Source organism: Stegostoma tigrinum, chromosome 17 (genome assembly GCF_030684315.1).
Source record: "Stegostoma tigrinum isolate sSteTig4 chromosome 17, sSteTig4.hap1, whole genome shotgun sequence".
NCBI lineage: Eukaryota > Metazoa > Chordata > Chondrichthyes > Orectolobiformes > Stegostomatidae > Stegostoma > Stegostoma tigrinum.
This window is the reverse complement of record NC_081370.1, coordinates 59,844,155-59,988,333: the sequence shown is the minus strand read 5'-3', so window position 1 is coordinate 59,988,333 and position 144,179 is coordinate 59,844,155.

The window sequence follows — 144,179 nt, the reverse complement described above, 5'->3', positions numbered from 1 at the left end:
CAATAAAATAATATTGGGGAAACAATGACCAGATATATGTACATGTTCCTGCATGCTTTGTTTTCAACTCCTGATGACATGTTCTGATTGTTAATTAATGCAGTAACTAAATTTGCTGTGACTGAAGTAAGTTCCTGGCCAGCCTTTACCATTTAATAGGCAGCTAGGTACAAGACCAATAGCTGCAGTTTGTTTGTTTGCAACCGTTAAGGTAGAGCAGCCTTCCGAGGTATTTCACAACAGGAGGAGACAAAAATTAACACTGGAATAAAGGAAGACTTATTAGGAAAGGTGGTGTTTTTTAAAGAAAGGAATTATTAGAAAAGGTGATTAAAAGTGCTGTTCAAATAGATTTGGTTTTAAAGAAGGAAGGAAGGAAGAGAAACGAAAAGGTGAAAATTTATGAAGAAATCCAAAACTTATCCAGTGAGAGGCACATCTCTTATGGTGAGTTGAACGGGAAGGAGGGTGTCATTTTAATTTTAATGATCTAGTAATCAATCCCTCATCATGCACTGATTAAACCACAACCTAGTTCATTCAAAACCGTGAAACCTTTCATAAATTATAAACCTAACGTTTTTGCAAAGCAACTGATTTGTATTTACAGCTCGCAGCCTCAGCGCAGACTAACTGGCAAGCAGAGTTGTAGCTTTGTGTACATGGTGCACATGGAGCCCTTCACAGCAAAGTACACACACAGCAATGGCACGTGCAAGAGGCTGGTGCTGCTGTGGCTCTTCTTCGTTCTGAGTCACCGACATCAAAGTATAACTGCTATGTCGAGCACTTATAATACAGGGGCACGATGATCCTGCTCCTTCAGACAAGGTTGTGGTGTTTACTGTATATGCTTACATTATAAATTGAGCTTGTAAAACTAAATGTTTAATCAATAATTGGGGTGCTTGACCATTACTGGAGCGCTTACTCTGAGGAGTAAGGGTAGCTATTGTTTCAAGGTAGCAGTTATTGGGTACAATAACTGAGTACAGAGCACAAAAAGCATGTTGTTGCATTGATAGAGTGAAGGAATCATTGCATCGTTCTTTGCCCATAACAAAACATTTTTTTTGATGATTCTTCAAAGTCAGCAAAAATTGGAAGTTTGATGTTGTGTCACACAGTGCATTTAATGAGGCAGGTGCATGGTTAGAGAGAGTTACTTCTGTCATCGTTAGAGAAAGGCTGTACTTGATGTTATGAGCAAAAGAGATTGAGCAATAAGAAGTGAGCTTCTGACGTCCTCCTAGGGGTTGAAATCTGTATTTGCACCTGTGTGTGTGCACATGGGTATGTACACCTTGAATCTGTCATCTGCTCTGAAAAAAGGAAAATGAAAATGATTCACAGCCTCTCCAGAAAGTGAACACAGAGCTCCACCTTCTCTTTCTGAAATTACATTCCCTGCCAGCTGATCGTAGAGCACTGATGGACAGTTAAAGGCTTGAGAAATGCAATTCTATCTGCATTTGTGAACATTTTGGCTTGTGTCGGGGTTTCTGTTTTTATCTCACTTGAAGGTTTATTTAAGACCATAAGACATAGGAGCAGAAATTAGGACATTTGGCCCATCGAGTCTGCTCTGCCATTCAATTATGGTTGATAAGTTTCTCAACATCATTCTCCTGTTTTCTCTCCGTAACCCTTGATCCCTTTGATAATCCAGAACCTAGAAATCTCAGTCTTAAATGTACTCAATGACCTGGCCGCCACAGCTTTCTGTGGCAGTGAATTCCATAGATTCACCACTCTCTGGTTGAAGAAGTTTCTCCTTATCTCCATTCTACAAGGTCTTCACTTTACTCTAAGGCAGTGCCCTCGGGTCCTAGTCTCTCCTACCAATTTGCCTGCCCTCCTGTTGGCAGGTGAATCTATCTCAACTTGTCCTGTTTTTATTTGAGGAAGGAAATAATCTATTTTCCAACAATGCAACAAAATGTGATTGTTTAAAAATAAAATGTACAAAAACATGCATTGGATGGTGAAACTTAATCAGAAATGTAACAGCAAATCAAATTTGATATTTATTTAAGAGAAAGCTGAAAAGCTAGCTTTGCTGCTTTTGGAAAGGTACCCCCAGGTGGGAACCCTCCAAGGCATGCATTTTGTCTGTTCACCAATAGGGGGTGTCCCTGTGGAGTTTCTGGCTAATTTTAATGACTTGGCTTCATTTTTAAGTGGGGTTAAAGAGCCAGGAGGGTGTTTATTGCCAGCGAGGAGGTCGATGACCCAATGGCACTTATAAGGAAGAGGAAGTCAAGCTTCTGTGGTCAGAGGCTTACTTCTTCAAAAAGCATTGGATACAAAATCTTTTATGTTTTTTGGCAGAGGTAGATTCTTGATTGCCAAGGAAGTGAAGGGTTTTTGGGGATGGATAGAAGTGTAGAGTTGAGGTTAAAATAAGATCAGCCATGACTCAGAGGTGAGCAGGATTGGTCATGCTAAATTATCCATAGATGTTGGAAATGCAGGGTTACAGGGATAGGGTGGGGGGGTGGGTGGTGAGTCTAGGTGGAATGCTGTTCTGAGGGTCAGTGTGGCCTCAGTGGGCTGAATAGCCTGCTTACACACTGCAGGGATTTTAGGGATTCTGTTAAACAGACTTGAAAGTTCTTGTTCCTCATCTTCATGTTTAACTCCTATGGCCGTGCCCCTTGACCAGGATTGCCTCTCTTCTCCTGTGACTGAGCCCTCTTTCTACCGCTTCTTGCTCCAGACCTGGCTCTGTCACTTCAAATTCCCTTCATATCCCTATCTGTCTCCTCACCTCCTTTTCCCTTACTTTGAAAATCATTTCTGATTCTGATTTTGAACTTCACATCTTTTGGCTCAAAGTTCCTCTGTTTTATAATTACACCTCCTAAGTAAAGCCTTAGACATTTTTCTTACCTCCCTGTTTTGAAGGCAGCATGTGGCAGAAAGTTGTTTCTCTAAAGTCAAGTACAATGCTACAATTTGGACATTGGATGAGTTAATTATCTTGGCTTGCAAAAAACCTTGCTGTGATAATGCAAAAGTAGATTTTTTGCTTTTGAATGAATTTTCAACTTTGCTTTTTGAGTCTGCTGGCTTACCAGTTAAGAATGGGAGATCTTGCACTGCGATGAGCATTGTGAGCAATACTGTTTTTACTGCATTTGAGGAGGCTGCAAGACCGCTGTGAATTGTTTGTTTGATGCTATCTTGATAACTCCTTAGGAATGTATGTTTTGGTAACAGTAATAACTAATGCCAATCTGCTTCCTTGGCCTGTTGTGACCTTGATTGCCCACCTCAGAGGAGGAGGACCACATTTAAACAATTATCTCATCTTCTCTCACGTCCCTCAGCCACCAGCACCAAGTTATGCTCATGTACTTTGCTTAGCCTCTGATTTCCTAGACTTAACATTTTCTGTTAACCAAGAAAAGGAATGATTTACATAGCATTTCATCACAGAAATGGAACACTTAGCTCAACAGGTCCATGCTGGTGTTTATGTTCCACATGACTTGGTAGCAGACTTGTGCTGTGAAATGGATGAGTTGTTGATTGACTGCGAGGTGGAAGACAAATGCTTTTTATTTATTTATTGAGATTTGTGGATGGCTTTTTGTTAAATTTTTTAAACTTAAAGTTTATGTGCCACCTCTTGTCACAACTCATTGATCCCACGTGAGAGCCAGTGGCTTCAGTGGGTCATTGTTCCTGTCTGTTGTATAAAGTAATAAGCTCCTCCTTCTCCTCCTTGTGACCTTGAAAATTGTATTGGCCATTCTGATCGGTTGATTGCTGCTGGAGGTGGTATTGAATAGGCTATATGAAGTAATGAGTCTAGAGGGGTTCCTGGAGGTGTTCCTACTCATGTTACATCAGCTTCAGCTACTCTGCTGATGTGCTCACAGTCTTTGGGTGGAGACCAGGATGTTTACTTAAGTTTGCAGGGGAGCAGATGTATCTGTGCCATCTCCCTAAGATCCACATCATTGTGTCTGAGTCAGTGGAGTTACAGATCATTGAATCCCTGCAGTGTGAAAACAGGCCATTCGGCCCAGCAAGCCCACATCAATCCTCAGAGCAACCGCTCAGACCCACTCCCCTACAACCCACCTAATCTACACATCCCTGAACACTACGGGCAATTTAGCCTGGCCAATCCACCTAGGCTGCACATCTTTGGACTGTGGAAGGAAACTGAAGCATCTGGAGGAAACCCACACAGACAGTCGCCTGAGGGTGGAATCAAACACAGGTCCCTGGCAGTGTGAGGCAGCAGTGCTAACCACTGAGGCACCTCAACTCACTACTGTGGAGAATAATCATTTTATTGTCAAAGAATAGGGTCCTCTGTAGATGCTCTACATTGCTAGAAAGTGATATGAGATAATAATCTAGATTTCATTAATAATTGCACCAGTAACCAATATAAGATTATCAGTCCAGTTTATAGTATGTTTTGTTTGAGTGTGTTGAGACTACATATATTTACTTCCAGGACCCTGCACATCATCTTTAAAAAATAATTGAGAAACAATTAGAGACTGCCAATCCTTGCTATACTTCTGATGACAATGCCCCAATCAGAGTCTATGTACCTGGTCTGACTTTCACCAGCTGACTACAATTAACATGAACAGGTCATGTTCCATCTCCATGGTCCAACACTCTGCTCATAAATTGGTGTTCCCTTTTCAAATTCCTGGATGTCAGTGCTGATGAGAGCAAGGCAAATAAACCATTCAACTTTGCTTTTTCTCTCAGCAGTGCTTCAATTCTGTACCACAAGCAGTTACTCAGAAAATCTACGGTGGTGTATTCTCTATCACTAATTACAGTCCTAGACAAAGCAAAGACAAAGGAGGATCGGTGATAGTGAGCTGCCTGAAACAAAGCTCACGCAGAGCCACATACTGGTAGAGCTTGCAGATACCACAAGGTATCGGGAGTGGTCACCAGGGAAAGTACAACAGTGGTTAGTGTTTGCTGGCTGTCTATCTGCCTGTAGGGCAAGGTACTGCTGAGCCTATCTACCATCTTATGTGATAGTCTCTCGATACAGATTCTGATGGAGGTCTCTGGTAATTAAAGATAATTTTATTTAACCTAATACCAGCAACGGAGCCCTGTGATCAGAGATAATGGGAACTGCAGATGCTGGAGAATCCGAGATAACAAAGTGTGGAGCTGGATGAACACAGCAGGCCAAGCAGCATCTCAGGAGCACAAAAGCTGACGTTTCAGGCCTAGACCCTTCAGTGCAGCTTCCTGTCTTGCAGCAATTTTCATCGTGTCTTCAGCATTAAAGCTATAAGACAGGACTGCAAGCTTATTGGTTGAATTAAATTGTCACATGTACTCACATGAGTACAGTGAAAAGTTTACAAGTTGCTACTTGCGGTATCTTAGGTATAAGATATCTCGGTATGAATGCAGACCGTGAAAGTGGGGCAAATCGGTCATCTGCCCTTTCTGGGTTTTAGGCAGGAGGTGTCAGATGGGGACAACTGGCTCATGAGGAGCCAGGAGTTCATAGCCAAGTTGCTTTTTGATCCTTTGATGTTGGCTCTTGTTATCATTGTGAAGCAGAATTCACCAAGCATTGGATTGTTCACCCACTAAAAGGGAATGTGAGCTGGGTTTAGATTGTGGTGAGACAGGTTAGTTTTACCCTACTGATGATGCATTTTTGCAATAGTAATCCTGCTCAGTATGAGAGGAACTGCAGGTTCAGACTTTGGGTCTGTGTGCTTGGCTGAGGAGCAAGTGGTGTGAAGCTACTGTCTGTGGGATTGTGACTGAATTCCTCTAAGTCAGAATCCCACATAAACGTAACGATAGCCTTGTGCCGCGGATCACTGGTTGGCCTGGGATAACTGACTCTGGTCAGTGCGTAGTGCCGCTCAATTCAGGGCAGGAGCGTGGCTGTATGGGTGCTGCCACTCTCCTTTAAAGGCATAGCGTGTTTGTGGGGAATCTGGTGCTAGGTCATTTGTAGGCGACCTGATTCTGGCTCAGTGTTTCATAAGTAGTTGAGCAGTTACCTCGCTGCAATCTATTGAAAGTCATCGCTCGAGCCAAACAAAGAAAGGGGTAGCACAATGGCTCAGTAGCTAGCACAGCTGCCTCACAACACCGGGGACCCAGGTTCGATTCCAGTGACCGTGCAAACTCCACACAGACATCCTCCTGGTCCCTGCATGGGTTTCCTCCCACAGTCCAGAGATGTGCAGGGTAGACAGACTGGCCATGCTAAATTGGTCATAGTGTCCAGGGTGGGAAATGCAGGGATAGGGTAAGGGGTGAGTCTGGGTGGGATGCTCTTTGGAGGGTCAGTGTGAACCTAATAGGCCAAATGGCCTGCTTCCACACTGCAAGGATTCTATGATACAGATTCTTCAGTTCAATTATTTTAGAAGAGAAATGAAGAAATAAGAAGTCCAGCATTACAGACCTTCAAATGTACAACATCATTGTAATAAATTAGAAAACTAAAGTATTAACAGTTCATAATAATAGAATTGGTTTGTTCATTTGGAGAATTGGGATCTACCACGTTGTGCGTCACATTACATTAAATTACAGATTATAAATAAAACCCAAAATGGCAGTTGTGTCATGCTATAAGCAAGATGGACCACTTGCTGGGTCAGTGAGTAAACATACTGCCCTTTTTAACATGCCCCTGAGTAGTACAGAATAAAAATGCCATATTTCTCAGTTTGTTCCAAACTGACTGTTGTCAATCTCAGCTGGGATGTCAGGAGGAGGTGTAATTATTAGTTTTGGCAAGACCAAAGGAGCGGAAAGTCTGGAACGCTTCCCTGCTGCTGATTGTTTTCCAGTAACCTTTGCTGGAGGAGGGGAAGTGAGAAAGTCTAGCAAGGCTGGGACCGGGCTCAGCTGTGATAACTCCTCCCCCACTAGTTAAATAGCCATCTGGGTTCTCACTTGGAAGAGCAGTCACTGAGGCAATTTACCAGAAGTACCTGGTACCAGTTAAATTTGCACTTCAGCATTGGGAGCCACACATATATGATCTTGAGGATGATGGGAATTTGAAAGGGAAAACAGCTCAGCACTAGGATAGAGGCTACATATAAAAATAACACTAAATAGACAGAAGACCCAAATAAAGTCATTGTTCATTGTTAGTCTTAATAGTTACAGTTAAAAAAAATTCAACACTATCTAATTAATGCAAAATGTTTGACTCATAGTTATTGGTTAATCCTGTCCAGTTGACCCATATCCCTATGCTGCATTGCTTGTTCATGCTGGGCTATAGGTATCTTTTTACATTCCCTGTGTAGCTGGTCTTCATTTGTAATAGTTGCTGGGGTATGAGATTTACATTTAGAATGTGACTTTAAATGTGTTAGTAGTTGAGCTCACTGCAAGTTCACTGTGAAATGTTTTGTTATTAATTTTTATTTTCTCTAAAGCATGTGCACTCTCCTGTGTAATTCACAGCTTTGCTTGACACTGAATTGAAATTAACTTGGAGCTGTACATGGAGAAAAGGAACAAAATGATAGCCAGAATTTTTGCTATCAGTCACAAGGTGACATCGGTCACTGCTAGCCTTGAAGGAAACTGCTTGGAAAGTCATCACTGTCATGTGGATTTAGTTGTGTATGGGCATCCAGAACTTGGAGTAACCTAATTATTATGTCCTGGAGCTAAGTTGAATGACCTCAAATAACCACAATCATCTCCATTTGTGCCAGATATTGCCAGCAGAACAGTGAGGTAGTTCTGTAATGTTTCAGCGAGCTGGAGGGTGCAAGCCCCCAGAAAGTTAGTGGATTTTGGTTTACACTGTGGGATTCACAACAGGGCATGTAAACATTGAAGACATGAGCTTGCATTCAGTTGAGATTAATTTAAGACTTATTTTAGCTGAGAGAACTGAGAGATTGAAAGTTTTAGTTCAGAGGAGACCTGACTGGGGTCAGAAGCAAATATAGTTTGCCTTCTAGAAAAGAGCACAGAATAGCTCAAGAGAAGCTCATTTATATAAAACGTCTAGAACAGAAGTGTTTAGTTAGAAATTGGCAGATCGTTAAAAGAGTAGGCATGTCTATAAGCTTTTAGTTGTGTTGGTATTCATGTTAAGGAGACTTCACAGTTCACTGTAGAAAACTGGGGAGAAGCTGTAAGGTAAAACTTAATATTTGTTCTGAAAGAATTCACTGAGATTTGAAGCATTATAAAGTGATACATGAGACTTTGTTCTGCTGAGTCTTAAGATCTTTTAAACTATATTTCTATATCTAGAGATGCGTTCTATATTTAGATATCTTGTTGATTTTTTTCCCCTTTGTGTAACGAACTTCGCTTATCTTGTTAAAGAAAATTTGCAGCCTTGTGTGCCAGTGTTTCAATCAATGACATCTATGTTAGATAAATTTATACACAATATCATCTACCAAGCCTTATATCATTCTGGGATTTGGCTTACTCATAGAGTCATAGAGCCATACAACACAGAAACAAGACCTTTTGGTCCGAGCCAACCAGACATCTCAATCTGAACTAGTTTCATTTGCCAGCATTTGACCCTGAGCCCTCTAAACCTTTCCTATTCATCTACCCATCCAGATGCCTCTTAAATGTTGCAATTGTACCAGCCTCCATCACTTATTCTGGCAGCTCATTCCACACACTCACCACCCTCTGTGTGAAAAGGTTACACCTCAGGTCCTTTTTAAATCTTTCGCAGCTCATCTTACACCCCTGCCCTCTAATTTTAGACTTCCTCACCCGATGAAAAAGACCATGGCTATTCACCCTATCTATGTCCCTCCTTAGGTCACTTCCCTGCCTCTGATGCTCCAGGGAAAAGAGTCTTAGTCTATTCAGCCTCTCGCTATAACTCAAACCCTCAGTCCTGGTGATATCCTTGTAAATCTTTCCTCTCTCGTTTAACAACATCTTACGAGATAAGGATGACTCATTGCTCTGTCAGGTGGGCCCATAACAATGGGAGCTCTTGCTGGGATTTGAATTAATTGAGTTAAAGTGGTACGTGTGCCTCTTTAAAGAAAAGGATCTGACTCCGGTCCTGAATATATCACAGGAGTGTTGTGCTGAAATTTATTACATGAATTGAAGTTTCAAAATGGTTTTGAATATTGCCAAGATTTTTCTGGAAGTTGAAGAAATAGGAGTGGATTATTTGAACTCTTTGACCAGGGCGAAACTTAGGGAGTTAGCAGATAAGTTGTGGGCAGAAATAAGTCCAAAATCTTTTGTAAAGAGGAGTTACTGATGTGATTACTCAGTATTTAGAATGAGCAGAATAGAAACCTGAAATTGAGATGATACTGCTAGAATTAGATAAGGCCCAGTTACTAACAAAGAAAAATGTGATTAGAGAGAGAGAGAGAGAGAGAGAAATTTTTAAAAAATGTAAATTAAAGGAATAAGAGAGAAACGAAAAGTCTTGAATTGGAAGAAAAGGAGAAGGAAAGAGAAATTGAAAAGAAAGAGAAAGAAAATACAATAGGAATAGGAAAGGAGAAGACACTTGGAACTAAGAAATCTTGAAATGGAAAAGGAGATGGAACGAAAAAGTTTGGGAAATTAGACAACTAGGTAGCAAGAATAGCTGAGAGGATGAGTCTGATTCCTGTGAGGGATGGGCTTTGGCTAATAATCTGCACTTAGTGACTAATTTTACTGAGGTTTGAGTTGGAAGGCTTTTCGACTCACTTGAAAAGGCACCCGGAGGAAACCCAATCAGACACGGGGAGAATGTGCAAACTTCACACAGACACCTGAGGCTGGAATTGAACCTGGGTCCCTGGTGCTGTGAGGCAGCAGTGCTAACCCCTGAAGCACCGTGAATATCATAACAAACCTTTGGCTAGCTCAGATTTAAAACTAACAACTGATCCAACGCCCAGGACAACAAAATGTGAGGCTGGATGAACACAGCAGGCCAAGCAGCATCTCAGGAGCACAAAAGCTGACGTTTCGGGCCTAGACCCTTCATCAGAGAGGGGGATGGGGAGAGGGTTCTGGAATAAATAGGGAGAGAGGGGGAGGCGGACCGAAGATGGAGAGAAAAGAAGATAGGTGGAGAGAGTATAGGTGGGGAGGTAGGGAGGGGATAGGTCAGTCCAGGGAAGACGGACAGGTCAAGGAGGTGGGATGAGGTTAGTAGGTAGCTGGGGGTGCGGCTTGGGGTTGGAGGAAGGGATGGGTGAGAGGAAGAACCGGTTAGGGAGGCAGAGACAGGTTGGACTGGTTTTGGGATGCAGTGGGTGGGGGGGAAGAGCTGGGCTGGTTGTGTGGTGCAGTGGGGGGAGGGGATGAACTGGGCTGGTTTAGGGATGCAGTTGGGGAAGGGGAGATTTTGAAACTGGTGAAGTCCACATTGATACCATTAGGCTGCAGGGTTCCCAGGCGGAATATGAGTTGCTGTTCCTGCAACCTTCGGGTAGCATCATTGTGGCACTGCAGGAGGCCCATGATGGACATGTCATCTAAAGAATGGGAGGGGGAGCGGAAATGGTTTGCGACTGGGAGGTGCAGTAGTTTGTTGCGAACTGAGCGGAAGTGTTCTGCAAAGCGGTCTCCAAGCCTCCGCTTGGTTTCCCCAATGTAGAGGAAGCCGCACCGGGTACAGTGGATGCAGTATACCACATTGGCAGATGTGCAGGTGAACCTCTGCTTAATGTGGAATGTCATCTTGGGGCCTGGGATGGGGGTGAGGGGGGAGGTGTGGGGGCAAGTGTAGCATTTCCTGCGGTTGCAGGGGAAGGTGCCAGGTGTGGTGGGGTTGGAGGGCAGTGTGGAGCAAACAAGGGAGTCACGGAGAGAGTGGTCTCTCCGGAAAGCAGACAGGGGTGGGGATGGAAAAATGTCTTGGGTGGTGGGGTTGGATTGTAGATGGCGGAAATGTCGGAGGATGATGCGTTGAATCCGGAGGTTGGTGGGGTGGTGTGTGAGAACGAGGGGGATCCTCTTTGGGCGGTTGTGGCGGGGGCGGGGTGTGAGGGACATGTTGCGGGAAATACGGGAGACGCGGTCGAGGGCGTTCTCGATAACTGTGGGGGGAAAGTTGCGGTCCTGGAAGAACTTGGACATCTGGGATGTGCGGGAGTGGAATGTCTTATCGTGGGAGCAGATGCAGCGGAGGCGGAGGAATTGGGAATAGGGGATGGAATTTTTGCAGGAGGGTGGGTGGGAGGAGGTGTACTCTAGGTAGCTGTGGGAGTCGGTGGGCTTGAAATGAACATCAGTTACAAGCTGGTTGCCTGAGATGGAGACTGAGAGGTCCAGGAAGGTGAGGGATGTGCTGGAGATGGCCCAGATGAACTGAAGGTTGGGGTGGAAGGTGTTGGTGAAGTGGATGAACTGTTCGAGCTCCTCTGGGGAGCAAGAGGCGGCGCCGATACAGTCATCAATGTACCGGAGGAAGAGGTGGGGTTTGGGGCCTGTGTAGGTGCGGAAGAGGGACTGTTCCACGTAACCTACAAAGAGGCAGGCATGGTGTATAGGGACTGGACGTCCATGGTGAAGATGAGGTGTTGGGGCCCAGGGAATTGGAAGTCCTGGAGGAGGTGGAGGGCGTGGGTGGTGTCACGGACGTAGGTAGGGAGTTCCTGGACCAAAGGGGAGAAGATGGAGTCCAGATAGGTGGAGATGAGTTCGGTGGGGCAGGAGCAGGCTGAGACGACTGGTCGACCAGGGCAGGCAGGTTTGTGGATTTTGGGAAGGAGAAGCCATGGGCACCCGCATGGGCTCCAGCTATGCCTGCCTCTTTGTACGTTACGTGGAACAGTTCCTCTTCCGCACCTACACAGGCCCCAAACCCCCTCTTCCTCCGGCACATTGATGACTGTATCGGCGCCGCCCCTTGCTCCCCAGAGGAGCTCGAACAGTTCATCCACTTCACCAATACCTTCCACCCCAACCTTCAGTTCACCTGGGCCATCTCCAGCACATCCCTCACCTTCCTGGACCTCTCAGTATCCATCTCAGGCAACCAGCTTGTAACTGATGTCCATTTCAAGCCCACCGACTCCCACAGCTACCTCGAGTACACCTCCTCCCACCCACCATCCTGCAAAAATTCCATCCCCTATTCCCAATTCCTCCGCCTCCGCCGCATCTGCTCCCACGATAAGACATTCCACTCCCGCACATCCCAGATGTCCAAGTTCTTCCAGGACCGCAACTTTCCCCCCACAGTGATCGAGAACGCCCTCGACCGCGTCTCCCGTATTTCCCGCAACATGTCCCTCACACCCCGCCCCCGCCACAACCGCCCAAAGAGGATCCCCCTCGTTCTCACACACCACCCCACCAACCTCCGGATACAACGCATCATCCTCCGACACTTCCGCCATCTACAATCCGACCCCACCACCCAAGACATTTTTCCATCCCCACCCCTGTCTACTTTCCGGAGAGACCACTCTCTCCATGACTCCCTTGTTCGCTCCACACTGCCCTCCAACCCCACCACACCTGGCACCTTCCCCTGCAACCGCAGGAAATGCTACACTTGCCCCCACACCTCCCCCCTCACCCCCATCCCAGGCCCCAAGATGACATTCCACATTAAGCTGAGGTTCACCTGCACATCTGCCAACGTGGTATACTGCATCCACTGTACCCGATGTGGCTTCCTCTACATTGGGGAAACCAAGCGGCGGCTTGGCGACCGCTTTGCAGAACACCTCCGCTCAGTTCGCAACAAACAACTGCACCTCCCAGTCGCAAACCATTTCCACTCCCCCTCCCATTCTTGAGATGACATGTCCACCATGGGCCTCCTGCAGTGCCACAATGATGCCACCCGAAGGTTGCAGGAACAGCAAGTCATATTCCGCCTGGGAACCCTGCAGCCTAATGGTATCAATGTGGACTTCACCAGTTTCAAAATCTCCCCTTCCCCAACTGCATCCCTAAACCAGCCCAGTTCGTCCCCTCCCCCCACTGCACCACACAACCAGCCCAGCTCTTCCCCTCCACCCACTGCATCCCAAAACCAGTCCAATCTGTCTCTGCCTCCCTAACCTGTTCTTCCTCTCACCCATCCCTTCCTCCCACACCAAGCCGCACCCCCATCTACCCACTAACCTCATCCCACTTCCTTGACCTGTCCGTCTTCCCTGGACTGACCTATCCCCTCCCTACCTCCCCACCTATACTCTCTCCACCTATCTTCTTTTCTCTCCATCTTCGGTCCGCCTCCCCCTCTCTCCCTATTTATTCCAGAACCCTCACCCGATCCCCCTCTCTGATAAAGGGTCTAGGCCCGAAACGTCAGCTTTTGTGCTCCTGAGATGCTGCTGGGCCTGCTGTGTTCATCCAGCCTCACATTTTGTTGTCTTGGATTCTCCAGCATCTGCAGTTCCCATTATCTCTGATCCAACGCCCACTCCCATTTGTCAAGAAAGTTCCAAACCTTTCCCACCCTTGGTGTGTGGAAGTGCTTCCTAACATCTCTCCTGAATGATTTGGCCTGAACTCTCAGACTTATGCCCCTTAGTTTTCGAATTCCTCACCATTGGAAGTAGTTTTGTTTATCCTCCCTGTCTTTTGCTGTTAGTATTTTGAAGACTGCAATCAGATCACCCGATAACCTTTTCAATTCTAATTGGTTGATCCCAAAAGTGTTTAAGCTGAATTGGGGAGCTAACTCCAAACCGTTGGTGTTAAATCAGACCCACACACCAGTTGTTGAGCAATGTGAGCTTATTGCTGCCCCCAGTTTGTGCTCACAGTGCTAAAGGGAACTGCAGATGCTGGAGAATCCAAGATAATAAAGTGTGAAGCTGGATGAACGCAGCAGGCCCAGCAGCATCTCAGGAGCACAAAAGTTGACGGTATGGGCCTAGTCCCTTCATCAGAGAGGGGGATGGGGTGAGGGTTCTGGAACTAATAGGGAGAGAGGATGAGGCGGACCGAAGATGGAGAGAAAAGAAGATAGGTGGAGAAGAGAGTATAGGTGGGGAGGTAGGGAGGGGATAGGTCAGTTCAGGGAAGACGGACAGGTCAAGGAGATGGGATGAGGATAGTAGGTAGGAAATGGAGGTGTGGCTTGATATAGGAGGAAGGGATGGGTGAGAGGAAGAACAGGTTAGGGAGGCAGAGACAGGCTGGGCTGTTTTTGAGATGCAGTGGGGGGAGGGGAAGAGCTGGGCTGGTTGTGTGGTGCAGTGGTGGGAGGGGACGAACTGGGCTGGTTTTGGGATGCGGTGGGGGAAGGGGAGATTTTGAAGCTGGTGAAGTCCACATTGATTCCATTGGACTGCAGGGTTCCCAAGCGGAATATGAGTTGCTGTTCCTGCAACCTTTGGGTGGCATCATTGTGGCACTGCAGGAGGCCCATATCTCCATCTCAGGCAACCAGCTTGTAACTGATGTCCATTTCAAGCCCACCGACTCCCACAGCTACCTAGAATACACCTCCTCCCACCCACCCTCCTGCAAAAATTCCATCCCCTATTCCCAATTCCTCCGCCTCCGCCGCATCTGCTCCCACGATAAGACATTCCGCTCCCGCACATCCCAGATGTCCAAGTTCTTCCAGGACCGCAACTTTCCCCCCACAGTGATCGAGAACGCCCTCGACCGTGTCTCCCGTATTTCCCGCAACATGTCCCTCACACCCCGCCCCCGCCACAACCGCCCGAAGAGGATCCCCCTCGTTCTCACACACCACCCCACCAACCTCCGGATACAACGCATCATCCTCCGACACTTCCGCCATCTACAATCCGACCCCACCACCCAAGACATTTTTCCATCCCCACCCCTGTCTACTTTCCGGAGAGACCACTCTCTCCGTGACTCCCTTGTTCGCTCCACACTGCCCTCCAACCCCACCACACGTGGCACCTTCCCCTGCAACCGCAGGAAATGCTACACTTGCCCCCACACCTCTTCCCTCACCCCTATCCCAGGCCCCAAGATGACTTTCCATGTTAAGCAGAGGTTCACCTGCACATCTGCCAATGTGGTATACTGTATCCACTGTACCCGGTGTGGCTTCCTCTACATTGGGGAAACCAAGTGGAGGCTTGGGGACCGCTTTGCAGAACGCCTCTGCTCGGTTTGCCATAAACAACTGCACCTCTCAGCCACGAACCATTTCAACTCCCCCTCCCATTCTTTAGATGACATGTCCATCATGGGCCACCTGCAGTGCCACAATGATGCCACCCGAAGGTTGCAGGAACAGCAACTCATATTCTGCATGGGAACCCTGCAGCCCAATGGTATCAATGTGGACTTCACCAGCTTCAAAATCTCCCCTTCCCCCACCGCATCCCAAAACCAGCCCAGTTCGTCCCCTCCCCCCACTGCACCACACAACCAGCCCAGCTCTTCCCCTCCCCCCACTGCATCTCAAAAGCAGCCCAGCCTGTCTCTGCCTCCCTAACCTGTTCTTCCTCTCACCCATCCCTTCCTCCCACCCCAAGCCGCACCTCCATCTCCTACCTACTAACCTCATCCCACCTCCTTGACCTGTCCATCTTCCCTGGACTGACCTATCCCCTTCCTACCTCCCCACCTATACTCTCTTCTCCACCTATCTTCTTTTCTCTCCATCTTCGGTCCGCCTCCCCCTCTCTCCCTATTTATTCCAGAACCCTCTCCCCATCCCCCTTTTCTGATGAAGGGTCTAGGCCCGAAACGTCAGCTTTTGTGCTCCTGAGACGCTGCTTGGCCTGCTGTGTTCATCCAGCCTCACATTTTATTATCTTGTGCTCACAGTGCTGTTGTTCACCAAAGAGTTAAACAGAGAAATGGAGAAAACTGACAGGACAAGCTGGAGATTGATTTGAAGTTTTTCTATCACAACTAATTTATCACTTCAACATTTTACACGTCTTGGTAAGGCACCAAAGATTTCAAATCTGCATGTATGAATTTCCATCTCTATTATGTATGAATTGAAGATTTGTTGAATATTGAAAGCCGTAAAAGGCTGTATTTCTCCCAATTCTCTGTGGTTATCAGGATTACACATGACTGCATTTTCATCCGTGTTAAGTTCGGAGCGTCCGCACTGTTTCCCACTTGAACTGAAATGGAGGTGTAAAGTTTAAAACTGCCTGGAGGCAAATGTCTACTTTGGGATAGATGACTTCTAATTGACTTCAGATCTTGAGATGGATGGCTTTTTTTTCATCATGTCATCTTAGCTTTTGTATGCACAGGAGCATGCAGGTTAATCATAAGTAGTTTGTGACCATGTTACCGTGGGAATAGCTATTTTGCCCTTCAACTTGCCTGGTATTTGTGTGGCGTGTTTTTGATCAAATGACAAATTGAGTTTGGTTCTTTGTTCAATTTATAAAGTGTGAATCATGATGACAGTGAGAGTCCAATCATAGGAAAGTAATCTTAGCTTTGATCTCACAGTACTGTGTAGCTTCCTAATGGCATCGGATTGCTAGTTACTGATCATTACTGATATGTTACATTCATGTCTCATCTGTGCTGAGCAGTCGATTCAAATTCATCCTTTCCAGCACATACCACATAAGCTGAGCCCATTGTGCTTCGGGATCTAAATTCACTTTGGACTTTCTGTGCCTTGTTATGTGGAAACCCAAAATTTAGAAAAGCTTCTCTTTAGCTAATTGCAGTAAAGATTGGCAGAATGTGCTGAGAAAGAGCAGTCTTAGAGCTTACTGCATCTTTCAACCTTCATTCATTCAGTTAGCTTTCCTGAGGACCTCTTTGTAAAGTGATTTCAGAACTGCTCCTGCAAATCTGTTCAGAGCACCACATTATTTTTGGGTATTTTTCAAATCTTTTTTATTATTCTTTCATGGGATGTAGACATTGCTGGCACTTATTGCCCAGAGAGTAGTTAAAAGTCAACATCACTGTAGGTCTAGAGTTACAGACCAGGTAAGGATAGTACGTTTCTTTCCCTAAATAACATTAGGTCAAGCATATGGACGTACATGGAATAGTGTAGGTTAGATGGGCTTCAGTTCGGTATGACAGGTCGGCACAACATCGAGCGCCGAAGGGCCTGTACTGTGCTATAATGTTCGATGTTCTATGTAGGTGGGTTTTTCCTGATAATCAACAACCTGATCAGTGTTTTCTGTGTATCTGGGTTCATCACTCAGGAAAATATGGGATTTTGAGTATTTTGATGAAATCTGTAACTCTTGTGACGACCCAGAGGTAGTTGGGCTTCGGTATTAGGGCTGTTTCAAAGTGAGTCATGACAGCTACAAAAACCACAAAACACATTAGTGAGTACAGCAGCATTGAAACTGTTTTATTTAATGGGACCGTGTACAAGCTTGGCCAAAAACTAAATACTGAGCAACAGTGAAATTTCAAGAATTGGTATTTACCTCTCCTCCAGATCCGAGGCCACCCTTTGCTATGAACACGCTGAAGATAAATGTTCCTTTTTTTTAAATCAAATTTTGCTGCAGGAGTGATGGGGAAAATTGACTTGGGCAGAGGTTTTGGATGAGCTCAAGTTTACACAGGGTAAGATATGGGGAGGCCAGTCATGCATTCGAACAGTTAAATCTAGAGTTAAGAAAAGATTTCATTCGTTGATGAGCTGAGGCAGTAATAAATTTGAGATGTTAAGGAATGAGAAATCAGTAGGCTTTGTGCTGGTGTGAATGCATTGCCAGAAATTTATCTCAGAGGCAAATACCATACAAAGTTTTACTGTTACCATGAAGAGGGATTGTGTCAGCATCTAGGAAATTGAGATTGGAGCGAGGACTTGAAACTAACAGTTTCAGTCATGCCAATATTTGACAAGAAGAAATTTCTGCTCACCTACCACAGGATATTGGATGTTATGTCAAATAATGTAGGCATAGTAGAGGAATAGAGCGAGATAATGGTGTGGCAGAGTTAGGGCCTTTAGCATGAAACTATGGCTGTGCAGCCTATCAATGAAGACAAATAAGAGAAACTAAAGAATTGATCTTTGGGTGATGCCAGAGGTAAAAATGTGGAAGTGGAAAGAGGAACCATTGCAAAGGATCCTCAAGCTACAATGAGATAGAGAAGCAAGAATGGAACTGCGAGAAGGCAGTCTCATCCACATGATTGACAACAGAGAGTGGTGTATGCAACTGTGTTAGGACTGCAGACATATGACAGGGGCAGTAGGGATATTGTACTTTGTTGTAGTTACAGCATCGGATGTCATTTGTAACTTTGAGGAGAGCTGTTTAAATAATGTGATGGGCAGAGATTTGATTGAACTCATGAACTTTCAGTATATACATAAGATATAAGACCATACAAAATAGGAGCATAATTAGGCCTACTTTGGGTCGGCTCCACTATTCAATCATGGCTGATATTTATCTCAAACCCCTCCTCCTACTTTCTCCCCAATAAGCTTAGTCCCCTTACTAATCAAGAACCAATCTGTCCCTGTCTTAATTACATTTAATGCCTTCTGTGACAATGAGTTCCACAGATGAAACACCCTCTGGGTGAAGACATTCCTCCTGATCTCAGTTCTAAAGGGTTCTCCCTTCACTCTGAGGCTGCGCCCTTGGGTCCTAGTTTCTCCTACCAGTGGAAATGTCTTTTCCACATCCACTGTATCCAGGCCTGTCTCACTACACCACACGCTGAAAGATTTTTAATTAGTAAGGGGAATTGAGCGTTATGGAGAAGTGGCAGGGAAGAGAAGGTCAGGATTAGTGAAACAGATTTGATGGGTTGATGTGCTGAATGGCCTACTCCTGGTCCTAAATTTCTTGGAAACACACACACACACACACACACACACACACACACACACACACACACACACACACACACACACGCGCGTGTACCTTGTTTCATCAAAGGTTCATTCCTTATCAATTTAATTTATTTTAATTTTAAAGGCTCTGTGATGATGGCAAAATAATGGAATCATTGCGGTTTCAGCTGCAGTATTCTGATAGGATTGTAGCTCACTGTGGAGTGGAAGTCACGACTGATATATAAGAGATAATGGGAACTGCAGATGCTGGAGATTCCAAGATAATAAAATGTGAGGCTGGATGAACACAGCAGGCCAAGCAGCATCTCAGGAGCACAAAAGCTGACGTTTCGGGCCTGGACCCTTCATCAGAGAGGGGGATGGGGGGAGGGAACTGGAATAAATAGGGAGAGAGGGGGAGGCGGACCGAAGATGGAGAGTAAAGAAGATAGGTGGAGAGGGTGTAGGTGGGGAGGTAGGGAGGGGATAGGTCAGTCCAGGGAAGACGGACAGGTCAAGGAGGTGGGATGAGGTTAGTAGGTAGCTGGGGGTGCGGCTTGGGGTGGGAGGAAGGGATGGGTGAGAGGAAGAACCGGTTAGGGAGGCAGAGACAGGTTGGACTGGTTTTGGGATGCAGTGGGTGGGGGGGAAGAGCTGGGCTGGTTGTGTGGTGCAGTGGGGGGAGGGGATGAACTGGGCTGGTTTAGGGATGCAGTGGGGGAAGGGGAGATTTTGAAACTGGTGAAGTCCACATTGATACCATATGGCTGCAGGGTTCCCAGGCGGAATATGAGTTGCTGTTCCTGCAACCTTCGGGTGGCATCATTGTGGCAGTGCAGGAGGCCCATGATGGACATGTCATCAAGAGAATGGGAGGGGGAGTGGAAATGGTTTGCGACTGGGAGGTGCAGTTGTTTGTTGCGAACTGAGCGGAGGTGTTCTGCAAAGCGGTCCCCAAGCCTCCGCTTGGTTTCCCCAATGTAGAGAAAGCCGCACCGGGTACAGTGGATGCAGTATATCACATTGGCAGATGTGCAGGTGAACCTCAGCTTAATGTGGAATGTCATCTTGGGGCCTGGGATGGGGGTGAGGGAGGAGGTGTGGGGACAAGTGTAGCATTTCCTGCGGTTGCAGGGGAAGGTGCCGGGTGTGGTGGGGTTGGAGGGCAGTGTGGAGCGAACAAGGGAGTCACGGAGAGAGTGGTCTCTCCGGAAAGCAGACAGGGGTGGGGATGGAAAAATGTCTTGGGTGGTGGGGTCGGATTGTAAGTGGCGGAAGTGTCGGAGGATAATGCGTTGTATCCGGAGGTTGGTAGGGTGGTGTGTGAGAACGAGGGGGATCCTCTTGGGGCGGTTGTGGCGGGGGCGGGGTGTGAGGGATGTGTCGCGGGAAATGCGGGAGACGCGGTCAAGGGCGTTCTCAATCACCGTGGGGGGGAAGTTGCGGTCCTTAAAGAACTTGGACATCTGGGATGTGCGGGAGTGGAATGTCTTATCGTGGGAGCAGATGCGGCGGAGGCGGAGGAATTGGGAATAGGGGATGGAATTTTTGCAGGAGGGTGGGTGGGAGGAGGTGTATTCTAGGTAGCTGTGGGAGTCGGTGGGCTTGAAATGGACATCAGTTACAAGCTGGTTGCCTGAGATGGAGACTGAGAGGTCCAGGAAGGTATAGACTGATATATAGTTGTGAGACGAAGTTATAGCTTTACAGCTCGCTACTTGGAACCTATTCAGTTTTAAATCCAATGACCTAAATGTGGATTTTACCAGTTTCAAAATCTCCCCTCACCCCGGCCTCATGCCATGTCTAACTCTCCCTCTCATTCCTGCCTCCTTGACCTGACACAACCGATCCATCTTCTCCCCTACCTATCCGCTCTATCTCACCTCACTGACCAATCCCCACAACTCCCTATCTGCACTCACCTATCACCATCCCGCCTACCTTCTCTAGCCTCACCCCTCTTCTCTCTATTTCAGAGCTCCTTTCCCCCTCCCCCACTTCTGATGAAGGATCCCAACCCAAAACGCCAGCTTTCCTGCTCCTCCGATGCTGCTTGGCCTGCTGTGTTCATCCAGCTCGACACCTTGTTATCCCAGATTCTCCAGCATCTGCAGTTCCTACTATCTGTCAGTTTTAAATCCAAATGGGCATTAAAAAGCTTCAAGAGCTAAAGGTGTGTGTCAGAGCTGCTATGAAAATTATTTAGTCCACACAACACAAATGATACAGTGAAGAGAGAAAGAGACCTATACAGGTTGCAATTATAGAAAGTTAGTAATTCTTAAACTGTGCATAACATGTGGTAATGATGACAGACAGTTTTATTTTTTTCAAGGATAATCTTTCACAAAGCTAATTCTTCTTTCCTAGCTAAATAACCTTTTTGAATACCAGTTTAGCTAGTCTACATAGTGATTTGTTTCTGTTAATAGTCTACCTAACACAAAAGCAAAAGACTATCTCTGGAAATAAGTAGACCTCGGGACAGGGCCATAGTGTCTGCGAAGGATGGTGTATTATGGGAATTATATGAACATCCTTGAATTGTGAACTCTGTGCAAAGTACTTTCTCTGATGCATTTATCGTGTACAATGCAATGTTAATGTGGAACAGTACTGTACAGAAGATGTCCCCTGGGAATAAAGGTGTAAACAGATTATTGAAGAGGTATTTTATTCTACAAGCTGCAATTTATTAAACTGACTTCAAGGTCTGATGTTGCCTGTGTATAACCATACATTTTCACATCTTAGCAAACTTGGCCTTGTTTAACATACTGTATTCTGTAATTAAATTTATGATGTACAAGACAAAATCCATTTTTAATATTTTTGTGACACCATTTCTTGTTCCAACATCACTATAATTGTTGGATACAGCATTTCTGGTAAGATCTGTCTCTTGCTCTCTGATGTTCTATGATCAGAGTGCGCTTCCTACATCCAGTATTGGACCAGCAGAAATTTTTCCTTCAACTAAGCAAAACCAAAGCCATTGCCTTCAGTTCCCACTGCAAGCACCACTAGGTCTGTTACTCTCCCTGGCAAAAGTCCAAGGCTAAGTTAGATTGCCCACAGCACTGGCGTCATATTTGACTGCAGGATGAGTTTCTGAGCACATGTAGGAATGGGCAGAGGACAGCCAGAGGAATGCAGTTCTCAAAGGCCTCGAGGAGGCTTCGGGAATAGGGAGGGAAGGGGTGGGAAGGAGTGCTGGCACTTGGAGACTTCGTAATTCAAGGTACACTGGGGTGATGGTTAAGCAGTACTTAATGCCAATCACAATGTGCTCAGCAGAGATTTGGACGAGCTGAAATTTCGGGAAGGTTGGGAAACAAAGGTCTGACCGCAAAACATTGAAATAATCACCTTTGGAGATATCTTTGTAACATCGCTCAATTTTGCGTATCAACTTATCAGTTGTGGAAACCTGAACCTTTCCTTTGTTACTTTGAGGCATGATTCCAACAACTTAATGCTGGCTAACTAACCACATTACACCCTCTGGAAAGTCAAGATCATTGCAAGACTCTACTGTCCATGTGGTTCTCTCCAAGTCAGCTCATCCATTACCTGTGAGGCACTGACATGGAGTGAATCCTTGTCAAACAATGCTTGAATTTTAAAATTCTCACTCTCCTTGAAATTTTCCATGGGCTTGCCTTCTCCCTGCTTTTGTAGTTGTTGCAGCTCTGCAAAGCTGTGAGATATTTGGAGGCATCCCATTCTAAACACTTGATTGTCCCCATTTTGAATCACTGCAACAGTGGCAGCCAGATCTTCATTTAAAGACTCGAAGTTCTGGAATTCTCTGCTTGATGCTTTACATTTCTCTATTTCTCTTTTCCTTTGTAATTGTGCTGCTTAAAATCTACCTTTTGGTCAACCACCCTCACCCTCAGCCAATACAATGCTGACCCTCTCATCCATTCATTTGACATCTCCAAATGTTTCAATGTTTTGCGGTCAGACCTTTGTTTTTCAAACCTCTTGAAATTTCAGCTTATCTAAATCTCTGCTGAGCACATTCTGATTGGCATTAAGTTCTGCTTATCTGTCATCCCAGAGTACCTTGAATTCCCTCCCTATCGCTGAAACCTCCTTGAGGCTTACAACTCCCTGGAGAACTGCCCATTCCCCTTTGCCTCAACATTGGCAGTCAGCTAATTGGGTACCAGGTTCTGAAATTCCCTCTCAAACGGCTTATTTGATGTTCCTTTAAGGCAAACCTTAAAATTGAATTCCTCAATTGAATTTCAAATTTCTGAATTAGGAAGTGGAGTAGGCCACTTAGCTCCCTCAAGTCTGATCTACAATTCAATAAAATCATGGTTACTTAGTTGCTCCATGTTCCTGCCTGCCCTACTGACTTTCCACCCCTGGCTTTATCAAGAGTTTACTTACCTCTGCCTTTATAGATATTCAAAGACTCTGCTTTCACCACTTTCTGAGGAGGGAGTTCCAAAGGTTGCACAGAGAGAAAAACACTTTACCTTATAGCTGTATCAAATGGCAACTCCTCAGTTTTTCGATAGAGACTTTCCCACAAGAATAAGCATCTTTTTCACATCCACCCTGTGAAGACCCTTCAGAACATTAAATATTTCATTAATAATTCATTAATTATTTCTATTCTGAGGAAGGATCACCAGACCCGAAACATTAACTCTGTTTTCTCCTCCACAGATGCTGCCAGACCTGCTGAGCTTTTCCAGCCACTTTGTTTTTGATCCTGATTTACAGCATCCACAGTTCTTTTGGTTTCTATTAAATATTTCAGTCGAGTTACATCTTACTCTTCGAAACTCCAGCAGACAAACCCAACCTATCCAACTTTTCCCCAAACTAACCTGTCCATTCCAGGTATTAATCTGGTCACCTTTTTTCTGAACAGCTTTCAATGCTTTTATATCTTTAAATAGGGAGACCAATACTATACACTGGACTCTACCAATGCCCTGGATAACTGAAGCATAACCCCACTGTGTTCGTACTTAATTCCCTTTGCAATAAGTACTACCAATCAGTTAGGTTTCTTAATTTCTTGCTGTACCTGCATACTAAGCATTTACAATTCATGCACAATGACACCTAAATCTGTCCATCTATGAAATGTGCATTACATTATATTCTAGTTTTTAGCCTCATTCCAAATAATTGTACAAACATTATAATGCAGATTTTGTACTTTCTAGGTGCCTTGTCTGACATGAAATAGGTAATGTTTTGCACACAAAAATGATCCAATATGGGGCTGCAATAGAATCGAAAGGCCATGGTGCAATAGTGACATCCATACAGTTAAATAATTTCACAATAGGTTGCCCGTTTGATTTTTAAAAAAACAAATTCACAGGATTAGGGTGTTGCTGGCTAGGCAACATTTATTGCTCATCTCTAATTGTCTAGAGGGCAGTTAAGAGTCAACCACATTGCTGTGAGCCTGGAGTCACATGTCGGCCAGGCCTGGTAAGGGTGGCAGCTTCCTTCCTTAAAATATATAAGTGAACCAAATATGGTTTTCTGACAATCAAGGGTCATCATTAGATTGTCATTTCCAGATTTTTAATTGAATTCACATTCAGCCATCTGCCATGGCAGGATTGGCTCTCAGGTCCCGAAAACATTGCCTGGAATAACAATCTAGCGATAATACCACAAGACCATCACCTTCCATGGTTGTTACAAATGCCATAAGCACAAGAAAGCACAGAAATGAGGAGGAAGTGTAGGGCATTCAGCCCCTCAAGAGTTGGTCCACCTTTCAAAGAAAAAAACCCCAAAGAATTGCAGAAATCAGAAACCAAAGTGTAATTTACAGATATAATGGGAACTGCAGATGCTGGAGAATTCCAAGATAAGGTTCCCCATGGTAGGCTCATTCAGAAGGTCAGGAGGAATGGGATACAGGGGAACTTAGCTGCTTGGATACAGAATTGGCTGGCCAACAGAAGACAGCGAGTGGTAGTAGAAGGAAAATATTCTGCCTGGAAGTCAGTGGTGAGTGGAGTTCCACAGGGCTCTGTCCTTGGGCCTCTACTGTTTGTAATTTTTATTAATGACTTGGACGAGGGGATTGAAGGATGGGTCAGCAAGTTTGCAGACGACACAAAGGTCGGAGGTGTCGTTGACAGTGTAGAGGGCTGTTGTAGGCTGCAGCGGGACATTGACAGGATGCAGAGATGGGCTGAGAGGTGGCAGATGGAGTTCAACCTGGATAAATGCGAGGTGATGCATTTTGGAAGGTCGAATTTGAAAGCTGAGTACAGGATTAAGGATAGGATTCTTGGCAGCGTGGAGGAACAGAGGGATCTTGGTGTGCAGATACATAGATCCCTTAAAATGGCCACCCAAGTGGACAGGGTTGTTAAGAAAGCATATGGTGTTTTGGCTTTCATTAACAGGGGGATTGAGTTTAAGAGTCGTGAGATCTTGTTGCAGCTCTATAAAACTTTGGTTAGACCGCACTTGGAATACTGCGTCCAGTTCTGGGCGCCCTATTATAGGAAAGATGTGGATGCTTTGGAGAGGGTTCAGAGGAGGTTTACCAGGATGCTGCCTGGACTGGAGGGCTTATCTTATGAAGAGAGGTTGACTGAGCTCGGTCTCTTTTCATTGGAGAAAAGGAGGAGGAGAGGGGACCTAATTGAGGTATACAAGATAATGAGAGGCATAGATAGAGTTGATAGCCAGAGACTATTTCCCAGGGCAGAAATGGCTAGCACGAGGGGTCATAGTTTTAAGCTGTTTGGAGGAAAGTATAGAGGGGATGTCAGAGGCAGGTTCTTTACGCAGAGAGTTGTGGGAGCATGGAATGCGTTGCCAGCAGCAGTTGTGGAAGCAAGGTCATTTAAGAGACTGCTGGACATGTATATGGTCACAGAAATTTGAGGGTGCATACATGAGGATCAATGGTCGGCACAACATTGTGGGCTGAAGGGCCTGTTCTGTGCTGTACTGTTCTATGTTCTATGTTCTATGTTCTAATAAAATGTGAGGCTGGATGAACACAGCAGGCCAAGCAGCATCTCAGGAGCACAAAAGCTGACGTAAGGGTCTAGGCCCAAAACGTCAGCTTTTGTGCTCCTGAAATGCTGCTTGGCCTGCTGTGTTCATCCAGCCTCACATTTTATTATCTTGTAATTTACAGATGACCATTTGGCACCTTACACAGAAGATATTCTTTCTTGTACAGGAAGATAGTAGGTTTTGCTAAAGGACTTGATTTCTGCTATAATTCAGAGGTTTGGAGTCAAATCATTGTTAAAAATGTATTTTTTTAAACCATATATCCTATCAATCCACACGTGATCAAACCATTTTATTTTGAATGAAGGCTGTCCCTATCTTACTCGATAGTATTATATTACCGCTCTGTGCTTCAGTAATCACACTGTTGTTGAAGGCATTCATTACCATCAAATTGTATCACTTAATGACAGATTGCTGGGCGTGAGATATTGCAAGAAAAAGAATTAGTGAAATTAACTAGCCACAAAATTAAATAGAAATTTGATGAACTGTATTGAAATTTGCATCCTGAGTACTTCCAAACTCAATAAAGGATGTACCTATCTCTCTTCGAATTTCCTTTATTATTTAAATTCAATATCCTATGCATTAATATTATTGATAAAAACAGGTGAATGCGTGATGCATTCATGTAATATTCTCATTTAACAATAGAACAATTATTTTAAATTAGTGGCCTCTGAGTCGTCATTTTAATGTATTAACTATCGTGTGCTAATTGTGAAACCTATAATTTCCAGAATAACATGATTTGAAAGAGCTAAAGGACATTGTTATTATGGTGGAGATGATTTTATATAAGTTAGGAATCAACAATGAACTAAGTGCAGGTTGGCTTAATTTTTGCAGGTCAGTCACACAATACTGATGATTCTTAATGGTTTGTGCACTAGAACCTTGATCCTACCCTCATCTGAACTGAATTTGAATTTTACATGTAAATTCTCAAATATCCAATAGTTCTAAAGTTATTGTGCAAGGACTCCAGGACTCCAGGACCCTGGAGCCACCTTGAAATAATGTCATGTGCTGCTCATGTTAGAACAGTTTGGAAACTGCATGTAAGCACACGGACAAGAATATATGAAGAAGGCAGATTAGCCATTACCTAGTGTAACAGCAAGTCTGAGTCTGGTGTATTCATGATTACAATGAAGAGCAGTATTTAGTCCAAAAGAATAATGAATGGTGCTACTTTGAAGTCCAAGTCTGAAGGCAGTTCTTGACTCTATCCTCTGCTTCACCAATGTGTCTTGAACACAAATTCAGAGTGTAGCATCAAACCACACGATAAAAGAAAGTGGCTCTTAAAATAAAATTTCTTGCTTTAGTGGAATCCGAATATTCAGGTAACTGAACAAGTTACAGTAGTTTACAAGAGTACCTGGAAGAATGGCGCGTACTGTGCATGAGCAACTGGTCAATGGTTGGTGGCAGCAGCATTGGCTTTGGGTGGGATGGGGCTAACTATGGTGGCAGTGATGGAGAAGTACAACAGTGGCAAGTAAGAAGAGCTGAAAAACCAAGTTACCTTGACTGGAAGGGGATAAGGGGTGGGGTGGCACAGGGATAGAGAGAACAGGATGGTATATGGTATTAGTATTCAGGGACTGGGGTGCACCACCAAGGTAGACAGATACGGGGGACATGATTTAGCAAGAGATGTTGGGGAATGACAAGGAAAGGGAACTGCAAAGGGCAGTAGGCTAATGCTTAGGAGGTGAAATGGGGAGGCGATGGCCTAGAGGTATTATCACTTGACTATTAATCCAGAAATTTAGCTAATGTTCTGTGGATCTAGGTTTATTCCTGCCACGGCTGTTGGTGATATTTGAATCCAATTTTTAGAACAAAATCTGGAATTAAAAATCTGATGATGATTATGAAACTATTGCTGATTGTCAGAAAAATCAGCACGGGGAGAAAATCTGCCACCCTCACTTGGTCTGGCCTACATGTGACTCCAGACCTACAGCAATGTGGTTGACTCTCAATTGTCCCCCAAAGCTTCCTAGCAAGTCACTCAGTTCAAGGACATCCAGGGATGGGCAATAAATGCTGGCCAGCCAATGACATCCATATCACATGAGTGAATTTAAAGAAAACACAATTGGATAGGAAACATTGGGATGGAATAGAGATGATGTGAGAGATGAAAGAGACAATATGACTATTTCCTGTGATGATGGGATAGGGATTTGAAGAATTAGTACTGATAAAGACTTTTCTGTACTAATTTCATTAAAAATTTTGCACATCTCTATTAGTTTATTAAGTCCCAATTGTATTGTATTTCTGTGGTTATGAAAAGTTATGTAATGAAGCTTTGAAAGAGATCCATGTAACAGATCTCTCTTCCAATCTGATAAGTGAATAGTATTGTGAATAGAATGAGATGTCACTGGATTTAAGGAGCAAAATCATTAATTAGTGCTTAAAAAAACCTGATAAATAACTTGTTTGCTGAGAACTCTTTTCCTCAAATCAGGATTTCTGCCTCCGAATTTGAAATCAATGCTTCCTTAAAGCACGTTTTATCTAAACTTCAGCTTCTGACAAGAGCTCAATCCCTGCTTTTGCTGAGTGAATCAGAAAATCATGTAATTTTGGTCTTTTGTCAAAATTTGTCAAATTTGCCATTTTGTTTTCAGCATAATTGAACTCTGAGATTATGATGAAGAAACATTGAAAAGGTGTTGTGAGATATTAAAATCTTAATCCATCACAGATTTAGTATCTGCGAACATCTGCAATGACAGCTGATCAATGTCAGATGTTCTGTGTGTGACTTGTGAAACAAATCAAGACAGGCTGCAGTCAAGTAATGATTTGATTTTGAAATTCATATCCACCTTATTAAATCTCCCCTCGGCCTTGTCCCTCCCTATCCCTGCAAACTCATTCAGCCCGAGATAGCGACACTTCTCTAATTGTGTTATGTTGTACATCCCCGATTTTAAATTGCACGACTGTTGGCTGTGACTTCAATCAACCAGATCCCAAGCTCTGGAATACCTTTCCTTCGACTCTCTGCCTCTCTACTGTGTTTGTCAACTTTAAGACAATTCTCAAAACTCATCTCTTTAACCAAGCTTTATATTTTGATCAGGTATCTTGGCATTTCACTTGGTATTTTAATTTGATTTATAATGAACCTTACATTTTAGGTTCTTACGTGAGTGTAATATGTACTTTATTTATTCATGGATGTGAGAAATGCTGGCTGGCCATTATTTATTTCCTGTACCTAGTTGCCCTTGAGAAAGTTGTGATGAACTGTTACAGCCCATTTAGCTTAGGTAGACCCACAAACTTATTAGAGAGGGAATTCCAGAGTTTGACCTGACGACGTATATTTCCAAGTGAGGATGGTGAGTGGCTTGGAGGGTCAATTGTGGGTTGTGGGGTTCCTAGATATCTGCTGCCCTTGTCTTTCTGAACGGCAGTGGTTGTCGGTTTAGAAGGTGTTGTCTAAGGAACCTTGCTGAATTTCTGCACTGCAACTTGTATTGCTGCTCCTGAGTATCGGTGGTGAAGGGAGTGGATCTTTGTGGATGTGATTTCAATTAAGCTGTAAAATGCAATGTAACAACTAAAAAACATTACGTATGCATTTAAATTTATTTTCTGTAACACAGCATGGCAGAAATGAGCTGGCAGCAAAATAATGTTGGACAGTGTAGAACTCAAGTTACAATTCAGAACCATCAATGGAGATTTTTTTAAGATGACAATATAATGTTTTTAGGATGTATTGAATGAAAATTCAAGTTGTCAATGTAAAATATTAACCAGTTTAGTCACTGCTTATCTGTCTCGTTCTGGACCAAACTCCATTAGAAGTCTGAATTCACCTTTCTTGCAAAATTGAAGGATGATGTTGCTTTGTTTCAAAGGAAAGTGAAGACCAAATTCTGCCAACAATTGCTTGGAGCTTTATTTGCAGAGAAAGAATGAAGTACTGAAAGGCTATCGCTTAGACAGTGCTGCAGTTGTTTTCTCCTTCTCCCTCTATGTTTCATCCAGGTCTGTGCCTTGTCAGATGGTTGGCAAAATAATTGGGAATGTTCTTGCATGAACTTTAAAACCATCTGTGCAGAATCTTATTTTGACAGTGTTGTTTATCTTCTAAACTTGCTTTCGGTCACAGAACATTTGATTCATCCCCAATGGTAAGTATTGGTTTAAGAAGCAACATGATAAGTATTGAGATGCTCAATGTTTCTTTAGTTTCAGAGATTTCAGTTTGTTGTTCCTCAACCTATGGTCACAGTTTCAAGGTGATATCTGACAAGAGATTCAGGCCAATCCTGTGCAGGATGTAGTGATTTGGCTGTTTTTTTACATCATCTTACTACAATCTGGAATATGTTTGGTTTACTTTACTATTGGGCTGAGAGGTGGCAGATGGAGTTCAACCTGGATAAATGTGAGGTGATGCATTTTGGAAGGTCGAATTTGAAAGCTGAGTACAGGATTAAGGATAGGATTCTTGGCAGCGTGGAGGAACAGAGGGATCTTGGTGTGCAGATACATAGATCCCTTAAAATGGCCACCCAAGTGGACAGGGTTGTTAAGAAAGCATATGGTGTCGTGAGATCTTGTTGCAGCTCTATAAAACTTTGGTTAGACTGCACTTGGAATACTGCGTCCAGTTCTGGGCGCCCTATTATAGGAAAGATGTGGATGCTTTGGAGAGAGTTCAGAGGAGGTTTACCAGGATGCTGCCTGGACTGGAGGGCTTATCTTATGAAGAGAGGTTGCCTGAGCTCGGTCTCTTTTCATTGGAGAAAAGGAGGAGGAGAGGGGACCTAATTGAGGTATACAAGATAATGAGAGGCATAGATAGAGTTGATAGCCAGAGACTATTTCCCAGGGCAGAAATGGCTAGCACGAGGGGTCATAGTTTTAAGCTGGTTGGTGGAAAGTATAGAGGGGATGTCAGAGGCAGGTTCTTTACGCAGAGAGTTGTGAGAGCATGGAATGCGTTGCCAGCAGCAGTTGTGGAAGCAAGGTCACTGGGGTCATTTAAGAGACTGCTGGACATGTATATGGTCACAGAAATTTGAGGGTGCATACATGAGGATCAATGGTCGGCACAACATTGTGGGCTGAAGGGCCTGTTCTGTGCTGTACTGTTCTATGTTCTATGTTCTATGTTCTATGTGTAAATCAAAGCTCTTGATAAAGCAAATTAAGCTTTGTACCTGTCAACTATAATAGGTGAACAGGTGTTGAACTTGAATTTATTTTGTAACTTATTCTGACTTCAGTCCAGTTTAAATTGACCTTCTCCTCTGACACCAGGTTGTGTATAATGTGTTTCAGTTCTTTAGGAAATCATTTATTATTTGCATATTGCACTGTGGTTATAACAGTTGCCATGATCCCGGCTGATGTTATTACTGGACAAGTAATATATTCAGACTGAAACTGGCTTGGTAGATTTCTATCTCGCTCGCTTTTAATATCACGTGGTAGTCTTTAATTTGAACACACGAACACTGCAGATTTGGTTTGAACAGTTCAATAGTACTGTATTATGTGAAAAATGAAGATAAAATAGAGTGAACAAAACTATTTACATATAATGCAATTTGAAAGCTTTCAAAATACATAGTAAAAATAATCCTATTAATCCCAATACCATTACTTTGCAATAACTAGACACTAGACAGAGCTAACAAGGTGTAGAGCTGGGTGAACACTGCAGGCCAGGCAACATCAGAGGAGCAGGAAGGCTGGCGTTTCAGGTCTGGACCCTTCTTCATTTTTCTGAAGAGTCCAGACCCGAAACGTCAGCTTTCCTGCTCCTTTGATGCTGCCTGGCCTGCTGTGTTCATCCAACCCTACACCTTGTTATATCAGGCTCCAGGAGAGGCAGTTTCTACTATCACGAGAGAGAGATCTCATCTCGATCACATTGATGGACTTAATGTAACTGTTTGTTCCAGTTTCCAGTCTTCAGAGTTTGACAGCATTTTTCTTAATTAGCCACACAACTGATCTTAGACTTTCGAGCACCTTCAGGGTTTTAAAGGAATCCTTATGATCTGGAACTTTCAAATTAGTATCCTTACTTTAGGCAGTGGCCTAGTGGTATCATCACTGGATAACATTCTGCGGACCTGGGTTCAAATCCCGCCATGGCAGATGGTGGAATTTGAGTTCAATGAAAATGTCTGGAATTAAGAATCTGCTGATGACTATGAATCCATTGCTGATTGTCGGGAAAAACCCATCTTGTTCACTAATGTCCTTTTAGGAAGGAAACTGACATCCTCACCTGGCCTGGCCTACATGTGACTCCAGACCCACAGCAATGTGGTTGATTCTGAACTGCCCTCTGGGCAATTAGGGATGGGCAATAAATGCTGCCTAGCTAGTAACACCCTCATCCTGTGAATGAATTTAAAAAAAATCCACACTCGCCAGGAGCTGGATTGGTTCAGTGCTTTGAATAGAGGAGATTTCCTATTTTGCTGCTTCCAATACGTAGCAACTTCAATGCTGAGGGGGTGGATGATGCTAAGACAGTTTGGGGACAACAAGGACCAAAGCACCACTGGCTGGCCAGCATTTATTAACCATCCCTAACTAACGGGTGGGGGAGGGGGGAAGGGTGTACCTAAGAGTCAACCATGTGGTTATGGTCTGCAGTCACAAGTAAGCCAGGTCAGATAAAAACCAAAGCTTCCTTCCCTAAAGGAAATTAATGAACCAGGTGGCTTTTTCCAACAATTGATAATGGTTTCATGGTCATCATTAAACACTTAATTCCAGATGTATTAATGAATTGAAATTCCACCATCTACTGTGGCAGGATGCAAACTTTTCTGTTCTGCTCGAAAAATGTCAAGTTGTCACAAAAAGTCAATCAACACACACATTGCAAAGCTAATCACCGAAACCTCCCCACCTGATCTTGTCCATGTAACCACCTTGGGACCACACTCCAGCGTTGAATCAAAAGCCTGAATTTAATCAGGTCTGGGCAATGGGAACAAAGGCTCAGGGGCTAGCAGCTACAGTGGGATGCTCCCAGATGCAGACCATTTTGGGGAAGGTTCCCCTGAGTTGGCTTGATGGGGGTCTAGGACACAAATTAGCTGTACACTTCATGAAAGTGGCCAGCAGATTTGACATTATTATAGTAAGTATTCACCACTCTGCTGTGGCTCAAGGGACCATCAGAGCCAGAGGCCTTGGGAGACCAGAAGGGCTCCACAGGCAGGAAAGGTACTCCCTGGGGCCTACCAAGATCACTGAGGCCTGTGCTGTCAGACATCCTGATTTCATTATTTTGCCAATCCTGGCCTAGGGACTTCCACATTGGGTCATCTTTGTTGTCCCCAAACTGTCTTAGCAAACGCCAGCCTTCCTGCTCCTCTGATGCTGCCTGGCCTGCTGTGTTCACCCAGCTCTACACCTTGTTAGCTCTGCCTAGTGTCTAGTTATTGCAAAGTAATGGTATTGGGATTAATAGGATTATTTTTACTATGTATTTTGAAAGCTTTCAAATTGTATTATATGTAAATAGTTTTGTTCACTCTATTTTATCTTCATTTTTCACATAATACGGTACTATTGAACTGTTCAAACCAAATTTGCAGTGTTCTTGCATTTTCCTGTGAATGAATAAAAAAAGCAAAGTTGCAAATGGAAAGAGAAATTTGTGGAAAACTTCAGGCCTGGCAGCATTTGTGGAGAGAGAGAGAAAATGAGAGAGGCACACCGTTAATGTTTTAAGCCCAGTATGACTCTTCAGGGAAGTTGCAGTGTTTTGATGTTGCAATTCATGAGCTCTGAGCTACGAATGTTCTACATATTGTGAGCTTATTGTTGTGTCCTTTCTCAGCTACTGTTAGTGAGAAAGGATTGGCACTTCTATTTCTGCCCTGGATGACGTCACTCTACAAGAATGACCTGTGTTGAATCAACTAACAGTGGTCATTGATTAAAGGTATTTATGATTCATTAGAGGCATTGATGAGGGCATGAGATTAGGGGAGGTGATGCATTATCACAAGACTATTAATCTGGAGAATCAAGTAACGTCTGGGACGAAGTTTCAAACCTTGACGTGGCAGTTAGTAGAATTTGGACTGAATAAAAACCTGGAATTCAGGGTCTAGCAATGACCATGAAACCATTGTCGACTTGATGTAAAAGCTCATGTGGCTCACTAGTGTCATTTAGGGAAGGAAACTGCCACTGGTCTGGCCTACATGTGACCCCCAGCAACGTGGTTGACTTTTAATCCTTCTCTGAAACGGTCCAGCAAGCCAGTTGAAGGGCAATTAGAAATGGACAGCAAATGCTGGGCCCAGCCTGCAAGGAATAGTATGATAGTGTCCAGGGTAGCAGGACATGTGGGTGAATGGCTCAAAGTCCCAGTGCTCATTCAGAATGCCAGTGCAAGCCTGAAGGACTGAGTGTCCTCCTCATGCACGGGAACGATTCTGTGATGGAGAATGTTCATCACTGTAAGACCATAAAATGTTGGAGCAGAAGTAGGCCATTCAGCCCATCAAATGTGCTCTGCCATCAGTGTGATCATGACTGATATTATTATGCTCAATTCCACGTTCCTGCTTTTTCCTGTAACCCTCCCTTCCCCATACTGATTAAATATCTCGGCTCTAAGGAAGGGTCACCGGACCTGAAACGTTAACTCTATTTTTTCCTTCATAGATGTTGTCAGACCTGCTGCGTTTTTCCAGCAACTTTGTTTTTGCTCCCGATTTACAGCATTCGCAGTTCTTTTGGTTTTTGTTCAGATTAAATAACTGTCTATCTCAAACTGGCATCACCTGATGCTGTAAATTGTTATACAAGGAACCGGATTAAGAATTATTTTAACTGGTATTTTTGGTGCATTTTTTGATGGTGAGTACTCATCTTCACATACTTTACAATATAAGCATGCTTTTATTACTTGGATGGAAGTGGTGGGGGGTAGAGGCATTCTAGGGAGAGGCATAAAAGTTGACCACTGGAAAATTGACTCTTTTGACAGATATAAATTAAAGCAGAATTCTGGGTTGGATCTAGTTAGTCTTCAAATTGGACATAATGATACTTTTTGTTCTAAAAATCTGAAAATGCTGTACAGTACAGAACTAAAATCCCAATTGTCTCTGGATTGACAATTATTCACTGGTGAATTTGAAAAGCTTTGTTTTAATGTTTAAATGTGATAGTGTGTGAATGTATGGCTATCCCATCTTCACTTTCCTCTTCACATCACCACCCACCCCCCCCCCATCACAATGTCTCTCTCACACACACACACACATATACACACACACACACACACACACACACACACACACACACACACACACACACACACACACACACACACACACACACACACACAGTTTAATCTTGTTCCTGCAGGATGGCTGTTGATTACTCAATTGACTGAACCCTTGTCATGTAAATTGTGGCATCTTTCTCGATGACTGCACAGGCCAAGATTAGAGGCACAGAGCTAGTCCCACTGACCAGCTGCTGTGTGTTTTCTTTTTGTGCTGCCCTCGCTAGTTCCACCCCCACCACCTCCACACTCATTCTCACTTTTATGTGGCTGATAATGTTCTGATAAAGCCATCCCGAGGGGATAGGGCAGTGAGCTGATAGTGCTGTGTCACACCGGGCTATACGCAGCTGCGTGCCTGTGTAATGTGAGGGCAGCTGGCATACCTTGGGGAACGGGTTTGTCTTGTCTGGCTCCTGCTGAAAGCTGCATGGGCAGGGGGAAGGGAGCAAAACCTACTTTCTTCTTCCAGCCGGCACAGAAAATTCCTTTTCTTTCCCCCAGATATTACTCTTCCAATAACCCAGCACCTCCAGTCACTCACCTTGTGCTTCCAGATGATCACTGCTGATTGATTAGATTAGATTAGATTCCCTACAGTGTGGAAACAGGCCCTTCAGCCCAACAAATCCACATTGACCCTTGGAGCATCCCACCCAGAACCATGCCCCTATAACCCACACACCCCTGAACACTACAGGCAATTTAGCATGGCCGATCCACCTAGCCTACACACCTTTGGTCTGTGGGAGGAAACCGGAGCACCCAGAGGAAACCCACACAGACACAGGGAGAATGTGCAAACTCCACACAGACAGCTACCCGAGGCTGGAATTGAACCTGGGTCCCTGGTGCTGTGAGCCTGCAGAGCTAATCACTGAGCCACCGTGCCGTTATTCATTACTGTGTCTTGGAACTTTGGGGTGGGAGGTTTTTTTGAGGTGCAAGGACATAGAAACATGGAAGATAGGAGCAGGAGGAGGCCATTTGGCCCTTTTGAGCCTGCTCCACCATTCATCACAATCATAGCCCAATCACCCAACTCAATAGCCCAATCCTGCTTTTTCCCCATAACCTTTGATCCCATTCACCCCAAATGCTAGATCTAGTTATCTCTTGAATACATTCAATGTTTTGGCATCAACTACTTCCTGTGGTAATGAATTCCACAGGCTCACCACACTCTGGGTCAATAAATGTCTCCTCATCCCTATTCTAAATGGGTCTACCCCAAATCCTCAAACTATAATCCCTGGTTCTGGACACACCCAACATCCTCCCTGCGTCTACCCTGTCTAGCCCAGTTAGAATTTTACAAGTCTCTTAGATCGCTCCTCATTCATCTGAACTCCAGCAAAAATAATTCCAACTTAGTCAATCTCTCCTTGTACGTTAGTCCCACCAATCCTGGCCTGGTAAACTTTCGCTGCATCCCACAAGAGCGAGAGCGTCCTTCCTCAGAAAAGGAGACCAAAACTGCACACAATATTCTGGGTTTGGCCTCACCATAGCCCTGTACAACTGTGACAATGCATCTCTGTACTTGTATTCGAACCCTCTCGCAATGAAGGCTAGCCTTCAAAAAATATCACAGGGTGTTAAGTCAAGAATATCTTGAATGATTTGGTGGATGAGTGCCATACCTGATGTGGTGCTGAGTGCTGGACAAGAGCAGGGTTCCTGGTTTAATCCAGTCCGTTCTGAGTTTCCCAGCAGGTAGCACCAGAATTAATCCTGGGCTGGGGAGCACCAAGAAACTGAACCATTCTGAAAACAGGATGAGTTCAGGAGATGGGGTGCAGCATAACGGGTACAACAAAATTTGACAGCCTTGGAACGTGTACTGATAAGCTTTACCAAAGGACAGATTGACATCAGCATGTGGTACAATACCACATGGACAGTAGACCATAGACAATAGGTGCTGGAGTAGGCCATTTGGCCCTTCGAGCCAGCACCACCATTCATTATGATCATGGTTGATCATCCACAATCAGTATCCTGTTCCTGCCTTATCCCCATAACCCTTGATTCCACTATCTTTAAGAGCTCTATCTATCTCTTTCTTGAAAGTATCCAGAGAGTTGGCCTCCACTGCCTCCTGGGGCAGAGCATTCCATATATCCACCACTCTCTGGGTGAAGAAGTTTTTCCTCAACTCTGTTCTAAAGGGCCTACCCCTTATTTTTAAACTGTGTCCCCTGGTTCTGGACTCACCCATCAGCGGAAACATGCTTCCTGCCTCCACAGTGTCCAATCCCTTAATAATCTTATACAGCTCAATCAGATCCCCTCTCATCCTTCTAAACTCAAGAGTATACAAGCCCAGTCGCTCCAATCTTTCAATATATGATAGTCCCGCCATTCCGGGAATTGACCTCGTGAACCTACGCTGCACTCCCTCAATAGCAAGAATGTCCTTCCTCAAATTTGGAGACCAAAACTGCACACAATACTCCAGGTGCAGTCTCACCAGGGCCCTGTACAGCTGCAGAAGGACCTCTTTGCTCCTATACTCAATTCCTCTTGTTATGAAAGCCAGCATGCCATTAGCTTTCTTCACTGCCTGCTGTACCTGCATGCTTGCTTTCATTGACTGATGTACAAGAACACCTAGATCTCGTTGTACTTCCCCTTTACCGAACTTGACTCCATTGAGATAGTAATCTGCCTTCCTGTTCTTGCCACCAAAGTGTATAACCACACATTTATCCACATTAAACTGCATCTGCCATGCATCCGTCCACTCACCCAGCCTGTCCAAGTCACCCTGTATTCTCATAACATCCTCCTCACATTTCACACTGCCACCCAGCTTTGTGTCATCAGCAAATTTGCCAATGTTACTTTTAATGCCTTCATCTATATCATTAATGTATATCGTAAACAGCTGCGGTCCCAGCACCGAACCTTGTGGTACCCCATTGGTCATCGCCTGCCATTCCAAAAGGGACCTGTTTGTCACTACTCTTTGCTTCCTGTCAGCCAGCCAATTTTCAATCCAACTCAGTATTTTGCCCCCAATACCATGTGCCCTCATTTTGTTCACCAATCTCCTATGTGGGACTTTATCAAAGGCTTTCTGAAAGTCAGGGTACACTACATCCACTGGCTCTCCCTTAACCATCTTCATAGATACATCCTCAAAAAATTCCAGAAGATTAGTCAAGCACGATTTCCCCTTCGTAAATCCATGCTGACTCTGACCTATCCTGTTACTGCTTTCCAAATGAGACGTAATTTCATCTTTTATAATTGACTCCAGCATCTTTCCCACCACTGACGTCAGGGTAACCGGTCTGTAATTTCCTGTTTTCTCTCTCCCTCCTTTCTTGAAAAGTGGGACAACATTTGCCACCCTCCAATCCGCAGGAACTGATCCTGAATCTATAGAATATTGGAAAATAATTACCAACACGTCCACAATTTCTAGAGTCACCTCCTTAAGTACCCTGGGATGCAGACCATCAGGTCCCGGGGGCTTATCAGCCTTCAGACCTAACAGTCTATCCAACACCATTTCCTGCCTAATATAAATACCCTTCAGTTCGTCCATTACCCTCGGTCCTTCAGCCACTACTGCATCTGGGAGATTGCTTGTGTCTCCCATAGTGAAGACAGATCCAAAGTACCTATTCAACTCTTCTGCCATTTCCTTGTTCCCTATAATAAATTCATCCGTTTCTGTCTTCAAGGGCCCAATTTTAGTCGTAACCATTTTTTTTCTTTTCACATACCTAAAAAAGCTTTTACTATCCTCCTTTATATTGTTGGCCAGTTTTCCTTCGTACCTCATTTTTTCTCTGCGTATTGCATTTTTAGTTATCTGCTGTTGCTCTTTAAAAGCTTCCCAGCCTCCGGCTTCCCACTCATCTTTGCTATGTTATACTTCTCTCTTTTATCTTTATACAGTCCTTAACTTCCCTCATCAGCCACGGCTGCCCCCGCCTCCCCTTAGGATCTTTCTTCCTCTTTGGAATGAACTGATCCTGCACCTTCTGCATTATATCCAGAAATACCTGCCATTGTTGTTCCACTGACATCCCTGGGAGGGTACTGTACCATTGAACTTTGGCCAGCTCCTCCCTCATAGCTCCATAGTTCCCTTTATTCAACTGCAATACTGACACTTCCGATTCTCCCTTCTCCCTCTCAAACTGCAGATTAAAACTTATCATATTATGGTCACTACCTCCTAATGGCTCCTTTACTTTGAGGTCCCTGATCAAATCTGGCTCATTGCACAACACCAGATCCAGAATTGCCTCCTCCCTGGTAGGATCCAGTACAAGCTGTTCTAAGAATCCATCTCGGAGGCACTCTACAAACTCCCTTTCTTGGGGTCCAGTACCATCCTGATTCTGTCAGTCTACCCACATGTTCAAATCTCCCGTAACAACTGTAGTGATACCTTTGTGACAGGCCAATTTCAGCTCTTGATTCAACCTGCACCCTACCTCCTGACTATTGTTTGGGGGCCTGTAGATAACTCTCATTAGGGTCTTTCTACCCTTAGAATTTCCCGGCTCTATCCATACTGACTCTACATTTCCTGACTCTATGTCCCCCCTCACAAGGGACCGAATATCATTCCTCACCAACAGGGCCACTCCACCCCCTCTGCCCACCAGTCTGTCCTTTCGACAGCATGTATAACCTTGAATATTCATTTCCCAGGCCTTGTCCACTTGAAGCCACGTCTCAGTTATCCCCACAACATCATACTTGCCAACTTCCAACTGAGCCTCAAGCGCATCCACCTTATTTCTTATGCTTCGTGCATTCATATATAATATTTTTAATTTGTTTCTCCCCTCACCCTTCCTATCAATCCCTATTTCACTTGGCCATAGTATATGATCCCTTCTTGAGTTTTCTGCTCTGTTGATTCTGTTGTCCTTCTTAACCTCTCTTATTCTCACTTTCCCTTTAACTTCATTCTTAAATTTCCAGTTTGGCCCCTCCCCCCCATTACTTAGCTTAACTTAGACCACGATACTCGGGAGCAGAAGTAGGCCATTCAGCCCACTAACTCAGCTCTACCATTTACTGAGATCACGGTCTCTTTCTAATAATCCTCGATGATTCCCTCACTGATTTTAAAAACCTGCTCCCAGCTAGCTTCCTCCTGCTCCTGTCTACTACGTTTCTATTTTAATATTTACCTCTCAAGCAACATCGCAATGAAATTATGTTCTGGTTATAATAAGATCAAAATATACCTGTCAGAGGTAGGTGATGAAGTAGGCCATTCAGCCCATTAAGTTAGCTCTGCCATTCAATGAGATCATGAATGGCTTGATAATCCTCAACTCCATTTTCTTGCCTTTTTCCTCGAATCCCTTATTAGTGAAAAATCTGCCTGTCTTCAGCCTTGATTACACTTAATGGCCCAATTTTGACAGTTGTCTGTGGTACAAAAATTCCTCTGATCCAGTACTCTCTGAGAGAAGAAATTCCTCCATACCTGTATTTTAAACAGGCAACCCCTTATTTGAAGATGATTCCCCCGGTCCTACACTGTTGCACAAGGGGAAACAACCTTTCCATAGCAACGCTTCTCGGTCCCTTAAGAATATTATATATTTTACTTGAATTGTCCTTCATTCTTCTAAATCGCAATGTGTACAGGCCCAATCTACTTAAAAATTCTGAAAAAGATACTACCTCTGTACCTAGGATCAAACTTTTGAACGTCTGTGGACTGCCTCCAATGCCAGAATACCTTTTTTCCCTTCTTTATTCATTAATGGCATGAGGGTGTCACTGGCCAGGCAGCGTTTACTGCCCATCCCTAATTTCCCAGAGGGCAGTTAAGAGTCAACCACTTTGCTGTGGGTCTGGAGTCATATGTAGGCCAGACCAGGTAAGGATGGCAGTTTCTCTCTCTAAAGGACATGAGTGAACCAGGTGGGTTTTTGCAACAATTGACAATGGATTCAAGGTTATCATTGGACTCTTAATTCCAGATATTAATTGAATTCAAGTTCCACCATCTGCCATGGCAGGATTCGAACCCGGGTCCCCAGAAGATTATCTGGGCCTCTGGTTTAACAGTGTAACGATAAAACCACTAGGCCACCATCTTGCCTTATCTAGCTAAAGTTAGCACACAGATGCAGCAGGTAATCACGAAGGCCAATGGAACTTTGGTCTTTGTTTCAAGTGAGTAAGTAAGTCTTACTGTAACTGTACAAAGTGCTGGTGAGACCACATTTGGAAAACTGAGAGCTGTTAAATACCCCTCATTTAAGCAAATGCGTCACTTCATTGGAGGCATTTCAGAGAATGTTCACTAGGATGATCCCCTGTATGGAGGGATTGTCTTATGAGCCGAGGCTAAAGGTTTGGGACTCCCTGGAGGTTTGAAGAATGAAAGGTGATCTCATTTGAAATATATAACCTCGTGGGAGAGCCTTGGACCAGAGGGGTTTGTCTCAAAATAAAGCGGCACCAGTTTAAGACTGAGATGAGAAGGAATTTCTTCTCTCAGAGGGTTGTGAATGAAACAACTCCACAGAGGCCTGTATCCAGTCACCGAGTTATTTTCTGACAATGAATCACTCAATTCGAAGCATTAATTATGATTTCTCTCTACAAATGCTGCCAGACCTGCTGAGTTTTCCAGCAATTTCTATTTTTGTCTCTGATTTACGGCAGCTGCAATTCTTTCAGTTTTTATTCCTGTTTTTACATGTGGAGAGTCCTTGACACTGATCCAGCTCCCTCATAGCGCCTCTCAGAGTGAACAGGATGTCTGATGCTCTTGTCCGGCAGTCAATTGGGGAACTCATTACTGGAGATCCACCTGGCTGACCTCGTTACAATCACGAAAATGAGTCTTTGAAATTCCTTGCCACATAGAGCTATGGGGTTGGAGAGCTTGTGTATGTTTAATATATGGAGGTGCTAGTTCCAAACATGCGTTTGGAACATCAACTGATGGTGTCTACCTCCACACCAGATCGGACGGAAGGCTATTCAGTCTGTCCCGGCTGAGGGCAAAATCCAAGGTTTGTGAAGTACTCATTAGAGACATGTTGTTTGCAGACGACACAGCGTTGGCAGCACACTCTGAAGAGCAACTGCAGCGCCTCATGGACAACCTCTCAAGAGCCTGCCAGGAATTCAGCTTGACCATTACCCTGAAGAAGACCAAAGTGCTGGGTCAAGGCCTTGAGCACCCCCCTTGTCATCACCATCAACAACTATGAGCTGGAGGTAGTCCACAAATTCACATACCTCGGCTCCACCATCACAGACAGCCTCTCCCTGGGTTCCGAGATCAACAGGAGGATCGGACGAGCAGCCTGACCGAGAGAGTCTGGGAGAACAAACAGCTGACTACGAACACTGAGATTGGAGTCTGCAGGGCGTGTGACTTCAGTGCACTGCTTTACGGCAGCGAGGCCTGGAGCCTCTACTCCAGGCAAGAGCGGCGTCTCAATGCTTTCCACCTTCACAGCCTGAGACGCGTTCTGGACATCAAGTGGACCGACCTTAATCACCAACACCGAAGTCCTCACCCGCGACCAGGTACCCAGCCTCTTCACCCTACTCCAACAACGCCACCTCCGCTGGTTGGGTCATGTACATCATATGCCAGACGGGAGGCTCCCGAAAGATGTGCTGTACGGGGAATTGGCCATCATGACCCCATCTTCATTTCAAGGATGTCTGCAAAAGGGACATGAAGTCAATGCACCTGGACATCGACAGATGAGAAGACGTCGCAAACGATCGCTCACACTGGAGACGGGAACTATGCAGAGGGTTGGAGTGAGGAGAGAAGAAACTGAGGCTTGCCACTGAGTAAAAGAGCACTCGACGGAAAGAAAGCAACACGGCATCACTGGAGGATAGTGTCTTCAAATGCAGCCGCTGCAACCGAGACTGTCACTCCCGTGTGGGCCTGGACAGCCACAACAGACACTGCGCTATCACCAGCAGCTGAATCAAAACTCTCCAGGCGCAGATCCATGGTCTCTCGAGACTGTCAGATGCCACACAAATGCTAGTGTTAGACTAGGGCAGGCAAAGTCAGAAGTTACAGGACATCAGATTGTTGTCCAACAGGTTTATTTGAAATCACAAGCTGAAGGAGCACTGTTCCTTCAACAAGTAAAGTGGAGGGAAGTGCACAGGCACAGAATTTATAGGCTGAGAGATCATTGCAAGATAATTCTAGGTAATTAAGTGTCAAAAGATAGTACAAATGGTGTGAGTGGAGTGTCAACAGGCTGAATGACAAGTCTTTGCAGATGATCAAAAGTGTCAAACGGTGTGAGTAAAGTGTCAATAGCTGAATAACAAGTGAAGGGGTGATTTATGATCTGATTAGTTAGGGTAGAGAGGTAATTACAAAAGAATCAAAAATAAGATAGTGCTAGCGACAAACCAAATGGCTAGAATGACGTGATAGGTATAAGAGTCACACGCCGAGGGCCGAACCAATGTAACAACTAATCTAAAACTGCACAAATTAAGGTAGAGAGATCATGGTGATGTTGTCGAAACAGAGCAGTAAGGAAGAATCGCTGAGCAGAAACTGATAGTGACATTCTGTACCCATGAAGATGGCCTCAACTGTGTAACCCTCAATATGTAACCCCACCATTGTGTTCTGTGTTTGTAAAATATTCTTTACCTAAGATCTTCCATTGGTTTGTTGCTAGAACCATTTTAATTTTATTTTTTGTAATTACCCTGCTGCCTTGGATCATAGGCCATCCCTTCATTTGCTATTTAGCTATTGACACTTTACTCACACTGTTTCATACCAGATCATCTGCACAGACTTGTCATTTAGCCTGTCGACACTCCAGTCACACCATTTGTAGTATCTTTTGACACTCTTGATTACATCTTACAATGATCTTTTTGCCTTCAGGTTCTGTGCCTGTGAGCTTCACTCCACCTCACTTGACGAGGGAGCAGCTCTCAGAAAGCTTGTGATTTCAATAAACCTTTTGGACTGTAACCTGGTGTCATGTGACTTCTGACTTTGTGTATATTTAAGGCTGAGATGGATATAAAGATTCTTGATCTGCCAGGGAATCAAGCGATACGGGGAGAGACCGGAAGTGGATATGAGGAATGTCAGGTCAGCCGTGATCCCATTGAATGTTGGAGGAGGCTCAAAAGGGACCAAACAGCCTACTCCTGTTCCTATTTCTTACATCATGGGACCAAAACTGTTCACAGTATTCTAGCTGTGGTCTGACTAGAGCCTTATACAGCAAAGCCCTCCTTTTATAATTCATTCTCAGAAATAAAAGCCAACATTCTATTTGCCCTGTCAATCACCTGGTCTACCATCCCATTGTTTCACATTGTGATTCATGGGATCTTGCTGTGTTAAAATTGGCTGCCCATCACTTACATTATGGCCGTGACTGCACCTTAAAATTACTACTTGGGTGTAGAATGCTTGTTGAGACTTCTGCCGTTTTAATAGTCACTATATAAATACAATTTTTTAATAAGTGTTTGACCCTTAAAATAGGGGAAAGAAAAACCCAATGAGCTGTGGCTATCAGAAACAAAAAGAGTGGTTGCTGGAGAAACTCAGCTGGTCTGGCAGCATCTGTGGAGCAAGAAAACAGAGTTAACGTTTCAGCTCCAGCAGAGTTCTCAAGAAGGGTCACTGGATCCGAAAAGTTAACTCTGCTTTCTCTGTATAGATGCTACCTGAAAGTAGAAGTTTGTTCAGCTCAGCCACAAAGCCAAGACTTTATTGCATTATTCATACAACTTTACAATACAGTGCAATACAGAATAGGAACAGTCCCGGTGGCCCACCAAGCAGCACTGATTCCCAGTCCTTATTTCGAACCACTACTTATTGCCTGTATGTGGTTTCTGTCCCTCTGTTCGATTTCTATTCACGTGTCTATCAAGTTACACCCTAAACATTGCTAATGTGCCTGCTTCCACCATCTCCACTGGCAGTTTGTTCCAATCACACATCACGCTCCATGGGAAACATTTTCCCTGCACTCCACTCTTAAACTTCCCCCCCCTCACCTTGAGCCTGTGCTCTGTTATAGTTGACCTTTCCACCTTGAGAAAAAGCCTTTGACCATCCGCTGTATCTGTGCCTGTCATAATTTTGTAGACCTGTATTAAGTGGTCAGATTTCGAATATAAGACAGACAATGTAACTAATGGAGAGCGGTGCTAATATTAAATAAAACTGGAAATGGCAATATTATTATTTATAATAATTCAAAGAACTGTGGATGCTAGAAATCTGAAACCAAAACAAAGTGAGGGAGAATCTCAGCAGATTGGCAGCTTGTGGTGGGAAGGCAGAGTATTTCAGAATCTAAACTAGTATGGCAGGGGGGTGGGAACCTGAGCTGTATACCAGAGGTGAGCGTTGATGCAGGTGAGGCAGTAGCAAGAGGTAGACCAGCTAGTGGGAAGGATTTTCCTGGGAAGGAACCAAGGGATCGGTTAAAGTGTGTTTGCTTTAATGCAAGGAGTATCAGGAATAAAAGTGATGAACTTAGAGCATGGATCAGTACCTGGTGCTATGATGTTGTGGCCATAACAGAGACATGGGTTTCTCATGGGCAGGAATGGTTGCTGGATGTTCCAGGGTTTAGAACATTTAAAAAGAATAGGGAGGGGGGAAAAAGAGGAGGGGGTGTAGCACTACTAATCAGAGAGGGTATCACAGCTACAGAAGCTTCCCTTGTCGAGGAAGATCTGCCTACTGAGTCAGTATGGGTGGAAATTAGGAACAGCAAGGGAGTAGTCACCTCGTTAGGGGTTTACTACAGGCTCCCCAATAGCAGCAGGGAGATTGAAGAAAGCATAGGTCGACAGATTTTGGAAAAGTGTGCACGCAAGTAGGGTTGTTGTAATGGGTGACTTTAACTTTCCTAATATTGATTGGAACCTCCTTCGAGCAGAAGATTTGAATGGAGCTGTTTTTGTAAGGTGTGTTCAGGAGGGTTTCCTAACGCAGTACGTTGACAGGCCGACGAGGGGAGAGGCCATTCTAGACTTGGTGCTCGGAAACGAGCCGGGGCAGGTATCAGATCTTGTGGTGGGAGAGCATTTTGGTGATAGTGACCATAACTGCCTCACATTTTACATAGCTATGGAGAAGGAGAGGATTAGGCAAAATGGGAGGATATTTAATTGGGGAAGAGGAAACTATGATGCGATTAGACATGAGTTAGGAAGCATGGACTGGGAGCAGTTGTTCCATGGTAAGGGAACTATCGACATGTGGAGACGGTTTAAGGAACAGTTGTTGGGAGTGATGAGTAAATATGTCCCTCTGAGACAGGCAAGAAGGGGTAAGATTAAGGAACCTTGGATGACGAGAGCGGTGGAGCTTCTAGTGAAAAGGAAGAAGATAGCTTACATAAGGTGGAGGAAGCTAGGGTCAAGTTCAGCTAGAGAGGATTACATGCAGGCAAGGAAGGAGCTCAAAAATGGTCTGAGGAGAGCCAGGAGGGGGCACGAGAAAGGCTTGGCAGAAGGAATCCGGGAAAACACAAAGGCATTTTACACTTACGTGAGGAATAAGAGAATGGTCAAAGAAAGAGTAGGGCCGATCAGGGATAGCATAGGGAACTTGTGTGTGGAGCCTGAGGAGGTAGGGGAAGCCCTAAATGAGTTTTTTGCTTCTGTCTTTACGAAAGAAACCAACTTTGTAGTGAATGAAACCTTTGAAGAGCAGGTGTGCATGCTGGAATGGATAGAGATAGAGGAAGCTGATGTGCTGAAAATTTTGTCAAACATTAAGATTGACAAGTCGCCAGGCCCGGATCAGATTTGTCCTCGGCTGCTTTGGGAAGCGAGAAATGCAATTGCTTCGCCACTTGCGAAGATCTTTGCATCCTCGCTCTCCACTGGAGTCGTACCTGAGGACTGGAGAGAGGCAAATGTAATTCCTCTCTTCAAGAAAGGAAATAGGGAAATTCCCGGCAATTATAGACCGGTAAGTCTCACGTCTGTCGTCTGCAAGGTGTTAGAAAGGATTCTGAGGGATAAGATTTATGACCATCTGGAAGAGCATGGCTTGATCAAATACAGTCAACACGGCTTTGTGAGGGGTAGGTCATGCCTTACAAACCTTATCGAGTTTTTTGAGGATGTGACTAGAAAGGTTGATGAGGGTCGAGCTGTGGATGTGGTGTATATGGACTTCAGTAAGGCATTTGATAAGGTTCCCCATGGAAGGCTCATTCAGAAGGTCAGGAGGAATGGGATACAGGGGAACTTAGCTGCCTGGATACAGAATTGGCTGGCCAACAGAAGACAGCGAGTGGTAGTAGAAGGAAAATATTCTGCCTGGAAGTCAGTGGTGAGTGGAGTTCCACAGGGCTCTGTCCTTGGGCCTCTACTGTTTGTAATTTTTATTAATGACTTGGACGAGGGAATTGAAGGATGGGTCAGCAAGTTTGCAGACGACACAAAGGTCGGAGGTGTCGTTGACAGTGTGGAGGGCTGTTGTAGGCTGCAGCGGGACATTGACAGGATGCAGAGATGGGCTGAGAGGTGGCAGATGGAGTTCAACCTGGATAAATGCGAGGTGATGCATTTTGGAAGGTCGAATTTGAAAGCTGAGTACAGGATTAAGGATAGGATTCTTGGCAGCGTGGAGGAACAGAGGGATCTTGGTGTGCAGATACATAGATCCCTTAAAATGGCCACCCAAGTGGACAGGGTTGTTAAGAAAGCATATGGTGTTTTGGCTTTCATTAACAGGGGGATTGAGTTTAAGAGTCGTGAGATCTTGTTGCAGCTCTATAAAACTTTGGTTAGACCGCACTTGGAATACTGCGTCCAGTTCTGGGCACCCTATTATAGGAAAGATGTGGATGCTTTGGAGAGGGTTCAGAGGAGGTTTACCAGGATGCTGCCTGGACTGGAGGGCTTATCTTATGAAGAGAGGTTGACTGAGCTCGGTCTCTTTTCATTGGAGAAAAGGAGGAGGAGAGGTGACCTAATTGAGGTATACAAGATAATGAGAGGCATGGATAGAGTTGATAGCCAGAGACTATTTCCCAGGGCAGAAATGGCTAGCACGAGGGGTCATAGTTTTAAGCTGGTTGGTGGAAAGTATAGAGGGGATGTCAGAGGCAGGTTCTTTACGCAGAGAGTTGTGAGAGCATGGAATGCGTTGCCAGCAGCAGTTGTGGAAGCAAGGTCATTGGGGTCATTTAAGAGACTGCTGGACATGCATATGGTCACAGAAATTTGAGGGTGCATACATGAGGATCAATGGTCGGCACAACATTGTGGGCTGAAGGGCCTGTTCTGTGCTGTACTGTTCTATGTTCTATGTTCTATGTTCTAATCTTTATATTTAATTATTTTCCTGTATTTTCTGTTAGAACAAGGCTTGAATTCCATTAGCCTTTTAATCATTTTTCCTGTGGGTCACTGCATTGACCAATTCATATTATCTTGTTTGCAGACTAAATGTGTTGATCAAATCTGGTGCATTTCACTTCAAAAAATTGACTACTCATGTTGGTGCCAATGTTTATTAGCTTCCTTTTGCTGTAAAATTCCTGATTTTGCGTAGTTTGACCCGTTATAATGTTTTTTTTGTAACACCACCACCCCTTCATCCTCTTATCATGTTGAATCCCTGAGTTCCAACACTGAGCCATAAAATTTTGTTTGGTATAACATCTCAACTGCAGCAAAGAAGAGCTTGGTGCTTTGGATTCTGCGAGTCTTGAGTCTCCTTACAAATGCATGCTGAAATTAGAGCCACATGCATGTTTCTTGCCAATTCAATCAGCAAGTTTCTGCACTGTGTTTAGGATGTATTTGCCAATAAGCTCAGTTCGATTCATGCTGGACAGAAAACGATCATGGCACCAGTGACATTAAGATGTCTTGCGCTGCTTTAAATTGTGGGCAGTTGTTACCTCCTCGGGATGTTGGAGTCAATGACAACTGATGAACAACCACGTTAGGGTTCTTTGGATGCAGTGGTAGTGCCTCTGCCTCTGGGCATGGAGTTCTGAGTTTAACTCCTACCTGCTCCAGAGATGCATCTCTGAACGGATTGATTTAGAAAATGTCTGTGCTTTAAAATAATGCCAGTTCCAGTGTTCAATCTTTCTCTGAAACTTGCTGTTCAAAGTAAACACAAAGGTAGACATCTAGATCATGATGATCAGTGTTGTATATACGTAGGTGAATGTAGGATTGCGCTGTGGCTTTAGTGAAAAGCCAAATGAAGCACAAAATGTGCCATTGATATGACTCACGTTATCACTGGGCGCATTTGGTTCACAGGATAGAGAATCAATGTCGGCCACGGGCGTCAATGTGCAATGATATATTATATGCAGCTCATTTTCCATATCCCCTTAACTTGCAACCCATACTTTTGCCAAGTTAGTCACCTCCCTAGTGTCACTACTCTCAAACACAAAGATTAGTGTTATTATGACAACAGCTTAGATGTTACCTTGGTAATGGAAATGCTGCTTGATACCATCGCTGCTTTCAGCCTCCCTAATAGCTTTATTATCACTCAAGAGCTCCCTTGACCTGTAAACAGAACAATCTCTGACATCATTGAGGCAGTTCTGCAATGGAGGAACTCGTATCACACCGGTACCCTAATCCTTTCAAAATTTCACAAGTTTTTCTCAAGTTCTGGACAGCATGAATTTTCTTGGCTATTTGCTGCAAATGAAACCACAAGTGGGAAACCACAGCTTAATTTATTCTCTCATGGGATATGGGTATCACTTGCAGTACTAACATTAAATGCTCATCCCCAGCTGCCCTTGAGAACATTTTGGTGAGCTGCCTTCTTGAACTGCTGCGGCCTATTCACTGTAGGTAGACCTTCAATGCTATTAACGAGGGAATTGCAGGATTGTGACCCAGTGACGCTGAAGGAGCGGTGATATACTTCCAAGTCAGAGTGGTGAGTGGCTCGGGGGTGAACTTGGAGGATGTGGTGTTCTCATGTGTCTATTGCCCTTGCCTTTCTCAATCATGGCAGCTGTGAGTTTCTGGAATTCAAAGCCACAGAAAGAGGTAAAAGACCAAAATATTGTGTTTTCAAGAAGGACATACACATAGCTTTAGTGGCCAGAGAGATCAAAGAATGGGGGGGGGATGGGCGAGATTTAAATATTCAGCTGGATAACCAGCCATGATTCTATTGGTAGGCAGAGCAGGCTTGCTATTTCTACCTTCTCTGGTTTAAAAGGTGCTGTCCGCGGAGCCTCAGTGAATTTCTGCAGTGCATCTTGTAAATGTACCATACGGCTGCTACTGAGCGTTGGTGCTGCAGGGAGTGAATTCCCATTGACTTCAGTTTTGCTCGGTCTTCTTGATGCCACGTTTAGTTAAATGCAGCCCTGATGTTGAGGACTGTCACTCTCACCTCGCCTCTGGAATTCAGCCCTCGGTGCTTTCACCGTTTGAGGAGAAGAGTCAAGTACCTCAAGACAAATAGATGGAGCACAAAGCCCATGTCTCCATTCACCTATCCAGCACTGACTTCATTCTCATTATTTACAACGGGAATGCACATTGAGACATGGCATTAAATCACACAGTATGAAATCAAACTGGACGGTAAACCAGCCTTTTATTATTTATACTGGATGCTTATCCATTGTAGCAATGGCTGAATCTATGGATGGATACATGCCACTGAACTGTACCAGACAGTGAGGCCCAAATTCAAGCCCCTGGTCACAAGCTCAGAGTGCTTTAGAGGCCACTATTGGCTTTGGTGTTCCCCTGGGTGTCAGAGATATAATCAAAATTGGATAGCAGCATGGGCCCCAGCATGTGTGAAAATAACCTGATAAGACTTTAGACTTGACTTCAGTCACTTGTGAAGATTTCTCAAATTGACTGGAGAATTTATTCTGACAGACTTCTTTGTTTTGTTCATGGCTATTCATGGCATTCCTATTCGCCCTTGAGGAAGTGGGGGTGAACCTCCTTCTGAACCACTAAACTCTTTGCTGTTAGGAAGGGAGCTCTATGGTTTCGAAATGGAAACAGGACAGGAATGACTGATATATGTCTACATCAGGGAGATGGGGACTTTGCAGGTGGTGATGTTCCCATGACGCTACTCTGGTTTGGACTATGATATGGGAGGACCCTCAGTGTATCGTGGAGATGGTATGCTCTGCTTCACTGGGGGTCAGTGGTGGAGGGAGCAAATGTTGAAGGTCTGAAATGGTGTGCTACTCCAGTGGGCTGCTCTGTCCTGGATGGTGTTGAGCTCTTGAGTGTTGTAGGAGATACATCGAGGCATGCAAATGGGGAGTGTTCCCTCACGTTCCTGATTGAGCTTTTTCATCTTCAAAGCGCAGCAGGTCTAGCAGCATCTGTGAAGAAAAAAATCAGAGTTAACGTCTTTGGCCTGGTGAAGCTTCCTCAGAACTCTGAGGAAGGGTCACCGGACCCGAAGCATTAACTCTGATTTTATTCTTCACAGATGCTGCCAGACCTGCTGAGCTTTTCCAGCAACTTCTGTTTTTGTTCCTGATTTACAAGATGCACAGTTCTTTTGGTTTTTATTGTGCTTTGTAGATATTGGATAGGCTTTGAAGAGTTAGGAGGTGAGCTACTCGCTTCAGAATTCCCAGCCTCTGATCTCCTGTTGTCACAGTATTTATATGACTAGTCTCCTTGGGTTTCCAGTCAATGTTAACCCATTGTTGTTGATGGATTGTAGCATTTCATTTTTTTCTGAGAAGGACTTCCATGAAAATTACATATGCGCATGGGATGATAACTTGAGAATTCAATTTAGAAGTGCACAGTTAAGTCTAAATGAAGTCTGATGTTGAGTTACTGTCATGATTCACAGAAAACAAACTTGAGCAAAAATACTGATCAGAGATAATGGGAACTGCAGATGCTGGAGAATCCAAGATAACCAGGTGTGAAGCTGGATGAACACAGCAGGCCAAGCAGCATCTCAGGAGCACAAGGGTCTTGGCTCAAAACGTCAGCTTTTGTGCTCCTGAGATGCTGCCTGGCCTGCTGTGTTCATCCAGCTTCACACCTTGTTATCTTGAGCAAAAATAAGTTACTTGTGACAGTTGAGATTTTTAAATAAAGTAGTCCTTAAATTTGCCACAATTATTTATCTATGAGACAGATAAAGTTATAATGCACATCAAAGGGAGCCAAATTTCATCACAGGCTCTGGCCAAAAAAATGGTGATATTAAAGTCCAAAAGAAATAACATGAATGTAACCATATACAAGCGAACATGCCTACAGGATAAACGTCTTTCATTCTCAAACAGTCTTGTTTAGTTAATTAAAGGACCTGGACAACATCCAGGCTTGAGCTGGTAAATGGCAAGTAACATTCACTTCACCAGGCAATGGCAGTTTTCAGCAAAAGAGAATCTAACCATTGCCCTTTGACATTTACTGGTATCACCTTCACTGAATGTCTCACATCAACATCCTAGGGGTTACTCTTGCCCAGTTGACTGGCCGGCCAGCCATATCAATCTTGTAGCTGACAAGGAATTTTGTGGCATGTTGCTCACTTCCTGTTTGTCCAGTGACAGACTACCACCTACAAGGCACAAGTCAGAATTAGCAGAACCTGCTGGAGTCATGCCACACCACCTAAATATTCACTCCTACCATTTACTGATGCACTGTGGTAGCAGTGCGAGCCATTCACAAATCACCAGGCTTTCTTCAACCGCATCTTTGAACCGATCCCTACTGGAAGGACAAGCCTAGCTGAGACATGATTGCAACACCAACCACACGTTCCTCCCCAAGTTGATGCACACCGTCCTGACGTATATCACCATGCCTTCAAAATCTCAGAGGCCTTTTCCTTACAGCACTGAGTTTGTTTCTCTGTACCAAATGAACTGCAGAGATTGAAAGGGCAGCTCAGTGCCACCTTACTGAGAGGAATTTGGGATTGGCAGTAAATGCAATACATCTCATAATCCAACAGAATAAAACAAGTGTAAATAACTTCTATTATGAATTTTTAAATACGTAAGAAATGGCCCACTATTCAGCCCCTCAGACTTGTTCCACCAATCAATATGATTGTAATTGATATGATTGTGCCTTAAATTACACTGCTACATTTCTGAATTATTTCTGGTTTCCAGCATTGGCAATACTTTGGTTTTTTGGATTGCATGTCTGTGACCTTTAACCTGAGAGTAACTTATTTTAGTGGGTCTTCATAATAAGCCACTGAAATTGGACTTGGGAAAAGAATAAAAACAACTTGCATTTATGTACTGCACTCCCAAGCAGCTTCACAAGGACATCACCAAACAAGAAATGTCACATTGTGCAATACAAAAGTAAAACTAAAACTAAAAATAAAACATATTCATGCAATCTCAGCTGAACATTTCTGAGGAAGGATCACGGCCCCCGCAGTGCCAACTCTGTTCTCTCTTCACAAACGCTGCCAGCAAACCTGCTGGGTTTTTCCAGCAATTTCTGATTTTTAAACCATGAAACCCTCCAGGATCTGCCTAATGCAGTCAGTTTCTGGGAATCTGAACTGGGAAAAGAGGGATAAATGTTTTACAAAGAGAGTGGTTCGTGTGTGGAATGAACTTCCTGAGGAAGTGGTGGATGTGGGTACAATTACAATGTTTAAAAAACACTTGGATAAATCCATGAATTGGAAAAGTTTAGATGGATATGGGCCAGGAGAAGGCAGGGGAGGACTAGTTAAGTTTTAGGATTATAGTTCGCATAGACTGGCTGGACCGAAGGGTCTGTTCCTGTGCAGTATAGAGTCACAGAGTCATAAGACAGCCGCAATACAGAAGCAGCTAATATTGTGCTCAGTGCTCTGATGCTGATGGATCAGTTCTGAGCAACCAGCAGCAGCAGAAAATTAAATCCACTGGAATGAGTAACACCAGTGGCTTGGCAGATCTGTTTTCACTGGGGTTCCTGGCTGCTGGCCTTAACTGTTCTGGCAAGTTCCTACCGGATGCATGAGACCTGCATGATGGGAGCTAGTGGCTCTAAACACATTAAAGCAGCTTTGGTGGATTCAGTACAGCTGGAAACACGTTGAGCTCTACCCCCAACCCCAAGCTCAATATTAAATGTGTTTTTGCAGTTTTTTGAATGATCCCAATGGGCTTTTAATACAAAGTTAACAACTTGCAGCTACCATTTAGGGTAGTTATGTTTGAAGCTCATCAATTACAAAATATGACATTACAACACACTTTAATTGAGAGGAGTTAGCTGAAAAATAGTATTTATACTTGGCTGAACATAAATCACAAATAAAGATCTTAGTCTGTGACCTGAACAGGTTACTGCTGTTACTCCTAACAGAGCTGAACGATCGTTCAAAAGGTTTTATTTTCTCTGGCTGTCACATTGTTGTGAATGGCTTCATCAGAAATGGTAGTTTTTGGCTTCAAGTGAACCTTTGCTAGACTGGGGCATATTGATTGATGAAGAAGCCATTGCACACAGAGTGATGTGAGTGCATGATTTCTCAGAGAGAGAAAAATATCAAGAATCCAAAAGTAAAGCAGTAAATTTTGCAAGCACACTGCGTCTGAAAGAGTCTCAATGAAGTGTTAAATATTTCAAGTTGCAGACTTTAAGTGAGATAAGGCTTCATAGAGTTCATGTTAAACTGTTTCTCTCAATTAGAAGCTGACAGATATATAGTGAATTTCATATTGTAGAATTGTACAGGATAAGCGATCGCTCAACCTGAACTTGTTCTTTTAGAGACCCATTCAATCAGTTTCACTACTTTTACATTTTTACTCTGAAAATTGTTCCTTTTAAATTGTAAATCTATATTCTTTCTGTGATGGATTTAACAACATGCTTTGGTAAACACTAGAATATGTATGAATGCTTGAGTGGGCCGAACCTGGAGAGGAAGCTCCCTTTAATAGCAATCTAACTTGGCAGGAGACACACCATTGTTCTGCCATTCGCACATTCCAATCATTTAATCTGAACTATCAACAACTTTTCTGAACCAGCACCCTACACCCACTATCCCCACACCACCACCCCCACCCCAAATGATATCATAAATGCTGTGTCCCCTCCATACCACTTCAGCTCTGAAGACTCATCTAGACTTGAAACATTTGCTTACTCTCTCTCCATGGATGCTGTCTGACCCTCTGTGATCTCTGGGACTGGTTGGTTTCAGCACAGATTCCAGCGTCTGCAGTAACTTTCTCCCAGGATTCAGGAAGGCAGCCAGGGAACTGGAGTCTAATCACCAGCACTAGCCATGGTTAATCTTTCCACCAGCTGGAGGAGAGCAATGTGATCCAACTGTGCTATGATTTCCATTGATAGAGGACATCCCTCCCATTCATCTGGCTTCTCCAGGAAATTGAAGCTTTATTATGTGGGCACAAAACCTGTAGACCATACAGCATGGAAACAAACCCTTCAGTCCAACAAGTCCATATGGACCATGTTCCCAAACTGAGCTAGTCCCACCTGCCTGCATTTGGCCCATATCCTTCCAAGGCTTTCGTATGGGTCATTGCTCTGTTGCTAATGCCAACTGAAAGGCTGGCAGTGATTTGCTCTTCAGCTATTTGTGTACAGGGCTGCCTGAAGGCTCAGTGGTTATATGGGTCATATGGTACTTGTAAATACATACATTCTCGTAAGCCACTGCAGCCCATATATTGTATATATTCATTTCTACCAGAACCACACGGTATGCCTTGGAATAGATTTGCTGTCCCTATTAGTCAAGCTACTGGTACCCAATGGGAAGGATGCCCACAGGACACCTTGAGCAGAAAAGCTCGGTCTTGATTAATTTGCAGACAAGATAGAGGTAAAGTTGCTCTACTAGTCCCATGTGGTGCTGTCTCATTCGAGAGAGAGAAAGAGATGACTGGTGGTGGTTTGACCTGAGGGTCACCACACCTTAGGTAAAGGGAGAGGTTGAGAAGGAGAGGCTTTCATGGTAACTTCAACCAGTGTAAGAACTGACCCCTTGCTGTTGGCTTCTCTGCATCCAAACTAACCATCCAACCAAGTGAGCAAACTGACCCTTTGAAAGCTATACAAGTTATCAGCTGGTAACACAGAACTTGGGTATTACTGAATGAAAGACAGTTTGCCAAGCCTCTCCATTTTGCACTCCTCAGTTGTGACTATTTATGATAATTAACTATAAATAATAAAGAAAATAATAAATTTGCATATTAATTAGCACCGAATTGCATTGCTCCCTGTGAGACAATAATGTGTATTAGATATAATCCAGCCCAAGGTAGAAGTACTGCAATGGGTCAAGGAGAACTGGTTAACACCAGCTACAGCAGTCAAAGAACAGAGAACTGTACAGCATACCAATAGGCCCTTCAGCCTGCAGCAGAATGTGACATCTTTCAAAAATAAAAACATTTTGGCTATACATGGTTGGTATCCCTCTATTCACAGCCTCTTCATATATCTGCCAAGGTGCCTCTTAAACATTTCGATTGTATCTATCTAAGGAAATAGCATTCTCTGTACGTAAAAACAAACTTGCATTTCACATTTCCTTTAAACTTACCCCCTTTTACCTTAAACCCATGTCGCCTAGGAATTGAGATTTCTACTCTGGGGAGAAAAGACTCCATCCATCCGCTGTGAAATTCTAACAGATTACCTCTCATTCTTCGACATTTAAGTGAAAACAAACCAAGCTTGACCAATCGCTCCACATACCTAAGACTGTCCAAACTAGGCAACATCCTAGTAAGAGATAATGGGAACTGCAAATGCTGTAGAATCCGAGATAACAAAGTGTGGAGCTGGATGAACACAGCAGGCCAAGCAGCATCTCAGGAGCAGAAAAGGGGGATGGGGAAAGGGTTCTGAAATAAATAGGGAGAGAGGGGGAGGCGGACCGAAGATGGATAGAGGAGAGGATAGGTGGAGAGGAGAGTATGGGTCGGCAGGTAGGGAAGGAATAGACCAGTCTGGGGAGGACGCACAGGTCAAGCAGGCGGGATGAGGTTAGTAGGTAGGAAATGGAGGTCCGGCTTGAGGTGGGAGGAGGGGATAGGTGAGAGGAAGAACAGGTTAGGCAGGCAGGACGAGCCTGGCTGGTTTTGGGATGCAGTGGGGGGAGGGGATGAGCTGGGCTGGTTTTGGGATGCAGTGGGGGGAGGGTAGATTTTGAAGCTTGTGAAATCCACATTGATACCATTGGGCTGCAGGGTTCCCAAGCGGAATGCAACCTTCGGGTGGCATCATTGTGGCACTGCAGGAGGCCCATGATGGACATGTCGTCTAAGGAATGGGAGGGGGAGTTGAAATGGTTTGCGACTGGGAGGTGCAGTTGTTTATTGCGAACTGAGCATAGGTGTTCTGCAAAGCGGTCCCCAAGCCTCCGCTTGGTTTCCCCAATGTAGAGGAAGCCACACCGGGTACAGTGGATACAGTATACCACATTGGCAGATGTGCAGGTGAACCTCTGCTTAATATGGAAAGTCATCTTTGGGCCTGGGATTGGGGTGAGGGAGGTGATCCTCTCCCCATCCCCCTTTTCTGATGAAGAATGCTAACATCCTGATAAACCATTTTTTATGCCCTCTCCACAGCTCCCCTATCCTTCTGGTAATGTAACAACCAGAACTGCGCATGTGATTCCAAATGTGGCCTGACTGAAGCTACAACATGATAGAGTTACACTGTGATGGAGGTTACACTATAGCGGCAGCTAACTGTGATGGAGATTACGCTGGCTGGGGTTTCTACACCCTGGGGGCTTGGTCCTGTTGGATTCCTGCAGTCAATAAGCACGAAACAGTTGGTGTCTGGGTTCACATTCTAGAGGAGAACATTTGGATGAGGTTCTTGAGCATCCACCTCTCACTCTCCGAAACCAACACAAGCCCCTCCTTTCAGAAAAGATCATAAAGAGGAAAAAGATTAAGGGTCAAACCTTGAAGCTTCTACGCATCCAGCACTTTGTTTGCAATGTGGTAAAAATAGAGGGGAACGAGATCAAATACAGCTGATGCAATTTAGGAGTTAATTCTTGTAGTGGTACCAGTAGAAAAGGTTGTTTTTTTTTCCACAATGAAGTTGTTAGTTTTGAAGACTGTCCACCTTAAACTGCAAAATCCTCATTCTCTCGCTCACTGATAAGTGGACGATATTAGTTCCCACTCAGAATAATGCAGACACAGCACTTGTTCCTGAGCACTGTCTATGCTACTAATGTGCTTCATATTTCTCATCTGGCACAGAGAGACAGATGTGCATGGTTCTTATTGCATTACATTCTAATCTGAAATGTTATTGCAAGTAATCTGTATACTGTGTGACTGACTTTACCATCAAAATTATTGTTAATGATGACTGAGCTCTGAAGCACTTTGCTTACAATTCCTGTGGAAATTAATTCACTGATTTGCTGGAGTCTGTGAACTTTTGTTTTCAAGAGAAAACATAATCTTCTTGTACCCATTTCTAAACTCACTTCATTCAGTGCAAGTACAAATTTGCTTGTTAATGTTGTCATGCAATTTGCAGAATTTCTGTATCGATTGTTTAGAGGAACAGGGTGATCTTGGGGTGCTTGCCCACAGATCCTTGCAGGCAGCAAGCCAGGTTAATAGGGCTGTTAAGAAGGCATTTAGGACACTTGCCTTTTTCAGTCATTGGCAAAGATTTTAACAGCAGGAAGATTATGTTGGAGCTGTACAAAAATCTGGTTGCATCACAGGTGGAGTACTGTGCGCAATTCGGGTCCCCATGCTATAGGAATGATGTACTTCCTGCTGGAAGTACTGGAGGGGTTGCAGAAGAGATTAGATTAGATTCCCTACAGTGTGGAAACAGGCCCTTCGGCCCAACAAGTCCACACCACCTCTTGATGTACCCATCCCCCTATAACCCACACACGCCTGAACACTACGGGCAATTTAGCATGGCCAATCCACCTAGCCTGCACATCTTTGGACTGTGGGAGGAAACCGGAGCACCTGGAGGAAACCCACGCAGACACGGGGAGAATATGCAAACTGGCCTTGGGAAGAAACTTGAAGTCCCTTCAATATTTTCTGATCAACAGTGGTTCAAACACAGTGATAAATTGTGTCTCTTCTGCACCTTTTCCATTTCATATTCTTTAGTTTCCTAGACAAATAGACTGAAGCCACAATATTTACATAACTGCATTAGCTCGGTTTTCAGCTCCATGTTAGAATGTACACGATTTCTAGAACAAGTTGTTGGAAAACAGAGGAGCATCAAGAATCATAAATCTGACTGAGTTCTGACTCTTTTCTCATTAACTACCCCTCCCCACCCCATCTCCAGCCGAGACTGATGGAGGATGGTGAAGCCAGTTATGGTGCCCATTTCTAGCACTCCAACTGGAGTCAGCAACTTGGATTGAATCCTGAACCTGCAAGCTCTCAACGTGCACAAAGCATGTTGTAACGTAATCAGCGTCTGAGATATTGGTGAACCGTTGGGAATTTTTATGTAGATACACATCCAGTTATTCCAATAGAATGGGATCATGTCATTGACTAATTTCTATCCCTTGCCATCGAACTACCATGTAAACCTGAAACGTCAGCCTTTGTGCTCCTCTGATGCTGCTTGGCCTACTGTGTTTGTCCAACTCTACACCTTTTTATCTCTATACCATGTAATGGAGGTCAGTGCATTGCAAACACTCCTATTTTTTAAATTTTTGTATTCATCCCTCTCAAACTATATAAAATGTAAGTATTTAGAACTGAAACCACGTTGACTTGAGCCTTTATTTTTGAATTATCTTTAATCCTGAGATACCTGTTACTTTACTCATTGGTTTTCAGAGTCTGCAGTGTGGCTGCGAAGTTTAAATTGCTGTCTAATTGTTAAGGTGGTACAGTGTCACTGTGGTGGGCCTTGGAGAGAGTTGGTTAGAGGGTCACACCTTGCTAATAAGCTGAAGACAGCTGAGGCAGAACGAGGTTCTTTGTGTGGTCAAAGTTAGAAGTCATGCGACACCAGGTTATAGTCCAACAGGTTGGTTTAAAATCACAAACTTTCGGAGCACCTATCCTTCATCAGGTGAAGTGTGTGTGGTGCCTGCGGTCTGATGTGCAGAAATTGGAATTAAGTATTGCTTTTACTGTGAATCTTTTAGTTTTTGGTGGAATAGGACAGATGAATGGTGTAGGGAAGGAGGGGTACCTTACTCCAGGCTAAAGAATTAGTTATTGATGACTTGTGTGTGAATGGTTAAGCAGTTGACTGGAGTTAAGTCATATGGGAGCAAGTGCTCAGCTTGACCTCCATCGTTAAGTGCAAAGGATTAGCAGCGTTCGGACACAAAAGCAGCAAAACCGTTACTTTCCAATTAAGTCAAGAACACAGACCTTCTTCACTATATAAATCCCACTGAGGAGATGGTAATGTAGCTGTGAAATCACCAGTCGAGTACTGCGGGAATACTGTAATATACGGGTTCAAATCTCACCATGGCATTGGAGGAATTTAAACTCAATTGATGCATTAAAAGTCTGGAATTGAAAGCTAGTGATGTTGAAGGGAAAATGCCATTGCTGTTATTTGAAAGCCTGTTTGTGTCGCTTGTTCCTTAGGGGAAGGAGATGTGTCATTCTCATCTGTTACAACCTAGATGAGATATGTTGACGCTTAACTGCCCTCTGAAATGGCCGGGCGAGTTACTCTATTCAAGGGCAATTAGGGATGAGGACAAATGCTGGACTTGCCAATGACACACGTGAAAAAGTAAAGTTAAAAAATGTCCTTTCAAAGAGCAATGGGGGAAAATAACTCTTCTGGACTGGTTGTGTAAGGTCACTCAGAGAGTGGTTTCTGTATTGCATCAAGTGATAGATTTTAGAAAGCTTATACAAACACAGAGAACATTGGAGAAACTCAGCAGATTTGGTGACATCTGTGGAGAGAGAATCAGATTCTATGTTGCAAATCCACATTTCATTTCAGACTCAAAATATTCATTCTGTTTCTGTCTCTACAGAAACTGCCAGACCTGCTGAGTTTCTTCAGAATTCTCGGCGTTTGTTTAGATTTCCAGCATCCACAGGATTTTCCTTTTAATAAGAAAGCTTACCTGCTGAGGAAGTTTACATTTATTTGCAAGGATTTTTCATCACTGTATCAGGAGCATATGCCAAGAGGGTATGGTGTCAACTTGGATCTGCTATTACACAGAAATAGAATGACAGAAAAGGATTGGTGCCCAACTTTTATTTGATTAGATCCAGAGAATTGTTAAAGTGCAGTGGGAGGCCATTCAACACATTATATTCATGCCAGCCTTCTGCAGGAGTATCTCACCTCATCCTACTTTGCCACCTGTAATCTGTAGCCCTGTAAATTTTTCACTTTATGTTATTAGGCAATTCTCTTTTGAAAGCCTCGATTGAATCTACGTCCACACAGAGGCATAATGGTAATGTTTTAGTAATCCCCATTTTAATATTCTGGGGCATTGGGTTCACATCCTACCAAGGTTGATGATGAAATTTGAATTCAGTTAAAAATAAGAATGTAGACAAGGGTGACCAAGTAACCAGTGTTGCTTGTTGTAAAAACCTCTCATTAATGTCCTCTAGGGAAGGAAATCTGCTGGCCTACATGTGACTCCAGACCAACAGCTATGTGTTTGACTCTTAACTGCTCCACGGGTCAATTAGGGAAGGATAATAAATGCTGATTTATGGCCTGTGGTGCCTATTGATTCCACGAACAAATAATAGAAAACACTCTCAGGTAGTGCATTCCACACCATAGAAGCAGAAGTAGGCCATTCAGCTCATCTAGCCTGCTTTTGCATTCAACGAGATTGCAGATGATCTGATCATCTTAACCACTTTTCTTCATTGGTTTCCTTTGCCAATCACCTTAAATTAGTGACCTTTTGATTTTCAAACCTTTTTTCAATGTGAATGGTTTCTCCCTATCTACTCTCTTAAGAACTCTCATGATGTAAGATTGCTTGCTGATCTTCTCTTTGAGAACAGCTCTGCTTCTCTATTCTGTCCATATAAATGGAGTGCCTCATCCCTCCAGCCAATTCTGCAGCTTCACTAATGTTTCCAAATGCTCCATAAAGTGTGATGGTTTGAAATGGCATCTTCCTGCAGTTAAGGCTGGACTATAGTGACCCATAAAGGGTTCATTGCGTTCTCTTTGTTTTTGCAATGACTTCTGGGTCTTATCTGGGTGTGGCACTGAAAAATAATCTCCATGATCCCATTTTCATAGAAAGTGACTCACAGAAAAATAAGTCAAATGCACTTTTGAAACTGGAGTTAAAATGCAATTTATTTTCTCTCATCTGTTCCCAAATGGTGACGTTTTTACTTGTTTCCTTGAAAAGTCTCTAACAGCCCTGGCCCCATTCTATTGTGTCCAATCTTCCACAGCCGTTTAATTGAATTCTTACATTGGTTCTGTCCTTTTCATTTGTTGCCTGTTATGGATGGAAATTTTATCTGTCCATGCCTGTTCTTTGTTGCATTGGAATTATTGAAAGGATTTACTGACAAAATACTTGGAATTAATGTCTGTATGCCTTAAGATTAAATTCCCTACAGTATGGAAACAGGCCCTTTGGCCCAACAAGTCCACACTGCCCCTTGAAGCATCCCATCCAGAGCCATCCCCCTATAACCCACACACCCCTGAACACTATGGACAATTTAGCATGGCCAATCCACCTAACCTGCACATCTTTGGACTGTGGGAGGAAACCGGAGCACCCGGAGCAAACCCACGCAGACACGGAGAGAATGTTGCCACCAGGTTGACAGGGCTGTTAAGAAGGCACACAGTGTTTTAGCTTTTATTAATAGGGGGATTGAGTTCCGGAACCAAGAGGTTATGCTGCAGCTGTACAAAACTCTGGTGCGGCCGCACTTGGAGTATTGCGTACAGTTCTGGTCACCACATTATAAGAAGTATGTGGAAGCTTTGGAAAGGGTGCAGAGGAGATTTACTAGGATGTTGCCTGGTATGGAGGGAAGGTCTTATGAGGAAAGGCTGATGGACTTGAGGGACTTGTTAGAGAGAAGAAGGTTGAGAGGTGATTTAATTGAAACATATAAAATAATTAGAGGGTTAGATAGGGTGGATAGGGAGAACCTTTTTCCTAGGATGGTGACAGCGAGCACAAGGGGGCATAGCTTTAAGTTGAGGGGTGAAAGACATAGGACAGATGTCAGAGGTAGTTGCTTTACTCAGAGAGTAGTAAGGGAATGGAACGCTTTGCCTGTAACGGTAGTAGATTCGCCAATTTTAGGTACATTTAAGTCGTCATTGGATAAGCATATGGACGTACATGGAATAGTGTAGGTTAGATGGGCTTGAGATCGGTATGACAGGTCAGCATAACATCGAGGGCCGAAGGGCCTGTACTGTGCTGTAATGTTCTATGTTCTATAATGTGCAAACTCCACACAGACAGTCGCCTGAGGCGGGAATCGAACCCAGGTCCCTGGCGCTGTGAGACTGCAGTGCTAACCACTGAGCCACCGTGCCGCCCCTGTATTTCTGAGCATGAAGATGTTATTATTATTGCGTTCTCATTCTGTGAGAATTAAACCCCTTTTATTGCAGTTGTCTGTAGCCATTACATGTCAATGGGATTAGCCAACGTTAAGTGCTTAATGAGGAATATTGTATTACAATTTTTTCCCACTGTAACAATGTTTGTGATTCTAATGAGTATAATCAACTTTACTGTTGTGCTGGAAAATGTTGGCATAATCAAGTATCTAAAAGGAATTATGTACTTGAAGGAAAAGAGGCCATTTATTATTGCAGTTGCTTCATAATGTGGAATGGCTGTTGTGTGTTTTCTTCATCCAAGTGGCAAAGGCTTTATGCCAAAGATGTCACTTGAATGTACTGTTGTGTGGTTAAATGATCTAAGAAACAAATGTAATATGCTGATGTTCTCTGTTCAAGCTGTTGCCTCAAGTATCCTTTTAAATTAAGCCACTCTTGGGCACTTGGCTGAGCAAGCTCAGTAGTAATAAGGTAGACCTTAGTTCCTATCCTGCAGCATTGACAATCAAAATAAATATCACAGTATTAACTTAGGAGGGAGAGCTGCTGCAGTACATGGATAGTCACAGAAAGCTATAGTACAGAAGGAGACCAAATAGACTCCATCTGTGCAAAATTAAAGAAAATGTTGGAATTCAGAAAGATAAAGAAGGGGGCTAATGTACTCAAAACATTAACTCTGTTTCTCTCTCCACAGATGCTGCCAGACTTGCTGAGTTTCTCTGGAACTTCCTGAGGTTAATGCTGCCTGTGCCGTTGCTAGCTTTTTGCACTTGCCTTACTTCCTTTCCCTGGGCAGTTTGCACATTTTTCTCATCTGATAATTATCTGGATTGATTTTGAAAGCAGTGATTTGAATCTGAATCTGTTTCCACTATATTTCTCAGGCAGTGCTCTCTTAACCATAACCACATTACGTGAAAAGTATTTTTTCCTGCTGTCACCCTTTGTTCTTTTGCCAATTATCTTAAAGCAGCATCTTCTGTATCCTCTACCATTTGGAACAGTCACACTCTCTCTCTATTCTGTTCAGGCCACATGTTTGCAAGCATCTCTATCATGTTGCTCTCTTCCATAAGGAGCACAGCACAAGATTCTCCAATCAATCCACATTAATGAAAGGCCTCATCCCTGCAAATATTCTTATAAATTTTCTCCATGACCCCTCTAAAGCCTTCACCTTTCCAATAGTGTGAAGTTCTGAATCAGACACATTGGGCAGCATCTTCCAATAGAGTCCCAGAGAGTAGTAGCACTGAAAATCTCTCTAAATCCTTCAACCCATTACTAATTAAAAATCTGCCTGTCTTCTCCTTAAATTTACTCCATGCCCCGCATTCACCGCACTCTGTTTCAGTGAATTCCACAGATTCTTGACCCTTTTGACAGAAATAATTTCTCCTCATCTCTGTTTTAAATCTACTATTCTTTATCCTAAAACTATGACTGTCAATTCTAGATTGGTTCAAGTGGGGAAACATCCTCTCTATATCTACTTTGTCAATCCCTTTTAGCATCTTGTATATTTCAACTAAATCTCCTCTCATTCTTCTGAACTCCAAAGAGTATCGGCCTAAAAGCCATCTTCTGCTCAAACTAAAAACAGCAATATCCAAATGATCAGAGGATAACATTATGTTAATGTTAGTGAAATTCCCCTGCTGCAGTACATTTTAATGTACTTCTTTCCTCCATGAGCAATTATTCACATCTATTTTGTGAGCCAGAACAATCCTTCCTCATTTTTCCTTGATGTTCTGTTTGTGGCATTTTTTTTTTGCTCCTTAGTAATTATAAATAAGATGATGACATGCAGTTCTCCTTAGCTGTGCCTGGGGTATTTTCAGTACATGTTGATTTGGACAAAAATAAAATTAACATTTGAAAGCCAATAAGTGTGACTGTTCGAAGCAGGAGGGTCACGGCAGAGAATGCTCTCGTGAGGATTTGCAGGAGATTAATTAAAAGCAAAACACTGACAATATTGCAAAGCAAAATTAAAACTGAACAAACACAAAGTTGCTGGAAAAGCTCAGCTAATCAGGCAGCATCTGTGAAGGAAAAATGGAGTTAATGTTTTGGGTCTGATGACAGCTCCTCCGAGTTCTGAAGAAGGGTCACCGGACCTGAAATGTTAACTCTGTTTTTTCCTTCACAGATGTCGCCAGACCTGCTGAGCTTTTCCAGCAACTTCGTTTTGGTTCCTGATTTATAGCATCCACAGTACTTTCGGCTTTTAAAATCAAAACTGAACTTGCTGGAGTAACTCAGCAGGTCTGGCAGCATCTTTAGAGAGAGAAACAGTTGATGTTTTGAGTCTAGTGACTCGTCTCCAGAACGGGGCATGAGATTATTGTGTTGATGATTTGATTATGATGGGATCATACATTTTAAGAATTCACATATTGATTTCTTTAATAGGCAAAGTGCTTAAATATTCATGCCAGATCAGAATTGTGAAAGTGTCCACTCAGCTTTTAGCTAAGAAGTGTACCTTTTTAAAGATATTTTTAATAATTTAGGGAAGAAAGCCATTTACAGCCATTGTACATTTCAGTGGGATTTTTTAATGTGGAGAATGTTGAAGCTGCCAGTTTTAAAAACTTTAGCATGTCCTTGTTACACAGCCATACCAGCTCATTACAGGGTACAGGGTGCTAATCTGCTCTATAAGTGGGGTAATCTACAGGGCCTGCTTGGTCTACTATCGGAGAGGAAAGCCACTTCCAGGTCTATCAAGAAGAGTCTCTTGCATTATCAAAATCTAGTTAATTGCATATTAGCAACTAGCTACAGGTTTCCATAAGACCTTAAAATGTAGGAGTGGAAATAGGCCATTCAGCCCATCAAGTCTATTTCACCATTCAGTGAGATCAGTGATAATCTGATTATCCTTAACTCCACTTTTCTGATTATTTCCCCAAAACCGTTAACTCCTTTGTTGAATAAAAATTTCTCAGAATTAAACGAAATACTGAGTGACCCAGCTTCGACAGCCACCTGTGGTGAAGAATTCCACAGATTCATTGCTCTTGGAGAAAAGACATTTCTCCTCATCTCTGTCCTGCATGTGTGACCCCTTATTCTGAGATGGTGCCCTCTGGTCTTAGAGCCTTGCACAAGGGGAAGCAACCTCTCAGCCTGTAGCCTGTCAAGTTACATTGATATGACTGTTAATGGTTACAGAGGCTTCGAGGAGGAATGTTGGGTCTCACTCACAGATCATAGAATCCCTACAGTGTGGAAACAGGCCCTTTGGCCCATCAAGTTCACACTGACCCTCAGAGCATCCCACCCAGACCCATCCCCCTATAACCCACCTAATCTACATATTCCTGAACAGTACAAGCAATTTAGCATGACCAATCCACCCTAACCTGCACATCTTTGGACTGTGGGAGGAAACCCCACGCAGACACAGGGAGAATGTGCAAACTCCACACAGTTAGTTAGCCGAGGGTGGAATCGAACCTGCATCTCTGGCGCTCTGAGGCCACAGTGCTAGCCACTGAGCCAACATGCCATGCTGAGTCCTTGGTGTGATATCCACCGCCCAGCCTCATACTAAGTGCATGGACACTGGGGTAACATTCCTCTGGGTTCAGTGTGTCACGAGATGAGCTGAACAAAGAAAATCTGACTCGATCGTGTGTTAGAAATCAAAGACGAAAACTCCCAGCCAATAACTTGAGCGTCGTGGAGCAACTTAATTAAAACAATCGTGATTTATTTTCAGGCATGTTCCACACAGTATTTACACTTTAAATACATGAATAGCTGTCAACCAAAGAAAATGGTTCTGAAGCAGCTGACTAATTAGATGCTTCATTTGTGGGCTCTGCAATTGGTTTAATAGGGTCTGCTCTTATTTACAAACAATGCAGTGTGTGGGTGAAAAATTCAGCTCATATTTTAAAATCAATCATTTTAAAACATGTTTTTGTGGTAGTGGATTCATGCCCCAAACAGGAGAACTTTTATATGATTCAATTTTATCGCAGGACATTGGTTGTCATTGGGGGAATTCAGCATTTGGCTTTGACGGCAGTATGTATATTTTAACAGGGGTTGGTTAGCTCACTTGGCTGGATGGCTGGGTAGTGATGCCAAAAGAATGGGATCAATTCCTGCTCTGAGGTTACCAATCCCTCTCAACCTCTCCCTTCTGATGTGGCGTAGTCACTCTCTCAGCTTCAATGTGTCTCGATCTAAATGAGAGACAGCAGTCTTCTGGCACTATAGTAAATTAATATATTTCAATTTATTTTTGTCTTTCTCAGTCGACCACTTGCTTTCCTGAGTCCGGGTGCTTTTGAAATGTCAGCATAAATGCATAGACTTGCCTCAGACCTTAAGGATGAGTTTCTCTGACTTTGACCATACAGAAGGAATGATTTCCCCAGAGGTTATACATTGCAATCTGAACAATCACAGCTGGCCAGCAGTAAGCTGTTTACATCTCATTTACTCAGGGTAGAAGTGGTTAGTATTATGATTGAAGAGAATCCTCAACTGTTTGTCTGGGATTCCAAGAAAAGACAAGAATGTAACTGACAAGCAGACCTGCATAAACTTTGTCCCTGCTCCTCAAGACAACAATTATATTTGTGTCAGGAACAAAAACAGAAATTGCTGGAAAAGCTCAGCAGGTCTGGCAGCATCTAGGGAGAGAAATCAGAGTTAATGTTTCAAGTCTAAAGACCCTTCCTCAGAACTGATGGTTTTTAGTTATATTTATGTAGCATTTTTGGTTAATAAACTATCCTACAGCATTTCACAGAAGTGTTTAAAAGGAGATATAACACTGAGTCACAGATGGTGATGTTAGGCCTGATGACCAAAAGCTTGGTCAAAGAAGTAATTTCTTCAAGGGTGTCTTCAATGAGGAACGTGAGTTTAGGGCGGCACGGTGGCTCAGTGGTTAACACTGCTGCCTCACAGAGCCAAGGACCCAGGTTCAATTCCACCCTTGGGCAACTGTTTGCGTGGAGTTTGCACTTTCTCCCCGTGTCTGCATAGGTTTCCTCCGGGTGCTCCAGTTTCCTCCCACAATCCAAAGATGTGCAGGCTACGTGGATTGGCTGTGCTAAATTGCCCATAGTGTTCAGGGATGTTTGGGTTAAACATGGGAAATACAGCGGTAGGGGAATGGCTCTGGGTGGGAAGCTCTATGGAGGAGCAGTGTGGACTTGTTGGGCTGAATGGCCTGTTTCCATACTGCAGGGATTCTATGATTCTAGTGTAAGGGGTTGTTCCAGAGCTTGGGGGCCAAGGCAACTGAGAGTACAGCTAACAATGACAGACCATTTTAACACTGGGGACTATCAAGGGGCCAGAATTGGAGAAGTGATGATATCTTGTAGAGTTACCAGGCTAAGAAGAGTTTTCTGAAAGCAGGAGGGGGAGGGTGGGGCAAAATTTGAAAACCGAGATGAGTATGTTAAAACCAAGGCAGTGCTTGATCAGGAGCCAAAGTAAAGAGACTGTGTGTGTTATCGGAGAATCAAAAGATATTGACTGTGTTTGGGAAAAGTTAATTGTAATATATTTAACACATGGTGATCTGGTTTTCGGAAATGGATGGCGATCTGGTTTTTGGAAATGGATGGCCTTGACGTAATGTTCTGAGCTGTTCATCAGTGAAAACCATCTTCTTTCAGTTTAGTTTGGTTGAACTTTATCCTGGAGAAGCGATAAGAAATTTTTAGAAAGTCTTATTTGAATATGGTACCTGTGAGTTGGCTCCATTGTGGAAATCCTCTTTATATGCTGCTCCAAGATCCTAGCTTCAGCCGGAATGAGGACCCAGACCTGAAGGAATAATGATTACCCTCAATTTGTTCACGGATTCAACATTCTATACCCAGCTTTGTGCTGAATGAGCTGATCTCAGCGGGAGTGGGCACATGGGATTCAGTAATATTGGGAACTGCAGATGCTGGAGAATCCAAGATAACAAAGTGTGAAGCTGGATGAACACAGCAGGCCAAGCAGCATCTCAAGAGCACAAAAGCTGACGTTTCGGGCCTAGCCCCTTCATCAGAGAGCGGGGTCTAGGCCCGAAACATCAGCTTTTGTGCTCCTGAGATGCTGCTTGGCCTGCTGTGTTCATCCAGCTTCACACTTTGTTAACATGGGATTCAGTAGTTGGTGCCAATGGCTGTCCAATAAGGAAAGGGAAGCGATTGTCAGTGCTTCTGTCTCTCTGCATATGTCACTGCACAGAGTGAGCTCTTGTATATCAGCTGATTTCAAGCTGTTTCCCTCCTTGCAAACATGGACACACACTCTAGGCCGTTCCTGAGATTAACAGCACTGCAACTGTAGAAAACATTTTAACCTAATATTCACAATATCTGCCACAACTGTTTGAGTTCTGCTGTCGTACACATCATCGTTCAGCATCCTTGCACTCTCTGCTCAGTGCACGTGGAACTTCTTTTATTTAGAATGCAGGGTGCAAGTGCCAATAAATGGGGTTTGGTGTTGGGGGGGTGCAGGAAAGAACTGAACAAAAGGATTAGCGAGCTAAATAACGTTCAATGGTTAGTGCAGGTTTTTGTGTTCTTCTCATTTAATATTGTCCCAAAATTTGGAGTGACCAAAGTAACACAGACCTCCATTGGTTTGAAGTTTGAAGTTATCTTTGTATTAATCTTGGGTTACTGATGAGATTAGATTAGATTAGATTCCCTACAGTGTGGAAACAGGCCCTTTGGCCCAACAAGTCCAGAGCACCCCTTGAAACATCTCACCCAGACCCATCCCCCTATAACCCACACACCCCTGAACACTATGGGCAAGTTAGCATGGCCAATCCACCTAGCCTGCACATCTTTTGGACTGTGGGAGGAAACCGGAGCACCCGGAGGAAACCCACGCAGACACAGGGAGAATGTGCAAACTCCACACAGACAGTCACCCGAGGCTGGAATCGAATCTGGGTCTCTGATGCTGTGAGGCTGCAGTGCTAACCACTGAGCCACCGCGCCACTAAAGGATTGTGAAACTTCCTTGCTAATTCCATTTCATTGTGACTTGTGATCTTAAACTGTATGCCTGCGTCCCTTTGTCGATCACAATTTCAACCTGAGCCTCTCTAACATCTGGTCCAAAATAGTTGAAGCTGAGAAAAGTGACTTACTTTCCATATTTGTAATACCACTTTATAAACATCATGCAATAGCTGAGAGGGTGTTGTTGGAGGTCAATGATTTAAAAGATGAAGCCTTCATCTTTATTTTTTGACATTCGTTTGACCTTTTCTTCACTCAAACTAAATATCCTACTTCTTCCTTACACATTTGTGTGGATTTTACATGTGGCAGGTCTCAAGAAAACGTGAAAGTATTTCACAAACTAGTTATAGCTGTCCATGGATCTACTTCTTTGCATATTTTCATTGTGTTCTGTTCCCTGGGGGTCTGGTGTGTGTTAATTGCTGTATTATGCAGCTGCAGCTCTGACAGATATTGGCAGGAAGTGAACAGATACTGCAATCTCCATGCAAAAGGACAGAAGAGATAGTGGGTCTTCTCTTTGTCTTGTAAAAAAGATAGGAACTGAACACCTGTGCTTCCTCTGTGGAAATGGCAATCTACAAACACATCAGTGGGTTGATCCAACATGCTTTTGTCTGCTAATTCAGTGGAGATAAAATAAGTGGGTTAAATTTGGAGCTTTAGGTTTTTGTCATGGCTAAAAACGTGACAGCTATGTTTGGTTCTATTTACATCTTTTTGTGAATGTGATTAATATAAATTGGTACTCCTGCTGCCATCTAAAATCCTACTATTAAGCTTTAAATACTGCTGTATTGGAAACTGTGGTTTGTTGTCAATAATGTGCCTTTAATAACAGCCTTTGAAACACTCCCTGCATTTGAATGATAGCCTTTCTTGCAGTGAGTCACAGCAAGGTACCAGAAATAGTCAAAACAGAGGGGAGGAGCACAGAAATACTCATAAAGCAATAGGAAAATGTTTAAATACTATTGTGGTATTGAAAGATTTGGTAATTACGTAGAGCTTTCACAGTACAATACTTTTGTCTAAAACGGAAAGTAATTTTAGCCGAGTATTAATTCGATACTGAGCATTTGTCATTAAAATGTTTTTGTTCAGTGCCTGGACTCTTGAGCTTTTAGACAAAGAAAGTTATCATGAGGTTTTGTGCTGCTCCTTTCATGTTTTCACTATTCAATTTACACATTTTGGTTGTTTTACAAAACAAAGACATTTTGCAAGATATGAACATATCTATGCAAAATCTGCATTTTATAAACTGCAACTAGGATAGTGTGGAACTCCAAAAGGACATTGACAAGTTGGTGATTTGGGTGGATAGATGCAAGAACCATCTACACATTCGCTGATGACAACACCATTGTAGTCTGGATCTCAAACAATGACAAGATGGATGACAGGAAGGAGATAGAGAGCTTGGTGATATGGTATAAAGACAACAGTCTCTCCCTCAGTGTCAGCAAAACAAACGAGCTGGCCATTGACTTCAGGAAGCAAGGTGAAGCCCATACTTATATCAATAGAGCTGAGGTGGAGATGGGAGACAGCATCAAGTTCCTAGGAGTGACGATCGCCAACAATCTGTCCTGGACCACCCACATTGATGCGACAGTCAAGAAAGCACAACAACGCCTCTACATCCACAGGAGGCTAAGGAAATTCAGCATGTCCATAAAGGCAGAACAATTTTTACAAATGCACCATAGAAAGCATTCTATCCAGATGCATCACAGGACTGTAAGAAACTGCAGCAAGTCATGAACGCAGTCCAGTGCATCACACAAACCAACCTTCCAACAACTGACTCCATCTAAAATACTTCCTGCCGTGGAAAGGCAACCAATATAATCAAGGATTCCTCCCGGCCCAGTTATAATCTCTTCCATTGGGCAGAAGATACAGAAGCTTAAACACACATACCAACAGGTTCAAGAACAGCTTCATCCCTTCTGTGATGAGACTTCTGAATGAACATCTTAAATTTTAGATTTGATGTTGACCTCGCTGTCTTTGTGCACCTTCTCTGCAGCTGTAATGTTGTATTCTTCGCTCTGTTCCATTACCCTAATGCACTTTGAATGGTATGATCTGCCTGTACTGCACACAAAACAAAACTTTTCACTGTATCTAATGAACCAAATCAAATCAAATCAAACAAAAAACATGAGATTCAATGCAGAGATGTGTGTGGTGATGCACTTTGGTTGAAAGAACATTGAAAGTCAATACAAAATAGGGGGTACAATTGGAAAGGGGAGCTGGGAGTGAGGGTGCTGGGTGTATATGCCCTGGATCATTGAAGGTGGTGGGTTACGTAGAGAGAACAGTTAATAAAACAGGTAGAGTTCTCAGCTTTATTAATAGGGACACAGCGTACAAGAGGAAGAACAGGATTTTAAACTTGTACAAGACGCTTGTTGGACCTTACCTAGTATTGTGTACTGTTGTAGGCACCACATTAAAGGAAGATGTGATTGCATTTGAGACAGTGTGGAAGTAATTTACAAGAATAGTTCAGGCAGTGAGAAGCTTCTGTTATGAGAACAGATTGGAAAAGGTGGGACTGTTCTCTTTTGAGAGAAGAATCATGAAGAGGGTGATTTGATAGAAGTTTATTAAAATGTTGAGCAGAGTGAAGAGGGAGAATCTGTTTCCACTTGTAAATGAAAAAGAAAGAGAGAGCATAGATTTAAAGTGATATACCAATGAAACTGAAATGATGTGAGATAGAACTTTTTCATACAGTGAGTGATTGGGGTGTGAAATGCACTGGCTGGAAATGTGGTGGAGGCAGGTTCAATTGAGGTATTTGGCAAAGCATTGCATGGTTATTTGGCAAAGCATTGCATGGTTATTCGACAAAGCAGTGCATGGTCATTTGGCAAAGCAGTGCATGGTTACTTGGCAAAGTATTGCATGGTTATTTGACAAAGCATTGCATGGTTATTTGGCAAAGCATTGCATGGTTATTCGACAAAGCAGTGCATGGTCATTTGGCAAAGCATTGCATGGTCATTTGGCAAAGCAGTGCATGGTTACTTGGCAAAGTATTGCATGGTTATTTGACAAAGCATTGCATGGTTATTTGGCAAAGCATTGCATGGTTATTTGGCAAAGCAGTGCATGGTTACTTGGCAAAGTATTGCATGGTTATTTGGCAAAGCATTGCATGGTTATTTGGCAAAGCAGTGCATGGTTACTTGGCAAAGTATTGCATGGTTATTTGACAAAGCATTGCATGGTTATTTGGCAAAGCAGTGCATGGTTATTTGGCTCTGGTATTGGAACCAGTGCGGGCAAGGTGGCCCAATTGGCCTTCTCCTGCACCATAACAAATCAGTGGTTCTGTACCTGTCTGAGTTTAAGCATCTTACATGTAATGCATATCTCGTACAACTCACACCTTGTACCATTTTGTGCATCACTGTAATCCTGTTGCGCTTTGTTCGTGACTCAATGTGTAACAGCAGCAAGTATTGAGAAAATACTAAAGACTTGGGTAAACAATCCATTTCAGAGAACAACCAGGAGAAACTACCCTGGTAATGATTTACAAAGGTGAAGCAATAAATCATTCAAGTATCTTTTGAAATAAATCACAGGCTGTGGTAAGACTTGGAAGTAAAATAATTTTTCAGACTATATTTCACTCTGACATGATTCAATTATCTAATATTATCATTGACCAGACAGAGGGTTGGGTTTACTGGGGGAGATGGGGGTCTTGCTCCCACTGAAGGGCCAGTGGGAACCCCTCTTTGCCTCTTTTGGGGAAAGCCCACCAAGAGATTCCAGGAAGCCAGGGGTAGCCAGTGCCTCCAGGGGAAGGTAGCCTGTGCCTGCTGCTGATATGATACCCACTGGATGCTATGGTTCAAGGGCGATCTGAGTTGAGCTATGGTGGGATAGCTGGGTTCCTAGATCAGAAACCTCATGTGTTTGAATGAGGGACCCTCACAAGTGCCTGCAGGAGAGTGCAGAGGAAAGCATTGAGTCTAATGCCTTCCTCCCTCAGATGTGGAGGTTTGAGTTGAATGCTGCTGCCCTCTTTGTGCAGGTTCACTGGTAAGCATCGGTGCTTGCATAAGAGAGGAGAGGGAATTAGAGGGGGAATCAGAGCTTGTGCAGATTAAAAATGTGTTTCCACTGTTGGTAATGGAAGACCAATGCAGCCTAATGAAGCTGACAGAGTTAGTCAGCTGTTCAGGCCTCCAGATGAGTGAGCATGCTCCTCTCTAGCTTTCTGTCCTAAGAATCTTCTTCCTGTACAGACTGAGGTGGTTGATATCTCACCGTGGCACCCCTCTGGGTGGGGGCTAGTTCATCCTGCGGTGAGACAGAGGGAAAGAATCGAGTAAAATGGATGTGGATGGATGAGCAGTTAAATGGTGATACAGAAAAAGGAGAGGTATCCCCAGCGAGTGAGTGGGGACTGCAGAGGAAAGCTGGAAGGGACGGTGAAGTGGGTGAGAGCCATTGAGTGGACATGGCCCATTGATTGTGAGCTTTGGGGAGAGGTTTGTACAGTGGCAGAGTTAGAGGGACTGGACCCTGTCCGTGTGAGGAGACAGGGAGAAGATGCTGACACTTACCCCTGTGGAGGTGACTGTCTTCCTGGGTATCTGAGGCTGGTCCACCAGGAACCGCACTGACCGAGGCTCCAGGCCGGCACAGAGTGGTATCTCTTGATGGTTGACAGAAGAATGCACAGTTGCCATCGCCTATTCTAAAACCCCTTAGAATAAACAAAGATTTACCTTAAAAACCTAACGAACTGTCTCTCGGGAAACGAAGTCAAGACTTGAACGCAAACTAAAGATTAATCTTTCATTTTAACAACTGGAAATTGTGACTGGACCTATTTGATTCTACTCTCTCCTCGATAATCAGCTGCTTTTCCCACACTCATGATGTCACACCGCAATTAACCTCATGACAGATCTGTGCTGCCAAGCCGTAATGGGTGATCAGGACTGGTGCATGCCGATAGCAAGCTGATGAAATACTGGTTTCAGTCTACATGTTACACAGTTAGTAGGAACTGCCGATGCTGGAGAATCTGAGATAACAAGGTGTAGAGCTGGATGAACACAGCAGACCAGCTCTACACCTTGTTATTTCAGTTTACATGTGACAGTTTGTATGTGTTGCCCATAGTTATACGTACAATGACATTATCAAAGGCACATGACCTGCTTCTTTGCCACACAATGTCAAATGTGATATCACTGCAGTTTAATTTCCTAGCGTGGCATGGTACTTGTTTAGTCATTCTCTGACCTTTCAGTGCTCAATAAGAAATGAAAAGTAAATGAGAAAAGTTACAGTTCAGAAATAATTAATGTGCGGTTACTTTACTGATTCATGCTATGGAGTACACCATTCTTAAAAAAAAAATCTCCTTATTTGGACAGGTCCTAAAAGAGGGAACCAAAATGAGGAATGTACTTTGAATCAAGAATGATACCAGGATTTCAGGGGTTAAGTTACGAGGAGATGTTGTACAAATTAGCTCTGCTTTCTGGAGAATTTAGGAAGTTAATAGGTGATCTGATCATAATTAATTCTTCAAGATACTAACAGGAAAAGAGAGTGTAGATAAACTGTTTTCACTGGTTGGAGAGTCTAAAATTAGGGGCATAGTGTAAAATCTACCCCAATGTTTAGGAGAGATGATCAGAAGCACTTAGACACAAAAAGGATGTTTGCGGTTGGTACAATAACCTAGGCACCTCCGTGATGCAGGATCGAGGAAGTGCAGTCTTTTTGAAGGGATGTCAAACAGAGATCCCATTTATGCTGTTGGAGGGTGCACAAGGGCATGTAAACATTTCTGTGGTAATAATTTGAAGAGGAGCAGTGAAGTTATTCCTAGTGCCCCGGTTGATAATTATCCCTTAGCTAACACAACACAAGAAAAACAGAACATCGGGCCATGACCACATTGCTGTTTGTCAGAGTGTGCTTTCTGCTGCCTTGTTTCCTTCAAAGGCTGGAATTTAAGAGGCATTTCATTGATTATTAAGAGCTTTGTGAATTCTTGTGTTCATAAAAGATGCTATGTAAATGTGAGCTTTTCTCATTTATCTTTCTTTCTTTTTTCACGGGTCGTGGGTGTCACTGGCAATGACAGCATTTGTTACCCGTCTTGAACTGCCCTTGAGCTGCATGGCTCGCTGCACGCCATTTCAAAGGATAATTAAGAATCTACCATGTTGCTGTAGGGTCTGGAGTCACACGTAGGCCTGACTGCGTAGGGATAGCAGGTTTCTAAAGGACAGGATAGGTTTTTACAGTAATTGATGATTGTTGTCATGAGCACCATTCTAGTGATCAGGATGATATTCCAGATTTATTGCTTCATTCAATTCAAATTTCATCAATGTCGTGGCATTACCACCACACCATCACCTCCACCAGACTTTGCTCCATATTGCTCCAGCAGTTTCACTGACACCCGGTATATTTGGGTTAGCACCAGGGGAATGAGCAAGACTTTGGATCAGAACCAAAAAACTGCAGATGCTGTAAATCAGGAACAAAAACAAAGTTGCTGGAAAAGCTCAGCAGGCCTGGCAGCATCTGTGGAGGAGAAAAAAAGAGTTAACGTTTCAGGTCTGGTGACCCTTCCCCAGAACGTTCTGAGGAAGGGTCACTGGATTTGAAACGTTAAGACTTTGGATCAGCCAGAGATTGCAGATGGGAAATTGGCCAGCATCACCAGTAGGATTGACCTTATATCCTACAAGAGCCCCTCACAGGGTCTTCCTTTAGTGACTGAGGCACTCTGAGTTAGACAGAGATGTTTGGTATCTCTGACAATGTTGCAGTAGCCTAGCAGGATGATTCGAGTGTGTGTGTGTGAGTTGTTATAGACCAGATCTCACCTTCTCTTTCAAATATCAAAGAGATAGCCCAGATCCTAACTTTTATTTTCTTTAACAGCAAATGTGAGGTATTGTGCTCCAGATGTGACTCATTTGATCAAACTACTAGGCTTTAAACAAAACACACTTTATTCTTACACTGTAAGTAAATACAAACAATAAGACAAATTGCTATACTTTAACTCTATTGAAATACACAATAAAAGAATATGTTATTTAATTACAATTCATCAACTATTCCAGTATAACAGCATCCCATAAATACACCTTTGGCAAAGGCAAATTCAGTTTTTCTCACACGCAATCTTCCCCATTCCAGTAGAAAGGAACACAGAAACAAAATATCTAGCAGCAGAGAGAAAAATCAAACTTTTAACTGCAGCAGAGAGAGAGCTATATCCAACAGCTTCAACTGTTAAAAACCCCAGCTTCAGCAATGGAAAGCTAACCTAAAACCCTGAATTTGTCTCAGCAGGATTCCACCCACTCATGAATCTTTTGTCGAATTTAAAAAAAGACACCCTGGGGATTCAAAGCTGTTTACTCACAGCTGCTGAAGCAGACAGTCCTGCACCACTGTGGTCACTCATCTCTGCAAGAAAAACACTACAAAATAAATCCCTCTTAAAGGCACAGTACCATCACGGCCTGCGAGTAACAGAATTGACATCTTACCAAAAATAAATCACTTTTTTGATATCTTCTAGTCTTTACTCTTCTTGGAAGTCACCACAAATTGGTTGGTTTATTCCAGATCAAAGTTAGTCACTTGGGAGGTGATGGCCCAGTGGTATTATCACGAGATTTATTAAACCAGAGACCCAGGTAATGCTCTGGGGACTTGGATTTGAATCCCAGCATGGCAAATGGTGGAAGTTGAATTCAATCGTAACATGCAATGTCTAAAAGTCGAATGTTGACCTTGAAACTGATTGTTGGAAAAAGCAATGTACTTTGAGGAAGGTAACTGCTGTCTTTAGCTGGTCTGGCTGATGTGAGAGCAGTCCAGTCTATGTGCTTTCAAAAAGTGATGTATAAATTTTGGACTTGTTTAATTTTCTTCCTTTGTGGCCTTTTTATTAGGTAGTTTTGAAACCAACAAATTGGGAAAGAACAGGATGTATTTGTATCTGAGACATCTTTCCACAGTACAGTTTCAGTCAGATGCTTTTGCAGTATAGTTGCTGATCTTATGTAACGAAAGGTGACAGACAGAAAAATCCCATTGCCATCAAACAAGAGGAAAGAAATGTTAATCTTTTTGTTTTAGTGCCAGAGATTGAGGGTGATTGTTGACCAGAAGAAAGGAAAGCTTTTGTGCAGTGAAGTGCTTTGACTATGAGAAAGGTCGTGTATATTCTGCTGCGTTACCAGAGCAGTTGATTTTACTTTGCACCCAATATGCTGAAAGTAATGATGGAACGCTTGATGGTGACAGTGAAAGCAGTCATCAGAAAATGTTGGATTTTTCAGAAAACAAATTGCTGCACTATCGGGAATGTGTTGAGACTTCTGAAAGATGAGAGGTTTCAGCCAAGGGTGAACTCATATGGAAGATGAAATGATAACTATGGTTTTATTTGAAAAATGGGATGAGAAGCAGCAACTCCTTTTTGTCAGCTTGCATGGCACTGTGTATCCTAATTATGAACTACAAAATGAATGTGCATGGAAACTTGTCAGCGGGTTCAATCTCAAATTACTATGTATAAAATGAGCAAAATAACCTCACAAATTACTGTAGCAGTAGGCTGTTGCAGTTCAGGGTTTTTTGTTTCAAATGATTGTAAAGAATTCCTATTTTAAGATGACTGTAGTCCCTTGAGGTTTTCCTGGTATTTTTTAAATGGTTATCATTTTTCAGGACATTTCATCCCATATTGCTCAGAAAGGGTTTGAAAATACACAGTAGTTGACACTCTTACTGACTGAAATGTATTTCAAAGTGATTTCAAATTAAATCTTGGCAAAAAGTGGTTAACAGGATCGATTAAAATGTACTGCTCAGAAATTAAATGATTAATAATTTGTGAACAAGAGAATGAAAGATATGCATTTATATGGTACCTTCTACATCCATGGGATATCAGTAAGCACTTTTCAACCAATGCAATATTTTTGCACATCGTTAGATAGGAAATGTAATAGCCGATCAGTAAACTTTTTTCACACCTCACTGGGATAGTACACTGGAAGTTAGGCCCCATTATTTATAGAATCGTTACAGAAGTTAACAGTTGACAAAAGTCTGACAAATTCCACATTTACCTTTCTTTTCGACATGGGTTGACAGAAGGCACAGGCCAAGTTTTGATTGATTTTATTGTCATATGTGCTGAAATACATTGAAAAGCTTTGTTTACAGGCGGTACAGGCAGATCATAGTAAGCAAGGGATTTTCAAATCAAAAAGTCTTAGAACATACAAGTTACATTGCAGGTTGCATTATTTGAGGCTAGAATCCATTCAACAGTCTGATAATGGCCAGAAAGAAGCTGTTCTTGAACCTTCTAGTGTGTGTGTTCAGGCTTCTGAGTCTTCTGCCTGACAGAAGAGGTTGTAGGAGATCATTACCAGGGTGTGATGGGCCTTTGATAATACTGGCCGCCTTTCCACGGCAGTGAGCTTTGTAAATAGAGCCCATGGATGGAAGGCTGGCTTCCGTAATGGTCTGGGCTGTGCACAGCACTTTTTTTTTATTTCTTACGGTCCTGGGCAGAGCAGTTGCTGTAGCAGGCTGTTATGCACCCGGACAGTGTGCGTTCAATGGTGCATCTGCAGAAGTTGGTGAGAGATCTTATGGACATTCCAAATTTCCTGAGTTGCCTGAGGAAGAATAGGAGTTGTTCTGCCTTCTTGACTTTCACATCTACATGGGAAGTTCTGGATGTGTCAGCAGTTATCATCACTCCAAGGAATTTAATGCTGTTCACTCTCATCCTCAGTTCTGTTGATGTAGATGTGGGTGCGTTCTTCTGCTTTCTGACATTGATGATCAGTTCTTTAGTTTTACCAACGTTGAGAGAGAGATTGTTTTCATTGCACCACGTCACCAAGCCCTCTATCTCCCTTCTGTATTTTGACTCATTGTTATTATACATCCATCCCCCTACGGTAGTGTTGTCAGCGCAAACTAGTCGATAGTGTTCATTTGGAACTTGGCAACACAGTCGTGGGTGGAAAGGGAGTACAGTAGGGGGCGGAGGACGTATCCTTAGAGGGCTCCAATGTTGAGTGTTATTATGGAGGAAGTGCAGTTCCGATCCTCACTGATGGCAGCCTGTGGGTTAGGAAGCTGAGGATCCAGTTGCAGACGGCGGAGCTGAGAACAAGGTCATGGAGTTTTGAGATCAGTCTGGAGGAGACAATGGTGTTGAAGGTGGAGCTGTAGTCAACGAACAGGAGTCTGACGTAGGTGTCTTTGTTGTCCAGATGTTCCAGGGATGAGTGCGAGATGAGGGATATGGCATCCGCTGTGGATCTGTTATGTCGGTAGGCAAACTATAGGGGATCGAGGCAGGTAGGGAGACTGGAGTTGATGTGGGCCATAATCACCTCTCGAAGCACTTCATTATTATTAAAGTCAGAGCTAGTGGGCGGTAGTATTTAAGGCACACTGCATTTGCTTTCTTGGGGATGTGAATGATTTATGCACTTAACAAGAATTACTATTGATTATAAATTAATAGACACTTATAACAGGCAAACGATGATGAATTGTCAGCATATAACTCAACCAGTTAAAACTCTAGCCCCTTATGAACTGTATAACTATATAAACATCCCCACACACTCATGCGCATAAAATGGGTGTAAAATAGATGGATGGATGGATGAAAAACTGGGAAAGCTGTTAATTTGTCTCTGTTAACACAATTTGCTGATGTGGCTCTTGTGATGATCAGACACTGCACCTCAGTTTTCTACCTCCAGATGCTTTCAGTAGTTTACAAAAGGCACAGGGTGACTGGTTCACACTTGTAGAAAGGTTTCTAAATTATTAATTAAAAGCCACAGCTTAGAATAACTGAAGGAACTAAAGCAGTTCAAGAATGCAGCTCACCATCACCTTCTCAAGGGCAGCTAAGGATGGACATTAAATATTGTTCAGGCAGCAACACTCATGTTCCACAAATGAATGAAATAAATTGGTTTTCTTCTTAAAAGTGTTTTTTTTTACTATAGAGGTCAGAGAGAGCTCCTGGGTTTGTGGAGATCTGATGGCTTCTCCCCATCTTGTTCACTGCCTATGCTGCACAGCGACATAAAAACTGATCCCATAGTTGTTGACAGGTAGAAGGTGTTTGTAGAATCATAGTCATAGAGTCATACAGCATGGAAACCAACCCTTCCGTCCAACCAGGTCACACCGATCATGTTCCTAAACTAAACTAGTAACACCTGCCCGCATTTGGCCCATATCCCTCCAAACCTTTCCTATTCATGCACATCCAAATATCTCTGAAACATTGTAACTGGACCTGCATCAGCCACTTTTTTTTTGCAGTTCATTCCACACATGACCCACTCAGTCTTTTAACAAAAGGTTGCCACCATGTCCTTTTCAAACTTCCTCTTACCTTTAAAAATATAAGTTTTGAACCTGTCATTGATAATTTGTCACTAATCTACAGAGCAGTCAGTACTTACTGCCAGCTGCACCTCCATTTGCACACCCTCATGGCTCCTGCTTGTCCGCACTATCTCCTCCTACTCCTTAACCCAGCAGCTGTGTAAACAGGACTTCCAATGAGTGTCAGGTCACTTGCTTTCACGCAGTAATCAAGAACAAAAACAGAAGTTGCTACAAAAGCTCAGCAGGTCTGACAACATCTTTAAGGGGAAAAAACAGAGTTAACGTTTCGAGTCTGGTATCTCTTCCCCATAACAGTCCTGAGGAAGGGTCACTAAACTCAAAACATTAACTCTGTTTTTTCCTTTACAGATGCTGTCAGACCTGCTGAGCTTTTCCAGTAACTTCTGTTTTTGTTCCTGATTTACAGCATCCGTAGTTCTTTCGGTTTTTTAATTTTGTATTTAACACACAGTGATCCTTCAGCAGTCCTTCGTTTTTAAAACAGTTCCTTTCCCGGTTCAGTATACAATTAAAATTACAGCTAATTAAAAAGACATGGTCTTTATAGCTTCCATCAACAACAATAAACTGTTTGAATCAAGTTGATTTACAGATAGTGACCAGGATTTTTGTGTTATAGTGTGGGAAGGGAGCTCTCTTGCTTTGATTTGAAATAGTATCTTGGGATCTTCAACACGTATCTGAGAGAGCAGATGGATTCTAGGATTAAAGTCTTCCCCAACAGCTATCACCTCTGACAGTGTTGCCCTCCCTCAGTGATGTGCTGGATTGCCGGCCTGCATTTTGTATGTTCAGATCGGAGAGTGCAACTTGAACCTACAACTTTCTGGTTCGAGAGCCAAGACATTTCGGACAGGATTTTCAAATAGAAGGTTACAATGGCATTGGAGTCTCTCTTCAGAGAATCAGGCACAGAATTTATAAGTAAATGATCAAAGTTTCACACCTTTGTTGAGGAGGTGCAAACAAATCCAAGATATTGTTAAAGATAGCAAGAATTGCAGATTCAGAGCTAACATAGTGTGGAGCTGGAGGAACACAGCAGGCCAGGCAACATCAGAGGAGTAGGAAAGTTGATGCTTTGGGTCAGGAATGGAGCTCAGAAATAAATAGAGGAGGGGTGGGGCTGGGGAGTGTAGGGGGGGTGGTGATAGGTGAGTGTAAGTAGGGAGTGGTGGGGATTGGTCAGTGAGGTTGGAGGGGCAGATTAGTGGGACAGAAGATGGACAAGGAGGTAGGGATGAGAGGGAGTGTTCGACATGGTATGAGGCTGAGGATGGAGAGAATTTAAAACTGGTGAATTAGTTAACTCCAGAGATAATGGGAACTGCAGATGCTGGAGAATTCCAAGATAATAAAATGTGAGGCTGGATGAACACAGCAGGCCAAGCAGCATCTCAGGAGCACAAAAGCTGACGTTTCGGGCCTAGACCCTTCATCAGAGAGGGGGATGGGGAGAGGGAACTGGAATAAATAGGGAGAGAGGGGGAGGCGGACCGAAGATGGAGAGTAAAGAAGATAGGTGGAGAGAGTGTAGGTGGGGAGGTAGGGAGGGGATAGGTCGGTCCAGGGAAGACGGACAGGTCAAGGAGGTGGGATGAGGTTAGTAGGTAGCTGGGGGTGCGGCTTGGGGTGGGAGGAAGGGATGGGTGAGAGGAAGAACGGGTTAGGGAGGCAGAGACAGGTTGGACTGGTTTTGGGATGCAGTGGGTGGGGGGGAAGAGCTGGGCTGGTTGTGTGATGCAGTGGGGGGAGGGGACGAACTGGGCTGGTTTAGGGATGCAGTAGGGGAAGGGGAGATTTTGAAACTGGTGAAGTCCACATTGATACCATATGGCTGCAGGGTTCCCAGGCGGAATATGAGTTGCTGTTCCTGCAACCTTCGGGTGGCATCATTGTGGCAGTGCAGGAGGCCCATGATGGACATGTCATCTAGAGAATGGGAGGTGGAGTGGAAATGGTTTGCGACTGGGAGGTGCAGTTGTTTGTTGCGAACTGAGCGGAGGTGTTCTGCAAAGCGGTCCCCAAGCCTCCGCTTGGTTTCCCCAATGTAGAGGAAGCCGCACCGGGTACAGTGGATGCAGTATACCACATTGGCAGATGTGCAGGTGAACCTCTGCTTAATGTGGAATGTCATCTTGGGGCCTGGGATGGGGGTGAGGGAGGAGGTGTGGGGACAGGTGTAGCATTTCCTGCGGTTGCAGGGGAAGGTGCCGGGTGTGGTGGGGTTGGAGGGCAGTGTGGAGCGAACAAGGGAGTCACGGAGACAGTGGTCTCTCCGGAAAGCTGACAGGGGTGGGGATGGAAAAATGTCTTGGGTGGTGGGTTCGGATTGTAAATGGCGGAAGTGTCGGAGGATAATGCGTTGTATCCGGAGGTTGGTAGGGTGGTGTGTGAGAACGAGGGGGATCCTCTTAGGGCGGTTGTGGCGGGGGCGGGGTGTGAGGGATGTGTTGCGGGAAATACGGGAGACGCGGTCAAGGGCGTTCTCGATCACTGTGGGGGGAAAGTTGCAGTCCTTAAAGAACTTGGACATCTCCTCCCACTGCCTGGGTGACATGTTCATCCTGGGCTGCCTCCAGTGTCACAATGACACTACCTGCAAACTGGAGGAGCAGCTCCTCATATATTCCACCTCAGGAGCTAAATGCCTGATGGCCTGACCATGGAATTCACCAGTTTCAAAATCTCCCCACCCCCTGGCCTCATTCCATGTCCAAATCTCCCTCTCATCCCCGCCTCCATGACCTGACCCAACCTGCCCATCTTCTCTCCCACCTATCCACTCTTCCCACCTCACTGACCAATCCCCACCACTGCCTATCTGCACTCACCTATCACCATCCCATCTACCTTCCGCAGCCCAACCCCTCCTCTCTGTTTATTTCTGAGCTCCCTCCCTCCTCCCCCATTTCTAAAAAAGGGTCCCCATCTGAAACATCAATTTTCTTGCTCTTCTGAAGCTGCCAGGCCTGCTATGTTCCTCCAGCTCCACACTGCGTTATCTAAGATACTATTAAATTTTAATCATTTGAAAGGCTTTAATTGATTAATACATATATGTAAATCCCCAAATTCCTTTCAAGTCACTGCCCTGAGAGAACTAAAGGTTTTTTCAGTGTAAACAAGAGCATTTTAGGTCAGGCAATGCATGTCAGGTGTGAGGCCTTGTTTGGAACGTGTTTGTGTTTTAGTTGGGAGTCAGGCTGGTTTTAATTCTAAAGTAGGAATTTATGAAACACCATATTAACGGACTGCTCAAAAAGCACATAATTTATAGATAAAATAAAATATATCTGCAAATACAAATTGTTTGACCTAAAATGTCACCTCCTCTTTACATTGATAAAACCTTTAGTTCTCCAAAGACTGTGACTTGAAAGGAATTTGGGGATTCACACATATGTATTAATCAATTAAAAGATTCTAACTGGTAAAGGATTTAAAAGCATCTGAGGTTTGTTTAGTACATTCTCATCAATGGTGTGAACCTTTGATCTTTTTCTTATAAATTCTGTGTTTGGTACTACTCCTCTCATTAACACGTGAAGAAAGAGCGAGGCTTGGAAAGCTTGTGTTTTCAAATAAACCTGTTGGACTATAACCTGGTGTCGTGTGATTTCTGACCTTTACCTGAGACAGACAGTGGAAATGTTAGATTACAGTTAGAAGAGATCTCACTCGGGATGATCTTGGGGAACTCAAAGTTTTGTTCATTTTATATTATAAGATAAAATATAGAAGCAGAATTAGGCCATTTGGCCCATTGAGTCTTCTCTGCCATTCAATCATGGCTGATACATTTGTCAACCCCATTCTCCCGCCTTCTCCCTGTAACCTTGATCCCCTTACTAATCAAGAATCTATCTAGCTCTGTCTTAAATACACTCAGTGACTTGGGCTTCACTGCCCTCTGTGGCAATCAGTTCCAAAGATTCACCAGCCTCTGTCTGAAGAAATTCCTCCTCATCTCAGGTTTAAAGGGTTGTTTCTTCACTCTGAGTCGATGCCCTTCATTTCTGCTACTACTGGAAACATCTTCTCCACGATCACTCTGTACTGTAAGCTACTATCAGATTGCCCCTCATCCTTCTAAACTCTATCCAGTACAGACCCAGAGTCCTCAAATGCTCTTCATATGACAAGCCTTTCATCCTTGGGATCATTCTTATAAATCTCCTCTGGATTCCCTCCAAGTCCAGCTTATTTTTCCTTAGATATGGGGCCCAAAACTGCTCACACTATTCCAAATGTGGTCTGCAAATTTTCCAAATGCAGTCTGACTAGACTTTTATACGCTCAGCAGCACATCTCTGCTCTGGTATTCTAGCCTCTTGAAATGAATACTAACATGCAAAGGTATGAGTTGAATCTGTTACTCGATGTATTTAGTTGCTATGGAATATAGCAGCTGCATGTTTCATTAACTGCTAATTTGGTTTTAAAAGTTTGGAAGAGCACAAGTGAACAACACGGGATCTGGCTCAGGTCATAGGGAAATAATATTGTGACACTTACTAGGTTCTGCTGATGTACAAACAGAAATTGGACACTCTTAAGTTAATTCCCATGAAAACTGAAATGCTCAAATCACTAACGAGAGTGCACTGAATTTACAGTCCTTGGTCCAACATTGTTTGATTGCAGTTACTTTTGGATTGTGCTGCTATGTTTTCTTTATTCTTTCACAAATGTGAATATTACTGACAAGACCAGCACTTGTTGCCCATCCCTAAATTGCCCTTGAACTGATCGGCTTCAGAGGCCATTTCTTCATTTCTACATTCTTCAAGCGAGCCAGTGTTTGAATAACTGCTACCAGGGATGACGGCTTTAATGTTTGTGAATCTTTTCTGTCCCCTCACAAATGGCTTCATGCCGTCCGCAAAGCGCAGTGCCCTGGACTGGATTCGCAGTTCCTGTTGAGGCTGAACCAATGTTTTGTACATTAATGCATTGTAACAATAACTTCCTTGCTTTTATACTCTTAGGTCCCCTTTTTTTGAATTAAAGCCCTGGGTTCTTTATTCTCTATTTAGCACTTTACAAATTTAAAATATGCTGGTTGATAGCTTGGTATGAAGAATGTAGAGAGAAGTTGGTTTTCTACTGAGATCTTGCTGCATGAAAAATAACTGCAATGGTCCACTTTAGTTGTACTTGGATTCCTTGAATAGGTCTCGAGGTCAAATCTGGTCAAGGAGAATCTTTATCCAGTCTGTTTCTCTGTCTACATTCCACTGCAGGTAATGTTCCACATGAACACCACATCTTTAATAAAATATTATTTCATGAACTTGCAGCAATGAGCTTTCATTTATATGTAATGAAGATTTAAAGCGAGTAAAGGAACTGTAGCATTGTGTTCCAATGTGCAGAGCTTCTCCAGAGTTGGGAACTTGACACTCTCTTGCATGCTCACTTATTTTACCATGTAATCCTCTGCTTTTTTAAAAAGAGAATATAAGTGAAGTAATTATTTCAGGAGTGGATTTGGTCTGTTGCATTCAGGCACTTCTGGAGATATGAGGGAGTCAATGGGATTGTGAATTTCTATTGTCACAGGAGACAGTGTAGTTACAATGATATTGCCATAGAAACCAGTCATGACAGCTGTTATTGCTCTCTGGAGTGGTGGTACATATTAATGGTGGTCAAAAGGGGAATAAGGAATGGGGGGATGGGCTGACAATAGAGAAATGTAGCTCACTAATGGAGGAAGCACAAATTCCCTCCATTCTTCTCAATTTTTGTTTTCTCTTTTATTCATTGGAAATTTTCAATACACGAAACCTATGTTCTGCAAAGATGATAGAATTTTAGTCAAAGTGAGCAACATCAATTATAGATTTGCTGATTAATTTAATCAGCTGAAAATTGGTATTTCAGGGAAGTTGAGCTGAATATTTTAACCTTGTCTGCCCTTACACATTATAGCGTACTGAAAGCATGTGAAATCCAGTCATAATCCTTTGTTTCTCGAAGGTTTGAACATGCTCTTCTGTCCATCCTCATCACATCCATTATCCATTGTGCATGATCTGACAATATTAGGTTTTCTATAGTTTTGACTCATACCTTCCTTAGTATATTGTTCCAGTTCATTTTCCATAATATATTGTGTTTTAATGATAAATTGATACCTCCCCAGAGCAACATATGAATTTCTCATGAATCTCAAACTAATTGAACAGCATTTTGATTGAAGGTGTTTTCTCTGCCAATGCACCTGCCATGAGCCATGCTGGCTGTGATTGATATTCCTAACAACACCCTACCAATGGTGCAAGAATGGCACCTAACCTTCTATTTGCTTGTGCATTGTCAGCTGGCAGTGAGGTGAAATACTGCTTTGAGGATAAGCCCAGCTCGTGAAGCCCTGAATGAATAAAATAAGATCTTTGGACCTACACAATTTCTGCCATATGCGACCTGTTTCAGTTTGTGACAAATTTGCACAGCTGTAGGAGCTGAATAATTTATTGAATATTATTTGAGGTCTGACCAGTAATCCAAAAAAAATTATTCACTCATGAGATTTAAATGTTGCTGCCTTGGCCTATAATTTAACCTTGAGAAGGTGGTGGTGAGCTGCCAACTTGAGTCCCAATAGTTTTTGGCTTGTAGGAACACCCATAGTGGTGTTAGGGATTTCCAGCATTAAAAGCGAGCTGGATGGCAACCCCTGTTGATTGTTGTAAAACGTCATCTGCTTTATTAATATGCTTCAGCGAAGGAAATCTGCTGTCTTAATCTGATCTGGTCCGCGTGGAACTCCAGACACACTGGTCAACTCTCAACAGCCTTCTGGGCATCTAGGGATAGGGGAAAGCAGTGGCCCAGCCTATGACACCCAAATACCATGAATGAATGAAAAAGAATCAGATTTTGGCCCAGAAACAATGAAGGATATAGAACAAGTGATAATGGGAACTGCAGATGCTGGAGAATCCAAGATAATAAAATGTGAGGCTGGATGAACACAGCAGGCCAAGCAGCATCTCAGGAGCACAAAAGCTGACGTTTTGGGCCTAGACCCTTCATCAGAGGGTCTAGGCCCGAAACGTCAGCTTTTGTGCTCCTGAGATGCTGCTGGGCCTGCTGTGTTCATCCAGCCTCACATTTTATTATCTAGGGTATAGAACAAGTTGGGATGAAGTGTCACTTGGAGGGGTTCTTGCAAGCAGTGATGCTCCCATGCATCCGCTGTCCTTATTCTTGTTGGTAGCAGAGTTTTTCGATTTAGAAGGTGGTACTGAAGAGGCTTGGTGGGTTACAGCAGTGCAGCTTGTGCATGATGCTCACGACAGCTGCTGTGTAATAGTGGTGAAGGGGTGATCATTGAATATGATGGATGGGATTCAAATCAAGCGGGCTGCTTTGTCATGGGTAGTGCTGAGATTCCTGAATGTGGTTGGAGCCACGCTCATCCAAACAAGTGGAGAATATCCCATCACACTCCTGACTTGTGCCTCATAGGTGATGGAGGAGCATTAGGAGTCAAGAGATGAGTTACCCACTGCAGAATTCCTATTCTCTGAACTTCTGTCATAGCTACAGTATTTATACTGGCCAGCACATTTGCTGGTCAGGCTGATGGTAGTGATACGATTTAGTAATGGCAATGAGATTGTCTTTTGATGGTCAGTGATGGTCATTGTCTGGCACTTGGGTGGCATAGAAGCTCTCCATTGCTCTGACTAGATTCTTGTGCATTCCTTCCTCAATTTACTGTCAGGCTTTCCAGGCTTTTCAGTAACTGTCTTAGTTTTATTGTCTACAAGTGATAGAAATGTAGCTCTTTTAGCCTATGAACTACCATTCAGTGCTATTCCTGGCTGATCTGTAAGCTAATACCATGTAGCCTCCATTGTCTCATATCCTTTGGTGCCTTGGTTTATAAAAGTCTATCAATCTCTTTTTTTTTACATTTACAATTGATCTCAGATTCATTTCAATTTGTGGAAGGAAGTTTAAATATTTCATAACAATTTGTTATGGAACTATTTTCTAAAATCATTCCTGAATGAGGTTCTAACTTCTTGAGCATGCTTCCTACTCCTAAATCCGTGTGGATGGATTTGGAAAATGGTCATCACATTAACTTCACAGTCCATGTCAAACATGGAACAAACAAAAATGCAAATTTCTGGAGAAACTCAGCAGGTCTGGCAGCAGGGAGAAAGTAGAATTAATGATTCAGATCCAGTGACCTTTCTTTGGAAACACTGAAACAACAAAAGGAGTGTAAAGAGTTGAAAATTAGCTTGTAATCTCCCTCAATTTGAGTCTTTAATGGATAGTTTGGAGAAACAAGTTGAAACTTTGCTGCGTCTTTTGAGATGATTCTAATTGTCAGGTATGTTTAGACAGCATGGTTTGTATTTTTATTTGAGATTTTGTGAAGGGTAGGTCATGCCTCACAAACATTATTGAGTTCTTTGAGAATGTAACCAAACCGGTTGATGAGTGTATATGGATTTCAGCAAGACGTTCGATAAGGTTCCCCACAGTAGGCTATTGTACAAAATGCGGAGGAATGGGATAGTGTCCAGAGATGATGGGAACTGCAGATGCTGGAGAATCCAAGATAACAAAGTGTGAAGCTGGATGAACGCAGCAGGCCAAGCAGCATCTCAGGAGCACAATATTGCACAAAATGCGGAGGAATGGAATTGTGGGAGATATAGCAGTTTGGATCGGAAATTGGCTTGCTGAAATAAGACAGAGGGTCGTGGCTGATGGGAAATGTTCATCCTGGAGACCAGTTACTAGTGGTGTACCGCAAGGGTCGGTGTTGGGTCCACTGCTGTTTGTCATTTTTATAAATGACCTGGATGAGGGCGTAGAAGGATGGGTTAGTAAATTTGCAGATGACACGAAGGTCGGTGGAGTTGTGGATAGTGACGAAGGATATTGTAGGTTGCAGAGAGACATAGATAAGCTGCAGAGCTGGGCTGAGAGGTGGCAAATGGAGTTTAATGCAGACAAGTGTGAGGTGATGCACTTTGGTAGGAGTAACCGGAATGCAAAGTACTGGGCTAATGGTAAGATTCTTGGTAGTGTAGATGAGCAGAGAGATCTCGGTGTCCATGTACACAGATCCTTGAAAGTTGCCACCCAGGTTGACAGGGCTGTTAAGAAGGCATACAGTGTTTTAGCTTTTATTAATAGAGGGATCGAGTTCCGGAACCAAGGGGTTATGGTGAAGCTGTACAAAACTCTGGTGCAGCCGCACTTGGAGTATTGCGTACACTTCTGATCACCGCATTATAAGAAGAATGTGGAAGCTTTGGAAGGGTGCAGAGGAGATTTACTAGGATGTTGCCTGGTATGGAGGGAAGGTCTTATGAGGAAAGGCTGAGGGACTTGAGGCTGTTTTCATGAGAGAGAAGAAGGTTGAGAGGTGACTTAATTGAAACATATAAAATAATCAGAGGGTTAGATAGGGTGGATAGGGAGAGCCTTTTTCCTAGGATGGTGACGGCGAGTACAAGGGGGCATAGCTTTAAATTGAGGGGTGAAAGATATAGGACAGATGTCAGAGGTAGTTTCTTTACTCAGAGAGTAGTAAGGGAATGGAACGCTTTGCCAGCAACGGTAGTAGATTCGCCAACTTTAAGTACATTTAAGTTGTCATTGGACAAGCATAGGACGTACATGGAATCGTGTAGGTTAGATGGGCTTCAGATTCCTATGACAGGTCGGCACAACATTGAGGGCCGAAGGGCCTGTACTGTGCTGTAATGTTCTATGTTCTATAAGGTGTAGAGCTGGATGAACACAGTAGGCCAAGCAGCATCAGAGGAGCTGGAAGGCTGATGTTTCGGGCCTAGACTCTTCTTCAGAAAAATAGTTTTATTTTTATTTCTTCTTTTGTGCAACAAACATCTAATTTGTTATTGAAGAAAATCTGAAACCTTGTGTGAATAAGTTTAGTGACTAATCATCCCATTAGCTAATTAAAACCAAACATATGATCTATCAAGCCAGATTTCAGTCTGGTATCTCACTTGTTCAGTAGCTGTAATCATAAGACATTGCTTTTCCTCATACCCATACGAAACATCTTGGCCCAGATTCTACATGAGAAAAATAGACTCTTCACTCTGGCAAAGAGGAAGCCGAGAGGCTGGAACTGTTGGAGGTTTTTAAGATGAGGAAAGGGTAGTTGTTGAAAACATGTTTCCATTCATGGTAGTAATGAATAAGCGTTGTTCTTTTCAAGTTCCCGGACTGGTAGCGAAGAACGTTTGCATTTTTTTTGCATATGGCTTCATCTTTCCACAATTAAGATCTAGTTTGCTCATTTTTACTGTGACATAAGGAGCCGATCACAAGGTTTTCTTGAATTAAACATGAACAAGATTATTATTTTCTAACTGCAAGAGAAATTAATTATAAAAAGTGTGACTTTTTTGAGGTCATTTTATCTGACTCCATCATACACACACAAACACAAACTCACAGTATTCATTGTTAAAAGAGGACAGTGTCCAGTCCATAAGGCAGATAAAATAATGTACAGTTTGCTTTTGGGTGTCTTTGAGGCGTGTAGTTTTAACCTGCGACCACGATTGGTTACTTAGCTTCTTTGATCATTTCAGTGATCTGCAATGATCTTCTTCCATGTCTGTTTATCTTCTGCTGATTTTTAGGAGATGTGTAGTGTAACCCCATCATAGTGATTAAACCTGCCTTGTTCCTGAGTTCTCCCCATAAGGCCTTGCTGGGTGCTCCCTCCAATAAATCCTCTCGGTGTAGCTGTGACATTCTCCTTAATCGGTAATGCATCTCCTCCAGCCCTTTTCCATCCCTCTCTATCTCACACGAACAACTAAAACCTGGAACATTGAGCTGCCATGTCGTGCCCTTCACTGAGCCATGTTTCTGTAATGGCTACCACATCGTATTAGTCCAGTATGTTACCTGTTATACACCATGCATTCCTGATGGTTGCCCAACTCTTTTTTTGTTAAAACTGATTCAGTGCTGAGATAATGCTTTTGTTGGTGTGGACTGTCAACTGACCACGTGTAAGGAGAGCAGCTGAAGGGGCCTGGAGAAACTGGCCCACCCAAGAGATGTCTAGCTCAGCAATGGAGGTACCAGGTCAGTGTGCGTTTGCGACCTGCAATCATCTAGCATTCTGGTGAAAACTGCCTGCAGCAATTCTGGAATTGAGCTAAGCCTGTTATTTTTATGTAGCTTTAAAATTTTCCTGACTCTGCCAAGGTGTGGGTCTTGATTTTGTACCTCTTGTAGTCTAAAAACTTAGATTGGCAGATATAAAAATACAGCACATTTTTGCCATTTGGGACATAGAGTCATGCAGACAACAGTCGCACCTTACAACAAACTGCAACAACTTACAACCTTTGTATCTTCGGTGCTTTACCAAGACATGCTGACAAAGCTCTCAACAATTTTCCACTTGGCAACACAATGACTCATGTAACAGGTCAACATATGCAGGGAAATTTCACAGGAGTACCCTGGCGGATCAGTGGTTAGCGCTGCTCCCTCGCAGCTCCAGTGACCCGGGTTTGATTCTCAGCCTTGGGCGACTATCTGTGTGGAGCTTACACGTTCTCTCTGTGTTTGTGTGGGTTTCATCTGGGTGCTCTGGTTTCCTCCTACACTCCAAAGATGTGCAGGTTAGATGGATTGGCCATGCTAAATGGCCCATAGGGATGTGTATATTAGGTGGGTTATAGAGGAATGGGTGTGGGTGGGATGCTCTGAGGTTTGGTGTGGACCTGTTGGGCCAAAGGGCCTGTTTCCACACTGTTATGATTCTATGAGGTGTTTAGCTGGAATTCCTGCTGATTAACATCATCTGGCTAAGTTTTCTGATGTAGTTTGTTTTAAAATTCCCACAAATTCCATTAATTGAAAGGTAACTTTTGGAAAAAAGCTTCTCACAAAACCGTCTAATGTGCATTACTAGTTAGAAGTCCGACATCAGACTCATTAAAGCATGTGGACACTTGCAGGAGTGGACTCTACTCAAATTCAGAATGTGATCTTGTGCAGCCTCCTTTCATGTTGATCACGGATTCCGTTTGAGATTCCTGTTTCCTGGTGGCGAGGTGGGTCAGCCAATTTTGAAATGCTAACAGATAATGGTAATCCATAATTACTGTGTAATTACGTTAGCACAGAATGACAACTGGTTTCAAAATACATTGCGTTGTAACCTTAATAAAGCTGCTGTAATTTAAATCGCCACATCCCTATCTAGAATTAAGTTCCATCCAGTTTACTTGATTGAATTTTTTTAGCCCTGAGGACCACCAGGCGTTGTAATTATGTGCGTACAGTGGGTTGTATATTTCTACACTTTCACTTGGCATGATTTTCCCAGCAATATGGCTTGAGACTCAAACTTGTAAAAATGTGCCTTACATAAACAGGCAGTAATCATAAAACTATTTCAGAATATCTTGAGTAAGATTATGTTCTGCTTATTATGAAATAATACTTCACTATCTTTAGAATAGAACTATGTTCAATTTTGAGAACTGACAGCCTCTACGTAGCAAATGTGAGACTTGGATCCAAGATCGGTCTGCTTTCTGTCAAAGTCTAGCCATCAAGAGAAGCCGAGATTAGAATTTAAGGCAATTATTGAATACATTTTTGCTTAAAACACAAATACCTAAGATTTGGTTTGATAAGTGAGGAACTGCATCTGCAGAGTGTGATCATTTTTATCAGTATGCATTTTCTAACGTACTTGGCAGCTACCTGAAGAATTCCTGCCAACTTTAAGAACTAACGGCAACTTTTGAAAATTAAGGATCAACACTGAGTATAACAATGTAGTAGATGTGCTCAGTAACTATTTAGAAATAATTGCTGGATAGTTAGATTTCATTCTGCAATAACTTCAGCTGCATTGAGAGTAAGTCAAAATTAGCTCCACTGCTATCAGTAATCTAAAAGAATTGTAATAATTGTAAGCCTGCTTAAAGAAGCTGCTGATTGATATCTTGCCATGTAAGATGTTCACTGCATGTTCATTATGTTGCTAGCAATGCAATTCAGGACACTCTGTAGCTTCTCAGTTCTTCTTCAACTGTATTCTCCCCTTAATGTTCTAAATGTGTAACTGTGGAAGCTACAAGTATCTGACCTGAGTCAATGTTCCTGTGCTCTGAGGTCCCAAATTAATGACCATTTTCTGTCAGCAATGTGTCATGTCAGGTGAATAGGCTCAGAGATCTTTGGCCAAACAGGAGTTATGCTACATAAGACTTTGAGAAAGAAAGCTTTCATCTGGCAAGCAGCAGCGAACATTGAACAGTTGGTAATGGGATCTGGGGTAATAAAAAAGAAACAGATGGGGTTTGTTTAAACTTACACCATATGTAAATGTTGTTAATGTTGGCTGACTGTCCCTTATTTGGATGTGGATCATGATTATGAAGTTTGAATCTGACTTGAATGACTTAAGTACAGCTGACAGTAGAGGAACAGGCCATTTGGCCCAGCTAGACCATGCTAGCATTTTTTCTTCACATATTCTTAATCAGTATCCTATTCCTTCGCACCCCATGTGTTGTTTCTGGAATGCAAGCATCGCTATTGCCCATCGTTAACTGCCCTCTGGGCTATTAAGAATCAGCCACATGCAGACCAGGCATGGGAAGAATGGCAGTTTTCCTCCTCTAAATGGCATTAGTGAACCAGATGGGGTTCTCACAACATTGGTTGCCACCTTTTAAGTTCAACCTTTTAATCAAATTAAATTTCACTGTCTGATGTGGTGTGTTTTAAGCTCATGTTCTGGAGTTTTAATTATCAGCCTAGTGAGATCCCCTGAGTGCTACTACCTGCCCCTGAAGCATTCATTTTAATGTCTGCTTTTTGTATTAAAGAAAATGTATCCACATTTGACAACAGGCCAATCTCATTCCTTAAGAACATCTTTAAAAATGTTTTTATCAGCATTACACTACTGCATGTTTATTTTTATTCTTCCATGAGACACAGCTGTTGCTAACTAGGCCAGCATTTGTTACTTAACCCTAGTTGTTAAGAGTCAACCACATTGCTGTGGGCCTGGAGTCATGGGTAGGCCAGACCAAGAAAGGATTTCCTTCCCTAAAAGATGTTAGTGAACAAAATTAGGGTTTTCCCCGACAAGGGACAATGATATCATGGTCATCATTAGCTTCTTAATTCCACATTTTTTTGTTTTGAATTGGATTGTTGCAAAGCAAAGCACCGCACCATGTTTCTTACATTAAGACAAGAACTGCAACCCCAAAATTATTGGATGTTAGAGCAGTCTGAACATCCTGAGGTCAAGAAATGTGATATAAATAATCAAGTTTCTTTCAGTTTAGTTGTTATGCCACCATGAAATGTTCATTTTATGCTATTTTGCAATCTCCAGCTTTGTCCAAGTGAATCCATTACTTAGATAAAGGACCTTAGATAAAGCTGCAGATTCCAACATACAGACCTGCGTACTGCAAAGGCCTATGACGCATGCGGTATTTCTGTTCTCGTCTGTGGAGGAGAACTTGAACCTGCAAATGATTCAAGCGAAAGTCCATCCAGATAAGCCATGGCTGAGAGTAGAGATAAAGCACAGGCTAGGGCAGATTTGCAATTAATTGTGTACAGTATGTGGTCACCAGACTGAGTGGTGAGGCAGGGAAATTCTCCTTGTAAGAGGAGCCTTGAGCTACTAGGACTGTTTCCACTGGCTCAGAGAAGACTGTGAGAAGATTGAATGAAGGTTTGATGATATGATGAGCTTTCAGTTGGAAAAAAGGAATAAATTAGTTTTGGGGTGTCAGTGACGAGAGGTCACAGTTGAAGATTATAAGGGAATGAGTCAACAGTTAGTGCATTCAATGGATTTTTGGAGAGGTGGGAGGCAGAGGAAATAGGATTGTTACTTAAAGTAGGTGAAGATGGGGTCAGTAAGATTAGTTTTGGATTTCCTGCGTAAAGCACCAGAGAGACACAATAAACTGAAAGTACTCCTCTGTTGTATCATATGATCATTCTTCAAAGATACTGGGATTGGGAATGGCTAAACATGGCCATATCTTAGAATCCTGGAAGCAATGTAGTCATTTCTTAGGCTACTGACTGAAACCTTACCAATTGTTTTTGGTGTATAAAATGATCATACTTGGTTGAAAAATATAAGCTTGAAACAAATTGGTTTTTCAGTAGAGAGATTGTAACACATTTAAAACAAATTTTCCCAAACTTTCTTGGATGATGAACCAACTTGTTGATTGGGTAAATATTCATGGCGCTCTATTTAAATGATACTATACAGTACATATAATGTGAAAATGTTAAAAACAAAGAATGTTTTAATAGGCTTTTAAAAAAGCAAGTATTTCTTGAACAGATACCAGTGAGCTGGATATAGCTGCTTCTCATTGCAGAATCTGTTCGTTCTTACTGCACTTTCTGCATCCTGCTTTGATTTGATTTGGTTTTGATTTATTATTGTAGCATGCCCCCAGGCTCTCTATCTCTTACCTGTGCTTTGACTCATCATTATTTGAGAACTGATCCACAATGGTGGTGTCATCAACAAACCTGTAAATGGAGTTAGAGCTGAAGTTGGCCACATAGTCATGGATGTTTAAGGAGTATAGCATGGGACTGAGTATAGAGCCTTGCAGGACACCGGTCTTGAGAGGATTATTGTAGAGGAGGTCTCATTGCCTATCCTTATTGATTGTGGTCTGTGGGTCAGAAAATTGAGGATCCAGTTGTAAAGGGGAAGTAGTGTCCTAGGTTTCAGAGTTTGGATGTGTTTGTTTGAAATTATGGTGTTGAAAGTGGTGCTGAAGTCAATAAATCGGTGATGATGGGAACTGCAGATGCTGGAGAATTCCAAGATAATAAAATGTGAGGCTGGATGAACACAGCAGGCCAAGCAGCATCTCAGGAGCACAAAAGCTGACGTTTCGGGCCTAGACCCTTCATCAGAGAGGGGGATGGGGAGAGGGAACTGGAATAAATAGGGAGAGAGGGGGAGGCGGACCGAAGATGGAGAGTAAAGAAGATAGGTGGAGAGAGTATAGGTGGGGAGGTAGGGAGGGGATAGGTCAGTCCAGGAAAGACGGACAGATCAAGGAGGTGGGATGAGGTTAGTAGGTAGCTGGGGGTGCGGCTTGGGGTGGGAGGAAGGGATGGGTGAGAGGAAGAACCGGTTAGGGAGGCAGAGACAGGTTGGACTGGTTTTGGGATGCAGTGGGTGGGGGGGAAGAGCTGGGCTGGTTGTGTGGTGCAGTAGGGGGAGGGGACGAACTGGGCTGGTTTAGGGATGCAGTAGGGGAAGGGGAGATTTTGAAACTGGTGAAGTCCACATTGATACCATATGGCTGCAGGGTTCCCAGGCGGAATATGAGTTGCTGTTCCTGCAACCTTCGGGTGGCATCATTGTGGCAGTGCAGGAGGCCCATGATGGACATGTCATCTAGAGAATGGGAGGGGGAGTGGAAATGGTTTGCGACTGGGATGTGCAGTTGTTTGTTGCGAACTGAGTGGAGGTGTTCTGCAAAGCGGTCCCCAAGCCTCCGCTTGGTTTCCCCAATGTAGCGGAAGCCGCACCGGGTACAGTGGATGCAGTATACCACATTGGCAGATGTGCAGGTGAACCTCTGCTTAATGTGGAATGTCATCTTGGGGCCTGGGATAGGGGTGAGGGAGGAGGTGTGGGGACAAGTGTAGCATTTCCTGCGGTTGCAGGGGAAGGTGCCGGGTGTGGTGGAGTTGGAGGGCAGTGTGGAGCGAACAAGTGAGTCACGGAGAGAGTGGTCTCTCCGGAAAGCTGACAGGGGAGGGGATGGAAATATGTCTTGGGTGGTGGGTTCGGATTGTAAATGGTGGAAGTGTCGGAGGATGATGCGTTGTATCCGGAGGTTGGTGGGGTGGTGTGTGAGAACGAGTGGGATCCTCTTAGGGCGGTTGTGGCGGGGGCGGGGTGTGAGGGATGTGTTGCGGGAAATACGGGAGACGCGGTCAAGGGCGTTCTCGATCACTGTGGGGGGAAAGTTGCGGTCCTTAAAGAACTTGGACATCTGGGATGTGCGGGAGTGGAATGTCTTATCGTGGGAGCAGATGCGGCGGAGGCGGAGGAATTGGGAATAGGGGATGGAATTTTTGCAGGACGGTGGGTGGGAGGAGGTGTATTCTAGGTAGCTGTGGGAGTCGGTGGGCTTGAAGTGGACATCAGTTACAAGCTGGTTGCCTGAGATGGAGACTGAGAGGTCCAGGAAGGTGAGGGATGTGCTGGAGATGGCCCAGGTGAACTGAAGGTTGGGGTGGAAGGTGTTGGCGAAGTGGATGAACTGTTCAAGCTCCTCTGGGGAGCAAGAGGCGGCGCCGATACAGTCATCAATGTACCGGAGGAAGAGATGGGGTTTGGGGCCTGTGTAGGTGCGGAAGAGGGACTGTTCCACGTAACCTACAAAGAGGCAGGCATAGCTGGGGCCCATGCGGGTGCCCATGGCCACCCCCTTAGTCTGTAGGAAGTGGGAGGAGTCAAAAGAGAAGTTGTTGAGTGTGAGGACGAGTTCAGCTAGGCGGATGAGAGTGTCGGTGGAGGGGGACTGGTCGGGCCTGCGGGACAGGAAGAAGCGGAGGGCCTTGAGGCCATCTCCTCACACCACCCTCACCGCAGCTGCTGCCGCCCACCCCGATCCTCCAACCGCCGACGGATCCCCGCCCACGGTCGACGCCGACGGTACCCCGCCCACGGTCGGCGCCGACGGAACCCCGCCCACGGTCGACGCCGATGGAACCCCGCCCACGGCCGACGGAACCCCGCCCACGGCTGACGCCGGCGGAACCCCGCCCATGGCCAACGGAACCCCGCCCATGGCCGACGACCTCATCGCTCCGCCCACAACCTCCACAGCCTGCAACCCCAGAGGAGACAGCCACACTGAGCCCTGCCACATCTTCACCTTCCCCCCAGACCTCCCACTGACTGAGGACGAACGGTCAGTCCTTAGCAAGGGGCTCACCTTTGTCCCCCTACAACCACACATCAACGAATACCAGTCACGGTTGGACATAGAGCAGTTTTTCCGCCGTCTTCGCCTCCATGCCTACTTCTTCAACCGGGAACCTAACCCTCCTTCCACTGACCCCTTCACCCGCTTCCAACACAAGTCCTCCTCCTGGACACCACCCCCAGGCCTCCGACCCTCCCTTGACCTCTTCATCTCCAACTGCCGACGAGACATTAACCGCCTCAACCTCTCCACCCCTCTCACCCACTCCAACCTCTCCCCCGCAGAACGGGCAGCCGTCCGCTCCCTCCGCTCCAACCCCAACCTCACCATCAAACCCGCAGACAAGGGTGGCGCAGTGGTAGTATGGCGCACTGACCTCTACATCGCCGAGGCCAGACACCAACTCTCCGACACCAGCTCCTACCGCCTCCTCGATCATGACCCCACACCCGAGCACCAAACCATCATCTCCAACACCATTCACGACCTCATCACCTCAGGGGACCTCCCACCCACAGCCTCCAACCTCATTGTTCCCCAACCCCGCATGGCCCGTTTCTATCTCCTTCCCAAAATCCACAAACCTGCCTACCCTGGTCGACCCATCGTCTCAGCCTGCTCCTGCCCCACCGAACTCATCTCCACCTATCTGGACTCCATTTTCTCCCCTTTGGTCCAGGAACTCCCCACCTACGTCCGTGACACCACCCACGCCCTCCACCTCCTCCAGGACTTCCAATTCCCTGGCCCCCAACACCTCATATTCACCATGGACGTCGAGTCCCTGTACACCTGCATTCCTCATGGAGATGGCCTCAAGGCCCTCCGCTTCTTCCTGTCCCGCAGGCCCGACCAGTCCCCCTCCATCGACACTCTCATCCGCCTAGCGGAACTCGTCCTCACACTCAACAACTTCTCTTTTGACTCCTCCCACTTCCTACAGACAAAGGGGGTGCCCATGGGCACCCGCATGGGCCCCAGCTATGCCTGCTTCTTTGTAGGTTACGTGGAACAGTCCCTCTTCCGCACCTACACAGGCCCCAAACCCCACCTCTTCCTCCGGTACATTGATGACTGTTTTGGCGCCGCCTCTTGCTCCCCAGAGGAGCTCGAACAGTTCATCCACTTCAGCAACACCTTCCAACCCAACCTTCAGTTCACCTGGGCCATCTCCAGCACATCCCTCACCTTCCTGGACCTCTCAGTCTCCATCTCAGGCAACCAGCTTGTAACTGATGTCCATTTCAAGCCCACCGACTCCCACAGCTACCTAGAATACACCTCCTCCCACCCACCGTCCTGCAAAAATTCCATCCCCTATTCCCAATTCCTCCGCCTCCGCCGCATCTGCTCCCACGATAAGACATTCCACTCCCGCACATCCCAGATGTCCAAGTTCTTTAAGGACCGCAACTTTCCCCCCACAGTGATCGAGAACGCCCTTGACCGCGTCTCCCGTATTTCCCGCAACACATCCCTCACACCCCGCTCCCGCCACAACCGCCCTAAGAGGATCCCCCTCGTTCTCACACACCACCCTACCAACCTCCGGATACAACGCATCATCCTCCGACACTTCCGCCATTTACAATCCGAACCCACCACCCAAGACATATTTCCATCCCCTCCCCTGTCTGCTTTCCGGAGAGACCACTGTCTCCGTGACTCCCTTGTTCGCTCCACACTGCCCTCCAACCCCACCACACCCGGCACCTTCCCCTGCAACCGCAGGAAATGCTACACTTGTCCCCACACCTCCTCCATCACCCCCATCCCAGGCCCCAAGATGACATTCCACATTAAGCAGAGGTTCACCTGCACATCTGCCAATGTGGTATACTGCATCCACTGTACCCGGTGCGGCTTCCTCTACATTGGGGAAACCAAGCGGAGGCTTGGCGACTGCTTTGCAGAACACCTCCGCTCAGTTCGCAACAAACAACTGCACCTCCCAGTCGCAAACCATTTCCACTCCCCCTCCCATTCTCTAGATGACATGTCCATCATGGGCCTCCTGCACTGCCACAATGATGCCACCCGAAGGTTGCAGGAACAGCAACTCATATTCCGCCTGGGAACCCTGCAGCCATATGGTATCAATGTGGACTTCACCAGTTTCAAAATCTCCCCTTCCCCTACTGCATCCCTAAACCAGCCTAGTTCGCCCCCTCCCCCCACTGCACCACACAACCAGCCCAGCTCTTCCCCCCCACCCACTGCATCCCAAAACCAGTCCAACCTGTCTCTGCCTCCCTAACCGGTTCTTCCTCTCACCCATCCCTTCCTCCCACCCCAAGCCGCACCCCCAGCTACCTACTAACCTCATCCCACCTCCTTGACCTGTCCTTCTTCCCTGGACTGACCTATCCCCTCCCTACCTCCCCACCTATACTCTCTCCACCTATCTTCTTTACTCTCCATCTTCGGTCCGCCTCCCCCTCTCTCCCTATTTATTCCAGTTCCCTCTCCCCATCCCCCTCTCTGATGAAGGGTCTAGGCCCGAAACGTCAGCTTTTGTGCTCCTGAGATGCTGCTTGGCCTGCTGTGTTCATCCAGCCTCACATTTTATTATCAATAAATCGGTGTCCTTGTTATCCAAACGTTTCAGGTATGAGTGTAGGCCCAGGGAGATGGCATTTGCCATGGACGGTAGGTAAACAGTTGTGGATCGAGACTATCTGGCTGCTGACTCTTTCACTTACTCTCAATCCTTGACGATGGCAAACTGGGTGGTTACTGTCTCTTCAGACTAACCCCACTTAGTTGACACATTTGCTTAATTTCACAGAGCCTCATGCTTGCTTGTGAATCATTTGCTCCATTTTGGGAAATTTGAAAATGCAGGTTGAGATTGTGCAGGATTGTGCAAGCTAAACTAAGCCGTTTTATTGTTTAATGTGTTTTATAGTATTTGCCCAGTGCCATTTGTTTCTGTCAACTGTTTCTCCAGTTACTAAAGTGCTGCTCAGTTTCCACATTCTGAATTAACAGGAATTATTGTGAGAATGTTATATTGTTTGTAGTAATGAGTGGTACCTTAAGGCTGTGTAACATAAGAAGTAAATTCAGTGATGTTGAGGCTGTAAGCTTTGCTCAAGGAGAGCTTAATATAACCATTGATGGAAAAATGGCATTTTGAAAAGGCTTGACTGCAAAGCACCTACCACATCCCCTGTTTCTCATGAGGATACAGCACAATAATGGATTTAATGTGGCATACATCAGGTTGCTGATGAACCCCCAAGAGTATGGGATTTAATGTAATAGCCAGCAAATATATCACGCTCTTGAAGTTTGATTAAAATCAGCAGGATTGATTTATTGGATACCAAAGCATGTTAGTGTCATGCATTATTAGATTTCTTTTGCTCACATTGGATTTTTTTTGTTCAGGAGAATATGTCAATGGAAACCAAACAGGAATTTTGAGTTTTCATGTATTCTAAGGAAACAAAACTAAGAACTGTGGATGCTGGAGATCTGAAACAAACAAAAAACAAATTGCTGGAGACATTCAACAGGCCCGACAGCATCTGTGGAGAGACAGAGTTGATGTTTTGGGTCTTTCCTTCAGAACTGAAGAAAGATTCTGAAGAAGGGTCACCGGATCCAAAAACATTAACTTTGTTTCCTCTCCACAGATGCTGCCATGCCCACTAAGTTTCTCCAGCAATTTCTGTTTCTGACAGATTACCAAGCTGAAATAGCACCATGCTTTTTGTGAACTTGTGGACCTGATTCCGGACAGCAACATTAGGAATAGCGGGTGATGTTCAGGTGCGAGCATCTCACTGCTATTTCCAGCAGATCCTAATTTCTGCTGGTGTAGGGAAAGGGGCAAGGTATGAATTGCAAGGGGGAGAGTGGAGAATCTGAACTCAGAGCTTTAAATTGGTACTGAGCTCAAACAAACCTAATTTGCACTGTCCCAAAAATTGTTGGGCATCAGTGTGGGAAACTGAACTTCATAGAGATGGCAGAAATAAATGCTTTTGAAAGGTACATAAGATCTGTTTCAATTCCATGAGCTGAATTGATTTAAATCCACAATCCTTTAAAAATTAAAAGAGAACAAGCTGAAGCTTTTGGTTAGAGTAAAAATGCACTTGGGGAATGCTGATTGACAGTGTAGTTATAAAAAAAAATTAGCTACCTCTGACTTCAGTTTCAATTGATTTCATTTGTTGACATTTCTCAAGGGTTAGTACAGCTAACAGCTAAGCCTATTATGAATGTTCAATTAAGTTCCAAAACAACCGATTTGATCAGGGGCAGAATTCAAATTTTCGTTGAAAGTTTCAAAGTGCTTTTAAAGAATTAGCTGTCTTCACTTTTGTAAATGAATGTGTTTGTTTTTATTGCCCAATTGTGGGGACTTAACCCATTTTTGAATGGGTTTTACAGGCAAGTGCTTTCTCAGTGTCAAGTGTGAATGAGTGAGAAATCTTCAAAATCATTGAAATGTATTTTTTCATCTTCACTTTTCTCCTATAGTCTGCCCATTGTGGATGCTTTGTTATGTAAGACTGTTGAGATGGCATAGGGTATAAAGGGGATGGCTATTTTGGGGACAGGATGTCTGATGGTGCATGGAGCTGGCTTGGGACTATGACAGCATGGAGGAAGCATGTGAATGTGAGGGGACATAAAAGGGATATGAGGCCGATGAAGATATGAAAGACATGGGGGTTTTGATGGATAGATGAGGAGTGAGATTGAGAGAATTTACAAGCCTTAAATAAACTGGGAATCTATCCCAGAGAATCAAGGGTGACCCTATGAACCAAACCATCTCAACACCTTACTGCCATCTGGCCAACTCTGGACTGCTTCTGCAGATGGCAGAAGCAATTCTAACCTGCCCCCACCTTCCTGGAATGAAACCATGGCAAACTGGTGCAATTTTAATGAAAATGGATCTGCTAAGGCAAGAAATTTCCTGAACTTAAAAATATGGCCCACACATTTTCTCTTCGTCCTTGTGCTGCCAAGCCTACTGATTCAGCACTTTCTGATTTTCAGGTAAAATAAAAATCATTTTATAACTGTATATTTCACAGTGTAATTACAAAATTGCATGATAGTGTTTTGAATCTTTTTTAGAAAATTGATATCTGAATTAGAGTAACTCACTTGAATCATTTGTTTAAGTCAAAGCTTAGTAGTTAACTGTCAGTCATCATAAAACATGTGTATTCTCCAAAGCACTGCCTGTACTGATCACAGTCTGCTTATCGACTAATCAGTGTTGTCTTTCACACAGCATCAAATGTTCTTCTCCTTTACTTTGGCATTCTCACAAATGTCCTGATAAGTGCTGGAGTAAATGTTTTGACCCAATGGCCCTTTTCTCAGGAATAGGCATCTTCTGACCACGAAGTGACTATTTATGTACATTAATGTCCGAATCCTAGATTTGCGTAATAAATTGAACCTGGAAGGAGGCCATTCAACCCATTGTTTCTGTGTAGATTCTTTGAAGGAGCTGATTGAGTAGGTGTACGCTACTGTTGTTTTTCAATTGCCTTGCAAATTTTTATTCATTACAGGAAGGAATTGGTTAAATATTTGAAAATTACCACTGAATCTGCTTTTTATTGAAACTTACAGAATACTGAGAGGCCTGGATGGAGTGGATGTGGAGAAGATGTTTCCACTACTAGAAGAGACTAGGGCCCAAGGGCACAGCCTCAGAGTGAAGGGATGACCCCTTAGCACTGAGATGAGGAGGAATTTCTTCAGTCAGAGGGTGGTGAATCTATGGAACTCATTGCTGCAGCAGGCTGTAGAGGCCAAGTCATTACATGTACTTAAGACTGAGATAGATTGGTTCTTGATTAGTAAGGGGAACAAGGGATAGGAAGAGAAGGGAAGACAATGGTCTTGAGAAGCATATCCACCATGATTGAATGACAGAGCAGACTCTGCACCAAATGGCCTAATTCAGCTCCTACATCTTATGGTCTTCTAACGACTTTTCAGGCTAGGTTATCATATGTTGCTTTAAAAATATTCTCCTCATCTCCTCTCTAATAATTTTGCCAATTACCTTAAGTCTGTTCTGAGGAAGGGCCACTGGACCCAAAATGTTAACTCTGTTTTTCCCTTCATTGATGCTGCCAGACCTGCTGAGCTTTTCCAGCAAATTTGTTTTTGTTCCTGATTTACAGCATCCGCAATTCTATCGGTTTTTACCTTAACTCTGTGTTCTCTGCTTGTTGTCTCTCCTGCCTCTGGAAACTTTCTTTCCATTTACTCCATAAAAATCCATTGTGATTTTGAAACTTTTTGTTAAAAGTTGTCTCCATCTTCTCTGTGAAAAGGAGTGTACAATGTGAACATCTGTCACCTCTCCAAATAATTGAAAACCCACTACTTTAAATATTCATTTGAGGGATGTGGACATCACTGGCTAGGCAGCATTTATTGCCCAGTCCTAATTGCTCAAAAGGCAGTTAAAAGTCAACCCCGTTGCTGTGGTCTGGAATCACACATAGACCAGACCGGACTAGATAAGAATGACAGTTTCCTTCTCCAAAGGATATTAGTGAACCCGCTGGGATTTTTCCTAACAATCAATTCACATCCATTGTTAGACTCTTAATTCCAGATTATCATTGAATTCAAATTACACCACCTGCTGCTGCAGGATTTGAACCCAAGTCCCCACAATGTTACTTGGGTCGCTGATTAACTGCCCAATGGTTATACCGTTAGCTACACCTCTGGTACCCATCACTAGTCCCAATACAGCAAAGCTTTGCTCAGCTCTCACTTTCCTAAATATATTACACATATCCCAGCTGAGGTCTCACCATGGATTATGAAACATTCAGAACAACTTACTTACTTTTGTCCTGTCTGCCATTCTCTATGAAGTGGAAGTTCACATGTGTTTTAGTTTAAACATGCTTTTCAACTTGGCCTGTCTCCTTCAAAGATTTGTGAACATATACTCTCAAGTTTCTCTTTTCCTATATTTCCCTTCAAATTCCACCATTTCATTTTAATTGTGTCTCTTCATTTTTCCAAACTAAAACAACATTTTACACTGAAAATAAAAACAAAAAACTGTGGATTCTGGAAATCTGAAATGAGAGCAGAAATTGTTGGAGAAACTCAGCAGGTCTAGCAGCATCTGTGGATAGAGAAATAGAATTAACATTTCTAGTCCAACATGACTGTTCTTCAGAACCAAGTTCTGAAGTGGAGCTATGCCAGCCTCAAAACATTAACCCTGTTTTTCTTTTCACAGATGATTCTGGACCTGTTGAGTTTCTCCAGCACTTTCTGCTTCATTGTCTGACAACCTCTGCTCAACTTCAGAGACCAGTAACCACCCAAAATGGTGATTATTTATGAGTTCAGCTGGTTAACTAATTGTTTGCATTTGCTAGCAAAGTGCCTTCAGTCATTCTCCTGTTTGCATTTAATCTCAGAGATAGAAGGAACTGCAGATGCTGGCAAATCTGAGATAACAAGGCTTAGAGCTGGCTAAACACAGCAGGCCCAGCAGCATCAGAGGAGCTGCTTGGCCTGTTGTGTTCATCCAGCTCTCCACCTTGTTATCTGCATTTAATCTCAGTGCTTTTTATTTTAAATTAGTGTGCATTCAGTTTGGTGACCAGAGTCATTGTTTATTTCTAAATCACGTTTCCAACCCATTTCTAAGGGCAAATTAGGAAAAAAGCAAGTTGTAATATGTTACTAACAATGCAACATCACACAAAATGCAAAATGTGTTTCATTTGCATATCAGTGACTTCATTCGTCTCTTCAACACTTCAAAGCAAATTGAGTTGATACTTATTTGGAAAAGGCACTGTATTATTCAGTAATGCTTGTTGATTCAAATATTTAAGATGATGCCACAGAAATAATTAACTTCATTTAATGTACATGTAATTAAATGGAATAACTACTGCTCATACTAATTTTGCTTCATTCTATATTGGTCTTGAATTTAGAAACAAAAAAGTGCAGGTGTATACAGTTTATCATATTGATCTGTAGGAAAATCCTTGCAAATGCTCTCACTCCTGAATGATCTGCATCTATTGGACTGGAAAATTCATGCCCAAACTTTGATTTAGTTAAAATTCTGTTGCCTGGTTCACTAAGCCAGCTTGTCTGCAAAATCCTCCTTTGAGTCATCTCTCAGTGCACTGAGCTATTCATCCCAGGACTTTTGTTTTCCACTCTTCCCTGCCTTCAGCATCCACTGACCTTCCTCAGGGTAAACTGCTTTGAATAGTTGGTCCTCGTGGACAGAAGGCACTTTCTAGAAATGTAGCTGTGGGACAATTGTTCAAATTGTCTGAAAACCAACGTGTATGTGCCATTCTGAATCAATAACGGGCAATCTGTCAATCTGGAAGGCAGTCTGTTCTGAATTAATGGACCTGTGACTAGAAGGTACTGTAAAATTAACGGATGACAGGCTCTATTAGCATTATGCATGGAAGAATAGTATGCAAACAGATTGCCTATTCACCCATTAATATTGCAAACAAGGCTCGGTGCTGAACTGCTCATAGGTAAAAAGAAATGCAATGAATAAAAAGTAAAAATTACTTGAAGCAAAATAATAAGTGCAGCAGGAACTCTTGCCATATAATAACTATGTGTTTAGCATCCTTCTGTTTCAGTTTATAGATGCAGGGAGATGTCAAATAAACAAGCAAGGTTCCAGGCATAAGATAGCAAGGTGTAGAGCTGGATGAACACAGCAGGCCAAGCAGCATCAGAGGAGCTGGAAGGCTGATGTTTTGTGTCTAGACCCTTCTTCAGAAATGGGGGAGGGGAAGGGGATCCTGAAATAAATAGGGAGAGAGGGGGAGGTGGATCGAAGATGGATAAAGGAGAAGGTAGGTGGAGAGGAGACAGTCAGGTCAAAGAGGCGGGGATGGAGCCAGTAAAGGTGAGGTGGGGAGTTAGGGAGGGGATAGGTCAGTCCAGGGAGGACAGACAGGTCTCAGGGGGTGGGATGAAGCTGGTAGGTAATAGACAGGGGTGGGGCTTGAGGTGGGAGGAGTGGATAGGTGAGAGGAAGGACAGGCTAGGGAGGCGGGGATGAGCTGGGCTGGTTTTGGGATGTGGTTGGGGGAGGGGAGATTTTAAAGCTTGTGAAGTCCTCATTGATACCATTAGGCTGCAGGGTTCCCAAGCGGAATATGAGTTACTGTTCCTGCAACCTTTGGGTGGCATCATTATGGCGCGTAGGAATAAATTATCCAGCTCTACACCTTGTTATCTCAGATTCTCCAGCATCTGCAGTTCCTACTATCTCTGAATCCTGCAGTGCCACAACGATGCCACTGGAAGGTTGCAGGAACAGCAACTCATATTCCGCTTGGGAACCCTGCAGCCCAATGATATCAATGTGGACTTCACAAGCTTCAAAATCTCCCCTTCCCCCACTGCATCCCAAAACCAGCCCAACCCATCCCCTACCCCCACTACATCCCAAAACCAGCCCAGCTCGTCCCCACCTCCCTAACCTGTCCTTCCTCTCACCTGTCCACTTCTCCCACCTCAAGCCCCACCCCTGTCTCTTACCTACCAGCCTCATCCCACCCCCTTGACCTATCCATCCTCCCTGGGCTGGCCTATCTCCTCCCTACCTACACTCACCTCTACTGGCTCCATCCCCACCTCTTTGACCTATCTGCCTCCTCTCCACCTACCTTCTCTTTTATCCATCGACGATCCACCTCCCCCTCGCTCCCTGTTTATTTCAGAATGCCCTTCCCCTCCCCCATTTCTGAAGAAAGGTCGAGACCCAAAACATCAGCTCTCCTGCTCCTCTGATGCTGCTGGGCCTGCTGTGTTCATCCAGCTCAGCACCTTGTTATCTCAGATTCTCCAGCATCTGCGGTTCCTGTTATCTCCGAAACAAAGTTCCAGACATACTGTTGTGTGTTTCCTATGCATCTTTTTTCCTCCCTGTTCTTTCAGGGGTTTGGATGTCACCATAAGTCCAGGTTTGTTGTCCATTCATAATTGTCCTTCAGCTGATTGGCTTGCTCAGCCATTTCAAACGTTGTGTGTGTGTGTGTAGGTCTAAAGTTGCTCATTGGCCAGAGTGAAAAAGCATGGCAAATTTCCTTCCCTGAGTAACTTTAGTGAATTATATGAGTTTTCTGTCAATAAATAATAGCAATCATCATGCTTAGCACAGACATGGTAGGCTAAAGGGTCTGTTCCTGTGCTGTGCTATGCTGTTCTATGTTCCATGACATGGCCATACTTACAGGGGTTATCTTTTATATTCCAGTTATTAATTTACTTTATATTGCTGCAGCTACTTTAGTGGAATTTAAACCCATGTCCCCAAAGAATTAACCTGGGGTCTGGATTCCTCGTCCAATGCTATTCCACTGAGCCACCACCCACACTATAATAGACATAATAACACACTTCCTTCACTTTTCCTTAATATTTCATAAAATATTATTCTCGTCAGCTTTCTTTTCTGCCACATTGTGCAACACTCTCTCTTACAGTTGTAAATACCTAATTGATCAAAATATCACATTTCTTTCAATAAAGCTAAGCATAAAAATGTGAATCCCATGGTGGTTGACAAACCGTGCCAATGTGGTTCTGATTTGATCACTTTGCTTTAAAAGGTTGAAACCAGGAGCTCCAGGGAAGAGTGTAAAATCACTGGTCAAAACCTACTAATAACTGGCTGTATACTTTAAATCACAGGGTATAGCAAAGTAATCCTGGAGTCTCAGATAAATAAGAACCATCTGTTTAGTAATATAGAATTGTTCATAAAGATGCCTGCATGGATTCCATCCCTAGAAGAGACGGTGTGTGTGTGTGTGTGTGTGTGTATGTGTGTGTGTTTGTGTGTGTGTTTGTGTGTGTGTGTGAGTGTGTGTGTGTGTGTGTTTTCATATTCTGCTCCCAGTGCATATGTTTCTGTATGTTTCTGCATGTGTCTGTATGTTTCTGTATGTTTCTGTATGTGTCTGTATGTTTCTGTATGTCTGTATGTTTCTGTATGTGTCTGTATGTTTCTGTATGTGTCTGTATGTGTCTGTATGTGTCTGTATGTTTCTGTATGTTTCTGTATGTTTCTGTATGTGTCTGTATGTGTCTGTATGTTTCTGTATGTTTCTGTATGTGTCTGTATGTTTCTGTATGTGTCTGTATGTTTCTGTATGTTTCTGTATGTTTCTGTATGTTTCTGTATGTCTGTATGTTTCTGTATGTTTCTGTATGTTTCTGTATGTTTCTGTATGTGTGCAATTCATGCTTTGAGCAATACACCCCAGTGCTACTGGAACTTTTGATCTCTGTGCTGCACTGTTAAAATTTCAAGACCTTTTTTTAATGGAAAAAATTCCTTTATTCAACATTTCCTCCCACTCCACCTCATCTCCAGTCCCCACTTGCATTGACATGTACAGATCTCCCAGTGAGAGGCAGGCGAATTAGTCGTGGCCTCTCTGTTGTGAAAAGGATATAATTTTGTTTTCATCCCATGTCATGTTTCGACTTGGTGATGAACACTGGCACACTGGGAGTTGGTGGATACTTGCATCGGTTGTCATGAGCCTAATGCCTGGTAATTGTTGTTCAGTGGGAGTTTGTCTGTCAGTTTATTAGAAAGAAAGACTAAAAAACCCGAGTGAAGACATTGGGTGATGTTGAGTGGAGACAACAGGGCTTTGGAGAGCCATCCTCAGCTCCTCATCATCCCTTTTTGAAAGGAATCAACCCATTCTGTGCTCGTCAATCAGAATTTGACAACTCCCCACTGATTAGACCATAGGACCATAAGAAGTATGCCATTCAGCCCCTCTTGTGTGTTCTGTCATTCAATAGAACTATAGCTGATCTAGCATTCGTGCACTTTCTCCGTAACCCTTGACTCCCATTTTGATGAAGAATCTATCAATCTAAGCCTTACATATACTCATGGAATCTACCCCACAGCTATCTGGGACAAGGAGACGCTCAGCCCTCAGAGAAGAAATTCCTCCTTATCTCAGTCTTAAATTGGCACCTCTTGATTCCGAGACAATGCCCTCTGCTCCTAGACTCTCCCACGAGGGAAAACATCTTCATCGCATTTACCCTGTCAAGCTCCTTTCTGTCCATTGGGAAGGCTGCTGGTACTGAACCCACTCCCAGGATCAGTGAGGAACCCAGGCACAGGTTGGTTAGGATTGTGGGCGATGGATGTATTACAGGGTGATCCTCCTCAGTCCACTCCATTCTCTCATGCCAGGGGCCACGCTTGGGCACTGAATGTACCTTTGAACAAGGGGCTTCCCTTTTCTGGAAACCCTCAAGCAGCCGAAGCATGTTTTGTTTCTTGAGCCTCCTCCATGGGATTGAAACCCTTACCACATCAGGGCCCCAATGCCAGAGGGTTTGGGAGGCTGCCCAGAAATCTTTCTACTGCAGTCTCTTCATTGGTGCAGAGTTATGAAAGTGACTGGGCTACCGTCTGCTATCCTCCCATCTGATTAAATTGCTCCTGCACTCCCAATCCAGCCAGACTTGGGGGCATTCAATTCTGTCCACTGTTCTGGATGTGAGTTTGCTCGCTGAGCTGGAAGGTTAGTTTTCAGACGTTTCGTCACCATTCTAGGTAACATCATCAGTGAGCCTCCGACGAAGCGCTGGTGTTATGTCCCGCTTTCTATTTATCTGGTTAGGTTTCCAAGCGAATGCACTGCTTGCAGATACCGACACTTACCAACAGGTGGCGATAGACCCGACCCCACAACTAGAGAACCGAATCACAGCCTTACTCAAAAAAACTTCAAAAATCTGGAGAATTAAACAAGAGAGACTTCCAAAAAATGAAACCAGATGGATCCAACACACCACGCTTCTACGGATTACCAAAAATTCACAAACCAGGAGCCCCCCTCAGACCCATAGTGTCGCTACCTGGAACACCAACCTACAGATGAGCCAAGGAACTACACCAAAGACTAAAACACCTAGTAGAAGACTCACACCACTCCATTCACTCCACCCAAGAATTCCTGAACACCATCAAAGACACCAAGATAGAAGAGGATGAAATAATGGTCTCCTTTGACGTAACAGCCCTGTTCACATCCATCAACATCAACCTGGCCAAAGAAACACTGACGACACTATTAGAAGAACCGAAGACACATACACCAGACACCACCAACCTCATCAGCAAGGACAACATCATCAAGCTAGTGGACCTATGCCTCACCAGCCACTTCACTTTCAATAACAAAACCTACAGACAAACCAACGGTACACCCATGGGATCTCCAATATCAGGGTTCTCAGCAGAGGCAGTAATGCAGAGACTCGAACAAACAGCTCTGCCAATCATCCAACCCAAACTTTGGGTCCGCTATGTAGATGACACCTTTGTCATCACTAAACAAAACAAATTAGAGGAAACATTCAAGACCATCAATAATACCCTTTACTGGCATAACGTTCACAAAAGAGGAGGAAAACAACAGCAAACTGCCATTCCTAGATGTCACAGTAGAGCGAACAGTCAATGGGGAACTTCAAACCAGCGCCTACAGGAAAACAACACATACGGACCAAATACTGAACTACAGGAGCAACCATCCCAACACCCACAAACGAAGCTGCATTAGAACATTATTCCAATGAGCCACCACACACTGCAGCACAGAGGAACTACGCAGAGCAGAGGAAAATCACCTATACAGCGTATTCAAAAAGAATGGGTACCCTATGAACACAGTCCGCCGATTTCTCAGCAACAAACCCAAACAAACAGACAACACGGGCCCAGAAACCATAACCACTCTCCCCTACATCAAAGACATTTCCAAAATGACTGCCAGACTACTCGGACCTCTTGGCATCAGGGTAGCCCACAAACCCACCAACACACTAAAACAGCAGCTAATGAACTGAAAAGACCCTATACAGACAACAAGCAAAACGAACGTCATCTACAAAATACCTTGCAAGAACTGTGACAAACACTACATTGGACAAGCTGGCAGAAAGCTAGCCACCAGGATACATGGACATCAACTAGCCACAAAACGACATGACCCACTATCACTCGTATCCTTACATACAGATGAGGAAGGACACCACTTTGATTGGGACAACACATCCATCCTAGGACAAGCCAAACAGAGACACGCACGAGAATTCCTAGAAGCATGGCATTCCAACCGGAACTCCATCAACAAACACATTGATTTGGAGCCCATCTACCATCCCCTGAGAAAAAGAACAGGAAATGACATCACCAACGCAGGAAATGACATCACCAACCCAAGGAAACCTAAACAGATAAATAGAAAGCGGGACATAACACCAGCGCTTCGTCGGAGGTTCACTGTTGATGTTACCTAGAATGGTGACGAAACGTCTGGGAACAAACCTTCCAGCTCAGAGAACCAGCTTACATCCGGAACAAAATAAAGACCCACTCTCTTGTGGACCGAAAGGAGGAGAATGCTGTGTTGGAGGTGGAAGGAAGACGTCGGGTTGGCTGTGCACCCTTGCAACCGGTGGATCTTAATGCTGGCTTCGGCCTAACGCTGGTTCAGGGGAGCAGCCAACCTGCAACAATGGCTGCGGCAAGTGCTCGTGCCCCAGGTCAGATGGTCCGGAACACCATCCGTGTTTCCGTGAAGAAGGTGGATGAAGGTGCACCTGTGGACCGCACCTTCTTCATGAAGAGGGTCCTGTTGGACTGTTTTGGGTTCGCTGCTGCGGACATTTACTGCCTGCAGGATTTCCCCGGAGGAGGTTTTTACGATGTGACCTTCAGGAGTGCCAACCTTTGCAAGTGCTTCCTGGAGGTTTTCAAGGAGAAAGGAGGTGAGGGCCCCCTCTCTGTATTGACCGCTGTCCCGCTGTTCGTGAGCCAGCGCAGAGGAGCCGTATGGTGACTGTACGTATGTACAACCCGCATGTGACAGCAGTTGATGTCCTGACCTTCCTTGGAAGGTATGTGAAGGTGGAAGGGGACCTAACTGACATCATGGACCCCTTTGGCATCTGGACCAGTAAGAGGCAGGTCAAGGTGACGCTGAGGATGGGCGCGAACGGGAACATTGTACAGCCACCGTACAGCTTCGCGATCGGCAGGAGCAAGGGCTACCTGACCTATGCAGGGCAACCTAAAGTCTGCCATGCCTGTGGTAGGTCAGGTCACGTGGTAGGTCAGGTCACGACTGCAAAGCCACCATCTGCAGGAACTGCAGGGAGGAGGGACACCTTGCAAAGGATTGCCCACAAGAGAAAAGCTGCAACCTTTGCGGGGAAGCGGGCTACCTCTGTAGGGCATGCCCGCGGCGGGGGACCACCTACGCCCAGGTCGCCGGCAGGGGCAATGCAGGGCCAGCTCCCCCTGAGGAGAGGAAGGCACCAGGGCCCTGCAAGTACCCCACTAATATGCAGGAGGGCCAGGCCGTGCAGGAGGGCCCAGCCCTGCAGGATGGGCCCGAGGCCAGCAAAGCGCCCCTGCAGGCTCCGCTCCCCCCCGACAACCCGGAGCCAATGGAGGCGGCAACAGGCGACCCAGGGGAGTGGACGACAGTCTGGAAAGCGAGGAGGAAGTTGCGTCGACGGGCCCAGGAACCGCAACCATCAGGCGGGAAGAGGCAGTTACAGGGGGGCTATAAGAGCTCCTCTGACGAGAGGGATTCGGACAGGTCCCACCCGAAGCAGAAGTTAAAGATCTCAAGGGAGAAGGAAAGCAGCACCCCGACGCCAGGTGACGGGAGGCGTCCTGAGGCTCCCTCCGACACCCGGTCACGTGCTGCTGGGGCCCTGGAGACCCCCCGGAACTTCCAGGTGGGAAGGAGGAAACAGCGCATCCCCAGCCTGACCCTCAGCCGGACTCTCCTGCCTCCGTACCCCCGACGGGGGGATGCCACCCGGAAGGCAGCACGGACAGTTTCCTGAACCCGGAGAGCGTCCAGCAGTTAGCCCGGGCAATGGGCATGAAGGGACAGATGGAGGGGCTGGACCTTGGACTTGGGGAGGGTACTGCGGTCACTGCCCACAATGGGGGTACGAGTTGCGAGCATTAATGTGCGCAGCGTCAAGTTCACCGCAAGATGTGTGTCCATGTTGGCCTACCTGACCACCGTCAAGGCGGACCTCCTGTTCCTGATGGGCACGGTGAAGGACACCAAGATGCTCGACGTCTTCAGCACCCCTGCAGATGGAGCGCAGCGGAGGTACACCTGGTCGCGGCCAGACGGGTCTATCCGCTCAAGGATAGACTTCCTGTTTGTGTCACGGACGTTCTCGGTCAGATCCACTGGTGTCGAGCCGGTGTTCTTCTCTGACCACTGCCTCCTGTTGGCCGACTGTCACATACAGTGCGACCAGCCGGCCGGCAAGGGGACGTGGAAGCTCAACACGACTCTGCTGACCCCAGAGAACGTCGAGGAGCTTAAGAGGGAGTACGCCGGTTGGAGAACCGTGAAACCCCTCTTTGAGTCTCTGGGCGACTGGTGGGAGACGGTGAAGGAGAACATCAAGAGGTTCTTTGTCCTCAAGGGTGTTTGGAAGGCGAGAGAAAGGTGGGGAAAGCTGTCGCGACTCCAGAAAATGGTGCAGAACCTGCTCCTTCTGCAGTTGATGGGGGTTGCTTGTCATGGAGGACCTCCGCGAGGTGAGGGGCCAGCAAGCCTCACTCTTCGCCGCGGAGGCCTCCAGGATAAACTTCCGGTCCAGGGTCCACTCCGTGGAGCAGGACGAGACGTGCTTGCGTTTCTTCTTTCAGAAGGTGCACAAAGAGTGCTCTGTGCTTAGCCGGCTGAAGGAGGATGACGGCTTGCTGACGTCGTCTCGGCCCGACATTTTGAGGATCAGCAGATCCTTCTATGCCGGACTGTATGACACGAAGCCCACAGACAGCACTGCCTCCGAGTCATTCCTGTCGTCTATCACGGAGGTCTTAGACAGCGGCACGAGGGAGTGACTGGACCGGCCGATATCCCTGGACGAGCTGACCAGAGCCTTCAAATCCTTGGAGAGGAATAAGACTCCCGGGAGCGACGGCTTACCGGTCGAGCTGTATTCCGCTCTGTGGGACCTGGTCGGCCAGGACCAGGTGTACGATAGTGCGCTTCGGGCAGAGGAAATGTGCAAGTCCATGAGGAAGGGCATCATTACCCTCATTTACAAGAGGAAGGGGGAGAGGGAAGAAATTAAGAATTTGCGTCCCATTTCACTGTTGAACGTGGACTACAAAATCCTGGCCAAGGTCATAGCCAACCGGGTCAGGTCTGTCCTGGAGTCGGTGATTCATCCTGACCAAACCTGTGCTGTGCCGGGCAGGAAGATCGCTGAGAGCCTCGCGCTCATCAGGGATACGATCGCCTACGTACAGGACAGGCGGGTGGACACCTGCCTCGTCAGCCTGGACCAGGAGAAGGCCTTCGACAGGGTCTCTCATGCTTTCATGAGGGACGTCCTCTCCAAATTGGGGTTCGGGGAGGGCATCCGCAATTGGATCCGGCTGCTCTATACCAACATCGTTAGCGCAGTCTCAATCAACGGGTGGGAATCGGACAGTTTTCCCGTCAGATCTAGAGTCAGGCAGGGCTGCCCGCTCTCTCCTGCCTTGTTCGTGTGCTGTGTGGAGCCCTTCACCGCATCCATCAGGAAGGATGTGAGCCTGAAGGGCGTGACTATCCCAGGCAGTGGAGGCCTTCAGGTCAAGACCTCCCTGTACATGGACGACATTGTCGTCTTCTGCACCGATCGTCGGTTGATGAGTAGTCTGTTGGACATCTGAAGCCAGTTTGAACTGGCCTCGGGTGCCAAAGCCAATAGGGGTAAAAGCGAGGTCATGTTCTTCGGGAACTGGGACGACCGCTCCTTCATCCCCTTCACCGTCAGGACAGACGACCTGAAGGTGCTGGGTGTTTGGTTCGGTGGAGCTGGGGCGTGCACTAAGACTTGGGAGGTGCGTATCACCAAACTGAAGCAGAAGCTGGGCAGGTGGACGCTCCGGTCCCTCTCCATCGTGGGTAAGAACCTGGTTGTCAGGTGCGAGGGGCTTTCGGTACTGTTGTATGTGGCGCAGGCCTGGCCTATTCCCTGGACCTGCGCCGCTGCGGTCTCCTGGGCCATCTTCCACTTCATTTGGGGGCCGAGGATGGACCGGGTCCGCAGGGACACCATGTACAAAGCCCTGGAAAACGGGGGAAAGGGCTTACCGAACGCCACCCTCGCCCTGACGGCTACCTTTGTGTGCGGCTGCATCAAGCTGTGCATAGATCCTCAGTACGCAAACACCAAATGTCACTACTTACTGAGGTTCTACCTGTCCCCAGTGTTGCGAAGGACGGGCCTGGCCTCGTTGCCGTGGAATGGTCCGAGTAGTTGGACCGTCCCGTGCCACCTGTCCTTCGTGGAGAAATTTTTGAAAGGAAACACCTTTGACCACAAGGATGTCAGCAGTGGTCAGCATGTAGTATCCTCGAGACCTTTCGGGAAAAGGAGAGGGTGGGTCCCGGCCTGTGTTTCCCCACGCAGACTGCCAAAGTCGTTTGGCAGAATGCCTCATTGCCAGAACTTTCAAACAAGCACAAGGACATTGCTTGGCTGGCGGTGAGAGGGGCTCTGCCAGTGAGATCCTTTAAGCATGCCCGGAATCTCTGCGCCACCGCACGCTGCCCTCGAGGCGGCTGCGCGGGGGACGAGACTGTCGATCACCTCCTTCTGGAGTGTGCCTATGTGCAGGAGATCTGGAGGGGGATGCAGTGGTATTTGTCGAGGTTCGTCCCAAGCAGCTCCGTGACGCAGGACTCCATGGTCTACAGGCTGTTTCCTGGGACGCACACCGAGACTAACATCAACTGCGCCTGGAGGACCATCAATGCGGTGAAAGACGCTCTTTGGTCTGCCCGCAACTTGCTGGTCTTCCAGCTGAAAGAACTGACCCCGACCGAGTGTTGCAGACTGGCGCACTCCAAGGTCCAGGACCTACATGCTGAGGGACGCGCTAAAGCCTGGGGCAACCGCCGCCAAGGCGCGGTGGGGAAAGACCACGGTATGAAACCCCTCGTCCAGAATAGCAAAAAGGGCCCTATCTGGTAACTGGGCCCAGCTGGCGCCTTCCCCAACTGGTCAGGGGGCCAACTGGGACTGTGCGGGGTGATGACTGCCGGGGTATTTTCTTTGCTTTGTTTTTTTTTCTTCTTTGTTTGTTTTTTTCCATTAGTTGGTGTACGTACCCCCGGGTAACCCGGAGCGGCTTGCATGACTGGGTAGGTGTATAAATGTTTTATTTTTTGTACATCTTATGAATAAAGTATATGTTTTCAAATAAAAAAATGGTGACGAAACGTCTGAAAACTAACCTTCCTGCTCAGCGAGCAAACTCACATCCAGAACCTCAACCTGAGCTACACATCTTCTCAAAACTTTCTGTCCACTGTCTTTGTAATGAATGGGTAAAGAACATATGGGATAAAATTCATTGAGTGATTCTAGTCACAAAACTGAGTGAAGTTGGCTTATGTTGAAAGTTTTTATCCTGCTCAAGTTTAAATGATACCTTGCAGTGAAGGAATAATTTATGAAAATTGGAATCTTAAATGTACTTGTTCCTAGTCCCTGTCGATTTGGTTTTCCATTTTACTTTCTATTTGTGTTCGTTTGAGGTCTCACCAGTTAGTTTATATTCTTGAAGTTAGAAGGTTTAGTATGTAACCAAGCCTTTGTGGATTCTCATGTACTAAGTGATATTGTTGATGTTACAATTGATTAATACATGGGTGAAGTGCTGAACAAGATTGTGCATCGGTATAGTGTTTATGCAGGATGAAGTCACTACTTGCAACTTTACAGGAAGTTTTTGAAAATAATACATCATTTGATAGTGAATGGAGGGAGGTCAGGATGCTTTCTCTGCATTCCAGTGTGACACCGCTCCAGTAGGCTTTTTGACTTTGTTTTACATAGCCGAACCAATTTGGAAAGATGCATGGTGATGAGGGAAATGTTTATAAGGCCATTAACAAACAGTAATCCTCCTGAAGAGGAAACTCACCATCAATGAGTGAGACTCTTACCTCAATGCTCGGGACTTGCTTAAAAGATGAAGCCAAAAATCACTCGCCACCATGAACAGGTTGAACAGGTTTGTTTGGAAACACTAGCTTTCTCAGCTCTGTTCCTTCCTCAGGTGTGGTGTGGAAGAGGAGGTACACTGATGCAGAATTTATCAGCAGAACAGGAATAACCCTAAAAATGGCTGTTGAATCTTTAATCAGTTAGAAAGGAGATACAGGTTTCTGTTAATTGAAATGCAAGTCCTAGAATTTCTTTTAAGTCATTGCCCTGAGATAATTAACAGTTTTATCAATGCGTACAAAAGGTTTTTTCTCAGGTCAGACAATGCATTTTAGGTGTGAGGCTTGTTTAGAATCTGTCTGTGTTTTAACCTGGAGTAAGGCTGGTGATTTTTTTCGAGCAAAATAGAATGCACCTGCAAATATGAAACCCATTGTGTGTGTGTGTGTGTGTGTGTGTGTGTGTGTGTGTGTGTGAGAGAGAGAGAGACAGAGAGTGTGTGTGTGTGTGAGAGAGAGAGAGAGAGAGAGAGACAGAAACAGAGAGTGTGCTTGTGTGTGTGAGAGAGAGAGACAGGAACAGTGAGTGTGCATGTATGAGAGAGACAAAGACAGAGAATGTGCATATGAGAGAGGGAGAGACAGAAACAGAGAGTGTGCGTGTGTGTAAGAGAGAGAGACAGTGAGTGTGGAACTAAAACAAAGTTGCTGGAAAAACTCAGCAGGTCTGGCAGCATCTGTGGAGGAGAAAAAAGAGTTAACATTTCTGGTCCTGTGGCCCTTCCTCAGAACCTCACTGAGAGGGGACACCCCAGCCTGGCGATTGTTGTGTGGTGTTTTTGATCTGCTATCATGGTAACTGCATGACTGGCACCTCCTTATCTTAAATGTTGAAGCCAGTTGTTCCTGACATTGAGCTCAGCCTTGCAAGGCTTCTTATGTGAATCAGTCACGTTTCTCACATGAAGCCCATCTCATTCCGGACTCCACAGGCCTGTTATAGGCCTCTGTTATATAATGTACAGATGTCAATTAATGAAGTTATGTTGAACCTTTGTCCATCATTGGCTCGGTCACAGCTGAACAATGTCTTGGCACCAAACCTCAGGAAAAATCTCAGCATGTTGAAGAAGAGTCAGGAAGCTGATGATGTAGTGGCAGTGTCACTTGACTGGTAAGGTGGGATCCCAAGTTAATCCTCTGGAGGAATGGGTGTAAAACCTACCACAGCAGCTTATGAAATTTGAATTTAATTTAAAACTCCATGTCGCCACCATCGATTGATATAAAAACCTATCTGATTCATTAATGTCCTTTAGCAAAAAAAAAGGTCTGTTTCACATGTGATTCCAAACTCATGTCAATGTGGCTTATTCTTAACTGCTGTCTGTGCATTGGGAATGAATAACAAATGCTGGCCCATCCTATGAACATGTTAAATATGAGAGATTTCCTTTGCACAGAGAGATTGGGGAGATCTCATCAGGAATGAAGAAAAAGAGAGTTTGTTGGAGCTGTTTGAACCCATTAGTGGCAAGGTGAGAACTTTGTTTCAGGCACAGCAAGCTGTTCAATTTGTAATTCACTGCTTGAATAGGTATTGGAGCTAGATTCAGTTATAATTTTCAAACGATCGTTGGATAAATACTTGATGGGGAAAGATTTGTTGAGCCTTGAAAACAAGGAGTGGGGCTAATTGGATGGAACTTTCAAAGAGCTGGCATGCATCACAATGGGTTGAATGGTCTTATTCTGCAAGACTAAAGAGACCTCTTCACTTGAATCAAATTTAATTTGACTCAAATAAATACAATCTATAGATGCACAAAGACTACAGTGTAACTCTACAAAGTACCACTGTATTACTTTGTACAAAAGTGTCCAAATGCATAACTTTTGATTAAAATAACTTTTTTTGAATTTTCAATAATATTGAAGTTAGAAGCTGTCATGTATGATTCTTTAAAATGATTAGGTTGACCTGAGTGACCTGTTTGAGAGAGCTGTGAAAGCGCTCTGTCATACTGCTCTGTGTGAAGAGATGACATCGAGGACTGGATAAATAATCTTGTCAGCATGGGTTATGAAGAGTGCACACAAAATGTTTTGTCTGCCCCATTCACAACCTGCTGAACGAGAGCATTCTTTGTCAAGTTAGTCATGGTTTGTCATTTCATTTGCCAGTGTGCTGTGGAGAAACATGACTAAGAAGACAGTCATACAATCCTTAAGTGTATTCCGGAGAGAGCATCTTTGTACAAATCCCAGCAGTTTTTCACTCTCTGATGTTGGGGTTAAAGTTAGACTCTGATATACAGGAATACTGGAAATTTTAAAGTAAACTTTTAGAATTGGCTACCAAGTAAATTTTGGATCAAAGTTCTCAATTACAGCACTTCAGAAAATTCTCTTGCTTTAGATGTCTCTATCGTTATAAAGGAGTTGTATAGCTCAGGTCCCTGGTTTCCAACACCCTCTGTCTAATGCCAGAAGGCTAGTTTTACATCCAGTTGGCAAGCTCACGCTGAATTCCATGTGATCTAACTTTACTAATTAGTCGACCATGCAGAACCTTGTCGAAGGCTTTACTAAAGTCAGATTCTCTGCTTCTTGCTGGTGACTTCACTTGCTTGGCTTCCAAATATCCAGGTGAAAGAGTATCTTTCTTTACTTGCAGTGCTGGGGTGTCTAACAGTTGTTCTCCAGCTGTGCCCTTCACAGCATACTAGCCCTCACTATCACATCAGCCCACTAACACCCAGAGATTAATAGTTGCTGTTGGCTATTCAACACCCTTCCGTGTATATCCCTTTTTTCCTCAAGAAGGTGGTGCTGAGGTTATTTCTGTGAGATCGATATAATTTTGTACATCCATTGCACAGATCTGTATTATTTGGAGGCTTGCTAACTGTCTGTTGCATTATTTTGTTATTTCTTTCAAATAAATGCCATTTTATCTTTGGGAGCCCTTTTGAAAGTTTAGATCCTTATAGGGTTAGGGTTAGACCTTCAATGCAGGACATGTCTGGCACATGCCAAAGTTTCCAGGAGCTTTCCTGCATACTAAATAGTTTAATTTTTTTTGAAATATGGCAATAAAAACCTGGGATGTATGTTCAAGTTCCACTAAAATGAAGATTAACGTTCCAGTGTGGTGCAATACTGAGTGAATGCGGGTGCTGTTGGCCATTCTGTCTTCTGGATGACTTAATTAACTGGGAACCCATCTGTTCTTCAAGTCAGCTTAAAGAATCCCATTGCACTGTTTTGAAAAAAGAGCAGCGAATTTCTTTTGTCTTCCAGATAACGTTCAAGAGCAGATCATGTGGTTATTACAACATTTGCTGTTTATGGGACTTTAATGTGTTGAAGTGGCTTGACCGGTTTCCTACATTCTCGCTCTGGCTTCAATTCAGAAGTATTTGGCTGTAAATTGCTTTGAAATGGTCCTGCATTTGTGAGAGGCACTCATAAATGTAAATGGCTTTTCAACAAAGCCTTTGCAAATATTCCTAATTGAAGTTAAGATACTCATGGTGAAGTCAAATGTGGACTGAAGAACATGGCTACAACGTCGGATAGGGTGAGAAAGTGGAATTGATGTGAAAGTTCAGCTATGATCTTATTAAACCCAAGAGAGGCCATTTGACCTCTTTCTGCTGGGGCTTTTGTTTTGTTTTTAAAATGCTGTGAGTAGAATCGTATTGACAGTGTGTTAATTTACTATTGCAGTTGCGAATTGACCACAAATTGTGTTGAATCTATACCTATCCACTTTCAAATAGGCCCTTGACAATCAAGAGCCAGAAAGAACACTGTAATCTAACATCTACATGTCTCCTACACCTTATGACACAACGTGGGTAGCGAACCACTTAAAAATTGCTAAATTACAAATCATTGAACATCCTAACCTTTGTGACCTTAAATGCTGTTTGCACTTTATAAATCAATTTGATGCTGAAAGAATCTGAAATGTCTATAACATATAATGGCAAGCACTCAGGTCAGAAAATAGGCAAGGTTTAAGCAACTGCGCCCTGTTAAAGTATGACAGAGTGCTTGCCATGTGGTGTTTCTTCCTCATTTATTCTTGAAGTGCCTGAGTTCAAACATCTGGGAACAAATGCGGCCTGCATTCAGCATTATGTGATTGCTTGCCATTTCATTTCCCAGCTTTTTTGAGAAGGAATATAACCCATTACTTTTTAGGCCACTCCTTGGCAGGAGAGAAGCAGACTGAATAGCCTGGCATGAAGTGTGGGAATTGGGCTATGTGGAAGCATTACCACTGGTGCATTTTAATGAGGTACTTGAATCACCTAGTTAAAAACAATTAGCCTCCGTGTGTCTTCACTCAGTTCAGAAAATTTCAAATAAGTTTCCTTCAGTAAATATCAAACTGCAAATGTCAATGATCTCTGGAGTTTCAGTATGAAGCAGCTGGAGAAACTTGCTTTACCACTAGAGGGTCATGAGATTTTCGATGAAAGGGTTCTGGAACTTGACCTGCTGTGTAGCAATTTACCAGTATGCACGCTAATGCTGGGCTGAATGACCTTCTGTTTCATTCTATATATTCTTGATGAATATGCCACAAAGCCAGCTCAAGCTTCAGTTATTGAAGATAGACTCAACATAAGAAGTGAATGAGGGTTCAAACTGCGCAATATAAAATTGAACATATCTTCTTCGATGCTTTACGGTAGATAACATCTTAAGACGTTTGCCATTTTGGAGGATGGGAAGTATGATTTAGTTTGGTGAGTATGCCAGAGACATAATTTTTGGAAAATTGGAATGATAATGACTGCTGTGTTCAACATGCACATGGCCTGCAGTATCTGTGGATAAGGCTGACTTCTCTGAGCACAGGACTACTGCGAATCATAACATTTGAAACTATTCATGGCTGTTTGTGGTCCCTGACATTAAAAATGGATCTCTCTCTTCAAGTGGCCATCTTCTCTCCTTTTAAACCCTCTCCTAAAGAAGGACCCTTGATTACTCCAAACCTGCTAACTGGAATGCAATTTCTGAATTTATTTCGGTGAACCAACTCTTGAAGTTGTTGTCATTTTCCAAATCCCCATCTTACCCAGAACGCCATATTCAAGCACCTTCCATCAGGTTTCCATCCCTGTATCAGTACCAAAACAGCTCTTTTCCAGCTTTTGGGGATAGGACGTCGTCATTAAATTATAACTGGGCTATCCCCAGATATATGCTGTGGTGAGACAGATTCAAATCCACCTGGCAACTGGTGGAATTTAAATTCAATTCATAAAATCTGGAATTGAAAACTCATCCAAGTGTCGGTGGCCGTGGAACTATCATTGATTATGGTGAAAACCCATCTGGTTCATTAATGTCCATTAGGGAAGGAAGTCTGCTGCCCTTACCTGGTCTGGCCGACATATGACTCCTGACACACGGCAGTGTGGCTGACTCTTAACTCTTTAGCTATCTGAAATAGCCTGGCAAGGTGCTGAGTTCAAGGATGGCAAGTGAATGGTAACAAAAGCTGGTCTTGTCAATGGAACCTACGTCCCCTGAATGAAAAATTTAGGAAATTACATCATAAGTGATTGTGACAAAAGTAAGTTTTCCCTCCTTAACCGTCTCAACTTCTGTACAGCCTGTGCTGTTGCCAATGTGCAGTCTATGCTTGAAGGAAGTCTATGTTTGCAGACAATTGTATGTTTTGCTTGTGAGTCCTGAAGCAATGGGAGTGCTTCGTTAACTGGTCATCTGATGGTGTTCTTTGAGGAGGATATTTTTCATGTGAACACAGGTAAACATACCTACAGAATGGCCATTTAGATGAGAAACTGAACAAATATCGCATTTCAAACCTTCAGCCTTGTGATGACTCCTTCAGGTGAGTTTGGGAAAAACAGAAGGATATTTTATAACAGTGTCAAGTTTTCTTATTACAGATCCCTAAACCTGCTGTAAATTTCCATTACTGGAAATGAAACAGAAAACTACATGATTATTGGCAAATGTTAACAATGTATTCTGCTGTTATCAGATGGACCATTTTATCCCTCAGGGTTCAAAGAACACGATATAAAATTGAACATATCATCTTTAATGCTTTACAGTAAGTAGCATCTTAAGACATTTGCCATTTTGGAGGATGGAAAATATGATTTAGTTTTTTGGAAAATTTGGATTAATGAGGAATATTTGATTGCATCCTTGCAGTTGGGAATTAAACAGTGCTGTAACTGGACTGCCCTATCTCCTCCCTACCTCCCCACCTACATTCACCTTCCCTGGCTGCATCCCCATCTCTTTGACTTGTCTGTCTCCTCTCCACCTATCTTCTCTATCCATCTTTGATCCACCTCCCCCTGTCTCCCTATTCATTTCAGAACCCCCTTCCCTTCCCCCATTTCTGATGAATGGTCGAGGCCCGAAACATCAGCTTTCCTGCTCCTAAGATGCTGCTCGGCCTGCTGTGTTCATCCAGCTGTACACCATGTTATCTCGGATTCTCCAGCATCTGCAGTTTCTATTGTCGCAGGTACCTTGTGTATGTCGCTTCATTGTTATTCAATTGGGAACACTTGAGAGCATTTTGAAAATAACAATGACAAATACTCCTTGACATAATAAGCTGATGTCTATACTGTTTTAAAATTAATATGCTATCATATTGCCCTCTTGTGAAAAAGTGAGATAATTGAACAGCCAGTAGTACTTAAATTCCCTAAAGCTGTATTTCTGAATGTTTCTTGAGGTACAGCATGCTTCCAAAAAGTTTTGTCTCCTAACTATAATTTGAACTGGCAGATATTTGGACCTGGCCGTTTCCTGCATGATAATTACAGTTTTCTTTTCTAGCTCTAGTTTGACATGCTCTGTAATTTTCTCCTACTTTTTTGGTTTTGATTCAAAATATATTTGTCTCAAGGCGGAGAGAGTGGGCAGCGACCTGTTGGGAGTGCTGGTTCTTCCACAATGGTTTGTTAGTGCTTCCAGCATCGTTAAAAATGCTGGCTAAAATGACAGTAATGTTGTTGTTCAATAATAAGGTCTGTGCATTCACTATGACTAATGTGCCTGCCCTGTTTAATTCCCCACACCTTGCAAACCCATCAGTTCTGCATTGCCATGGTCCATTCACAAATGTCAGAGTAGTTTTTGTCTGATGAATGTAGTCAGTGTGACATTTGGTTTGGTTTCTAGCCAAGATTACCTGGCATTAATGTTCCAAAGAAAGATATTTGTTCTGATAAAAATGGTATCTGTCTGGGCAAGTAATCATTTGTATTGGATGGTGCTGCTTGGGAAAGCTCTCTAATCCTATTTAATAATGACCAAGAGTGGCAAATAAAGACTAGTTGCTAAAGCAACAGAATATTGTTTCCTTAGGTGTATGGTCGGTAATGAACAAGCTGAATTTTAAGGTGTTTTCATAAACTGTGCCTGCAATATTTATATTGGCCTTGAACAAGTCGACTTATGTTCTTCTTATTACAGAAAATATACAGTGTTATGTATCTTTATTTTGACATAAGCAAGTTAAAATCTTTTGTTTGCAATTGCTGACAAATCCAGCATCGCTTGTATAAAAGACAACAAAATGTGAGGCTGGATGAACACAGCAGGCCAAGCAGCATCCCAGGAGCACAAAAGCTGACGTTTCGGGCCTAGAAACTATGCTGAATGTAAAATCTGTCATGTTCTTAAATCCATAGATTCAAAGACTCCAGGTATCATAGGTCGGAAAATACGTGAGAGAAGCAAACAAAAAATAACTCTACAGTTTGCATCTCAAATTGATTAGATTAGATCATTGAAGAGGATTAGCAGACTGGGAGCTTTGCCTGCTTACAAAATGAATGTGTTGGCTTGGCTGGTATGGCTCATGTGGTCAAACTAGGGTCATATTTCCCTTGAGGGTCCGCAGCAGCATTTGGTTTGAACTGAATTGATGGTGTACATTTCACATAATATCTGTGTCTTGTGTATTGTACGACTGCTGAAGCGGATGTCCTTCAGGGAAAATATGGACATAACTCTCTGCATGTATGTGTATGTATCATAGGATAGTGAGTTCTGGTTTTAAATGGTAGCATTAGTCAGTTTACTCCATTGAAAAGTGTCTCAACCCTTGTTTTGATCCTCACTTCAATGAAGATAGATATTTCCATGTTGTACAATCATGTTAGAACATAGTGAATATAGAACAGTAGGGCACAGTACTGTGTTGTGCTGACTTATTACCCTGCTAAGATCAAACTACCCTGCATACCCTACATTTTACTATCCTCCATGTGCCTATCCAATTGCTTAAAAGTCTCTAAAGCATCTGACTCCACTACCACTGCCAGAAGCACATTCCACACGCTCACCATTCTCTGTGTAAAGAGCCTACCTCTGACATCTCCCGTATACCTTCGTCCAATCACCTTAAAATTATGCCCCCTCGTAATAGACATTTCCACCCTGGGAAAAAGTCTCTGACTATCCGTTCGATCTATGCCTCTCATCATGTTGCTTTGTGATCTTCGCAACAAGTTTTAAATTGTCCAAGAGATGGAATGAGTATCTGAAATAAGGACTATTTCTTGAACTAGTATCAGAGATAATGGGAACTGCAGATGCTGGAGATTCCAAGATAATAAAATGTGAGGCTGGATGAACACAGCAGGCCAAGCAGCATCTCAGGAGCACAAAAGCTGACGTTTCGGGCCTAGACCCTTCATCAGAGAGGGGGATGGGGGGAGGGAACTGGAATAAATAGGGAGAGAGGGGGAGGCGGACCGAAGATGGAGAGTAAAGAAGATAGGTGGAGAGAGTGTAGGTGGGGAGGCAGGTGCTGAGGAAGGTGATGTGGCTGTGGTACCTGGTTTGCTTCAGGACATGGTCGAGCAGTTTCAAGGCCGAAGAGATTACAAGAGAGTTGCAATGGGAGAGAGATTCCCTGAGGTTGGTCCGGAGGGAGGAGGGTAACTTCTTCAGGTTAGGCATCCCTGGAAGAGGCTTCGCAGTGAGGTTAAAATAGTATCAGAGATAATGGGAACTGCAGATGCTGGAGATTCCAAGATAATAAAATGTGAGGCTGGACGAACACAGCAGGCCAAGCAGCATCTCAGGAGCACAAAAGCTGACGTTTCGGGCCTAGACCCTTCATCAGAGAGGGGGATGGGGGGAGGGAACTGGAATAAATAGGGAGAGAGGGGGAGGCGGACCGAAGATGGAGAGTAAAGAAGATAGGTGGAGAGAGTGTAGGTGGGGAGGCAGGTGCTGAGTTATTTTTTCAAGGCCGAAGACCCTGCTGCCTCCCCACCTACACTCTCTCCACCTATCTTCTTTACTCTCCATCTTCGGTCCGCCTCCCCCTCTCTCCCTATTTATTCCAGTTCCCTCCCCCCATCCCCCTCTCTGATGAAGGGTCTAGGCCCGAAACGTCAGCTTTTGTGCTCCTGAGATGCTGCTTGGCCTGCTGTGTTCGTCCAGCCTCACATTTTATTATCTTGGAATCTCCAGCATCTGCAGTTCCCATTATCTCTGATACTATTTTAACCTCACTGCGAAGCCTCTTCCAGGGATGCCTAACCTGAAGAAGTTACCCTCCTCCCTCCGGACCAACCTCAGGGAATCTCTCTCCCATTGCAACTCTCTTGTAATCTCTTCGGCCTTGAAACTGCTCGACCATGTCCTGAAGCAAACCAGGTACCACAGCCACATCACCTTCCTCAGCACCTGCCTCCCCACCTACACTCTCTCCACCTATCTTCTTTACTCTCCATCTTCGGTCCGCCTCCCCCTCTCTCCCTATTTATTCCAGTTCCCTCCCCCCATCCCCCTCTCTGATGAAGGGTCTAGGCCCGAAACGTCAGCTTTTGTGCTCCTGAGATGCTGCTTGGCCTGCTGTGTTCGTCCAGCCTCACATTTTATTATCTTGGAATCTCCAGCATCTGCAGTTCCCATTATCTCTGATACTATTTTAACCTCACTGCGAAGCCTCTTCCAGGGATGCCTAACCTGAAGAAGTTACTCTCCTCCCTCCGGACCAACCTCAGGGAATCTCTCTCCCATTGCAACTCTCTTGTAATCTCTTCGGCCTTGAAACTGCTCGACCATGTCCTGAAGCAAACCAGGTACCACAGCCACATCACCTTCCTCAGCACCTGCCTCCCCACCTACACTCTCTCCACCTATCTTCTTTTCTCTCCATCTTCGGTCCGCCTCCCCCTCTCTCCCTATTTATTCCAGTTCCCTCTCCCCATCCCCCTCTCTGATGAAGGGTCTAGGCCCGAAACGTCAGCTTTTGTGCTCCTGAGATGCTGCTTGGCCTGCTGTGTTCGTCCAGCCTCACATTTTATTATCTATTTCTTGAACGTTCAGTTACCAGAAGGACTGTAATGTGGGGACATTGGAACAGGAGTAGGCCATTCAGCCCATCAGGCCTGCCCACCATTCAATACGACCATGGCTGATCTAACACTTCAATGTCTTTTCCTTATCTCATCCCAAAGCTGTATACATTTCTGGTAATCAGAAATCAATCAGTTTCTACCTTAAAAGTACTCAAAGGCTAAATCTCCATACCCCACCCCTGGGGTGGAGAATTTCAACATTTCACAACCCTCTGAATAAAATAATTTATCTCATCTAAGTGACATTCCCCTTATTTTTAGATTCTGCCACCTGATCCTAGGCTCCCCAAGCAGGGGAAATGTCTTACCTCCATCAAAATCTGAAATATTTTGTACATTTTAATGAGATCACCTCTCATTCTTTGAAACTTTAGAGATTACAGGCCGTTTGCCCAATCTCTCTTCATACGACAGTCCCACCATCCTGGTAACAGGCCTGGTGAACTACAAAGCAACATTTTGAATGGGTGTGAGGACCAAAGCCACCACAACAGATGAAATTTGAATTCCATAAAAATTTTGCTATCCTCATTCAACCATGTTGTTACATTCAATTGGCATAAATGCTAATGTCCTCTGGGAAGGAAATGTGCCCATTCTTGCCCGAAATGTCCCCATTCTTGCCTAGTCTGACCTACATGTGGCACCTGGCTCAACAATGTGGTTGACTCTGAAATGACCCTAGTGAGCCACTCAGTTCAAGAACACTTACGAATGGGCCACGTTCCATGAATGATTAAAAATAGGATCTTCATTATTGCTACTGGTGTGGGATTGGATTAGCTAAGCACAGAGAAAGTCGAATACGGAAATTTGTTCAGTTCTGCTGTTCAATGACGAGTTTGTATTCACTTCTCCAAAAGGCAAATATCAGTGGAGAGCATTCTGACTCAGTGGGGTGAGTTGGGGGTTGGGTGGGTGGGGTTGCGTGATGAGGAGGGTGATGAAAAATGGTAGAGGAGCCTGTTTTTCTACAGGGCTGAGTTTTGTGAGGGATAGGGACTGTGCGTGATGATTAGATTCCCTACAGTGTGGAAACAGGCCCTTCGGCCCAACAAGTCCACACCACACTTGAAGCATCCCACCCAGACCCATCCCCCTATAACCCACACACCCCTGAACACTACAGGCAATTTAGCATGGCCAGTCCACCTAGCCTGCACATCTTTGGACTGTGGGAGGAAACCGGACCACCCGGAGGAAACCCACGCAGACACGGGGAGAATGTGCAAACTCCACAGACACAATTGCCCGAGGCTGGAATTGAACCCGGGTCCCTGGCTCTGTGAGGCTGCAGTGCTAACCACTGAGCCACCGTGCCGCCCTAATAATAATGTGAGGGGGCTGCTAGGGATGAAGGGGCTGAGACAATATCAAGTACTTTTGAGGGAATTTATGTTGTGCTGTGTTGCTGAGTCTCCCTCTTTTTGTCAGCGGAGAGTGATTTGTGAATGTGGTGAAGTCTTTTCAGTGGGTGTTGGAATTAAACTTGCTGAGATGTGGAGCGTAGACACAGGCTGAAATCTCGTAGTTGAACATTTTGCAACAGAAACAGAAATTGCTGGAAAAGCACAGCAGGTCTGACAGCATCTTTGAAGAAAAAAATCAGAGTTAACAGTTCAGGTCCGGTGACCCTTCCTCAATCACCAGATCCAGAATGTTAACTCTCATTTTTTCATCACAAATGTCGCCAGCCCTGCTGAGCTTTTCCAACAACCTCTGTTTCTGTTCCTGGTTTACAGCATCCGCTGTTCTTTTGGTTTTTATTTTGCAACAAAAACTCCATTTAGATCTCTTACTGCTGACTGGAATAGTTTGAAAGTGTGGGCTTTGTCAACCTTTTGTGAGGGACTGCTTGCATCTATCTCCTTGTGAAAGCTTTGTTGAACTTGGCTACAGAGTCAAATGTGTAAAAGATACACTGTTGGTGCTATCATAATCAATTATCAAAGCAATGCAGACTGATACCTTTGAAAAGTATTGTATTTACAGATCACAAAAAAGATGAAGGTTGCTCTCCTTTAACTTCACTGGATATTGGCTGCACATCGTTGATTGTATGTCTTTTGTGCCAAACCTTTACCAGAAAAGTGAATCTATAATATCAATCCCAGTAACAAAATCATTACTTTATTTGGATGGTTTTATCTTGTTCATCCGTGCCTGACTCAATCTTTTTGGTGTACATTCCAGTAATTAGAAAGGATGAGTAGGAGCTTTCAGACTTGCTCTTGCAATTTTTTTTTATATCTCTATCTTGAAATAAGGATTGTTGTTGGAATGAAAAGTGAAGTTGGTGTCAGTTAGTTTTCTCCGCTCGGTTCAACACTTCAGTGCACTTTGTGCCAAAGTTCAGAGTGGATTGCCAATTAGACCACGCCATTCAGTGATAGGAAGAGAATTGCTTTCAACAAGGCGGGAACCTGTGTCCTTGTTAACAATGAGAATCTAGCACCTTGTCTGCCCTGCCATGCTCATGAGATTCTCCAAACGACAGCCAGTGAAAATGAGAAAATATTCTTTTCATTCAATGATACATGAGGAGCAAGTTCAACCTAACCAAATTCTGCAGTGAGAAATAGTCTTTCGGAATAAAGGGATTGAAGGGTAATGGGAGAAAGCAAGAACAGGGAACTGTGTTGGATGATCAATCATGAGCATACCAAAGGGTTAAACAGCCCACTCCTGATCCTATTTTCGATGTTTCTGTGCAGCAGAGGAATGTGGATTCTGTGGTGGGTCTGCAGGCCTGGTACCATGTTCCCAATGTAAACTTACGCAGTCGGAGCTGGAGTAGGCCATTTGGTGTCGCCCTGCTATAGGAAGGATATTATTCAATTGGAGATGGTGCAGTAAAGGATGTCACCTGAACTGGGAGGGTTGTGGGTTTGAGTGATAGGGAAAGGCTGGGACTTTTTCCTCTGGAGCATAGGAGGCTGAGGGGTGACCTTATTGAAGTTTATAGAATCATGAAAGACATAGATAAGGCGAATAGCAAAGATCTTTTCCCCCAGGGTTGGGAGAGTTCAAAACCAGAGAGCATAATTTTAAGACAAGAGGAGAAAAATTTGAAAGGGACTTGAGGGGGCAACTTTTTTCACACAGCGGGTGGTGTGTGTGTGTGGAATGAAATGCCAGAGGAACTGATGGATGCAAGTCCAGTGACAACATCTAAACGACACGTGGACAGGTATGTGGACAGGAAAAGTTGAGAGTGATATGGACCATTCATGGGATGAGGGCGTCACTGGCCAAGCAGCATTTATTGTCTATCCCTAATTGCTCAGGGGACAGCTGAGAGTCAACCACATTGTGGGTCTGGAGTCACATGTAAGCCAGACTGGGTAAGGATGGCAGTTACCCCTCCCTAAAGGACACTAGTGAGCCAGGTGGGTTTTCCAACAATCAACAATGGATTCATGGCCATCATTAGACTCGTAATTCCAGATATTTTTATTGAATTCAAATTCCACTATCTGCCGTGGCGGGTTTCAAACCCCGGTCCCCAGAACATTATCTGGGTCTCTGGATTAACAGTCCAGTGATAATACCACTAGGCCATTGCCTCCCCTTGTACAGAGAGAAAGCAGAATGAATGTTTTAAGCACAGAAGAGGGCCTTTGGTGAGTGGATGCCAACCTATTTTCTCTAATCCCTCTGCGCTAACCTTCTTCGGTTTTGAAGAATCGTACTGAAAAGATAACTCAGAATCTTTCACTGTGGACGCTGCCAGACTTGCTGAGTTTCTCCAGCACTTCCTGTGTCTGCTTTACTTGTGACTTTAAGCTGGTGATTACTTCATGAGAAAGGGCGAGTTTACGCTGTGGGTTCATAGAAAGTCCAGGGCCTTTCCTGGTTTATTTTAACCTCTTTTTATTTTGTTTTCTCTTATTGACCTGGGATAGTTCCACGTTCACTGGAACATAGTTTGCTCTTGAGCCAATGGCTTGATATGTTTGTCAGCATCATGAAAACACAGTATTAGTTTGTTTGCTAAATGAAAGGAGAGACTTGAATAGCATCTTTCATTATCCCAAAGCACTTGAAAGCCAATTCTATGTTCTTGAAGTGTGGTGGTCTGGGAATATTTATAATTTACACTGGAAAAAAAAGTAATACAGGGCAGTGGAGAAATTAATGCGGATCTTTCTGATATTTCTGGGTAGGGTGATAAAAATGAGGTATTCCTGTCTATTCCTGTATTAACATCTCCTTGTTTTCTTCCAAATGAAAACAATAAAAACATTTTCTGTCATTGAAGAGTAACATACAGTCCTGCTGACCTGAATGTCAACAGCCTGCGGTCCTCACTGATTCACTACATTATTCATGAGTAAACGCACACCAGTTTGATGTCGAACACATTGGGTTCTAATGGATTGACGTCCTGCGAGTGAATCGTGCTTTACCATGGAAATGAGCATTTCGGATGCCTTACCTTGTGAGACTGTGGCAGTAACGTCGCCAGTCCTTCAGTCATGCACATAGATAGCGGGATTAAATTTGCAGCTGGGATCCATGTTGGGAAAACTGCACACTTCAGCTGCTGTGCTGTGTGACTGGCGTTCAAGATGGGATGGTGTGAAAGCCACTGGGTACTGACCCAGACCATGCGCAAAGTACAGGACAGCGGGGGTTAGAGTAAAGAGCTGTCATATCAGTATAGTTGTCTTGGCTGGAAATGTCAGTCACAGCACTGATTTTGAATGTCTGCGCTCACTTCTTGACATAAAACAAAGAAATAGGAAAATTCATGTAGCATCTCAGGAGCACAAAAGCTGACGTTTCGGGCCTAGACCCTTCATCAGAGAGGGGGATGGGGAGAGGGAACTGGAATAAATAGGGAGAGAGGGGGAGGCGGACCGAAGATGGAGAGTAAAGAAGATAGTTGGAGAGACTATAGGTGGGGAGGTAGGGAGGGGATAGGTCAGTCCAGGGAAGACGGACAGGTCAAGGAGGTGGGATGAGGTTAGTAGGTAGATGGGGGTGCGGCTTGGGGTGGGAGGAAGGGATGGGTGAGAGGAAGAACCGGTTAGGGAGGCAGAGACAGGTTGGACTGGTTTTGGGATGCAGTGGGTGGGGGGGAAGAGCTGGGCTGGTTGTGTGGTGCAGTAGGGGGAGGGGACGAACTGGGCTGGTTTAGGGATGCAGTTGGGGAAGGGGAGATTTTGAAGCTGGTGAAATCCACATTGATACCATTAGGCTGCAGAGTTCCCAGGCGGAATATGAGTTGCTGTTCCTGCAACCTTCGGGTGGCATCATTGTGGCAGTGCAGGAGGCCCATGATGGACATGTCATCTAAAGAATGGGAGGGGGAGTGGAAATGGTTTGCGACTGGGAGGTGCAGTTGTTTGTTGCGAACTGAGCGGAGGTGTTCTGCAAAGCGGTCTCCGAGCCTCCGCTTGGTTTCCCCAATGTAGAGGAAGCCACACCGGGTACAGTGGATGCAGTATACCACATTGGCAGATCTCCCTATTTATTCCAGTTCCCTCTCCGCATCCCCCTCTCTGGTGAAAGGTCTAGGCCCGAAACGTCAGCTTTTGTGCTCCTGAGATGCTGCTTGGCCAGCTGTGTTCATCCAGCCTCACATTTTATTATCTTGGAATTCTCCAGCATCTGCAGTTCCCATTATCTCTAATAGGAAAATTCATGTTCAGTTTGATAGTATGAATTACTGTTTGTACTATTTCAGGCCTGGTGTTGCTTTGTCACTCCTTACATCACCTTTCCCTGGAAACATTGATCACTACTTGAGAATGATACTGTTTTCTGTTTGCAGACATTCTCTTTGGGGACAGAGAATCTTGGTTTTTTTTAATCAGCCAGAGTAATGAATGCTTCATTTAGCAACAAACTACAAGGCTTGCTAGCTCTGTATTGACAAATTATTATTCTACACATGTCAGCTGAAATGTAGCATGAGTCCAGGTACTTACCTCGTGTTACACATTGTTTTGAGCATTGTTACCAGCTGGTGCAGACTTAAATGTTTGCCATTCTTTTGCAGTATTCATTACTTCCTGATGCTTGGAGCAAAGGTGCGATATCCAAGGAACAAATTTATAAATTACAAAACGCAAAAGCTCATTAGAGCAATCAAGGATTTGCTATGTTTACTACTTTGGTTAACATTTTTTGCATTTATAAACTCTCCATTTCTAACCATCACGTTGCGCAGCTGGTGAAAAGCCTCACTGATTGCTTATTTCACTCATAGTTGGCCTCTTGCTGTGCAGTGACCAACTAGCATCAGTAAATTAATGAATAATGTATTATAAACCAATGGAAAAAGACATCACTCAAATAAACACATTTAAAAGGTGGTTTTGCAGCTTTTCCACAGAATACAGATTTATTGTTGAAGAATTATTCCACTGAAGATTGATTCTTTGGTTTAATCAGAAAAAAAAACAACAAAAACATGCCAGTCACTCTGGAAGTAGGGTTTAATTAATGTCAGTCTGTTTGGTCTTAGTCGATTTGGCCTGTTTTCCATTATTCCAGTCATACCAAGTGGTTGACAACTCTGAACAACAGTGAATTTGTGCAAAGTGTTATAATGTTAGTGACAAAGCCATTCAATGTGTTCTGAGGAGTTTACCCCTGTGCATTAAAAAGCTCCCTCATTGCTTTAGTTTAAATTGTGACATTGGCTATGTTGACATTAGACCATAAGACTGAAAGGAGCAGAAGGAGAAGTAGGGCATTCAGCCCATTAAGCCTTCTCTACCATAGCTGATCTGATAACACTCATCCACTCTGCTGCCTTTGAGAATAAAATTCTGTCTATCTGGCCTTGAATATATTTAATAACCCAGCCTCAACAGCCATCTAACGTAAAGAATTACACATCCTTTATATTCTGAGGTAAATAATTCCTCATTCTCTGTGTCTTAAATATGCTAACCCAAATTCTGAAATTATGTCCTCTGCTTCAACACTCGCCCACAGTTGGAAACAACCTTTCCACATCTGTCCTTAAGTCCCCTTAGAATCTTCTATGTTTCAAAAGATCTCTTCTCATTCTTCTATATTCCAATGAGTACAGGCCCGACCTATGCAACATGTCCTTATAAGATGGTCCCTCCTTACCTGGGATCAGCCTAGTGAACCTTGCTGGACTGCCTCCAAAGCCAGTGTACCTTTCCTCAGATAAGAGGTCCAAAACTGTTCACAGTATTCCAGCTGTGGTCTGATTAGTGCCTTTTGTCATCTTATATTGATTTATCAGTAGTGTAATACATTAATGTGGCTGCACTAGGCGCTAAAAAATTGTGCTCAGCACAATGGATACTCATACAATTTCAGTGATCACACAACTCTCCGGACTATTGTTTTAAAAGAAACTGATATTCATTGTAATAAAATGTGAGGCTGGATGAACACAGCAGGCCAAGCAGCATCTCAGGAGCACAAAAGCTGACGTTTCGGGCCTAGACCCTTCATCAGAGTGCTCCTGAGATGTTGCTTGGCCTGCTGTGTTCATCCAGCCTCACATTTTATTATCTTGGAATCTCCAGCATCTGCAGTTCCCATTATCTCTGATATTCATTGTAGTTCATTCTTCTAGATATTTTCCTAATCAGCCTGTTCAGAGCTATTGTAACGCACCTCTGGAACAGATGGGACTTGACCCCTCGCCTCCTAGCTCAGAGGTAGGGGCACTACCCCTGCACCCCATAAACACCTCAGGTCATTTCTCTATAATAAGCTGGATGTCCCAATGCTGACCACTCCTTTTCAATGGCTGATAGCCTGGAGAGGAATTAGCCAGATAGCTTTGTTCAGAGGCTTTAACTGTTCGTGTTAATTAGTGAGAATTTACTGTCTGCTTTTAAACAATGGAAGTAGACCTAGAAATAATTAGCGAATTAAGATCACCAGTTCTCAGTAGCACACACTTCAGAATTGATTACTCTTAGCATCATCAGCATTTCCATTTGAGACTTGGAAGAGTGATGTGGCTTAAGTCCTGGGCAGTTTGAAGTTGAGCTGTGCTGTTTTCCTAGTTAAGGGTTCCTGTCTGTTCTTGCAATTCCAGGCGTAGTGAATGGCAACTTCTTTGTCAGCCCAAATCTTTCATTTGCTAATTTTGTTGACCTTTGCACAATGCTTTGGTGGTGTTGATGCCAAGCGAGTGGTTTTCATTCATATAAAAGACCTTTGGAATTTGTCTACACTATTTGCAGCTGCTTTTACAGTGGCACCAGGAGAAAAAAAAATGAAACAGCTAGATGGTGCCAAAGCACACCTACCTTGCAAAAACTCAGATGTTGTCTTCTACCAATGATTGTATTTAATAAGCAAAGCATAACAAAGACCTGTTTTGTATGTGTGATATTTCTCTTCTGTTAAAAATAAATGGTGTGAATTATTTTAGGAATCTTTGAAAATTTGATTTTACCGTTCATGCATTTTGCATCTATTAGTATTGGTTCATGTGATACACTTCATAGATCATAGATCATTTTGTCCATCTGTTGTGTGACATGTTCTGTGAGTAGTATGGTTATTAGTCCCATCAGCACTGCTGTTTCCTCATAGCCCTTCTACAAGTATTCCTTGTTCACCACTTATCGTTCCCTTTTGTAAGTTACAAACAAGTCTGCGTTCAGCAGCCTTCCAGGCAGTGCATCCCAGATTACAACAACGTACTGTGCAAAAGGAAATTCTCCTCATGTCACAGCACTTCGACTTTTCAGGTTTTTTTAAAATTCACTTCTGGGATGTGGGCATCGCTGGCCGGCCAGCATTTCTTACCCAGCCCTCGTTGCCCTTGAGAAGGTGGTGGTGAGCTGCCTTCTTGAACCACTGCAGCCCTCCTGCTGTGGGTCAACCCACAATGCCATTAGGGATAGAATTCCAGGATTTTAACCCAGCGACAATGAACAAACTGCGATACATTTCCAAGTCAACATGGTGAGAGGTTTGGAGGGGAACTTGCAGGCAGTTGTTTTCCTATGTATCTGCTGCTCTTGTTCTTCCAGATGGAAGTGTTTGTGGGTTTGGGAGGTGCTGTCTGAGGATCTTCAGTGAAGTTTCACAGTGCATCTTGTTGACAGTACACATCCTGCTACTGAATGTTGATAGTGGAGGGAGTGAATGTTTGTAGACCTGGTACCACTCAAGTGGACTGCTTTATCCTGGATGGTGTGCCAGTCTTCTTGAGTGTTGTTGGAGCTGCACCTACCCAAGCAAGTGGGGAGTATTCCATCAAGCTCTTGACTTGTGCCTTGTAGGACAGGCTTTGGGGAGTCAGAAGGTGAGTTACTGGCTGCAGTATTCCTGACTTCTGACCTGCTCTTGTAGCCACTGTGTTTATATATCGAGTCCAGTTAAGTTTCTGGTCAATGATAACCCATAGGATGTTGATAGTGGGGGATTCAGTGATGGTAACACCATTGAATGTCAAGGGACAGTGGTTAGATTGTCACTTATTGGTGATGGTCATAGCCTGGCATTTGTGTGGCATGAATGTCACTTGATGGTCATTGCCTGGTATCTGTGTTGTGCCAATGTTAGTTCTCACTTGTCATCCGAAGCCTCAATATTGCCCAGATCTTGTTGCATTTGACCATGGGCTGCTTCAGTATCTGTGGAATTGCGAATGGTGCTGAACATTGTGCAGTCATTGGCAAACATCCCCACTTCTGACCTTATGATAGAGGAGCTGAGAACACTGACATCCAACAACTGCAACCATCTTCCTATGTGTCAGGTATGACTCCATCCACCGGAGAGTTTGTCCCCCGATACCTATTGATCCCAGTTTTGTTCGGGTTCCTTGATGCCACACGCAGTCAAATGCAGCCTTGATACCAAGAGCTGTCACTGTCTTCTCACCGCTGGAATTCAGCTCTTTGGCCCTTATTTGAACCAAGGCTGTAATGAGGTCAGGAGCTGAGTGTCCCTGGTGGAACCCAAACTGGGCGTCACTGAGCAGGTTATTGCTGAGCAGGTGCTGCTCGATAGCACTGTTACTGACACCTTCCATCACTTTACTGATGACAAAGAGTAGACTGATGGAGCAGTAATTGGCTGGGTTGGATTTGTCCTGCTTTTTATATACAGGACATACCTGAGTGATTCCCCCCCCACCCCGCCCCGCCACCATTTTTGGGTAGATATCAGCATTGTAACTGTGCTGGAACAGCTTGGCTAGGGGAGCAGCAAGTCCTGCAGCAGATGCCTTCAGTATTAGTGTTGAGACATTTATTTTAAATCTATGTCTTCTTGTTCACTTTACTGCTGGTGAACAGCGTTCCTCTGTTTTTATGTGTGCCCTTCAGGAGATTCCACTAGCTGAGTTTCATGCTCATGTTCTTGAAGATGGATTTGATCCCACACCTTCTGTCTGTGAGGTGACAGCATGACTGATGATGCTGCAGCTGACCCTGTGCAATGCTGTTGGCCATTAAACCCATAGTGCTCCTAGTTTATGACCCACAGTTTGAAAATGTGCAGTGTCATGTCAGTATTTTCAAACCTGTCACAAGCAATTTTACATGTAAGTCCCCCGACAGGCAACCTGATAAGTGTCACCAAAATGTCATTGGAGTCTGTTCCATCTTCAGAATTCCCTTGGCCTCGCAGGAATATTGATCATTTGAGTGTTGACAGAGTAGGACCTGGAATGACGGGGTGTGCAGTTAGTAAAAGAGTTGTGATGGTGGGAGGGTTGTAGATAATTTTCAACACAGCACACTCTACATCCAGGCCTTTGGAGACTGTTTTTCAGGGCATTTGCATGAAGGATTGTTGTCCTAGCAACAAGAGGACACTTTGTTTAACAGTGCTCCTCCCAGAATCTTTGGGATGCAGGCATAAGGAAAACCTTCAGACACGCATTGAGGTTCTTTGTAGAGTCAATCGACACTCACATTAATGACTCAGGGGAACTTGGCTACCAACTGTTTTGGATAGTGGCAACATCCCCATGAAGCTACATCATGCTTGGTGCCCCAACACCACCATGATTAATCTGCCAGACAGCTGAGAAAGGAGGATAAGGAAGCAAATCCTGACCATCAAATTCTGCCAGCCATTGGGACATTATTATAGATTGTCTTGTGTCTCATTTGCTTGAGGACCTGTGTGCATCAACAATCAGTCTCTCCCGCTTTAAGAGTAGGGAGGTTATGTTAGAGCAGTATCAGACTTTGGTGAGGCCATAGCTGGAGTAGTGTGTAGTGTAGGTCACTGCACTATAGGAAGGATGTGATTGCTCTGGAGGGGCTGCAGAGGAGATTCACCAGGATGGAGCATTCCAAAGACGAAGAGAGACTGGATAAGGTTAGTTTGTTTTCTTTTGGAGCAGAGAAGATTGAGGGGAGACCTGATAGAGGCATATAAGGTTATGAGGGGCATGGACAGGGTGGATAGGAAGCAGCTGCCCCCTTTTAATTGAGGGGACAGTAACAAGGGACATAGCTTGAAGATGAAAGGCAGGAGATTGAGGTGATTGGAAGAGAAGTGTTTTCACCTGAAGGGTGGAGGGCATAGAATGCACTGCCTGCGAGGGTCATTGAGGCAGGATACCTCACAACCTTTAACAAGTACCTGAATGAGCACTTGAAATGTCATTCCATTCGAGCTGTGGACCAACTGTGGGAAAGTGGCACTGGTGCAGGTAGGTCAGTGAGAATTGATGGGCTGAAGGGTCTGTGGCGTATGACAGTGTGACTATGATTCAGTCTCATGTAAATGCAAGTCAGAAACTTGGCACTTTGACATGAGGTCACCCTCAAACTGAAGGTCAGCTGATGATGATATTCCCAAACATTTAACCAGCATGCCCTTTGACTGGTACTGAGACTGAAGGTGCAAGGATGTGAAATCAATTACTATTCAAGTTTAAATAGTTTGCTTTTTTTCAAAACCTTAGCAAATGTTGGAGCAGCTTGATTACTCAATTATCCAAAAATACTTTCAGTTTCCTTGGGTGCTTACTTCTAAATTCTGTCAATTTTAGGTTAGAAATGATTCATATAATATAATCCCTACGGTGTGGAAACAGGTCCTTAGGTCCAACAAGCCCACCCTCAGAGCATCCCACCCAGACCCATCCCTCTCTCACCCACCTAATCTACTCATCCCTGAACACTATGGGCAATTTAGCATGGCCAATCCACCTAGCCTGCACATCTTTGGACTGTGGGAGGAAACCGGAGCACCCAGAGGAAACCCACGCAGACACGGGGAGAATGTGCAAACTCCACACAGACAGTTGCCTGAGAGTGGAATTAAACCTGGGTCCCTAGTGCTGTGAGGCTGCAGAGCTAACCACTGAGCCACCGCCCGCGAAATTCATTTCAAGTGCTTTGAGGAAGCCCTAATTCAGACCACCCTGCCAAACAAGTCATCTTTCCAAAGGCAAGCAGGGAATGTCTTCAAGTATCTGTGCCGATACCTAAATGGTTGGGTTTGTTTGAGGGATTTTACTGTACAAACTGGGTAATAAAAATTGTGAATGGATGTGAAGTAATTATTTTACCTATCCAGCATCCTCTGTTGTAGTGCAATATTGGCATGTCAAGGCAGCACGAACAGCTGAGAGTCACTTATAATATGGCAAATGTCAAAGAAAAAAAGATGTATTGTTAGGATTTATTGCCCCTTGGGACTAATTTTCCCCAGTAAGGCATTCCATTTTATCATTAGCGGCATGGCTATTATGTGAATTGTGTGACATACCACAAAGAAAATTGAGGGAGTGTCATTTTTAAAGCTGTGTGATTGACAGGTTTTCCAACTTTTCTTTCAGGTGTCTCCTTCCAAATACAAGTTCCTGAGAATTATAAAAGATTTTTATTTTGAAGACTGAAATGACTTTGCATTTTGACATTTGTATCATGAAAACAAAAAGGGATTACAATTCCTCACTGTTTACATGTCTCAGCACCTCTGACAGACAACTGCCCAACTGCTCACCACCCTATCCTACGCAGTTCGCTGCTACTATTGGTAGATTGAGGGTGTGTTATTTTGGCCTCTGGCAGTTTATAACGCATCATCCTCTGACACTTGCACCAGCTACAATCCGACCCCACGACCCAAGACATTTTTCCATCCCCACCCTTGTCTGCCTTCCGAAGAGACCACTCTCTCTGTGACTCCCTTGTCCGCTCCACACTCCCCTCCACACAACCACACCCGCCACCTTCGCCTGAAACCGCAGGAAGTGCTACACTTGCCCCCACATCTCCCCCCTCACCCCCATCCCAGGCCCCAAGATGACTTTCCATATTGAGCAGATATTCACCTGCACATCTCATCTACCAATGTGGTATACTGTATCCATTCTACCCGTTCTGGCTCCCTCTACATTGGGGAAACCAAGCGGAGGCTTGGGGACCATTTGCAGAGCACCTCTGCTCGGTTCGCAATAAACAACTGCACCTCCCAGTCGCGAACCATTTTAACTCCCCCTCCCATTCCTCAGACGACATGTCCATCCTGGGCCTCCTGCAGTGCCACAATGATGCCACCCGAAGGTTGCAGGAACAGCAACTCATATTCCACTTGGGAACCCTGCAGCCCAATGGTATCAATGTGGACTCACAAAAGCTTCAAAATCTCCCCACCCGCTACTGCATCCCAAAACCAGCCC